The sequence below is a fragment of the Bombina bombina genome, chromosome 4 (genome assembly GCF_027579735.1).
Source record: "Bombina bombina isolate aBomBom1 chromosome 4, aBomBom1.pri, whole genome shotgun sequence".
NCBI classification, from domain to species: Eukaryota; Metazoa; Chordata; class Amphibia; order Anura; family Bombinatoridae; genus Bombina; species Bombina bombina.
In genome coordinates this window covers 821,203,103-821,324,998 of record NC_069502.1, presented here as the reverse complement: position 1 = coordinate 821,324,998, position 121,896 = coordinate 821,203,103, and the positions used below count along the sequence as shown (strand labels likewise).

At 40.9% G+C, this 121,896-nt stretch overlaps 1 long non-coding RNA gene across 1 annotated transcript; it reads left to right on the top strand.

Moving 5' to 3' along the window:
- The first annotated feature begins 7,905 nt into the window (after positions 1 to 7,905).
- On the top strand, positions 7,906 to 66,220 carry LOC128657122 (uncharacterized). Its single transcript, XR_008402088.1, has 4 exons — positions 7,906 to 7,973; positions 29,035 to 29,112; positions 62,505 to 62,612; positions 66,171 to 66,220. It is a non-coding gene; the product is annotated as an uncharacterized LOC128657122 (long non-coding RNA).
- Positions 66,221 to 121,896: the final 55,676 nt, after the last annotated feature.

Below are 121,896 nucleotides of genomic sequence, written 5' to 3'. Positions count from 1 at the left end.
AGGAAATCTTTGCTGTCACTAGTAGTGACTAACAGAATGATCTGTATCGTTGGAGATCAAAGTAAAACTTGTCAATCTCTCTGTGCAACTTAGTAGAGCTGATTAGAAACAAATGCAGTTGTAGCAACGTCCAGCTGCAATGTTGCAGGAGGTAATCAGGAAGTCTTGTAGTAGTTGTCTTTCCTTTCTTGGCAATTATAACAGCAATCAAAATAAAAACATAAAGTGCAGAGTGACAACAGTGTCAAGGTCGGTGCAAATCTTGTACCCATGGCTGTCCCAGTCCTTTGTCTATAGAACTTGCCCTCAAAAGAGAAATAATTTTGTTCAAGTATAAATCTGATACCATTTAATATGAACTCTTGTTGTTCTTTCTTTAGAGTGGTATCTTTATCAAGATATTTTCTAACAGATTCTATGCCCAATTCATGATTAATTATCGTATATAAGGAGGTCACATCACATGTTACAAGAGTGTAGTTGTGTTCCCATTTAGTATTATTTAAAATTTTAAGTATTTCTGTAGTATCTTTGAGGTATGAAGGTAATTCTTTAACATATGTTTGGAGATATCCGTCTATATATTTTGATAAGTTAGAGGTTAGGGAGTCAATACCTGATATTATTGGTCTACCTGGGGGATTGGTGGAATTTTTATGTACCTTAGGTAGGTAATAGAACACAGGGATTTTAGTTATTTTTGGTAGCAGGAAGCCATATTCTTTATCATTTAATATATCTTTATCTTTAGCTTCATCGATTAATTTCATGAATTTAAGTGAGTACTTCTTTGTAGGATCAAGTTTTAGTATTTCATATGTGTTGGTATCACCCAATAGTCGATGTGCTTCTTCTGTGTATTGGGATCTGTTCATTATTACAACTCCTCCCCCCTTGTCTGCAGGTTTTATGATTATGTTAGGGTCTGACTAAATTTTTTAAAGTTTTTCTTTCTGTGAATGTTAAATTGTTAGATCTATTTTTTGTATTTGCTTTTTTAATGTCTCTTTGTACCAATCTCTCAAACATTTCTAAGTTTCTCCCTTTCTCATTCACCGGATAAAAGGTTGACTTAGGTTTTAAGTTAGAGTGTTTAAATGTGGTTGATGTTTGGGTTGAATTGATAGATTGTGTTTGCCAATTTCTTTCTATTGGATTCTTGAGGAAATACCTCTTAAGTGTAAGTTTTCTAACAAATTGACTCACATTGATGTGAGTATTAAATTTGTTCATTGTAGCTGAGGGGGCAAAGCTTAAACCTAAGTTGAGGACTCTTTTTTTTCTTCCTCTGTTAAAACTTTATTACTTATATTAAAGATTCCATTAGTAGGTGTTAGGGATAAGGTGTTAGGGATAAGGATGATTATTCAGACACAGAGCCAATACACATAGATGAGAACCCTAACACTGAAATACAAAACACAAGAGAGAATATAAAACCAAAAGAAAATACAAAACTTAGAGAGAGGACAAATTATAGACCTAATCATCGGTCCAGAAATAGATATGATGATCAATATTCATCTAATATACACTATAATTCGAGAACATACAACAGACCCAATCAAATAAGATCACAATACAACCATACCAGAGACAGACAATTTGGACAAAATAGAAATATATCACAAAATGACCAATATTACAAACAAACCCAAGATAGATCTGAATATAGAAACTATAACAGATACAACTCTTGGGAACAATGGGATAGAAGATATAACGAAAGATCACATTCAGACAGACAAAGACAATATTATGATAGAAGAGATGATGAGTGGGAAAGACCTAGACACTATAACTCATATGATCAACAAAATAACGAATGGAGAATTTGAACATCAAATCGATTTGAACCATTAAATACAGATACATATAAAAATGAGAACCAGAAAAATGAGAGTGATTTTTTAGAGTTACGCCATCCGACACCAGGGACTTCAAAAGATACAGGGTACAATATAGGCCCACCACAAAGGGAAAGAAAAAGAAACAGAGAGGGTCTAGAGGAGGGCGAAAGAGAAAGGGACACAAAGAGAGTCAAATAACACCTACTAATGGAATCTTTAATATAAGTAATAAAGTTTTAACAGAGGAAGAAAAAAGAGTCCTCAACTTAGGTTTAAGCTTTGCCCCCTCAGCTACAATGAACAAATTTAATACTCACATCAATGTGAGTCAATTTGTTAGAAAACTTACACTTAAGAGGTATTTCCTCAAGAATCCAATAGAAAGAAATTGGCAAACACAATCTATCAATTCAACCCCAACATCAACCACATTTAAACACTCTAACTTAAAACCTAAGTCAACCTTTTATCCGCTGAATGAGAAAGGGAGAAACTTAGAAATGTTTGAGAGATTGGTACAAAGAGACATTAAAAAAGCAAATACAAAAAATAGATCTAACAATTTAACATTCACAGAAAGAAAAACTTTAAAAAATTTACAGTCAGACCCTAACATAATCATAAAACCTGCAGACAAGGGGGGAGGAGTTGTAATAATGAACAGATCCCAATACACAGAAGAAGCACATCGACTATTGGGTGATACCAACACATATGAAATACTAAAACTTGATCCTACAAAGAAGTACTCACTTAAATTCATGAAATTAATCGATGAAGCTAAAGATAAAGATATATTAAATGATAAAGAATATGGCTTCCTGCTACCAAAAATAACTAAAATCCCTGTGTTCTATTACCTACCTAAGGTACATAAAAATTCCACCAATCCCCCAGGTAGACCAATAATATCAGGTATTGACTCCCTAACCTCTAACTTATCAAAATATATAGACGGATATCTCCAAACATATGTTAAAGAATTACCTTCATACCTCAAAGATACTACAGAAATACTTCAAATTTTAAATAATATTAAATGGGAACACAACTACACTCTTGTAACATGTGATGTGACCTCCTTAATTATCGTATATAATCATGAATTGGGCATAGAATCTGTTAGAATATATCTTGATAAAGATACCACTCTAAAGAAAGAACAACAAGAGTTCATATTAAATGGTATCAGATTTATACTTGAACAAAATTATTTCTCTTTTGAGGGCAAGTTCTATAGACAAAGGACTGGGACAGCCATGGGTACAAGATTTGCACCGACCTTGACACTGTTGTCACTCTGCACTTTATGTTTTTATTTTGATTTCTGTTATAATTGCCAAGAAAGGAAAGACAACTACTACAAGACTTCCTTTGCTGATTACCTCCTGCAACATTGCAGCTGGACGTTGCTACAACCTGCATTTGTTTCTAATCAGCTCTACTAAGTTGCACAGAGAGATTGACAAGTTTTACTTTGATCTCCAACGATACAGATCATTCTGTTAGTCACTACTAGTGACCGCAAAGATTTCCTCTAAGTCACCACTGTTAGTGACCGCAAAGACCAATTTTAAGTCACAATCTGTGACCGCAAAGATATAACCGCAAGTTAATACATGCAAGTCACAATCTGTGACTGCAAAGACCTTGCTGTATAACATCACTGATGTCCGGTAAAGATTCTACTCCTAGTCACCACTTGTGACCGCAAAGACCCCACCACTAGTCACCTCCGTGACCGCAAAGACCTCATTACAGTCACTACAAGTGACGGCCAAGTCCACACTGCGAGGATTGCATTATAGTCACTGCACGTGACCGCAAAGTTTAACATCCAAGTCACTGAATGTGACCGCAAAGACCACACTAAAAGAGAAATCAGGTGTGCCAAGAGACCAGCGTAAGTTGCAATCTCCCCCAAGACTCCCTAATTACACACGGATAGACATACAGATTAAAGTTAAAAAATTGCAACATAAAAAGCGCTTGACAGAATATCAAGGATCACTGGTTACATTACAACTATATTGAAACAGCTACGATCACAAGTGTGACGTAGGAAAAGTCACATGACATATTTTTAAATACCAGTCTCTCACTAACGGACCGGTAACACACACCCACCACAATAGCGGGGAGGTCATCTCGTTTAGATCTTTAAGTTTTTTTAATCCAATTTCTGGACATTATCATTTGTTACACTATATAACAGGTACCTGATTATCAAATAGCGGAAATATATACTACAGTTATTCAATTGTTTTCTCTGATGAAATCGATGTTATAAGGGAGACGTCCCTTTTTATTTTATGTATGCTTTTAACAAGTTATTAAATTTCTGTCTAATTATACAAATGTTTTATTACTTTTTATATATAGATAAGAAGCTCACATTAGACAACAAGTTTATATATATCAGTTGTATATACCTGTTTATATCTTTTTATTAACTGAATGTTGATAAATACTTAGGATTACCTACAATAAATATATAATAACAACATTGCAGTACATACATTAAACATTTATCCAATCACAAAATACAATATATTCAAATTATAGAATTTAACTAAATACTCTACCCGTGCTAATCTAGCGCTGGACTACATTCACTACAGAAGAAGGTTTGAGTCAAGCGGTGGTGGGTCCTTTGTTTTCCTAAGTGGCCAGATAAGTGAATTTCATGCCCTATTTTCAGCAGGTTGGACCGAAACTTCTTCGGTACGACCAGCTGGCGTTTTGGCACCGGTCCTTTTCTCCTCTTGGAGATCCGGTACAGGAGCTCACCCTCCCACTGGAACCGTTCGTCTCCGAGGCCCTGGGCATCAGCACCTACTCGGTCTCGGTAAGGGGCTAGGGTCGGGTTGCTCAAGGTCTCTTTGGCGAAGTCGGAAGGGGTTGCCCAGGAGAGGGTGTCGGCAAGTTCGGGTTTTAGTGGGGACGGTCAGTCGGGGTAAGGTAGGAGTCAGGGCAGTAGGTCTTACCTGGGTCCCCACAGTTGGTGAGGTGGCTTGGCATCTGGCCTGCTGGCAGGTAGTCACAGGGCAGGTGTCCGGAGAGGTATTCCCCAAAAAGACAGAGACAAGGTGGCCAAGGTCATTTCCCAACAGGACCTCGGCAGGGATGTTTTGCATAACCCCCACTTCTACATTGCGGGTGTCGGTTTTCCAGTCCAAATTGATCCAGGCTGTAGGAACCCTCAGAACAGCACCTCCCGCTACCCCTACAGCGAGGGTCCGTCCAGTGCAGCCAGAGGGGGGAACGAGGTGAGGCTGAATCAAAGAGATGGTGGCCCCCATATCTCTCATTCCTTTAGCCGCCTGCCCGTTGACCCAGACATCTTGCTGATGTTGGTGTCGGTTGTCTTGGCCCACTGAGCTGACGAGGTGCAAGACACCCACTTCTTCTACTGTCCACTCAGCATAGGGTTCGGAGCTTGCTGTATGCGCACAATGGGCAGCAGCCTGGTAGCTGCGGGCTTGAGGAGTCCCCCACAGAGTTGGTGCAGGATTCCTTGGCGGCTGGGCTGGGGGGTTTCTTTGTCTTGTTGGGCAGTTCCATACCACATGGCCGGGTTGTCCACACCCATAACACCCCCCCTGGGGGCAGTCGGGTCTGGGGCTGCCTAAAAACTGTTTGTGGTCGCGCTGGGGCTGGAGCGGAGCGGGTTACTGGCTGGGGGTCTGTAGCCGTTTGGCGCCGGGCATCCACATACTGATCGGCCAGGGCGGCGGCTTGGTCAGCTGTTCTGGGTCCCTTGTCCTTTACCCAGTCCCTTATCTCTGCTGGGGGGTGGTTGTAGAACTGCTCCAGGAGGAGGAGTTGAACAGCTCCATCTAGGGTGGTGATGTGGCACCCAGTAACCCAGGAGTTCAAGGACCGAGCTAAGCGGTGGGCAAACTCTGTATACGGCTGCTCCTCTCGTCTTTGTAGCCCCCGGAATCTTAGCCGGTGAGCCTCCGGTGTGAGTGCATACCGGGCAAGAATACGCTCCTTCACCTGGTCATAGTTGTCTTGGTCCTCGGAAGGGACAGTGTGGAAAGCCTCCAGGGCCCTACCGGATAGTTTCCCAATGAGAATAGTAACCCTGTCGGCATCAGTGACCCCATGCATCCGGCACTGGGTCTCGAACAGCTGTAGATAGCGGTCAATATCCTTGCTCTCATTATCCTGGAATGTTCGGAAAGCCCCGTGAGGTAGTTTCTTGGGTCGTGAAGGAGAGTCCAGGGAATCCGGCATGACCCCCCCCCCCATAGACTTCTGAAGCTCCAACATATGTACCTTGGTGGCATCAGTCACTATCCGAGTAATGATCTCCTCGGGGGGGGGGGGGGGGTTAGGTCCATAGTGAGCCAGTTGCCACTGTACCTGCCGCTGCATGTCAGACACTGTAGTCCCGAGTGGAGGCTGTACTTGGCCGTCCTCCGCTTGTGGTCGCTGTCCGACCCACCAGCCTGTTCGATAGCCTGATCGTCCTCAGTTCGGCTACGAGTACTGCCTTTGTCTTGTTGCCAGCGACTTTCCCTCTAGCCTGCAGCAACGTTATCAATTCTTCCTTCCGGAGCCCATGGTACTGCTCCATCCGGCAAGATCTTCAGTTGGTGGTTTGGACGATCCAGGTAGACGGAAGCATCCCACAGCTGCCAACCAATGTGACAGATCCCCGGCTTAACCCTTGCAGCCTGGTATTCATGACATCTCCCCCCCTCCAGTTCGGCAGGCCCGGCTAGATCCACATACGGGTTGGCCTGTGGATGTCCGAGGAATTTATGCTTTGTTTTTGTTCTTAATTGAATACATTGTGTGACGGATCCCCGGCTACCCCGGCTGGGTAGCTCTGCCAAACGTGTCCTTCCGCTGCCTGGAACAAGCTGCTATGTAGCCCAGGAAAGTGATTCCTATGTAGCCCAGGAAAGTGATTCTAGCAGGAGCCCACCTAAATGACTAGACAGACTAGCATTCAGGTGAAAAAAGAACTGCCTTTATTGGGACAAACACACATCTTTTATACACACACACACACACACATCTTGATAAAACAGGGAGACAATGCAACAGTTTTCCCGCCATTCCCGCCCCTCCAGACTGACCGGTGCCTCCATAGCAACCATAGTCCCACAGATTACCAGGACACAGTGGTGACGGTTTTGGGGTGATCCCGGGGGAGCGGCGGCACTTCCAGGGAGTCATTTGAAAGCTCTCGGTCCCCAGATGCCGCAGTCCAAAAAGCGGTGTGATTTGTTATTGGGGACCGGAGATACAGCCCGTTGAAGTTATGGGGGTAGGGGTTTCCAAAACCCACGGTTCCCAAAGCAGCTCCCCTCCGGTAATTCCCCCACCTCTTGTCCTCCCTAGGGGCTACTAATCCCCAAAAGAGCGGAGCTCTGGGGCACATGGTTGCTGGAGCGACCAGGGGTTAAGTTAGCGGGTGTCCTGTGGCCGACCGGGAGTTCCAGGAGCCCGGACAGCCTAGGAGGGTTTTCCTGGTCATACACCAGATTTTTACAAGACAAGCAAACCAAAGCTTCCAGGGATTGTGGTTGCTCTGAGGAGCCCAAAACCACTGAGAATCAAGGGTGAGGTTATAGGGGGTAGGGGTTTAACCCTTGCAGCCTGGTATCTGTGACACATTGTAAGATGCTTTTTAGTTGCAACAAAAATGATTTCATATCCATTTTACTAAATAAACAAATTGTATTCTCTATTAGAACTAACAGGTCACAGAGATGAAAATCTAATCACAGGAGCACAAGGAGAACTTGCGCAGAATATTCAGCCAGTGGAGTCCCCATCAGACGTCTCTGCTGGTGAGAGATCTATGGCTGCTGTTAATGTTTATTTACAATGTAAAAACTCAGATTGTGAAATTATTTAACCCTTACTAATAGTTATGTAAATGATGGACCTGAAGACAGACCTAATACAATAATAAAATAATGATGTGTTGTGTAATATTACTGTATAATCAGATGTGTGTGAGATAATTGCACCTAAATCCATTTAACCAAAAAAACTAATTTTAATCTTTTTTAGAACTAATGGGTTACAGTGATGAAAATCTAGACACAGGATCACATGAAGACCTTGTACAGAATATTCAGCCATCAGATATCTCTGCAGGTGAGTGATCTATATAAGCTTCATAGTTAGAAAACTAAAATGTTGAAATGATTTAACCCTATTAATAATATTCAACTAGATTACGAGTTGTGCGTAACGGTTTTACCGCTGTAAAAATGTACAAATCAACGTAAAAACAGTAACGCAGTCTTGTCTGTATAGCTATACCGCAAGCATTTTAGCCTGTAACGCAATGTCAATCTCGCATTAAAAATAAATTATGTTTTTGCGTGTGATTTTCATAGCGCCGGTATTACAGGTTGTGCGGTAAGGCTAAAATGCTTGCGTTCCAGCTTATACTGACACGATACATTCTGCTATCTGAAAGCAGTAGTTATGAGTTTTGCGCCACAAAAATGTTTCACAACACTCATAACTAAACTGTTACAAAGTACACTAACACCCATAAACTACCTATTAACCACTATGCTGCCGCTTCCTGACATCGCCACCACTATAATAAAGTTATTAACCCCTATTCCGCCGCCTTCCCGCATCGCAAACACTATTTAAAACTTATTAACCCCTAATCTGCCGCTCCCGACATTGCCGCCACTAATAAAAGTGATTAACCCCTATTCCGCCTCTTCCCGACATCGCCACCACTATAATAGTTATTAACCCCTATTCCCCCGCACCCCAACATCGCCGCCACTATAATAAAGCTATTAACCACTATTCCGTCGCTCTTCGACATCGCCGCCACTAAAGTTATTAACCCCTAAACCTTTGGCCTCCCACATCACCGCCACTAAATAAACCTATTAACCCCTAAACCTAACAACCCCCTTACTTTAAATTAAAATTACAATAGCCCTATCTTAAAATAAATAAAAACTTATCTGTGAAATAAAAAAAAATAAGTTTAAACTAACAATTAACCTAACATAACTATTATACTAAAATTAAAATAACTACCAATTAAATAAACTAAATTGCACATTAAAAAAAAACCTAACACTAAAAAAATGTAAGTCTAAAATTACAAAAAATAAAAAATACTAAATTACAAAAAATAACAAACGAGATTATCCAAAATTAAAACAATTACACCAAATCTAATAGCCCTATAAAAATAAAAAAGCCTCCCCCAAAATAAAAAAACCCTAGCCTACATTAAACTACCAATTGCCCTTAAAAGGTCCTTTTGTAGGACATTGCCATAAAGAAATTAGCTCTTTTACCTGTAAGAAAACACAAAGACACCCTAACAGTAAAACCTACCACCCAACCAACCCCCCAAAATAAAAAACCTAACTCTAACAAAAGCCTAAGCTACCCATTGCCCTGAAAAGGGCAATTGTATGGGCATTCCCCTTAAAAGAGCATACAGCTCTTTTACATTGCCCTTAAAAGGGCATTCAGCTCTTTTAAAAAGCCCAAACCCTATTCTAAAAAAAAAAACCCCCACCAAAAAAAAGTAAAAAAAAAACCAACACTAACCTCCGACGACCCACTCACAGTTTCTGAAGTCCGGACATCCAGACGGTGAGGTGTTCTATCTTCATCCAGGTGGCATCTTCTATCTATATCTAGGCGGCATCTTCTATCTTCATCCCGGCTGTGTCTGCTATCCTTATCCCGACGGCGCGGAGCAGCTCCACCCTTAAAGACATCCAGCGTAGAGCATCCTCTTCATACGGTCACCGCCGTACACTGAATCTTCAATGCAAGAGAGCCTTTTCAAAATGGTGTCCCTTGCATTCCTATTGGCTGATTTGATTTTTGAAATTCAAATTAGCCAATAGGATGAGAGCTACTGAAATACTATTGGCTGTTCAAATCAGCCAATAAGATGGGTACTACTGAAATTCTATTGATTGATTTGAATAGCCAATAGGATTTCAGTAGCTCTCATCCTATTGGCTGATTTGAATTTCAAAAATCAAATCAGCCAATACGAATGCAAGGGACTCTATTTTGAAAAGGCTCCCTTGCATTGAAGATTCAGTGTACGGCGGTAACTGTATGAAGAGGATGCTCCGCACCGGATGTCTTCAAGGATGGACCCGATCCTTGCCGCCGGGATGAATATAGAATATGCCGCCTGGATGAAGACTTCTCGTCACCTGGATGTCCAGACTTCAGAAACTGTGGGTGGATCGTAGGGAGTTAGTGTTAGTTTTTTTTTTTTTACTTTTTCTGGGTGTTTTTTTTTTATTTTTAGATTAGGGTTTGGGCTTTCTTAAAAGAGCTGAATGCCATTTTAAGGGCAATGCCTATACAAATGCCCTTTTCAGGGCAATGGGTAGCTTAGGTTTTTGTTAGGTTTTTTATTTTGGGGGGTTGTATGGGTGGTGAGTTTTACTATTGGGGGGGTCTTTGTATTTTTTTACTGGTAAAAGCACAAATTATGCTTACCAGATAATTTCATTTCCTTCTGTATAAGGAGAGTCCAACAACTTCATTCCTTACTGTTGGGAAATACTGAACCTGGCCACCAGGAGGAGGCAAAAACACCCCAGCCAAAGGGTTAAATACCTCTCCCACTTCCCCCATCCCCTAGTCATTCTGCCGAGGGAACAATGAACAGTAGGAGAAATATCAGGGTATAAAAGGTGCCAGAAGAAAATTATAATTTAGAGGGACACCCATCGGAGAACACAGGCGGGGGCCGTGGACTCTCCTACAGAAGGAAATGAAATTGTCTGTTAATCATAATTTTATGTTTTCCTTCTTAATATAAGGAGAGTCCACGGCTTCATTCCTTACTGTTATACCCAAGCTCTAGAGGACACTAAATGATGATGGGAGGGATAAAGAGAGGCGGACCCTAATCTGAGGGCCTGCAAAACCTTTCTCCGGAAGGCTGTTTCAACTGAAGCAAAACATCAAACTTGTAAAATTTATAAAACGTATGTAACGAGGACCAGGTAGCCGCCTTACAAATCTGATCCATGGAGGCCTCGTTCTTAAAGGCCCAAGAGGAAGCCACTGCTCTAGTAGAATGAGTCGTATTTCTCTGAGGAGGTTTATGTCCCGCTGTCTCATAAGCTAAGCGGATAACACTCCGTAACCAAAAAGATAAGGAAGTCGAAGAGACCTTCAGACCCTTATGCTTCACAGAATAGGCAACAAACAAAGAAGAAGTTCCTTTGAAGAAGAAGGATTGGAACACAAGAAAGGAACCACAATCTCTTGATTGATGTTGATTGATGTTGACATAACCTTAGGAAGAAAACCTAATTTAGTATGTAGGACAGCCTTATCAGAGTGGAACACCAGATAAGGATGCTCTCATTGCAAGGCAGAAGCAATAGCCAGTAGAAAAAGAACCTTCCAGGACAACAATTTAATTTTAATTTCATGCATAGGCTCAAATGGAGCCTGTTGCAAAATCTTAACAAGATTTACACTCCAATGAGGCGCCTTAGATCTAAACTCGGGTCTGATCCTAATCAGATCCTTAACAAAGGACTGTACATCTGGAAGTTCTGAGAGCCTCTTGTGCAGTAAAACAGACAGGGCCGAAATCTGTCCCCTTAGGGAACTGGCAGAAAGGCCTTTTTCCAGTCCATCATGGAAAAACAATAGGATCCTGGCAACCATAACTTTATGCCAGGGAAATCCACACTCTTCACACCAGAATAAGTAAGTTTTCCACACCTTATGATAGATGCGATGAGTAACCGGCTTACGAGCTTGAATGAGAGTATCAATAACTCTCTCATAAAAACTTCTCTTGGCTAGGACTAAGTGTTCAATCTCCACGCAGTCAGCCTTAGAGAACCTAGATTTTGGTGAACAAAAGGACCCTGTTCCAGAAGATCCCTGCGACAAGGTAACTTCCATAGAGGAGAAGATGACATCCCCACCAGATCCGCGAACCAGATGGCCTTAAGAAGGTCTGGAGGGCAAGATATGCCTAAGCTAGCTTGCAACATCTCTGGTCCGTTAGGAATATCCTCATAGATATGGATTCTATTACAGTACCCAGGAATTCTACCCTGGTGCGTAGAATAAGAGAACTCTTTTTTCTAAGTTTATCTTCCATCCATGAGATCGAAGAAGAGAGAGAAGAGATACCGAATGGTCCTCCACCAGACGTAAAGATGGCGCTTGTATCAGAATATCGTCCAAGTAGGGAGCCACTGCTATGTCCTGGGTTCTGGCAACGGCTAGAAGAGCCCCTAGAACCTTCGTAAAAATCCTTGGGGCAGTAGCTAGACCAAACGGAAGTGCAATGAACTGGAAGTGCTGGTCTAGGAACGCAAACCTTAGGAACTGGAAGTGATCCTTGTGGATTGGAATGTGAAGCTAAGCATCCTTCCGATCTATAGTGGTCATGAACTGTCCTTCTTGAACTAGGGGAAGGATGGACCTTATTGTCTCCATCTTGAACGAGGGGACATTTAGAAATTTGTTTAAGCATTTTAGGTCCAGAATCGGGTGGAAAGTTCACTCTTTCTTTGGAACCACGAACAGGTTGAATAGTATCCCAAACCTCTTTCTGCAATAGGAACCGGGACAATGACTCCTAAGGAGGACAGATCCGCTTGCACCCCAGAAAGGCTTCCCTCTTTTCTGGCTTGGAAGACAGGCTTGAGAGGAGAAATCTGCCCTTGGGTGGATGAGATTTGAAACCTATTTTGTCTCCCTGAACTGTGACCTCCAGGACCCATGGATCCTGCACGTCCCTGAACTAAGCATCTTAAAACAGCGACAGTCTTCCCCCTACATGATCCAGCGCCAGTTTGGGGGCCGCCCCTTCATGACGATTTGGTCTCGGTGGGCTTCTTGCTCTGCTTGGATTTATTCCAGGATTGAACCGGCTTCCAAGTACTCTTGGCTTGCACGGGCTTAGAGGATTTAGGATTTCTCAGAACGAAAGGAATGAAAATTCGAACTCTGTCCCTTATACTTGTTCTTCTTATCCTGCGGTAGGGAGGCACCCTTGCCTGCTGTAACCGTGGAGATAATGGAGTCCAGGCCTGGACCAAATAAAATATTTTCTTTTAAAAGGAAGGGAAAGAAGCCTAGACTTAGAAGTCATATCCACAGACCAGGACTTCAGCCAGAGTGCCTGACGGATCTGAACTGAAAAAACAGAGACCTTAGCATTTAAGCAAATAATCTGCATGTTTGCATCGCAGATAAAAGAATTAGCAATTAAGGCTTTAATTCTTTCCTGGATAACGCAGAGGGGACCCTCCACCTTGATCAATTCCGATAAGGAGTCGCACCAGTAGGCCGCAGCTCCAGCAACCGAGGCAACAGCCGCTGCCGGTTGAAACAAATATCCTGTATGTTGAAACATTTTTCTTAGAAAAGTTTCCATCTTTTTATTCATTGGCTCTCTGAACAACGAACTATCCTCAAGTGGAATAGTAGTACATTTGGCCAGCGTGGAGATAGCACCATCCACCTTAGGGACGGAACCCCACAACTCCAATTGAGAGTCCGGGACCGGGAATAATTTCTTAAAGAAAGACGAAGGGGAAAAGGAAGATCCAATTCTATCTCATTAGTTTTACAGGAACAGGAAAAGTTAACGGCACTACCCTGTCCTCATAAACTCTGTCTAATTTAGGAATCAAAGGTTCATCAGGCAACTTGGCCTCTGGAACCTCTAATGTAGACAGGACCTCCTTTAGAAGAAAACGTGTGTTCAATCTTAAATCTAAAGGCTGGTTCCTCCGCAGCAGGAGGCTTAGAGGTAGCAGACTCCGACCCAGAAAGTTCACCCTCTGAAGTCTGAGTGTGACTCATCCTTGGTTAATTGAAAAACAGATAAATCCAATAAATCTTTTGATGACCCCTGGGCAGGAGAGCTATGTTTACCTTTCGCTTGCGCTTGGTAGGGCGAGGTAAAGCACTGAGTGCCTCAGACACTGCCATTTTTAACTGCGCTGTAAAGTCTGATGGTTAAATGCTCCCTCCAGATGGAGGATCAGGCGTGCTACGGGAAGCTGCATATGATAAGGGCGATGACTGATGGGTATGCACCTCACGGGACGGCGAGTCCTCAGAGGTGGACGGCTCAGTGGTACTAAAGGGGTTAACCTTCTTAGACCTAATAACTTTGTCAAGGCATGTGGAACATAGTTAAGAGGGCGAGCATACCAAGGCCTCCTCACAATATAAACAGGTATTACTATTTGGAATAGAGACAGTACCCTCAAGAATATCAGAATCATCCATAGCTTAAGCTAATGACAGTAGGACACAGAATAGAACAATCTTTTTATTTCTCACAAAAACGGCACCTTTATACTCCCAATGGCTGGGGCACTCGCTACCTCCTAGACCCAGACAATACAGAGAAAAAGCGCCTTCTCCGACAGCCAGCTCGGTCAGGAAAGAGGAAATAAAAGCGAGACCACTCCTGGTCGCGTGGTGCGCAAGGCAGGACCGCCCCTGCTATGAGAAAAAGCGTGCCAAGCTACAAGCTGCGCAGTGTTCAAAGTGAAAGTAAAAACCTGTGTGTTCCAGCCACATAACAGTCTATGAGCCCAATAAAATATCTTCGCATAAAGCAGCATAAAATAAAAGCAACACATTTGATTAATCCCCACTGTTCAATATTCCCCCTCAGGAGATATTAGCCCATGATTCTATTACGATAAAAGGTGCCACACTGTGACCCTGTCTTCTAGCGTTTCCAACATATGTAAAAATTGAAAAGATCTTGCCAGAATTGATGCTGTGGAACAGAAACACAGCCTCTCAAGTGTGACAGTCTTGTAGCATCGCTCCTGACATGGACTTGAGTGTAGAAAACGAGCAGGCAGTGAAACTCATCAACACTGATTGCTTAAGGAGCTGTTAGCAGGCAGTCTGGATGGGTTCGCAGAAAGACTCTCTTCCTGCATCTTCAGTCTCTAACTTTCGTCAATGCTCTCACTGAGAGGCTGACAAGACTACTTAAAACTCCAGTCCCATATCAAAGGGCAAATATCCCTCCTAAGGAACTACTCCGAAATCTTCTGACACTTCTCTGCCATCCTCCTGTGACGAAAAGGCAAAGAATGACTGGGGGATGGGGGAAGTGGGAGAAGCATTTAAGCCTTTGTCTGGGGTGTCTTTGCCTCCTCCTGGTGGCCAGGTTCAGTATTTCCCAACAGTAAGGAATGAAGCCGTGGACTCTCCTTATATTAAGAAGGAAAGAGCTGATTTATTTAGGTCATTTTAAGGGCTATTGGTAGTTTATTGTAGGCTAGGGTTTTTTTTTATTTTTGGTGGGGGGGGCTTTTTTATTTTTATAGGGCTATTGGATTAGGTGTAATTGTTTTTATTTTGAATAATTTTGTTTGTTATTTTTCATAATTTAGTGTTGATTTTATGTAATTTTAGACTTTAATTTTTTAGTAGTGTTAGTTTTTTTTTTAATGTGTCATTTAGTTTATTTAATTTGGTAGTTATTTTAATTTCAGTATAATAGTTATGTTAGGTTAATTGTTAGATTAAACTTAGGTTTTTTAAATTTCACAGGTAAGTTTTTATTTATTTTAAGATAGGGATATTGTCATTTTAATTTAAAGTTAGGGGGTTGTTAAGTTTAGAGGTTAATAGTTTAATTTAGTTTTTTTGCGATGTGGGGTGCTGGTGGTTTAGGGGTTGATAGGTTTATTTAGTGGAGGTAATGTGGGAGGCCAGAGGTTTAGGGGTTAATAACTTTATTTAGTGGCTGCAATGTCGGGGAGCGGCAGAATAGGGGTTAATAGATTTATTATAGTGTCGGCAATGTTGGGGTGCAGGGGAATAGGGGTTAATAACATTATTATAGTGGCCGCAATGTCGGGGAGTGGCGGAATAGGGGTTAATAGCTTTTATTAGCGGCGGCGCTGTCGGGAGCGGCAGATTAGGGGTTAATAACTTTATTTAGGTGTCGTGGGGCGGCAGATTAGGGATGTTTAGAATTGGGGTTTATGTTAGGGTGTTAGGTTTAAATGTAACTTTTTTTTCCCCATAGACATCAATGAGGTTGTGTTAGGGAGCGTTTCATTCCGTGATCGCAGGTGTTAGGTTTTTTTCTAACACACTGTCCCCATTGATGTCTATGGGGAAAGTGTGCATGAGCATGTCAAAGCAGCCCTTGGATTTTGTGCGGTATGGAGCTTATCGCCACCATATCGCACGCACAAGGCGGCTTTTCTAAAACTTGTAAAAGCAGCGCTATGGAGGGTGAAATAATGCAACTTTTGTTGCGTTCGTTTCGCACCCTCTATAGCACAAAACTTGTAATCTAGGTGTATGTGAATAATGAGCCTTAGTACAGACAGGTTACAATGATACCATCTATTTGGTGCACAAACATACTGTGTATTCCCTTCTCTCTCACCTTCTATTTCATGCAAATACCACACACGTACATGTCCTCTCTTCTCTTTCATTCTCTGCTTTATGTAAATAGTACATACACATGCTCTCTCTTTTCTCTCACCCTCTGCTTTATGTGAAAAGTACACACACATGCTCTCTCTTTTCTCTCACCCTCTGCTTTATGTGAAAAGTACACACACATGCCCTCTCTCTTCTCTCACCCACTGCTTTATGTGAATAGTACACACACATTCCCTCTCTTCTCTCTCACCCACTGCTTTATGTGAATAGTACACACACATTCCCTCTCTTCTCTCTCACCCACTGCTTTATGTGAATAGTACATACACACGCCCTCTATTCTCTCTCACCCTCTGATTTCTGTGAATAGTACACACACATGCCCTCTCTTCTCTCTCCCCCTTCTCTCCGTCCCTCTGCTTTATGTGAATAGTACATACATATGCCCTCTCTTCTCGCTCCCCCTCTGCTTTATGGGAATAATACATACACATGCCCTCTCTCCCCTCTCACCCTCTTATTTATGTGAATAGTACATACACATGTCCTCTCTTCTCTCTCATGCTCTGTTTTATGTGAATAGTACATACACATGCCTTCTATTATCTTCTCTATCACCTTAAAGGCATTTGAAACCCAAAATATTACTTTCATTAATCATATAGAGGATCCAAATTTAAACAACTTTCCAATTTATTTCTATTATTTAATTTGCTTTGTTTTCCTGGTATCTTTTGTTGAAAATCATACCTAGATAGGCACAGGAGCTGGAATCTAGCTGCTGATTGGTGGCTGTACATATATAACTCTTTTTATTGGCTTAACAATTGTGTTCATCCAGCTCCTAGTAGTGCATTGTTGCTCCTTCGAAAAAAGATACCAAGAGAATAAAACAAAATTGAGGAAAGAAGTAAATTGGAAAGTTTCTTAAAAATGTATGCTCTAGCTCTGGGTATGTTCCGGAGGAGGAGCTTAGCACAGGTAGCTGAGCGTTTGTTCTCCAGTCCCAAGCATCTGGCGGTGCAATCCACGCGCCAAGCCCTGAAATCAGAGGCTGCTACCTGGACGGCAAGAACCACACGCTACCGGAACGACCAGTGGAAATTCCAACCCACTGCAGAGAGACCCCCTGTTCTGAAGGGGAACGTAATTCCAATACACCACACTGTAAATGAGGAGGACTCAAAGGTGTAAATGACGGAGAAAAGATCACAAGTCTGTGCACCTGACAAGGCTTCTAACTTTCTGTTTTATATTTGTGCCCTCTGTTAACTCCTGCCTGCTTGCACTCTTCCCCTCCCGGTGTGCAGTCCGTACACTAACTGCCTCTGGCCGTGGAGGAGTGTTGTGTGATTCCCAGGGGAGCCTGTGAGACCGGCGAGGACTCTGGATCTGCCCCTCCTCCCCCACCGGTGCTGCGTGGGAGGAGGCGCTGAATTGGCATCTCGGAGCGTGGAGACCTTACCTGGAGTCCTCGTGCGGGGACGAATTGTCTGAGCACCTGTGTTGGTGGTGCCGCTTTCGGACCCGACCTAGAGGCTGTCACCGGACCCCCTCCCCCCCCCACCGGATTCTGCGCGGGAGGAGGTGGGTCAGTCAAGGCAAGAGCGGACACCTTCCGCGACAACACGGAGTACAGCTTAGAAGCATCCCCTAATCTCTGGCAGTCAACGGCAGGCTTTCAAGCCCAGAGGTTACCTCCTGGACGGTAGTCCCCAAAAAAATAAGACACCGGAGGGTGAGTGCAATAAGCAGAGGCAAACATTGTGTGCTAGGAAACCCTGGGACTTTTCTTTGAAAGATAGCGGGCGTTAGCAAGCAGGGGGAACAGACTTATTTTAACTACACACGCTGCACAGAAACTTATACAAAATCAAGAAAAGGGGGAAATCAAGGAAAAAAACAAAACAAAAAAAACATCCCTTTACACAAGTAAACTATGCTTCGCTAAACTCAAGACCTTGGGATAAACCCCTAGCAAACAAACAAGATAAAGTTTGTGGGATCTTTACCTTACCAAAAAGCCCAAAGAAGCGGGAGCAGGGGCAAATTAAGGCCTCATACTAAAGGGGAAGGAGAAGAAGGGAGGAAAGTGGAAGGAGGGAGTGAAGGAAAAATAAAAGGAAAAATAGAATATGACACATCGCTACTAGAAGATACAGTCACAGCAAAAAAAATACATTTTCCCCTCCTCAATCAGCGTAAGATACAAAGGGAGAAACAGTAACATTAAAAGTTTCTGAACTAACCTCAGCTTGTTAAGACTCTTATCTTAACAACTCAATAGGACTGTGACTCCTTAAATTCATATACAAATTTCTACCCTTGATCTGCAAAATTGCTGAATATACAGCAGATGTGTTTTCCGTCTGCTGACTATTGATTTTTTTCTTTTTTTTTTTGGTTGTTTTTTTTTTTCTTCCTCCTTGCCAATATCGCTAACTCATTACCTGTGTTTAAAACAATGCTATGTATTTAATGTATGTCATTCCTACTAACCTGTCCACAATAGGGTATTTGTTTGGTCTCTGCATCTTCAAACCATTAGGGACTAAACTACTAATGTTAGAAGATTTGAACAATCTTAGGCATTATATATCAATGTTATAATCATATAGCGGGCTAGCCACATGTCTATTTCTGGTTAAGTCAGGGTAATTGTTTGTAGAGGTCCCTCATATGGGCTTACTGGAATAGACTTCTTGCCTCATTTACAGTTATTTCTCTGCTGGATTTAAATGATTCAAAGCTCTGTTTTAATATATCAGCTAACTTAGATTAAAATTAGCAAGGAAACTGATCCTGGAAACAGAGGCTATATACTAACCGCAATTGTCTGCAAGCTGCTTTAATTCTTGAAAGTATAATAGCTACGTCTATTTTCACTAACATCGCTAATTTACTATTTAGGATTAAATTGCTGTGTACTAACCTTTGCCACTCTAGCTAAGGTGCCCATAAAAGAGCACTTCCTCTCTGGTTTTTGTAATTAAGCCCTCAGGTTTGTTGTATAGGCTCTTGACTTGCAGGACAAAATTATTAATTCAAACAGCTTGTACTAACTGCAGGTACCATACTTCACAGCCATAAGGGCACCGTGGGACAGTCACAGTCTTACCTGTGTTGGGTTGGGGTATCTGCCCAGGGGAATCCCACTTCTGGGTTCCCCCGAGCAAGTTCTTAGTTCTAACAACAGATACTTAATTGTAGGACAAAAATAAGCAGAATCTCATACTAATCTGAGATTCGTGTCTTCTCTCAGTCAGCTCCTTATTAAGAGACTTAAGGCCTTGATTCAATTTCCCAGCTAAATTTAAATTTAAAAACTGATCTTACAGGCAGAGGTCACACACTATTTGCTCTGCTCTACCCATTTTAAGTATGCGACTCTGTTACTGACTGCCTAAGCTTGACCTGAACACTATAAAGTCACTCACACCCCCTTTTTTTTTTTTTTTTTTTTTTTCTCCTTTCTCTCTTTTCCTTTTTTCACTCAGAGCTTTATCGCACCGTCACGGTATACACAAATAGTCACATAAATTGGATCACTCTTTTCTTTTGATCCCTAAATTATTTTCTCACTTATAACCTATACACACTTTCCTCCATTTTTTCTTCACAAGAGTTATTTACTTTCCTATCTTAACACCATCACACACCACTCAGGGGCACCCCCTTAATTAGCACTTTCTCTACACGCACAATTAGCACATGGACAAATTTCTCAATACTTCCTCCAAAACAACATCCCCAAGCATGGCAGGCAGGCATAGAGATAAGAAATCTAAAGGAATTGCCGAGCCTTTAGTTGAAGCTCACTCTGCAACCAATCTAAGCCCCATAAGCGAGGTATTGAACTTACAAAATCTGGTTACCAATATTTCAGAAGCCCTGACCCCCAAATTTGACACCCTAAGAAATGAAATAAAACAAGATATAGATCGGCTATCTCAGGAAGTCAGACAATTCTCAAGTAGACTGCAAGAGGCAGAACAAAGGGTATCAGATTTAGAAGATCTTTCAGTGGTACAAGGCTCTAAATTAGCAGACACAGAAACTAAACTACAAAAAATGCAGTTGAGATTAGAAGACTTAGAAAATCGTTCGCGAAGAAAAAATATAAGGATAATTGGCATACCTGAGGAAAAAAAATACGAAAATTTAACGCTATTTATAACAGAAACGTTAGCTCAAATCTTGGAAATATCAAACACTCAGATAATAATCGAAAGGGCTCATAGAATTGGCCCTCCCCCAGATGATAACAAAACAAGCAGAAGACCCAGGGTAGTCATTGCACGATTTCTGAACTACTTAGATAAAGTTTATATCCTTCAACAATTCAGAAAAAAGCAACCTATTAATATAGATGGCGCAAAAATGTTATTGTTCCAGGACTACTCAGTAGAAACCTCCATAAAACGGAGAGATCTAGCGCCTGTTTGTACAAAATTTATTCAAAAAGGTTACAGGGCAACTTTAATATATCCATCCAAACTCAAAGTAGTCACTGGTGATGACATACATTTTTTCGAAAATGCTAAAGAAGCAGAAAGGTTCTTTATTGAATTAGAGTCAGCAGGCTAAGAACTTGCTTAACAGGGGCTCATAGCTCAAAATTAAGAGTATAGAAATAATTTTGCTCTTTGTTTTACCGTCTTTTTTTTTCTTTTTGCTGTTGTCACTTAAATACAATATGGGTGTCTTATCAAAATTACTTCCCTCGGAAAGAGATCCCTCTAGGGACAGAGGGAAAAAGGAGGAGTTAGCCCTCCTTTTCTATCATATAATAGAGTATCAATCCCCCCCCCCTCCCCCTTATTATTATCTTTTTTTTTTTTTTTTTTCTCCCCTCTCTCGTCTCTCTCCCTCTCTCCCTCTTCCCTTCCTCCCTCGTTTTTCCCTCCCGCGTGTTTCTTGTTCTCTTTTTTTTCTTTTTTTTACTATATATTATCTGAATGGATAAGCTAATTCGATGAAGCCGCCAGATAGGTTTAGATTAATTTCATGGAATGTGGGTGGAATTACAACTCCTATAAAAAGAAAAGCCATAATCTCACACACGAGAAAATTACAGGCAGACATCACTTTTCTCCAAGAAACACATCTAAACTTAGAAGAAGTAATAAAATTGAAAGGCTCTTGGATAAAGGAGGTAATTGCCTCACCTAGTGTCAGAAGGAAGAGAGGGGTGGCAATACTGCTAGGTAAAAGACTAGAGTATGATATACTTCAGACAAGGGGTGACCCAGAGGGGAGATTCATAATGATCAAAGCCCGAATAGCCAAACAAGTATATACATTGTGCAATTTATATGCACCTAATGAATTGGATTATGAGTTTTGGAACTTAATGCAATCCACCATCTTGTCCTTCACAGAAGGGTTTTTAATAATCGGAGGAGATTTCAATATGGCCCCACAATCCCCCTTGGATAGACTGAGATATAATAGCAGGCAACTAAAGTGTAAAAAGGATAAGCTTGAAACAAAAATTTTTAAGATTCTCTTTCAGAATCTTATGGTCAAAGACATCTGGCGAATACAAAACCCTGATGTCCGAGACTATACCTGCTTATCCAGGGTACATAAAACCTTATCAAGAATAGATCTATTATTAATTGACGAGAGACTCTGCTCAAAGAATATGAAAGCAGGAATCACACCTATAATCATCTCAGACCACTCCCCCATCTTCCTTGAGATACATTTAAATACTGCGATAAAAACACCTCTAAGATTCAGGTTTCCTTATCACCTGACAAATGACGCGAAATTTAAAAAACGCCTAAATGATAAATTTAAAGAATATATTCAAATGAACACAAAAAGGGAACAGAGCGCAACCGCAACTCAAGGTAAAACTTTTATTATTATGTCATGCGCTAAAAACAAATTGCACTTACAAGAAGTTAGCAATATTCAAGCCTTTAGGTATTAACAGTCCGCTGGATCACAGTTTCTCTCTTGGCTCTTCACACTGGGATCTGTTATGGCATCTCCGTGAAATCCCCAGGCTCAGATGTTAATAACCCAAATGATGACGGATAAACAAGTACTTGTAAGAACAAATGAATATAAATGTCTATCAACAGTGTCCCTATTGATGTCTACGCGTTTCGTCCTCCTTTATCGGGACTTTCTCAAGACTCAGGGTATGATAACTTATTTCGCGGGGATCCTCTTCTTAAACGTCCAGCTATGTTTCCATTGGTTGAACTATAGGCCTATCGTAGACTCCGATCCGACACACCCACTAACAAACAACGTGTCTCATTTGTGGTAAGTCAGATCGGAGTCGCCGATGTTGATATTCTGATTAGAATTTAAAACACAACATTACACAAAATGCATATTACAGTAAAACTGAATAAATATGTTTGACAATACAAAACAAAACAACAACGTATTATAATATACCTAAATATACGAACATATCATTATTTTGTGCTTTTGAATAGCGATTATGGGGCTCTTGCTTACTACACACTCTACTAGTATTTCTTGAAGTGATAATATTAATTCCTTAAAGGGATATAGACTTTACTTTCTCCCTTATATACCTCCTATTGTTAGTAATAGTGATGTACCAACACCAATTCTAATCCTCACTACTGTGTGCTTTCCTATGATTTAAATTTTTTTTTAATAATTTAAAAAATATACACTATTAAAACCCTAAGACTTTAAATTCATAAAAATACTAACTAAATTTTTTTTTACTGCTTATTAACTTGCATTGTTCTCTTTAGAATAGTTGTTACTTGTAAAAGTGTACCTATGATAATTAGTTAATAAATTATTACAATCAAATCATGAATGCTTGGAGATCCAAATCTATGTTTAACCCTTTTGGAAGGGTTAAACATAGATTTGGATCTCCAAGCATTCATGATTTGATTGTAATAATTTATTAACTAATTATCATAGGTACACTTTTACAAGTAACAACTATTCTAAAGAGAACAATGCAAGTTAATAAGCAGTAAAAAAATTTTTAGTTAGTATTTTTATGAATTTAAAGTCTTAGGGTTTTAATAGTGTATATTTTTTAAATTATTACAAAAAAAATTAAATCATAGGAAAGCACACAGTAGTGAGGATTAGAATTGGTGTTGGTACATCACTATTACTAACAATAGGAGGTATATAAGGGAGAAAGTAAAGTCTATATCCCTTTAAGGAATTAATATTATCACTTCAAGAAATACTAGTAGAGTGTGTAGTAAGCAAGAGCCCCATAATCGCTATTCAAAAGCACAAAATAATGATATGTTCGTATATTTAGGTATATTATAATACGTTGTTGTTTTGTTTTGTATTGTCAAACATATTCAGTTTTACTGTAATATGCATTTTGTGTAATGTTGTGTTTTAAATTCTAATCAGAATATCAACATCGGCGACTCCTATCTGACTTACCACAAATGAGACACGTTGTTTGTTAGTGGGTGTGTCGGATCGGAGTCTACGATAGGCCTATAGTTCAACCAATGGAAACATAGCTGGACGTTTAAGAAGAGGATCCCCGCGAAATAAGTTATCATACCCTGAGTCTTGAGAAAGTCCCGATAAAGGAGGACGAAACGCGTAGACATCAATAGGGACACTGTTGATAGACATTTATATTCATTTGTTCTTACAAGTACTTGTTTATCCGTCATCATTTGGGTTATTAACATCTGAGCCTGGGGATTTCACGGAGACGCCATAACAGATCCCAGTGTGAAGAGCCAAGAGAGAAACTGTGATCCAGCGGACTGTTAATACCTAAAGGCTTGAATATTGCTAACTTCTTGTAAGTGCAATTTGTTTTTAGCGCATGACATAATAATAAAAGTTTTACCTTGAGTTGCGGTTGCGCTCTGTTCCCTTTTTGTGTTCGCAGCTTTCCGTGGTTTGGGCGCTCTTCAGCGTCTAACGAGCATCAAAGCAGCACCGCTCTCAACAACAGAGACAGGAGGATCTTTATTCTGACACGCGAATATATGTTTAAGTTTACCATACTCCTGGGGACATCGAGGTGAGATAGGTAGCATATGTCAAGCTACTTTTTAGTTTGTTTTAATGTTATATGTAACAGTTAGGTGGTGTTTTATTTTTGAATATTGCGTTACATTTGTCAATTTAATTGATTTTCAACATTGTTCATATTGACTGTGTTGTTCTATTGTGTATAAGGAGTGCTCAGCAGTCAGCTCACGTAGACATTTTTACATTGTGAATTTTTACTTTGTATGCTAATCTTGTAACCGGTCTAGTGTGTAGAGTACAGCCAGCTGATAATAGGTAACAGTAAGCTCTACAGCAGTGGTCAGTTAGCGCAGTGTTAGGGTAATAGTATATATTCAAATGAATATTGAATATATTGATAGACCGGAGATCTTTTGGGGTGCTGCAAAAGCAGTCATCAGAGGAGAAATAATCGCCTACGCGGCCAAACTTACCAAGATATTGAAAAATAGAGAAAAAGAAGCTCTTAATTTCGTTGTAAATTCTTATAATCATTTTCTTCTATACAAGTCAGCTTTTAATTGGGCCAAATATATGAAAGCCAAAAAAGAAAGAGACGCCTTAACACTGCTCATAGAAACTCAAAAAGATCTTAGATATCAGGCGAAAATGTACCGATTCGGCAATAAATCCGGTAAACTTCTGGCAAGGCTAGTTAAGGGAGAAAAAAAACCCTCATACATCGATAGAATACAACAAAAAGAGATCATTCTTACAAAATCAGAGGATATTTTAGAGAGTTTCAAAAAATTTTATGAAGATATTTACTCCTCTAGAGTCGCCAACTTGGATCAGTCTCAAAAATTTTGGAGCAAAATAACCTATCCCACAGTCCCAGAGGAAATATTAACTAATTTGAACAAACCAATCTTAGAGGAAGAAGTTAGCAAAATGATCTCTGAGTTATTACTTAACAAAGCGGCAGGCCCTGATGGGCTCCCTAATGAGGTGTATAAAATTTTAGCCCCCGAAGTGGTACCATGTCTCTGTAAATTATTTAACGAATATTTTATCGATGGTAAAAATATACCTCCTAGTTTTACGGCTTCTTATACAACTTTATTGCTTAAAGGAGGGAAAGATCCAACCCAAAGAGATTCCTACAGGCCCATAGCTCTTCTGAATACTGAATATAAAATATTAGCCTCAATTTTAGCAAGCAGACTTCAAAATGGTCTCACTCATATTATTCATAATGATCAGGCAGGCTTTCTTAAACATCGTAACTCGGCCTCCAAAATCAGAGAAGCTCTAGCAATAACAGAATACTTCTCTCGGAAGACAGCCGTCGGGGAGGAGATGGGGGATCCTGATCTTGCAATAGTTGCAATCGATGCTGAGAAAGCCTTCGACTCGGTCTATTTTAGCCACATATTCACATCTCTGGAAAAATTCGGAATTTCAGGCAAATTCCCTAGCTTTATAGAAAATCTATACAAAAACCCACATACAAATTTAATTATTAACAATTCTCTATCATCAGATATTGCAATTCAAAGGGGCACGCGGCAGGGTTGTCCCCTATCTCCTCTCATCTTTGACATAGCCATTGAGTCTCTGGCAATAAAGATTAGACAGTCTCTCCAAGGGGTCACAATTTCTAAACATGAATTAAAAATCGCGCTTTATGCGGACGATATACTTCTCTATCTCTCAAATACAAAGAGGAATATACCCAAGTTGATGCACATAATAGATAGGTTTGGGTCCTTCTCGGGATACAAAATAAATGCAGCAAAGTCAGAGATCATGTGGCTTAGGAAAAAAAAGGACTCATTAATTGAGTGCCCCTTCAAAGAGGTGAGGGAATCATTTAAATACTTGGGAATTTTTATACCAGTTAATCCCTCAGATCTATATAAACTCAATATAATACCAATTCTTTCACTGATCCAAGATAAACTGAAAACCTGGTTAAATTTACCAATCTCACTCTCAGGGAGAATTGCGCTTTTTAAAAGGGCCCTCCTGCCCAAACTTTTGTATATATTACAGAATACACCAATATTGATGGCTGTAAAAGATATTCGGTCTCTTAATTCGGCAATTAGAAACTTTATTTGGCAAGGGAGGAGATCTAAGATCTCAATACCTAAATTGTCAACAGGTAAAGAATACGGAGGACTGTCTTTGCCAGACATAGGAAATTATAACCTAGCTTTCCTCGCTCGCACGGTGACAGACTGGTTTCTCTCCACAAATTATGTGACCAATAATTTGCTAGATGAAAACATCTGCTATCCTTTCCTCCCTACGGGGCTGGCTCACTGCGAGCCCAAAGCACTTCCACCTGAAATTAAGAAACTTAAAATCATACTAAATCCCATTAAAGCATGGTGGAAAATAGGGAGTCTTCTGAAAACTAACTGCAGTGCTTCGCAGTATCTACCCATACAGGGTAACCCCAATTTTTGCCCTGGCCTGAATTCAGCAATTTTCAGTAAATGGGCCTCTAGGGGCCTGGGGAATGTTTATCAACTGATCAGGTCAAATACAAATTGTATGAGAACATTTGAGGATCTAAAAAGAGAATTCAACCTAGCAAATAAGGAATTCTTTGCATATCTTCAACTGAGGCATTATATTTCAAAATTGGTCACAAAGACAGGCTGGAATTGGGCCTTGGGAAACCTGGAAAATTGGCTAGTACTAACAAAGAGCGGACATACAGCAATTACATATTGCTATAGATCTTTATGTAATGTTAAGGGCTTACTGGTACTGGAAAAGATAACGTTGAATTGGAATAGGTTTATTGTCCCTAATGACATTGAACCGAAATTTATCCAAAGATCTATTAGTAAAGTATCCCAGACCACCCTCTCTGCGAACTGGAGAGAGGCACATGTCAAACTTTTGCATCAAGCATATTTCACGCCAGAGAAGGGCCATAAATTGCACAATGTAAACTTCAACACATGCCCAAAATGCTCCTTCTTCGCAGCAGACTTAATACATATGATATGGAGCTGCCCAAAAATTAGGCAATTCTGGCATAAATTGGAATATTGGCTCAACAACATCCTGGGGATCTCCCCTCTGGGTTTCACACTTACGCAGGTGGTTTTTTGTATAAAGAAGCACGAAGGGCAACACTCCCAGGAGAAACTGGTTACTCTCTCAATATTAGCTTCCAGGTATCTAATCACCAAGTGCTGGAAGATACATAGGGCCCCCACAATATTAGAAGTTAAAAATTATCTCAAAAAACAATGCATGTTAGAACAGAGAGACACTAATCTAAATAATGAAGAAGAGATAAAGGCATTCTTTAAGAAATTGTCTCTTTTTATTAAAAGCTTTCCAGAAAACGAAGTACAGCATTTGATCTTCCCATTTAGAAATTCAGAGCTTATACAGCTTAATATTTGGTAACCCACGGAGAGGAGGAAGAGAGCGGGAGAGAATTTCCCCCCCCCCCTTTTTTTTCCCCATAGATATGTTTTGTTTTGAGGTGTTTTCTTTTTATTTTGGTTTTTTATTTATTATCTTTTTTTTCTTTAATTAATGTCTTGATTTAGTCGCTACAAATATAAAAACCCAACTTCGCGGTTATATAAACTGGATATAACAATGTACTATCTCCGTAAAATGTGGACCCAAGTATGACTGAAATACTTTATTTAAGACACATTCCACATACTTGCAGTATAGTAAATATTAGCATTAATGCAGGTATTGCATTTAAAAGTTGTATACTTAAAGTATAAGGTAACGCTGGGTACAAACAGAATCTCTCTTTTACTTTCTCTTTCTGATCGTCCTTTTTGTTTATTTTTTGCCCTGCGTGGCATATGTACAGTGTCTTTTCACCAAATGTTGGTTATAAATAAAAAAAAAATGTATGCTCTATCTGAATCACAAAATACAATTTTTGGGTTTCATGTCCCTATAAGCTTCATGTAAATAGTACATGCACATGCCCTCTCTTTTATCTCCTACCCTCTACTTTATGTTAATTGTACATACACATGCCCCCTATTCTCTTCTCTCTCTCCATCTGCATCATGTAAATAACACACACACACACATGCCCTCTCTTCTCTTTCACCCTCTGCTTTATGTGAATAGTACACACACATGCCCTCTCTTCTTTCTCATCCGCTGCTTTATGTGAATAGTACACACACATGCCCTCTCTTCTCTCTCACCCTCTGCTTTATGTGAATAGTACACACAAACACGCCCTCTCTTCTTTCTCACCCTTTACTTTATGTGAATAGTACATACACATGCCCTTTATTCTCTATCACCCTCTGCTTTATGTGAATAGTACACACACATGCCCTCTCTTCTCTCTCACCCTTTGCTTTATGTGAATAGTACACACACATTCCCTCTCTTCTCTCTCACCCCCTGCTTAATGTAAATAGTACACACACATGCCCTCTCTTCTCTCTCATCCGCTGCTTTATGTGAATAATACACACACATGTCCTCTCTTCTCTCTCATCCACTACTTTATGTGGATAGTACACACACATTCCCTCTCTTCTCTCTCACCCTTTGCTTTATGTGAATAGTACACACACATGCCCTCTCTTCTTTCTCATCCGCTGCTTTATGTGAATAGTACACACACATGCCCTCTATTTTAATATTATTGATCAATTTCAATATCCCCCAAATATTAATAATGTAAGGGAATTATAAAGTACCCATTACTGTGTTAAACATTAGTTGCTTTTGGTGTGAAATAAAATCCTAAACCATGAAATATTGTCTGTTATAAATGATCTGACAGATGATATTAATTCTGATGTAGCTGTTAAAACAGAAGATCTGAGTGTAACGTGTCATCTAGAAGCTCCAAAGCAGGAAATGTGTGACAGTGACAATGAAGGTAAGTGCACGTGTGTGACGTGTCTTCTGTTTGTGAGGTATTGCATGGTTTTATAGCTTATTGTCTGTAAGTGCTGTACATTATATCACCAGTCAGGGTGTCACCACAATCACACACTGAGTGTCACAGTATAATATAGCCTGATACTCACTGACTGTTGTCACATTTCTAGTGTTTGGTTATATCAGCCCTGATCATATAATGACACCAAGCAGGAAGACCCTATTCAGCTGCTGACATTTATATCAGATAATACTGCACTGGTAGAACTTCGTAGGAGCATAAAATAAATTGCACAGCGCTATGTTATCTTTAAAGCCGCTTGTAATATACCTTTAACACCGCTCTTCCAGCTATGATGTCACATTGCACAGTTAACCCCGCTTAGCCTGAATATCCTTGCTTGATTGTTAGACTGCAAGACTTCACTTGTGTGATCTGCAAAACATTCTGAGAGTAAACACAAAGGAATACAGCAGCACTCACGGGGGTTTGAGAAAAAATATACAATCCAATTTTATTGATTCATCATTTAAAAAGGAAGTCACAGCATACAGGAGGAAGAAGAACAAAGACTCCTTACGTGTTTCGTGCTGGATAGGCACTTAATCATAAGATGTCTCAGGTGTTTACCTGAAGCCCTTTTGAAGAGACCGCAACCCATCAGAAAACAACTATGCCAATCCAGGAGACGGCACCTTCAAAAAAAGGCCCCTGTTATGTTATACATAACATGTATCAGGTCAAAAATGTATATGCGTTAAACAAACAAACAAAAAAAAAAAAATAAAATATATATATATATATATATATATATTATGCAGCGCGCATTCTAAGTTTGTGTGAATTTGAGAATGTTGAGGAGGGACCGATTAATATATACTACAAGATTCTGAACCTCAAGAGGAAAGAGATTGACTATCAATTACATGCTAACTACCTGACTGATTATTACAAAAGGAAGCTTATCCCACGAGGATTTAGAGTTAAGAATTCTCCTACCATAGGCCGCAGCAATAATGAGTTTTGTAGAAAATGGTGTCACATTGCGAACAAATGTTCCCTGGATTGGATTTTACTAGTTATAGAAGAAGTGACCAGGTTAAAAAAACAGATAATCGATGATGTCCAAGTGGTTGAAAGTTCAAAGATGTTCATCCTTAGAAATGATACTAGTGATGATTGGATCAATAAATTGAGTACTCAAGTGGACAAGTACAAGAAAGACCTTATCAGCTTTAAAAATAAAAAACTAAATTCAGTTGAAATTGATTACCGGGAACGCAATGTATACCAGTGGCTGTCCGGCAAGACAACTCCATATAGGCGTAGGAGGGATGAGAGGAGACGCACACCCCTTGCCAACACAATCGATACCAGTGGTGGAGACTCTAGTGGCTCTGATCAAACCGATAGTGGACATGGTAGACAACAACAACCGGACAAAATCCTCACTAGATCACAGAGGAAACCTCCTATGATTCAAAAAAACTTGCACCCGGAGGAAACGCCGGCCCGCCAACAGACAGGGTGGCTGGTGGAAGAAAACCTCCAAAGCTTTGAGTACAGATACCAGTGTCATCATCAACCTTAGCTGTAGAACTCTGGACAATGATGAGATCGACCTATTAGCTAAGGGTTTTAATTTTGTCCCTACTCCAAGAGTGGACACGTTTGATTATCTTGTTGACCGTCACAAATTACAGAGAACACTAAAATTGAGAGACTTCTTCAAAAATACTGCTTCAGAACATCCGAGGCCCGTGGTATCCATGAAATCGACCTTTGAACCCAAGTTGACCCATTCATCAATTAAGACCTTCACAAGGATTTGCTCCAAGGAAATTGAAAAAGTATGCCGCACCTGCATGAAAACAAGCACAAACCTGAATAAAGAACAGTGGCAAGCACTTAGACGTCTTCAGCAAGATGATTCCATTGTCATCCGCCCGGCCGACAAAGGCGGGGCTATTGTGGTTCTAGATTATACCTATTATCGTAATGAGTTGCTTCGACAACTCGAGGATGGAACGACTTACAGAAAACTCTCGCATAATCCTACCGCTTCCTATAAGAAGAAGCTGGACGACAGCCTGATGTATGCTTTAAATTGCGGTCATATTGATCAGAGTGTGTACAATGTCCTGATTACTGAACACCCTGTGCATCCCATTGTATATACAATTCCTAAAATACATAAAGATCAAGACCACCCACCGGGGCGACCCATAGTGTCTGCTGAGGGCTCCCTCTTTCAAAATCTAGCCAAGTATATTGACTTTTATCTACAGGACCTGGTGAAGGCAACTGAGGCATTTCTGTTGGATTCAATACAACTAATGCAACTACTACAAGACCAAGTTTTTCCTAAAGACTGTATTCTTGTGACACTAGATGTCAACAGTCTTTATACCGTTATCCCCCACCGGCTGGGTATTGAGGCCACCAGACAAGCTCTCATCACAAGTAACTCCTATGATGGTCCACCAATTGAAATTCTGCTGGAGTGGCTGTTACTCTGCCTTCAACATAACTACTTCCGGTTTGAGTATACTTTCTACCTCCAACTGGTGGGGACTGCAATGGGTTCCAGTATGGCCCCCTCATATGCCAACTTATTCATGGCCTGGTTTGAGGGATTACACATTTTTAAAGACAGAAACTCTCATGTTCTCCTATACCGCAGGTACATTGATGATTTGTTGGTCATATGGGGGGGTACGCAAACTGAACTAACATCTTGGATACAACATCTGAACATGGCAGAAGAATCCATTGTTCTCAAAAGTGAATATGACTCTCAGAAAATCAATTTTTTGGACTTATGTATATACAAGTGTGATGCTTATCAAGGTTGTTTTTTGAGGACGACTCTTTACTCGAAACCTACGGATCGCAAAACCCTCCTCTTAAACAGCAGTTATCATCCTGCGCAATTAAAACGAGGTATCATCAAATCACAATTCATGAGAATATGGAGGGAACTACCATAATGAGAGAAATGTAACACATAACAGACAACATATAGGAAGACAGTTTGAGAGTAATACATATACTCCTAATGACAGAATACACACCAAACCTAAAGAAATCACAATCCAAAATAGGTTCTTACCACTAGAAGAAATTAGAGAAGATCAGAATATTACTAGACCTTTTTTAGGACCAGGCACACCAACAGAAGGGACATCTTGGGATACACTACAAGAAAGAAATGTAGAAAGGGAATGGATACAGAAAGGAAAAAGAAGATTAGAGGTAAGAGAGGGAGAAGAAGACGAACACGAGACAAAAAGACTGAGGTAATCAACACTAGCGGGATTTTTAATTTGAGTAAACTGACTCTAAGCAAGGAACAAGAAAAAGTACTTAGTAAAGGCCTGTCATTTGCCCCCACTTGCCGTATAAATAAGTTTAATACCATGATCAATGTTAATCAGTATATAAGAAAATTAACACTTAAACGTTACTTTCTTAAAAACCCTATAGAGCGTGCATCAAACAGTATGACTATTAGTCAGAAACAAACACAGGATTATTATAATCATACAGATTTAAAAAACAAGTCCTCATTTTATCCAACTCAGGAAAAGGGCAAATACTTGGAGTTATTTGAGAAATCAGTAAAAGAGGATATAAGTAAAATCAATATTAAAAGCACACAAAGACAAAAATACAACTTAACCAAAAAAGAAAATGAAATTTTAAGAGATCTTAAAAACAACCCAGAGATCATAATTAAAGCAGCAGATAAGGGTGGGGGTTTAGTATTACTTGATACGGAAGATTACTTAATAGAAGCATATCGTTTACTAGATGACAGTGACACATATAATAAATTAAAGGCTAATCCAGTGCAGAAATTCAGCCTCGAACTTGATAAACTACTGTTCTATGCTAAAAAAGAGAATATTTTAAATGAGAAAGAACTAAGTTTTTTAAAAATGGATTTTCCAATTACCCCCATTTTTTATTACCTGCCTAAAACACACAAATCCCTAATTAAACCCCCAGGGAGACCAATTATTTCGGGAATTAATTCCCTCACTGCCAATTTATCGCAATATGTAGATCAATTTCTACAACCCTATGTAACCACTTTACCCTCTTACCTTAAAGACTCCACCGCATTACTTCATGAGTTAGAAAATATAACTTGGGAAAAGGACTATCTTCTTGTCACATGCGATGTCAATGCACTTTATACTAACATCACACATAGTATAGGATTAGATGCAACGAAATTTTATTTATATGAGGACACAGATATGCCCCTCAATCAGGCTGATTTTATCCTACAATGCATCCATTTTATACTCAACAATAATTATTTTAATTTTAATGGAGAATTTTTTCTACAAAAGAAAGGTACAGCGATGGGTACGAGGTTTGCGCCCAGTTATGCTAATCTTTTTATGGGCAGATTTGAACATGTAAATATTTTAACTAGCCCTTGGAGCGCAAACCTCGTACTCATCAAACGCTATATAGATGATTTGTTCTTTATTTGGAAAGGGGGAGAAGATCTACTTAAATTATTCATGGAAGATATTAATAATAATGATTGGGGAATTTCTTTTACTCATGATTTTAATACTAGATCCATTGATTTTTTAGACCTCACTATTGAAATTTTAGATAATAAAGTCCAGACAAAAACATTTTTTAAAAAAGTGGACACTAACAATTATGTACATTTTAATAGTTGCCATCTCGACCAATGGAAGTTAAACATTCCGAAAGGCCAGTTTTTAAGGTTACGAAAAAACTGCTCCACCTTAGAGGACTTTAAGGGCCAATCGAATATATTAAAAGAAAGATTCATGGAAAAAGGATACAATGAGGAATTAATAGAACAGTCCATACAGAGCGTAGAGAAAACAGAAAGAACTTCACTCTTAAACAAAAAAGAGAAAAAACAAATGAACTCTAAAGAATTCGAAACTACATTTATCACGCAATACAGTGCAGATTTCAAATTAATAAAGAGAATTATACACAAGCACTGGCACTTAGTCCAGAAAGACCCCATTTTATCTGATATTACTGATAGCAAACCCAAGATCATCTATAGGAAAGCTAAAACACTAAAATCCATCCTAGCCCCTAGTGAATTTAAGAAAAATAAAAAACAAGATTTGGATATACAGGGTAGTAAATTGGAAGGCTTCTTCCCATGCCATCAGTGCAAAGCCTGTAGTTTTAGTAATAAGTGTAAACAAATAGAGGCTAGTAACTCAGATTGTAAAATTAAAATTAGAGACACTATTAGATGCTGTGATAAAAATGTGGTTTATATGATACAGTGTCCGTGCAAAAAACAATATTTTGGACAAACAAGTAGACCTGTAAGGGACAGAATAAGACAACACCTCCTCAACATAGAGCGGGGATATGAAGACCACCTGCTTTCTAAACATTTTAAAGAATGTCATGGCCAGAAGACAGATGGCCTGTTGTATTGGGGTGTCAAAAAAGCAAAACAACACAGAGGAGGAAATATATTAAAACAACTTTTAATGATAGAAGCTGAGCTTATTTTTAATTTTGCCACCCTAACCCCTGGTGGATTGAACGCTGAACTTGATCTTAATCCCTTTAACTAAATATTTTGCCTAAATATATTTTTAATTTTTTTGTATAAGGTTTTATGGCCAATTTTATACATTAGGTTTATCATTCTTTTTAGTAGATTTGATTTTTTGTAAGCAGTATTCCTGTTAGTTACTTAGTGTTGATTGTAGACTATTTATTATCTATTAGAATCATCTAATGATACTATTTATTCCAATATCATATTCACACATCAATTATGAACCATTTTACAACTATGAATAATTTATATCTGTATGACATTGAATTTATTTTGATTTGAATAAGTACTGTGTCCTTAAAAAATAGAGAAAAAATATGAGACTGTCATGATCATAGATCTTTAGAGAATTAACAGACAATGTGCATTGAATAAAGTTTATTGATAAAGCCATCAAACAGTTAACACAAAAAATGGCATCCGGACTAACCCTATAAAAACAAGTACCAGGCATCCAGTAAGTCATCTTGATAAAGGCACAACGTGCCGAAACGCGTAGAAGAGACTTACTCACCTTCTGGACACCACACTGAATATTTTCACTTTATACACTTGAAAGTGACATTTGAATCTGGACCGCTTTTGATAAAACCCTATTGGATCCTCACTATCAGGTGACACAGCACGCACGCAGACAGTGAAGACGCAGGAGTCACGCTTGGGAGCAGGAAACAAGCTCAGCGTGTAGTGCTCTTCGCTGCTCACTCTGCTGTGAGCCTGGAAGTAGTATCGGAGCCACTCCTAGCCGCAAGTCTGTCAGGTACGTGGAATACAATTCCAACTATACTTTACCATTTTTTTGGAGTTTAAAATTATCTGACCGGTCAGCATTTTACTTATAAGTACTTGGAAAAGACCCACATTCCTGAGATTCTAGGATATATGAACTACCCACTATCATATTTGTTCTTGGTGACTTGTATATTTGCCACTCATTGTCTGTGCACAAAAAGGGAAACTTGAATTTTACAAACTAATTTGCCGGATTGATATCATTTATCATTTATTATTACAGTATAAGCAGAAGTTTAACTATATATATATTCATTATATTTGTGAGAGTTCTTGCCTTATATCTAGCGTTTTTTTTTTTGAGTACTTACATCCTCTAAAAACGTATCACCTTTTATCGTACATTGTGTATCTATGATCTTTGATCCAACATCTTATTAATTGTCAGGTTCTAGCATTTATTATTAGATTTTAGACGATGTGGCCACATCTTACAGATTATTTTTAAATTCTATTCACTATTAACTGCCCCAATTGATTTATTGAGTATAAGTTTTTATCATATGTATATTTATATAACATATCTGTTTTATTCTAAGTTTGTGAATTGACTATTAAATGATTTTACTGATCTTACGTCTATTTTAGTGCTTAATAACAGCGTGTATATTGTATATTTATACTTTTTGGTAAGGATATTGGTTTTTATCACTAATATATATTGGATTTACGAACTTAGCCTTGTGCGCCACTCTATCATCCACCTTAGACCTACTTGACCTTCTACGGGACTGTTGTTTGAGAGATCACAGTTCTTTTAGAGTTGGCCTGAGTTCATTTCAGTATCTGTCCAGACTTACTCCCCACTGTCCTTTAATTACTTATCTCTCTTAGTCTGTTGATGGTACTTTGGTTTTCAGCATTTTAATTATTTACATAGTTTTTCTCTACATACCACATTAAGGGATCCGACTCTTAAATTACTATTTTCAGATGGACATCTTCAATTTAAGAACTAGTATTTTGGACAGTATGGATAGACGTCCTAACTTTACTCCAACTATCACTTCTAAAAATTGTGAAGAATTATTAAGGGAATTGGAAGATAGCCTGATTAAAGAAATAAAATTAAAAGCAGAGCTTACCTTTACACAAAAATATCTAGATAAAAATATGGTCCCTAGAGGACTGCGTTTAAAAAAGAACTGCACATTCACTTTGGATGACGACCATAACATTGAATGGTATGGCATCCTAGAAAAAGCTTCCACTAACCTGCTCAAAGTTCTAATTAAATCTAGAACTAGGTCCTTAGAAAATATTGATAAAAATATCAGTAATTTTAAAGAGAAACTTATTGAATATAATGAGGATTCTATATTTAAAGAGAAACAAAAAGAACTTATCACTAATATAACTGGTTTAAAAAATCAGATATTAGAAAACAAATGGAAGAAATTCACTAGGGACGAAATAGACTACTCTAGTAACAATACAGAAGAGAAATCATCCAATAATACCCCTCCAAACCTAAACCAACCCCAACAATCATGCTCAGAAGACAATAGAAATGAAAACCTGTTTAGGAAAAGTAATAGACTCAATTCTACTAGACAACCAGAAATGAGAAACTATAGAAATCAAGAGAGGGTTAGAATTACAAATCCTCACAATACACATTATACATATAATAACAGGAGGCATACTGAAAATAACCATTTTGGACATTACAAAAACAATGGCCACTTGAGAGACTGGCACTCTAACACATCAGAATATGCAAGTGGTAATGGGACTCACTCCAATAACTATACTTATGATTGGAACCCAAATGAGAACTATAGAAATTACCCTAGGGAACACACAAAATCAGCCTCTTTTCATAATTACTACGGACAATCCAGGGATAATAGAGACCATTATGGAAACTATTATAATAATAGGAATCCTTATGATAATCATAGAGATAACTCGAGAGAAAATTGGAGAAAGCCTGATTCACATAAACAACATGGAGGAAATTTTTCTAATGATAGGACTTTACCCAACTCCAGACAATATGGAGGGAACTACCATAATGAGAGAAATGTAACACATAACAGACAACATATAGGAAGACAGTTTGAGAGTAATACATATACTCCTAATGACAGAATACACACCAAACCTAAAGAAATCACAATCCAAAATAGGTTCTTACCACTAGAAGAAATTAGAGAAGATCAGAATATTACTAGACCTTTTTTAGGACCAGGCACACCAACAGAAGGGACATCTTGGGATACACTACAAGAAAGAAATGTAGAAAGGGAATGGATACAGAAAGGAAAAAGAAGATTAGAGGTAAGAGAGGGAGAAGAAGACGAACACGAGACAAAAAGACTGAGGTAATCAACACTAGCGGGATTTTTAATTTGAGTAAACTGACTCTAAGCAAGGAACAAGAAAAAGTACTTAGTAAAGGCCTGTCATTTGCCCCCACTTGCCGTATAAATAAGTTTAATACCATGATCAATGTTAATCAGTATATAAGAAAATTAACACTTAAACGTTACTTTCTTAAAAACCCTATAGAGCGTGCATCAAACAGTATGACTATTAGTCAGAAACAAACACAGGATTATTATAATCATACAGATTTAAAAAACAAGTCCTCATTTTATCCAACTCAGGAAAAGGGCAAATACTTGGAGTTATTTGAGAAATCAGTAAAAGAGGATATAAGTAAAATCAATATTAAAAGCACACAAAGACAAAAATACAACTTAACCAAAAAAGAAAATGAAATTTTAAGAGATCTTAAAAACAACCCAGAGATCATAATTAAAGCAGCAGATAAGGGTGGGGGTTTAGTATTACTTGATACGGAAGATTACTTAATAGAAGCATATCGTTTACTAGATGACAGTGACACATATAATAAATTAAAGGCTAATCCAGTGCAGAAATTCAGCCTCGAACTTGATAAACTACTGTTCTATGCTAAAAAAGAGAATATTTTAAATGAGAAAGAACTAAGTTTTTTAAAAATGGATTTTCCAATTACCCCCATTTTTTATTACCTGCCTAAAACACACAAATCCCTAATTAAACCCCCAGGGAGACCAATTATTTCGGGAATTAATTCCCTCACTGCCAATTTATCGCAATATGTAGATCAATTTCTACAACCCTATGTAACCACTTTACCCTCTTACCTTAAAGACTCCACCGCATTACTTCATGAGTTAGAAAATATAACTTGGGAAAAGGACTATCTTCTTGTCACATGCGATGTCAATGCACTTTATACTAACATCACACATAGTATAGGATTAGATGCAACGAAATTTTATTTATATGAGGACACAGATATGCCCCTCAATCAGGCTGATTTTATCCTACAATGCATCCATTTTATACTCAACAATAATTATTTTAATTTTAATGGAGAATTTTTTCTACAAAAGAAAGGTACAGCGATGGGTACGAGGTTTGCGCCCAGTTATGCTAATCTTTTTATGGGCAGATTTGAACATGTAAATATTTTAACTAGCCCTTGGAGCGCAAACCTCGTACTCATCAAACGCTATATAGATGATTTGTTCTTTATTTGGAAAGGGGGAGAAGATCTACTTAAATTATTCATGGAAGATATTAATAATAATGATTGGGGAATTTCTTTTACTCATGATTTTAATACTAGATCCATTGATTTTTTAGACCTCACTATTGAAATTTTAGATAATAAAGTCCAGACAAAAACATTTTTTAAAAAAGTGGACACTAACAATTATGTACATTTTAATAGTTGCCATCTCGACCAATGGAAGTTAAACATTCCGAAAGGCCAGTTTTTAAGGTTACGAAAAAACTGCTCCACCTTAGAGGACTTTAAGGGCCAATCGAATATATTAAAAGAAAGATTCATGGAAAAAGGATACAATGAGGAATTAATAGAACAGTCCATACAGAGCGTAGAGAAAACAGAAAGAACTTCACTCTTAAACAAAAAAGAGAAAAAACAAATGAACTCTAAAGAATTCGAAACTACATTTATCACGCAATACAGTGCAGATTTCAAATTAATAAAGAGAATTATACACAAGCACTGGCACTTAGTCCAGAAAGACCCCATTTTATCTGATATTACTGATAGCAAACCCAAGATCATCTATAGGAAAGCTAAAACACTAAAATCCATCCTAGCCCCTAGTGAATTTAAGAAAAATAAAAAACAAGATTTGGATATACAGGGTAGTAAATTGGAAGGCTTCTTCCCATGCCATCAGTGCAAAGCCTGTAGTTTTAGTAATAAGTGTAAACAAATAGAGGCTAGTAACTCAGATTGTAAAATTAAAATTAGAGACACTATTAGATGCTGTGATAAAAATGTGGTTTATATGATACAGTGTCCGTGCAAAAAACAATATTTTGGACAAACAAGTAGACCTGTAAGGGACAGAATAAGACAACACCTCCTCAACATAGAGCGGGGATATGAAGACCACCTGCTTTCTAAACATTTTAAAGAATGTCATGGCCAGAAGACAGATGGCCTGTTGTATTGGGGTGTCAAAAAAGCAAAACAACACAGAGGAGGAAATATATTAAAACAACTTTTAATGATAGAAGCTGAGCTTATTTTTAATTTTGCCACCCTAACCCCTGGTGGATTGAACGCTGAACTTGATCTTAATCCCTTTAACTAAATATTTTGCCTAAATATATTTTTAATTTTTTTGTATAAGGTTTTATGGCCAATTTTATACATTAGGTTTATCATTCTTTTTAGTAGATTTGATTTTTTGTAAGCAGTATTCCTGTTAGTTACTTAGTGTTGATTGTAGACTATTTATTATCTATTAGAATCATCTAATGATACTATTTATTCCAATATCATATTCACACATCAATTATGAACCATTTTACAACTATGAATAATTTATATCTGTATGACATTGAATTTATTTTGATTTGAATAAGTACTGTGTCCTTAAAAAATAGAGAAAAAATATGAGACTGTCATGATCATAGATCTTTAGAGAATTAACAGACAATGTGCATTGAATAAAGTTTATTGATAAAGCCATCAAACAGTTAACACAAAAAATGGCATCCGGACTAACCCTATAAAAACAAGTACCAGGCATCCAGTAAGTCATCTTGATAAAGGCACAACGTGCCGAAACGCGTAGAAGAGACTTACTCACCTTCTGGACACCACACTGAATATTTTCACTTTATACACTTGAAAGTGACATTTGAATCTGGACCGCTTTTGATAAAACCCTATTGGATCCTCACTATCAGGTGACACAGCACGCACGCAGACAGTGAAGACGCAGGAGTCACGCTTGGGAGCAGGAAACAAGCTCAGCGTGTAGTGCTCTTCGCTGCTCACTCTGCTGTGAGCCTGGAAGTAGTATCAGAGCCACTCCTAGCCGCAAGTCTGTCAGGTACGTGGAATACAATTCCAACTATACTTTACCATTTTTTTGGAGTTTAAAATTATCTGACCGGTCAGCATTTTACTTATAAGTACTTGGAAAAGACCCACATTCCTGAGATTCTAGGATATATGAACTACCCACTATCATATTTGTTCTTGGTGACTTGTATATTTGCCACTCATTGTCTGTGCACAAAAAGGGAAACTTGAATTTTACAAACTAATTTGCCGGATTGATATCATTTATCATTTATTATTACAGTATAAGCAGAAGTTTAACTATATATATATTCATTATATTTGTGAGAGTTCTTGCCTTATATCTAGCGTTTTTTTTTTTTGAGTACTTACATCCTCTAAAAACGTATCACCTTTTATCGTACATTGTGTATCTATGATCTTTGATCCAACATCTTATTAATTGTCAGGTTCTAGCATTTATTATTAGATTTTAGACGATGTGGCCACATCTTACAGATTATTTTTAAATTCTATTCACTATTAACTGCCCCAATTGATTTATTGAGTATAAGTTTTTATCATATGTATATTTATATAACATATCTGTTTTATTCTAAGTTTGTGAATTGACTATTAAATGATTTTACTGATCTTACGTCTATTTTAGTGCTTAATAACAGCGTGTATATTGTATATTTATACTTTTTGGTAAGGATATTGGTTTTTATCACTAATATATATTGGATTTACGAACTTAGCCTTGTGCGCCACTCTATCATCCACCTTAGACCTACTTGACCTTCTACGGGACTGTTGTTTGAGAGATCACAGTTCTTTTAGAGTTGGCCTGAGTTCATTTCAGTATCTGTCCAGACTTACTCCCCACTGTCCTTTAATTACTTATCTCTCTTAGTCTGTTGATGGTACTTTGGTTTTCAGCATTTTAATTATTTACATAGTTTTTCTCTACATACCACATTAAGGGATCCGACTCTTAAATTACTATTTTCAGATGGACATCTTCAATTTAAGAACTAGTATTTTGGACAGTATGGATAGACGTCCTAACTTTACTCCAACTATCACTTCTAAAAATTGTGAAGAATTATTAAGGGAATTGGAAGATAGCCTGATTAAAGAAATAAAATTAAAAGCAGAGCTTACCTTTACACAAAAATATCTAGATAAAAATATGGTCCCTAGAGGACTGCGTTTAAAAAAGAACTGCACATTCACTTTGGATGACGACCATAACATTGAATGGTATGGCATCCTAGAAAAAGCTTCCACTAACCTGCTCAAAGTTCTAATTAAATCTAGAACTAGGTCCTTAGAAAATATTGATAAAAACATCAGTAATTTTAAAGAGAAACTTATTGAATATAATGAGGATTCTATATTTAAAGAGAAACAAAAAGAACTTATCACTAATATAACTGGTTTAAAAAATCAGATATTAGAAAACAAATGGAAGAAATTCACTAGGGACGAAATAGACTACTCTAGTAACAATACAGAAGAGAAATCATCCAATAATACCCCTCCAAACCTAAACCAACCCCAACAATCATGCTCAGAAGACAATAGAAATGAAAACCTGTTTAGGAAAAGTAATAGACTCAATTCTACTAGACAACCAGAAATGAGAAACTATAGAAATCAAGAGAGGGTTAGAATTACAAATCCTCACAATACACATTATACATATAATAACAGGAGGCATACTGAAAATAACCATTTTGGACATTACAAAAACAATGGCCACTTGAGAGACTGGCACTCTAACACATCAGAATATGCAAGTGGTAATGGGACTCACTCCAATAACTATACTTATGATTGGAACCCAAATGAGAACTATAGAAATTACCCTAGGGAACACACAAAATCAGCCTCTTTTCATAATTACTACGGACAATCCAGGGATAATAGAGACCATTATGGAAACTATTATAATAATAGGAATCCTTATGATAATCATAGAGATAACTCGAGAGAAAATTGGAGAAAGCCTGATTCACATAAACAACATGGAGGAAATTTTTCTAATGATAGGACTTTACCCAACTCCAGACAATATGGAGGGAACTACCATAATGAGAGAAATGTAACACATAACAGACAACATATAGGAAGACAGTTTGAGAGTAATACATATACTCCTAATGACAGAATACACACCAAACCTAAAGAAATCACAATCCAAAATAGGTTCTTACCACTAGAAGAAATTAGAGAAGATCAGAATATTACTAGACCTTTTTTAGGACCAGGCACACCAACAGAAGGGACATCTTGGGATACACTACAAGAAAGAAATGTAGAAAGGGAATGGATACAGAAAGGAAAAAGAAGATTAGAGGTAAGAGAGGGAGAAGAAGACGAACACGAGACAAAAAGACTGAGGTAATCAACACTAGCGGGATTTTTAATTTGAGTAAACTGACTCTAAGCAAGGAACAAGAAAAAGTACTTAGTAAAGGCCTGTCATTTGCCCCCACTTGCCGTATAAATAAGTTTAATACCATGATCAATGTTAATCAGTATATAAGAAAATTAACACTTAAACGTTACTTTCTTAAAAACCCTATAGAGCGTGCATCAAACAGTATGACTATTAGTCAGAAACAAACACAGGATTATTATAATCATACAGATTTAAAAAACAAGTCCTCATTTTATCCAACTCAGGAAAAGGGCAAATACTTGGAGTTATTTGAGAAATCAGTAAAAGAGGATATAAGTAAAATCAATATTAAAAGCACACAAAGACAAAAATACAACTTAACCAAAAAAGAAAATGAAATTTTAAGAGATCTTAAAAACAACCCAGAGATCATAATTAAAGCAGCAGATAAGGGTGGGGGTTTAGTATTACTTGATACGGAAGATTACTTAATAGAAGCATATCGTTTACTAGATGACAGTGACACATATAATAAATTAAAGGCTAATCCAGTGCAGAAATTCAGCCTCGAACTTGATAAACTACTGTTCTATGCTAAAAAAGAGAATATTTTAAATGAGAAAGAACTAAGTTTTTTAAAAATGGATTTTCCAATTACCCCCATTTTTTATTACCTGCCTAAAACACACAAATCCCTAATTAAACCCCCAGGGAGACCAATTATTTCGGGAATTAATTCCCTCACTGCCAATTTATCGCAATATGTAGATCAATTTCTACAACCCTATGTAACCACTTTACCCTCTTACCTTAAAGACTCCACCGCATTACTTCATGAGTTAGAAAATATAACTTGGGAAAAGGACTATCTTCTTGTCACATGCGATGTCAATGCACTTTATACTAACATCACACATAGTATAGGATTAGATGCAACGAAATTTTATTTATATGAGGACACAGATATGCCCCTCAATCAGGCTGATTTTATCCTACAATGCATCCATTTTATACTCAACAATAATTATTTTAATTTTAATGGAGAATTTTTTCTACAAAAGAAAGGTACAGCGATGGGTACGAGGTTTGCGCCCAGTTATGCTAATCTTTTTATGGGCAGATTTGAACATGTAAATATTTTAACTAGCCCTTGGAGCGCAAACCTCGTACTCATCAAACGCTATATAGATGATTTGTTCTTTATTTGGAAAGGGGGAGAAGATCTACTTAAATTATTCATGGAAGATATTAATAATAATGATTGGGGAATTTCTTTTACTCATGATTTTAATACTAGATCCATTGATTTTTTAGACCTCACTATTGAAATTTTAGATAATAAAGTCCAGACAAAAACATTTTTTAAAAAAGTGGACACTAACAATTATGTACATTTTAATAGTTGCCATCTCGACCAATGGAAGTTAAACATTCCGAAAGGCCAGTTTTTAAGGTTACGAAAAAACTGCTCCACCTTAGAGGACTTTAAGGGCCAATCGAATATATTAAAAGAAAGATTCATGGAAAAAGGATACAATGAGGAATTAATAGAACAGTCCATACAGAGCGTAGAGAAAACAGAAAGAACTTCACTCTTAAACAAAAAAGAGAAAAAACAAATGAACTCTAAAGAATTCGAAACTACATTTATCACGCAATACAGTGCAGATTTCAAATTAATAAAGAGAATTATACACAAGCACTGGCACTTAGTCCAGAAAGACCCCATTTTATCTGATATTACTGATGGCAAACCCAAGATCATCTATAGGAAAGCTAAAACACTAAAATCCATCCTAGCCCCTAGTGAATTTAAGAAAAATAAAAAACAAGATTTGGATATACAGGGTAGTAAATTGGAAGGCTTCTTCCCATGCCATCAGTGCAAAGCCTGTAGTTTTAGTAATAAGTGTAAACAAATAGAGGCTAGTAACTCAGATTGTAAAATTAAAATTAGAGACACTATTAGATGCTGTGATAAAAATGTGGTTTATATGATACAGTGTCCGTGCAAAAAACAATATTTTGGACAAACAAGTAGACCTGTAAGGGACAGAATAAGACAACACCTCCTCAACATAGAGCGGGGATATGAAGACCACCTGCTTTCTAAACATTTTAAAGAATGTCATGGCCAGAAGACAGATGGCCTGTTGTATTGGGGTGTATAAGGTTTTATGGCCAATTTTATACATTAGGTTTATCATTCTTTTTAGTAGATTTGATTTTTTGTAAGCAGTATTCCTGTTAGTTACTTAGTGTTGATTGTAGACTATTTATTATCTATTAGAATCATCTAATGATACTATTTATTCCAATATCATATTCACACATCAATTATGAACCATTTTACAACTATGAATAATTTATATCTGTATGACATTGAATTTATTTTGATTTGAATAAGTACTGTGTCCTTAAAAAATAGAGAAAAAATATGAGACTGTCATGATCATAGATCTTTAGAGAATTAACAGACAATGTGCATTGAATAAAGTTTATTGATAAAGCCATCAAACAGTTAACACAAAAAATGGCATCCGGACTAACCCTATAAAAACAAGTACCAGGCATCCAGTAAGTCATCTTGATAAAGGCACAACGTGCCGAAACGCGTAGAAGAGACTTACTCACCTTCTGGACACCACACTGAATATTTTCACTTTATACACTTGAAAGTGACATTTGAATCTGGACCGCTTTTGATAAAACCCTATTGGATCCTCACTATCAGGTGACACAGCACGCACGCAGACAGTGAAGACGCAGGAGTCACGCTTGGGAGCAGGAAACAAGCTCAGCGTGTAGTGCTCTTCGCTGCTCACTCTGCTGTGAGCCTGGAAGTAGTATCGGAGCCACTCCTAGCCGCAAGTCTGTCAGGTACGTGGAATACAATTCCAACTATACTTTACCATTTTTTTGGAGTTTAAAATTATCTGACCGGTCAGCATTTTACTTATAAGTACTTGGAAAAGACCCACATTCCTGAGATTCTAGGATATATGAACTACCCACTATCATATTTGTTCTTGGTGACTTGTATATTTGCCACTCATTGTCTGTGCACAAAAAGGGAAACTTGAATTTTACAAACTAATTTGCCGGATTGATATCATTTATCATTTATTATTACAGTATAAGCAGAAGTTTAACTATATATATATTCATTATATTTGTGAGAGTTCTTGCCTTATATCTAGCGTTTTTTTTTTTGAGTACTTACATCCTCTAAAAACGTATCACCTTTTATCGTACATTGTGTATCTATGATCTTTGATCCAACATCTTATTAATTGTCAGGTTCTAGCATTTATTATTAGATTTTAGACGATGTGGCCACATCTTACAGATTATTTTTAAATTCTATTCACTATTAACTGCCCCAATTGATTTATTGAGTATAAGTTTTTATCATATGTATATTTATATAACATATCTGTTTTATTCTAAGTTTGTGAATTGACTATTAAATGATTTTACTGATCTTACGTCTATTTTAGTGCTTAATAACAGCGTGTATATTGTATATTTATACTTTTTGGTAAGGATATTGGTTTTTATCACTAATATATATTGGATTTACGAACTTAGCCTTGTGCGCCACTCTATCATCCACCTTAGACCTACTTGACAATTCATGAGAGTATTACGCAATACCTCAGAACAAGACCAGAGAGAAATCCAGGTTGAGTCCATGAAGAAGAGATTCCTCGAACGGGGTTACAGCTTTAAGATGATATCCGACATTGTGACAGAAGTCAGTTGTCATGAACAATCCTCTCTGTTACAGAGAGAACCCAATACTGCCCTGGCAGAGACAAATCCTTCCATTAACTTTGTCACCAGTTACACACCAGCCACTAAACAGGTTGCTGATGTCATTAGGTCTAACTGGCATTTGATCAATAAAGATCGGACACTCCCATTTGATAATATTCCACCCCCCAGAGTGGTCCACAGAAGCGGCTCTAGTTTAAAGACACTTCTTATGCAAACTGACCAATGGCACAGAAACAGAACCTGGCTTGCTCCAACCAAGACCGGCTGCTACAAGTGTGGCAGCTGTGTCACCTGCAATTCCCTAATCACTGGCCAAAAATTCCACCACCCGGGTTCCACGAAAACGTACACAATCAGGCATAGGCTCACATGCACTTCCCAATACGTTGTGTATTTGTTGTCATGCCCATGTGGCCTCTATTATATCGGAAAGACCAGCACCACTTCAGGGAAAGACTGGCCAACCATAAAAGTGCCCTAAGAGCCGCATTCAAGGATGGCAAAGTGGACCAACCTGTGCCTAGGCATTTTTTGGAACATAAACACCCCATCGCCTCCCTCCGTGCCATGTTGATTGACACAGTGGTACCTTTGAAGAGAGGTGGTGATCGTAACCAAGAACTGTTAAAGTGTGAATCCAAATGGATTTATCGATTAAACACTTTAAGCCCACATGGACTTAATGCTCATTTGGATTTCTCTGTATTTTTTTAAGTTTAAGTATTGTGTTGGCTGTTTTCATTGTTTTTGCTCTGTTTCCTTTTTTTCTCAGGTACTATTTCTGCCTCTGTTGATGTCCCTTTATTCTTTGTTTGTTAGCCTATGTCTCACTCTTTGCTCGCACTGTATTCATTGTCTCTGTGTGCCTTGCATCTTTTTTACCTCTTTGACTGCCTACCGTTTTGACTTTCCATCTAGCACCATGGTGTGTCATGTTTGACTTCTTCTATCTTTGCGGCATTTTTGTATCATTTGTATGCCCTTTGATGTTGGTGCACTTTACTACCATCCTGGCCATCCCCTCTGTTCCCTAATCACCGTTATCTTCTTGATTGTAGATGTAATGATGGGGAACTCGTCATATATATATATATCACATTTTCATATGCCTGCACCTAAAAAAATTTTTGTATTATCTGGTTTATTTATGCTTTTATAAATTGCGGTGAGACTTGAGAGTATATTTCCTATGAAGGTTTGGTTACCGTAATGTCTGTGGGTGTATGCTGACATTGTGTCTGTTTACTACACTCACCGGGTTGCTGTTTTTTTGTTTCCTTGATATACCTGGTGTTAGGTGTATTTTAATGTTCCTCACGAACAACTGTTTGGTTGTCATAACAACGTAAGGCGTTGGCTGGGCTTACCCTATCATGTACTGATTGCTTTTATGGCTCCCCCTATTTAAGGCGTAGCTTTGGATCTAACACTACTCGTCTTTCTGGATCTGTGATCTTTGCCATTCGGCAGTTTCAAGGTATTTAATTTTCTGTGTAGCAATGTTACCGATTTTGTGTAGCACGGCCCTGGATCTGTGTCATTATCATTGTAGTACCCTCTTGACTTATCGCATATATTTGCTGTGTGTTACACATTTGAGTCACATGCTAATTGGCTGTGTGAATACAGGCATTTTATTTGCAACTACTTCTGTTATTGCTTTTCATGCATTCTAGTTGGTGCTTTTGTTGTTTTACTGTGTGGGACCCGGTCCTCACTTGTTCCCCATCTAGCGAAAGTATAGTACCGAATACATTCATCCTCTATGATTTTATATATAATTCTGACACTATGGATGCCTGTAGCGTTCTGCTTTTTTCAGCTTTGCTTGCTGGGGTACATATATAACATACTTTTTATGCATCCGTTGCTGTTGCCCTTTCTATATCAGTCCCCATGCTCAGCTGGCTTATTCTGATAATTGTATATAGTTCTTACTTTTCCCATATCTAGCCTGGTTCCCAGTACTTTTCAGCATTTGCACAATTTATATTGACCAGTATTTATATTAACATTTGTAGTATTTAGTCTTTACTCTGCCCAAATGCTCAGCTATGCTTAATGATACATATTATGTGTGTGGTTGTGATCACACTATTTTTGCAAGTCTTTGGCTACTTTTGTTATTCATGTACAGAGCTTTCTTTTCTGTATTTCTGCTCTGTTGTTATTTGGTTTGCTCTTTGGGTATCCTTTGTTGGACGTTTGATGATTCCCTTCTCTGACTACATAGTCAGTTTTTATATGTATTGGGGATGGTGATATAGGTTGTTTCACTTTTAGTGTTGTTTCAGTTGATTTATGTTTCTAGTATTTGTCTCTATGTATGTCTTTCAGATTATACTTGTCCTGATGAAGGCCCAGCTGAGGGCGGAAACGTCGACCATGTATTAATGATTCAAGAATAAAGAAAATATTGTTCTATACAAATCCTGAGAGTGCCCTTCTTCTTCATTGATATATATATATATATATATAGCCATTAAACTAAATGTATCTCGCTCCCACTACCGGGAGCGAGCTTCATTTAGTTTAATAGTGCGATCGGGCCGGCTGCGAATAGACAGCGTGCCCAGATGCCGTTAAAAAAACCTGGAGCGGCGTCTTGTGAATTGTTTTCTGACCTGTCCTCTCAGTTGTTAACAGGATTTGTTTAACCTAAACCGCTCCTGATTCTGGCTGCTAGATAGATAAAAGGTTTTACTTTCACTGCTGTTACTAAACAGCAAGACTGCTGTTCATTAAAGATCCTGGGGAAACTTGCTACTCTGTGTTGCCTCTCCACAGGCATTTCTGACCTGCAGTGTGTTTTCGAGTCGGCAACTATAGAGCCAGTGTATAAAGCATCTAACAAGTTGTGTTTTCTAACCTCTTACAACTGAGCAAGTTTCCATTCCCTATTTCCTGGAACTGCTGAAGTTTATCTTTTCTCCTGCTGCCCCACACTTTGTACCAAGACAGATCTCCTCTCCTCTAACCACCACTGGTAACTCACCAATTCATAAACCTGAATCCCTGCTGGCAGTACTTAAAAGTTTAGACATTCCTGCTGTGAATCCTCTTCCTGTATCATACTGTTTTGTTTTCCTGCACAATGCAGTGTGGTTCACAAAAACAGAGGGACACTGCCACCAAGTTGTGGGAAATTTTACATTACAACCTTAATAATTCTACATTGAAGATACTATTCCCTTTCTGATACAAAGTATCTACCTTGGAAGCTTAAAGTTGTAGCTGTCAATTTATGCTGTGCCACACTCCCACAGTGACTATTTCTGGGAAGTTCTGCAGCTAAGATCTATAACCAGTCTTTCTCCTTGCATAAAAGGGAGTTATCACACTGCTCATTTGTATGTTCTTTCTGTATATTGTGAGTTAAAGTGACCATTGCATTTAAACATTCTATCATACATGTTAAAGAGCAGCAGGTTTGAATTTTTAAGTGGAAATGTTTAAAGGGGTATTGTATTCTGCCAGAAAGTTACAGCATTAAATATAGAACTAACCAAACCGATGCAGAGAGCACAATACACATATGCAAAAAGGCAATATTGGTAATAATTACCGTGGTGAGAAGTGGCAGCAGCAGTGACCATGGAAATTGTAAAAGTGTGCAATAGTGTACCCAATTGAATTGTGTATGCTAATGAGCTGTACAGGTGGACAGAGATGTAGATGCAGAGATTTGGCCTGTGGGTGAACATCTATTTTTTTAGAAACATTTATTAAGAAAGACCATGAACCTCTCTGTAATATTGTATATGTTTGTATAAAGTAATCAGGTTATGACTGTGCGTTTGTGTAGTGTCTGCAGGTGCATATTTGTATGTGTACGTAGAACTGTAGAATCTTACAAAGATGCAGAATAATAGTGCTTTATTGGGGCTGTTGGAATACTAGTGCTGTATTGTCCCCATGTCTGGTATAGGGTCTGTTGGAATATTAGTGTTGTATTGTCCACATGTCTGGTATAGGGTCTGTTGAAATACTAGTGCTGTATTGTCCCCATGTAAGGTATAGGGGCTGTTGGAATAATAGTGCTGTATTGTCCCTCAAATCTCCCGCTATTCCCGCCCCTCCAGACAGGCTGGCGCTACCATAGTGTCCATTGTTCCCCAGGGTCCAGCGGTACAATGATATTGTATTCAGGATCATCCCGGGGGAGCAGTGGCACTTCCAGAGTGTCGTTGGAAAGCCCTTGGTCCCCAGCTGGTACAGTCCAGAAAGCACCCTGATCCATGGCTGGGGGTCGGAACTATGGACGTCCAACCATATACCGGGAATCCCGCTGGAGATTAGGTGATGATGGGGAGTCCGAAACCCTCAGTTCCCATGGGAGCTCCTCCCTGGCAATCACCCCACCTCTGGTCCTCCCCAAGAGGTATTAATTCCCAGAAGAGCGGAGCTCTTGGACAAAGGACTGCTGAAGTAACCTGGGTTAAAAAGTACAGAGGATCCGAGCTGATGCGACCGGCCGGCCAGCTGAAGAGCGGTCTGCGGAATAGAGCTCGGAAACCCCGGTTCCCAATGAAGCTCACCTCCGGCAACTGGCCCACCTCTTGCCCTCCCCAAGGGGTACCAATTCCCAAGAGAGCAAAGCTTTGGGACAAGGGGCCTCTGGAGCGGCCGGAGGTAAAGTTTCCCGGAGGTTGCTGGATGCGATGGCCGGGCGGTAGTTCCAGGAGCCCGGCCGGAGAGGGATAGGTCAGTCAGAGACCAGCTCTTTCAAGATCAGGTTCAACATACATTTGTCACAAAAGGGAAGGGTTTGGAGATTGCAGTTGCTCTGAGGAGCCCAAAACCACCAAGAAATTAGAGGGGGTGAGGTAGTAGGGGTTAGGAGTATAACCCTTGCAGCCTGGTATCCGTGACTATAACATATACCATGAACTAAATAAAGTAGTCAAAAATTATACCTGAATCAGGATAGACTATATTCCAAAAACCGTGGCAGTAACTGGAATGTAATATAAAACATGAATGTGAAAAGGTAAACTATTCATTCAAACAAATACTGTGTGACATTGTTATAGGCAATAAGCCAGTTTCCACTCTCATATATACCTCCACCATTTTAGCCATAGCTTAGTAGGTAAGTTAAGAGGAGGAGCAATTGAATTAGTTTCCTCATCATAATAAAAATTACTTAATCTTAGGTATTAACCAGTAATAGATTCTTGACTTTATAAGAAAGTGTGTGTGTGTATGTATGTATATGTGTGTGTGTATGTGTATATATATATATATATATATATATGTGTGTGTGTGTATATATATATATATATATATATATATATATATATATACACATACACACACACACACTATATATATATATATATATATATATATATATATATATATATATATATATATATATATATATATATATATATATATATATATATATATATAAAGTACAAAGACACCAAACCTTAGCGCTACAAATATCAGCTTACCCTTAATGTGTGACACCGCTGTTCATTGATCCTGAATCCTCAGCGTGTAACTTGTGATCTCTTGCCCGGCACAATGGAGAGTGGGTGGATGCAGGGAGACTTGAACTGCTGCAGCTGCTTAATCAGAGTGTCTGCAAACACTCCAGAGAAATGTAGAAATCCAAAGAAATTAAGGTATAGCGCAAAAACAGTCCAAAGACACCTGCTCTTAAAAAGTGAAAGATTTTAATGTAATCCAAGATTTAAAAGACATCGTAGTACAAAAAAAATAGGAGTTAAAAAATGTTATAACTTAGTGTGTACAGAGACACCTGTCTGCAAACATGTTTCGTGCCTCAGCACTTGTTCACTGAGTTATAACATTTTTTAACTCCTATTTTTTTTGTACTACGATGTCTTTTAAATCTTGGATTACATTAAAATCTTTCACTTTTTAAGAGCAGGTGTCTTTGGACTGTTTTTGCGCTATACCTTAATTTCTTTGGATATATATATATATATATATATATATATATATATATATATAATACATATAAAACAAGGAGTGTGTGTGGACTCTCACAATCAATTTCAACTGCCAGGGTGCTGTAAAATTGTAGATAAATTGAAGTGAAATAAGCACTCACTGGTCTTCTGTCATCTGTGATAAATTCTCTTTATTTCAAACTTGTGACGTTTCGGGACAAACAGCGTCCCTTCCTCTGACAAACAACATGTGAAAAATGCTGACTTATAAAGCCTGTGACCCCTCCCCTTCCTCTCAAGGCTACCAATCACTGATAGCAGTACGTGCTCATCAAAACATAGTATATTTGTGAATAGTACAACAATCACATTGTTAATACAGTGTAAGGTGGTGTGTGTTGCGTAATGCAAAAGAGGATAAAAGTGGAGCAGCAGTGGGGGTGTCTATGATCAGTAAAGTCAAACACAAGTTACACCGGATCGTAAATAATGGTGACATCACAAGCATCTGATAGTCAAAACAAAAACGCTGATAGCCCATCTCAGCCGACACCCCTCCCTATGATAGGCTACAAGGTATCAGTGGACACGGCCAGCCAGACCTCCTATCAAAACAATAGTTCAACATACCACGATCACCGTGTATCACCGGTATTATGAGTCTATGTAATCGACAAGTTTCAGACTGTCAGCCTCATCCGAAGCTTATTAATTGTTCTGAACCTCTTAAACATTCTTAGCCGATGTCAAGCAACGCCCACCAGGAGACGTTGTCAGTGCCTCTACCCAGCACTATTCAATATAACAAACCATGCAGATCAGCATTAATAGTCAAATAAAGTGTTAAATCACACCGATCATCACACATCTCGTTCAGTAGTGAAACAAATCCACTCACGAATCGAGGGCTGGATTCCTACGTCAGTACACGTCAGACCTGTCAAGCAGTGACACGCCCCCCTGATAACTCATGGACCAATGGGGCCACAGATACGTCATTCTATGTCAACATCGTAGCCAACAATAAACACAACCTGAGGGCAGGATGCACTCCGCTCATGTTAACCCTGTTATTACACCAATTGCATGTCTACTCACAAACCGCCAATTCATAAATCCACCGAGCCTCCTTCTGCAGTAGCATCCTCGCTCTATTGCCTCCCCTCCTGGGGTTGGGCACATAGTCAATGATGCGGAAGCTAAGGTCTGACACAGTATGGCCCGCTTCTAAAAAATGGCGAGCCACCGGTTGGTCGGTCTTCCCCTTGGAGATGGCCGTACAGATGCTGGACCGGTGATTAGCCATCCTCCATCCTTGTCCTAGCATCATCAGTAGTCTTACCGGTATAAAACTTGCCGCACGGACAGTTCAATAGATATATGATGTACTGAGTGGTACAAGTTAAAAAAGACTTCAATTCGTATCTTTTTCTCCGCTCAGGGTGATGGAAATGCGTGCCGGTTAACATGCTGTTACTGGTCACGCAGCTTGTGCACCTGAAGCATCCTCGCTTTTGTGGGGTATTGGGTAGAACATCCGTCAGCATAAGCATGTCCCTCAGACTCCTACCCCTTCTGTAGGCAATTCGTGGAACATCCCATCCATTAAAGGGCAATGTAGAGTCTGCCTCCAAGAGTTTCCATTCTTCCTTAACCGCTCTAGTAATCAGATGGCTATCTGGCGTGTATGTGGTGACAAATGTCAGTTGTCGAGTCTCCTTCTCAGCAACCTCACCTCCAGGTTATCTAGATACCTATTTCAGTTACGATAGTGTGATTACAGCAAGAACTAAGATGTTCTGTTTAGATATATGTGACGGATACCCCTGGCTACCCCGACTGGGTAGCTCCGCCAAAAGGGGTCCTGCTTCCTCCCTGCCGACTGCAGCTATGTAGCTGGCAAGTGACCACAGCCTGTAGCCACCCCTGATGCCCGACAGTACCAGTACCCAGGGTGCCACCCTGTGGCAGACTCCAGCTACCAAGACTAGGTAGCTCTTCCAGCGTGTCCTTCCTCTGCCTGGAACAGGCTGCTATGTAGCTCAGGATAGTGATTTTAGCTGGAGCTCACCCAAATAACTAGACACACTAGCATTCAGGTCACACAGGAACTGATTTTATTGAGAAACATACACTCCTTTTATACACACAACTGATCTTGATAAGATGCTGAACAATGCCACAATTTTCCCACCATTCCCGCCCCTCCAGACTGACTGGAGCCTCCATAGGCACAGTCCAAAAATCAGCATGATGCGTTACTGGCGACCGGAGTTACAGTCCGTTGAAGTTATGGGGTTAGGGGTGTCCAAAACCCCTGGTTCCCAAAGGAGCTCCCCTCCGGTAATTTACCCACCTCTTGTTCTCCCTAGGGGCTACTAATCCCCAAAAGAGCGGAGCTCTGGGGCACATGGTTGCTGGAGCGACCAGGGGTAAATTTAGTGGGTGTCCTGCTGTCCTGTAGCCGACCGGGAGTTCCAGGAGCCTGGCCAGCCTGAGAGGGTTTAGGCGGCTGTCTGTTGTGAAGCGGCCGACCGGGAGTTCCAGGAGCCCGGCCAGCCTAGGAGGGTTTTCCTGGTCATACACCAGCTCTTTTCTAAAGAAGTTTGGAACACAAAACCATGCAACCAAAGCTTCCAGAGAATGTGGTTGCTCTGAGGAGCCCAAAACCACTGAGAAACAACAGGGGTGAGGTTGTAAGGGGGTGGGGGGTAGCCTTAGCCATCTGGTATCCGTGACATCTCCCTCCCTCCAGTTCGGCAGACCCGGCTAGACCCTTAACAGTTCGGCCTGGGGCTGTCCGACGGTGGCCCTCCACTTCTCGGTTGCTGAGAGAGGTTATCCCATCTCTCCTGATCTTGGGGCATCCTGGGGGGTTCCTGGTGGCGTTTATACCCTGCGCCTTGGGCGCAGGGATAGTCACATAATGCAAAGTCCCAAACAAGTTTGCTAAGGCTGGCTCCCAAACAATTGCTATTCCACAAGTTCCAGTGTCCTTAAATTCCATGGCCAAACTGTCTCCCTCTGTGACACTCTGTTGAGTACCGGCTGACCCACCCACAAACAAAGCCAGCACCGGTTTCCCGGTGGTATACCCACCCCAGAATGTAGGTTGAGGTTGGCTCCTTGGTGGGGCAGGCAAGACTCGGGTGCCCAAACTGGTGGCACCAACTGCATGAGCGGGTACCCCCCTGGCCTGCCCCCTATAAGATATACTCCAGGACAAGAAAAGGGTATAGACCCTGCCAAGCTACTGAGGGGAGAGACAGTCTGTCTCTTCTCCCGAGAATTAGATCTACTGCTGGGGAGGGAGGTCTGCTACCTCTGCTCCATGGGAAACTGTGCTGCCGCTGGGGAGGGAGACCGGCTGTTTCTGCTCCCTGTACGGGGTTCTGCCGCTGGGGAGAGAGACCAACTGTCTCCTCTTCCAGAAAGGGATTTGGCTGCTGGGGAGAGAAATCGATACCCGTCTCTCCCTGAAAGGGCTTCTCTGAAAGGGGAGGGAGGACGACTACCTCCACTCCCAGGGGATGGCTCTGTCGCTTGAGAGAGAGACCGACTGTCTCCTCTCCCGGCTCCTGGCTCTGCCGCTGGGGAGAGAGACTGACTGTCTCCTCTCCCGGGAAGAGGTTATGCTTACGGGGAGGGAGGACGACTACCTCCGCTCCCAGGGGATGGCTCTGCCGCTGGGGAGAGAGACCGACTGTCTCCTCTCCCGGCTCCTGGCTCTGCCGCTGGGGAGAGAGACCGACTGTCTCCTCTCCCAGGAAGGGGTTCTCTTTACGGGGAGGGAGGACGACTACCTCCGCTCCCAGGGGATGGCTCTGCCGTTGGGGAGAGAGACCAACTGTCTCCTCTCCCGGGAAGGGGTTCTGTTTACGGGGAGGGAGGATGACTACCTCTGCTCCCAGGGGATGGCTCTGTCGCTTGGGAGAGAGAACGACTGTCTCCTCTCCCGGCTCCTGGCTCTGCCGCTGGGGAGAGAGACTGACTGTCTCCTCTCCCGGGAAGAGGTTATGCTTACGGGGAGGGAGGACGACTACCTCCACTCCCAGGGGATGGCTCTGCCGCTGGGGAGAGAGACCGACTGTCTCCTCTCCTGGCTCTGCCGCTGGGGAGAGAGACCAACTGTCTCCTCTCCCGGGAAGGGGTTCTGTTTACGGGGAGGGAGGATGACTTCCTCCGCTCCCAGGGGATGGCTCTGCCGCTGGGGAGAGAGACCGACTGTCTCCACTCCTGGGAAGGGGTTCTGTTTACGGGGAGGGAGGACGACTACCTCCGCTCCCAGGGGATGGCTCTGCTGCTGGGGAGAGTTATTGACATCCATCTCTACCTGCAAGGGGTTCTCTGTAAGGGGAGGGACGACGACTACCTCCGCTCCCAGGTTTCCTGGAGCTGTTACAGTTGCTAGGCAGAGGCCAGCGACTCTGCCCTGTTGTCAGCGCTTCTGCTGGGGTGGCTCCCTTGTCCAAGTCTATAAGCTCAGAGCCAGACTGCTGATCAGGATCCCTCAGCCTTGGTTCCCTTTTTCTTTGCTGCCACTCCTCCATGGTCGAGCTCCATGAATCCCAGAGGGCTGCACCCCAGATCTGTATGCCCCTGGCACGCTTCTTAGCAAGATCCAGCAGCCTCTTGTATTCCTTGACCAGTGCCTCTTCCTGGTCAATTATAAAATCCAGATCGTCCAGCAGCCAGGTCTCCTCCAAGAAATCCAGCAGTCCCTCTTGGAGCCCAGAGATATCCTCCAGACCCTGGTCTGTCTCGCTCCCAAACTATGGGTCCTCTGTCCTTTTTGTAAACAGTAATCCAGGGCCGCCGAAGCCAAAGCCCTCTGTGGGGGAGCCTTCCTCCAGCCATGGCTGCGCTTGCATAGCGAGCCATTGGAGGGCCCGATAGCCGTCCTCCACCCACATCTCTTGCTGGATCAGTCTATGTAGAACAGCTAGCCATTCCTTCTTTGGCTGTTCTCCCAGGAAAGGCAGTCTCACGGTCCACTGTACCTGGAATCTCGTGTCATTCGTGGGGAGGACCTTTCCATTTTCCTGCTCCTGTTGCAGAGCCTCCCACCAAAGGTCTCGGAGGGCAAGGTTCCTCCATGTCAGAATGTCCTGTTCCGAACAAGGATCCTTTGTTCCGGTCAGCATCTATTGTACTCTCCCTAGGAACTCTGCCTCCATATTTACCGGCTACTGTGGTACGTCTCCTCTGTCAGCAGGAACCTTGTAAAAGAAGCAGATCCCACCGCTGCCAGCCAATGTGACGGATACCCCATGGCTACCCCGGCTGGGTAGCTACGCCAAAAGGGGTCCTGCTTCCTCCCTGCCGACTGCAGCTATGTAGCTGGCAAGTGACCACAGCCTGTAGCCACCCCTGATGCTCGACAGCACCAGTACCCAGGGTCCCACCCTGTGGCAGACTCCAGCTACCAAGACTAGGTAGCTCTTCCAGGGTGTCCTTCCTCTGCCTGGAACAGGCTGCTATGTAGCTCAGGATAGTGATTTTAGCTGGAGCTCACCCAAATAACTAGACACACTAGCATTCAGGTCACACAGGAACTGATTTTATTGAGAAACATACACTCCTTTTATACACACAACTGATCTTGATAAGATGCTGAACAATGCCCCAATTTTCCCGCCATTCCTGCCCCTCCAGACTGACCGGAGCCTCCATAGGAGCCACAGTCCCACATAATCTCAGTACATAGGGGTGGCGGTTTCGGGGTGATCCCGGTGGAGCGGCGGCACTTCCATGGTGTCATTTTAAAGCTCTCGGTCCCCAGATTTCACAGTCCAAAAATCAGCATGATTCGTTACTGGGGACCGGAGTTACAGTCCGTTGAAGTTATGGGGTTAGGGGTGTCCAAAACCCCCGGTTCCCAAAGGAGCTCCCCTCCGGTAATTTACCCACCTCTTGTTCTCCCTAGGGGCTACTAATCCCCAAAAGAGCGGAGCTCTGGGGCACATGGTTGCTGGAGTGACCAGGGGTAAATTTAGTGGGTGTCCTGCTGTCCTGTAGCCGACCGGGAGTTCCAGGAGCCTGGCCAGCCTGAGAGGGTTTAGGCGGGTGTATGTTGTGAGGCGGCCGACCGGGAGTTCCAGGAGCCCGGCCAGCCTAGGAGGGTTTTCCTGGTCATACACCAGCTCTTTTCTAAAGAAGTTTGGAACACAAAACCATGCAACCAAAGCTTCCAGAGATTGTGGTTGCTGTGAGGAGCCCAAAACAACTGAGAAACAGGGGTGAGGTTGTAGGGGGATGAGGGGTAGCCTTAGCCATCTTGTATCCGTGACAATATATTTCTGTTATCCCTATGCAATTACATTATGAGTTATGAATGCACTATTTATATTTATATTATCTTTCTTTTATACATGATATTTTTTTGCTTACTGGCTGAGATCCTGCTGGGTCTACTTAGATTTGTTTTTATTTTTATTTTTCGATTTTAAATTGCTAACATGGTTTTAGAGACACATGAACACTTAGTGTGTGTGTGTGGCGTGGTGTACTCGAGGGTGGGTGATGTATGGGTGGTGTATGGTGTTGTGTTCGGTATTTGTCTTCATCAAGCTAGCCCATAGGTTTTGATCTTGTTAAGGGTCGGTAGGTGTTTTTGATCTGTTTTTTTTTACATCACCCACTGGCAATGCATCCCGATACAATTTGGACCTTGGCTCTTTGAGAGCTCTTAGCAGCCAGCTATGATTGGTCGGATCATTGTTGCTATGTGGTGAACTTTTGTTGAGACAGCACCGTAGAGCTGATAATATTTGAGTGGAGGTCTCATGTTTGTGTTTTCACATATACTTTATTGAGTCATGATTAGTGTACTGATGTGTTAGTGTGACGCTCCATCCAGTGTGTCAAGTATCATAAGGTTTGACACAGACGATTAGTGTCAGCTCACTTTGGGGAGTGACTTGATGTGTGGCCCTATTGGTCCATTAGTGCGGTTGTTGGTATGGAATTTGATTCCATGCTGGATGAGCTTAGTGAGCGACTGTGGTGTCTGCTGTGCCTAGGCGTTTTATTACAGTTGGTCGTGAATAGACTATTGGGGCACACAGTCTGGCTGACGGTCTCTGGGATTCCCGATGCTACGGCTTTACCAGTGGGGCTCGCATTGAGGCCTTGATTTTTTGACGTGACGGTGTTGAGCTAATACATACATTGGGGCACTGAAGTGACGATGAGGTGTTTGTGAGTAGACATGCAATTGGTGTAATAACAGGGTTAACGTGAGCGGAGTGCATCCTTCCCTCAGGTTGTGTTTATTGTTGGCTACGATGTTGACATAGAATGACGTATCTGTGGCCCCATTGGTCCATGAGTTATCAGGGGGGCGTGTCACTGCTTGACTGGTCTGACGTGTACTGACGTAGGAATCCAGCCCTCGATTCGTGAGTGGATTTGCTTCACTACTGAGTGAGATGTGTGATGATCGGTGTGATTTAACACTTTATTTGACTATTAATGCTGATCTGCATGGTTTGCTATATTGAATAGTGCTGGGTAGAGGCACTGACGACGTCTCCTGGTGGGCGTTGCTTGACATCGGCTAAGAATGTTCAGAACAATAACTAAGCTTCGGATGAGGCTGACAGCCTGAGACTTGTCGATTACATAGACTCATAATGCCGGAGGTCTGGCTGGCCGTGTCCACTGATACATTGTAGCCTATCATAGGGAGGGGTGTCGGCTGAGATGGCCTATCAGCGTTTTTGTTTTGACTATCAGATGCTTGTGATGTCACCATTATTTATGATCCGGTGTAACTTGTGTTTGACTTTACTGATCATAGACACCCCCACTGCTGCACCACTTTTATCCTCTTTTTGCATTACGCAACACACACCACCTTACACTGTATTAACAATGTGATTGTTGTACTATTCACAAATATACTATGTTTTGATGAGCACGTACTGCTATCAGTGATTGGTAGCCTTGAGAGGAAGGGGAGGGGTCACAGGCTTTATAAGTCAGCATTATTCACATGTTGTTTGTCAGAGGAAGGGACGCTGTTTGTCCCGAAGCAGCAGGTCTCACAGATAAGAGCATGTTATCATGGAGTGATGAGTTCCACTTAGGCAAGTTCCATTCGTCCTGAGCAGGGCAGCTCTGTTGGAACTAGTCTTGCAGATGTGCAGTTCGGTATCTTCATAGAAGCCGCCTTCACCAAGAACTTGTGCCCACTCTGAGTCCACTGGATAAAAAGTACACTGTAAACAAATTAAAAGCCTCATAAAACTATAATTATCTATACTGTGACTGGGAGTTTCTTCATGATGAGTCCTGCCGGATCAGTTTTTCGCTACACCCTCTTTTACATTTTAATTTAATCTTAAAGGGACAATCAAGTCCAAAAGAAACTTTCATGATTTAAATAGGGAATGTAATTTTAAACTTTCCAATTTACTTTTTTTTTTCAATCAAGCTTTATTGAGTCAGTAGTATAAACATAATCAACAGCATTTACAATAAAAAATAGAGAATTAAACATTGCAAACAACAAACATCTCTTCAGGTGCATAAGATCTTTTTCTTTTTACAATCTTGTTATAAGACAATTGCACATTTAGGAGATTTAGTATATTTAAAAGGCAACTTTATAACAACGTTTTCATGAGTATAACAAATCCCAGTCAATTTGGGATTAGGAACACTGTTTTATATGTGCTTGAATTATTTTTAATATTTTTCAAAATACTATATCTGCAAGTATATCATAATCTAAGTCCTATGTATTAGGTTTCCCTCAGAAGAGGGAAAAGACACACATTCAGGTGGGGAAAGAAGGGGAAAAAGGGAAAGGGTGAAGAAAACAAAACAAAAAAAAACTGCTATATAACTTCACACATTAACTTCCTTCCATTTGGCTAACATCATGTTATGGGTGCTCAATTGATTGATTTTAAAATAATGAAACCTCTCCAGCTGGAGCAGGTCCCCCACTGAGCTGACCCACTCCTCGACCGTTGGTATTACCCCGGTCTTCCATCTTTTGGGAATTAATCTTTTAGCTCCAGTAATCATGAGGAGTAATAGGGCCCTCTTGTGTATTTCTCCAATTTTGGGTAGATTGAGTAAGAGCATCGTTTCCGGTGTATTGGGTATGGGAATTTGTAGTTTGCTGGAAATAAGGCCCAGAACTTCTGACCAAAACCCCTGCAATCCCAATTTACTTTTATCACCAATTTTGCTTTGTTCTCTTGGTATTCTTAGTTAAAAGCTAATTCTAGGAGGTTCATATGCTAATTTCTTAGACCTTGAAGACTGCCTTAAATCTGAATGTATTTTGACCACTAGAGGGCATTAGTTCATGTATTTCATATAGATAACATTGGGCTCATGCACGTGAAGTTACCTTGGAGTGAGCATTGGCTATAAAGCAAGTTTGTCAAAAGAACTGAAATAAGGAGGCAGTCTGCAGAGGCTTAGATACAAGATAATCACAGAGGTAAAAAGTGTATTTATATAACTGTGTTGACTGTCCCTTTTAAGTTTTTAAAAGAGACCATTAACACTGTAAATAGTGATTCTTGCGTTTTTTTTTTATTTCAGTTGAAAATGATGCTAAGATTTCATGTAACATGGAACAAACAGAAGATCTGTGGCTAAGAAATATAACAGAAGCTACAGAGCAGGAAATATGTGACAAAATAAGTACAGGTGAGTTTATGTGTATGACGGAAGCAGGGCTCAAGTGAGTGTACATGTGTGATGTGTCTGAGGGATACAGGGTACAGGTGAGTGTACGTGTGTGATGTGTCTGAGGGATACAGGGCACAGGTGAGTGTATGTGTGTGATGTGTCTGAGGGATACAGGGTACAGGTGAGTGTACGTGTTATGTGTCTGAGAGATACAGGGCACAAGTGAGTGTACATGTGTGATGTGTCTGAGAGATACAGGGCACAGGTGAGTGTACATGTGTGATGTGCCTGAGGGATACAGGGCACAGGTGAGTGTACATGTGTGATGTGTCTGAGGGATACAGGGCACAGGTGAGTGTACATGTGTGATGTGTCTGAGGGATACAGGGCACAGGTGAGTGTACATGTGTGATGTGTCTGAGAGATACAGGGCACAAGTGAGTGTACATGTGTGATGTGTCTGAGAGATACAGGGCACAGGTGAGTGTACATGTGTGATGTGTCTGAGGGATACAGGGCACAGGTGAGTGTATGTGTGTGATGTGTCTGAGCGATACAGGGCACAGGTGAGTGTACGTGTGTGATGTGCCTGAGGGATACAGGGCACAGGTGAGTGTACATGTGTGATGTGCCTGAGGGATACAGGGCACAGGTGAGTGTATGTGTGTGATGTGTCTGAGGGATACAGGGCACAGGTGAGTGTACGTGTGTGATGTATCTGAGGGATACAGGGTACAGGTGAGTGTACGTGTGTGATGTGCCTGAGGGATACAGGGCACAGGTGAGTGTACATGTGTGATGTGCCTGAGGGATACAGGGCACAGGTGAGTGTATGTGTGTGATGTGTCTGAGGGATACAGGGCACAGGTGAGTGTACGTGTGTGATGTATCTGAGGGATACAGGGTACAGGTGAGTGTACGTGTGTGATGTGTCTGAGGGATACAGGGCACAGGTGAGTGTACGTGTGTGATGTGCCTGAGGGATACAGGGTACAGGTGAGTGTACATGTGTGATGTGTCTGAGGGATACAGGGCACAGGTGAGTGTATGTGTGTGATGTGCCTGAGGGATACAGGGCACAGGTGAGTGTACATGTGTGATGTGCCTGAGGGATACAGGGCACAGGTGAGTGTATGTGTGTGATGCGTCTGAGGGATACAGGGAAGAGGCGAGTGTACGTGTGTGATGTGTCTGAGGGATACAGGGCACAGGTGAGTGTACGTGTGTGATGTATCTGAGGGATACAGGGCACAGGTTAATGTACATGTGTGATGTGTCTGAGGGATACAGGGCACAGGTGAGTGTGTATATAGGTCACCGGTCTCACTTTTAGAGCCACTACTCCCGCCCAATAAAACACATAGATGAAAACTCACCTGTTATTTGTGGTGATTGTGATATAACTCATGTAGGGCTGAATTCTAAATACAATGAGTGCAAAAGACTGAAAACTGCTTCAGCACAACGGTATGAAATGGTTCCGCAGTTAAGATTAAACTTGCTTATTTCCATTATTTCTATTCCTTTTCCTCTTTTATTGAAGAAATAGAAAATACTTTTGTCTTGAACTACAGGAAGTGCAGAATTATTAGGCAAATTAGTATTTTGACCACATCATCCTCTTTATGCATGTTGTCTTACTCCAAGCTGTATAGGCTCGAAAGCCTACTACCAATTAAGCATATTAGGTGATGTGCATCTCTGTAATGAGAAGGGGTGTGGTCTAATGACATCAACACCCTATATCAGGTGTGCATAATTATTAGGCAACTTCCTTTACTTTGGCAAAATGGGTCAAAAGAATGACTTGACAGGCTCAGAAAAGTCAAAAATAGTGAGATATCTTGCAGAGGGATGCAGCACTCTTAAAATTGCAAAGCTTCTGAAGCGTGATCATCGAACAATCAAGTGTTTCATTCAAAATAGTCAACAGGGTCGCAAGAAGCGTGTTGAAAAACCAAGGCGCAAAATAACTGCCCATGAACTGAGAAAAGTCAAGTGTGCAGCTGCCAAGATGCCACTTGCCACCAGTTTGGCCATATTTCAGAGCTGCAACATCACTGGAGTGTCCAAAAGCACAAGGTGTGCAATACTCAGAGACATGGCCAAGGTAAGAAAGGCTGAAAGACAACCACCACTCAACAAGACACACAAGCTGAAACGTCAAGATTGGGCCAAGAAATATCTCAAGACTGATTTTTCTAAGGTTTTATGGACTGATGAAATGAGAGTGAGTCTTGATGGGCCAGATGGATGGGCCCGTGGCTGGATTGGTAAAGGGCAGAGAGCTCCAGTCCGACTCAGACGCCAGCAAGGTGGAGGTGGAGTACTGGTTTGGGCTGGTATCATCAAAGATGAGCTTGTGGGGCCTTTTCGGGTTGAGGATGGAGTCAAGCTCAACTCCCAGTCCTACTGCCAGTTTCTGGAAGACACCTTCTTCAAGCAGTGGTACAGGAAGAAGTCTGCATCCTTCAAGTAAAACATGGACAATGCTCCATCACACGCGTCCAAGTACTCCACAGCGTGGCTGGCAAGAAAGGGTATAAAAGAAGAAAATCTAATGACATGGCCTCCTTGTTCACCTGATCTGAACCCCATTGAGAACCTGTGGTCCATCATCAAATGTGAGATTTACAAGGAGGGAAAACAGTCCACCTCTCTGAACAGTGTCTGGGAGGCTGTGGTTGCTTCTGCACGCAATGTTGATGGTGAACAGATCAAAATACTGACAGAATCCATGGATGGCAGGCTTTTGAGTGTCCTTGCAAAGAAAGGTGGCTATATTGGTCACTGATTTGTTTTTGTTTTGTTTTTGAATGTCAGAAATGTATATTTGTCAATGTTGAGATGTTATATTGGTTTCACTGGTAAAAATAAATAATTGAAATGGGTATATATTTGTTTTTTGTTAAGTTGCCTAATAATTATGCACAGTAATAGTCACCTGCACACACAGATATCCCCCTAAAATAGCTATAACTAAAAACAAACTAAAAACTACTTCCAAAACTATTCAGCTTGGATATTAATGAGTTTTTTGGGTTCATTGAGAACATGGTTGTTGTTCAATAATAAAATTAATCCTCAAAAATACAACTTGCCTAATAATTCTGCACTCCCTGTATATAAATCCCTATATACAGTATATCTAAAGTTTGTATCATATCACTGTGGTACACTCTCTCACCCAGGCAATGCATGTTAATATAATTAAATGGGCTATAGTGAGGTTTTAATAAGCAATAGGAAATGGATTTTATTTTCAAAACCTCACAAAACCCTGTAATACGTCTCATATGGGAATTCTGATTGGTTACAATGAGGCTGTATTTGCAGCAAGTAAAGTAACTGATTCCCAGCTAACTCCCTTTACTGCTTGACGCATACATTTACTGCTGGGCTAATGTCATTATATGGGATGTTTCTTCCAGATGTGACTGCTAGTGATGGAGGCTGAGGCGTATTTAACTTAAATTACACAATTTTTCACATTTTGTTTAAAAAAAAAAAAAAATTAACAAGAGACAACAGAAACTGTAAATAGTGATTTATTTATTTATTCTGTTGTTTTTCCAGGTGAAAATGATGCTAAGATTTCATGTAACACGGAACAAACAGAAGATCAGGGGCTACAAAATATAACAGAAGCTGCAGAGCAGGAAATATGTGACAATATAAGTACAGGTGAGTGTATGTGTGTGTGTGATGGGTCTAAGGGAAGTAGGGCACAAGTGAGTGTATGTGTGTGACATGTCTGTGGGAAGTAGGGCACAGGTGAGTGAGGGCAGGTAGGAGCCACAGCAGGGCTGTGGCAAGGTGCTGGGTGTGTTTTTCTAGAAATTAAGGCCTTATTTCAATCCGGTTTGCACATTAAAGGGTTAAATGTTAAATTTCCTTGTGGGGCAAACTTAACTACACATATTGAGTCTGCTGTAAAAAATTTGAAAAATTTGGTGCATTTTAAAGCAGTTTTGCAGAACGTGTATGCTTTTTTTCCTCTTAAAGGCGCAGTACCGTTTTTTAAGATTGTTATTTTTTCACTAAATAAAGTGTTTTCATGCTTGTTTGTAGTCATTACTAGCCTGTTCAACATGTCTGACATTTTTTTTTTTTAAATATCTTTATTAGACTTAGCCACTTGAGCAACAAAATAAAGCAAAAAAAAAACAAAGAAAGTAACATCTGTTGTACATCTCCACGTCTCGCAGGGCGGACAAGGTCTCGCAGGACCAACATAAATCATTGACATATCAATACCGGTACAAATTTAGGCAGTCAAAAAAAAATAAAAAAAATAATAGTAATATTTCTAAATCCAGTAGAGACTACAATAAAGTGGCTAATTTTCCACACTATATACATAAAAAAATAGAAAAGAAAAAAAAGAGAAAAAGAGAGAGAAAAAAAAAAAAAAGGGGGGGGGAGGGGAAAAACAAGACGGGAGAACAGGATCCCCCCTCCTCCTCCCGGAACCAAGAGTACTGACCAGCATCAGAGGTATCAACTCTCAGTCAAAGTTATTCCACCAAATTTCTATTTCTAATCCAAGTATCTGGAAATACCCCATGTAAGACTAATTCTGCGAAACTTACTGAGGCCAGAAAGGGTCTCAGAATCTGTCTCTGCACACCACTTGTCTGACATTGAGGAAAGTCATTGTTCAATATGTTTAGAAGCCATTGTGGAACCCCCACTTAGAATGTGTCCCTCATGCACTGAAAGGTCAATAAATTGCAAAGAACATATTTTAGCTACTAAAAGTATGTCGCAGGATGATTCTCAGTCAGATGGCATAACCTGATTCCCTTCAAATTCTCCCCAAGTGTCACAACCATTAACGCCCGCCCAAGCGACACCAAGTACTTCTAGTGCGTCTAATTCTTTCACCCTGCAATATATGGCCGCAGTTATGAATACTACCCTCACAGAGGTTTTATCTAAGCTGCCTGGGTTGCAGGGGAAGCGCAGTAGGTCTGGTGTGAGAACAAATACTGAGCCAACAAACACAGGAGCGGCGTTCCAAGCAGCAACCACGGGCCTGGCAAGGAAACCGGAAGTGACACCGGTTTGTGAGAAATCTTCCCATAGAGATCCAACGGAGTGCCGTAGCAGTGGCGAAACCCAGCCACTGTGTACAAACAGGAACAGAGAGAAGCAGGCACTACATCAGGGTATCCATAAAACTTGAATCCTTTATTGAAGCAAAGTTAAAAAAGTGAACAGCTACATCCGCTGTATATTACGCATTAAAGGTACAAAGTACAAAGTACTAGGCAGGAGTCGGTAAGACACAAAAACTGTCTGACTAGTTTCGAGTCCCTACAGGACTCTTATTCATAGACATGTGAAGGAAATGGAGTGGCCTGTACTTAAAGGGGAGACTTGGATTTGATAGGCAGCTGTCTCTTGTTCAAATTGATTTAGCAGCCAAATCTCAATTAACCCCTGAATGTCCAGGTCACTCATTTGTTATTCCTAAACATAATGATAAAAACAAAGTAAAGAATTTCTCAGTAACATCATAATGATATATAAATAAAAGTAGATTGTCTCACTTAGAAAACATGATAGATGAGGTTACACTTAGACAAAACTGTGTAGAATAAGTTTACATATGATAGTTCCCTGTAATTACATAAACATTACAGAATAAAAATAACAATAACATTATAATCCTTTTATCCCAAATATTCTCACGTATATAGATTACAAAAGACTAAATATGTAAATATACCTATAAATAGTAAAGATATGATGGTAGTGAATCTGTTTGTTGTGAATAATAGACACTAGTTTTTTAGGTGTCAATGAAGAAATTTATATCACATTCACGGTTCATCCCCCAGGGGGAGCGTGTTTGTAATTTCAACATCCAGAATAGTTCTTTTTTTTCCAGACATTTAAATTTATTACCCCGTCTAATGGGCATATTGACAGTATTAATTATTTTTATGCTCATGTTGGCTTCATTGGTGAAATGAAAACCATTGAAATGGTTAGCTACCGCAGAATCCTTATTATAATTTCTTGTGTCTCTAGTATGTTCGTTAAACCGCTTTCTTTCTTCCCTAGAGGTTTGACCTGTATACTGCGATTTACATAAATTGCAGGTGAGAAGGTACACCACAAAAGTGGCACTGCAATTTGCATAAAAATCTATAGTGTATTCTTTTCCTGTACTGGTGCTAGTGAACAAATACTGAGCTCTCTAACGCTTTATTAGCCATATCCGATGTACCCTCACAATGTTCTGAGTTGGGGGTGAGGGATTTGCTGTCTGAGGGAGAGATTTCTGACTCAGGAAAGATGTTCCCTCAGACAGTCTCAGATATGATGGCTTTTACATTTAAACTAGAACACCTCCGCTTATTGCTCAGGGAGGTTTTAGCGACTCTGGATGATTGTGACCCTATTGTTGTTCCAGAGAAATTCTGTAAAATGGACAGATTTCTAGAGGTTCCTGCCTAAACTGATGTTTTTCCGGTCCCTAAGAGGATTTCGGACATTGTTACTAAGGAGTGGGATAAACCAGGTATTCCGTTCGCTCCCCCTCCTACTTTTATGAAAATGTTTCCCATATCAGACACCATGCGGGACTCGTGGCAGACGCTCCTTACGGTGGAGGGAGCTATTTCTACCCTGGCTAAGCGTACAACTATACCTATAGAGGACAGTTGTGCTTTCAAAGATCCTATGGTTAAAAAATAAGAGGGTCTCCTAAAGAAAATATTTGTTCATCAGGTTTTTCTTCTCCAACCTATAGCGTGCATTGTTCCTGTAACTACTGCAGCTGCTTTTTGGTTCGAGGCTCTGGAGGAGGCTCTTCAGGTTGAGACCCCATTAGATGATATTCTGGATAGAATTAGGGCTCTCAAGCTAGCTAATTCTTTCATTACAGATGCCGCTTTTCAACTGGCTAAATTAGCGGCAAATAATTCAGGTTTTGCCATTTTAGCCCGTAGAGCGTTATGGCTTAAGTCCTGGTCTGCTGATGTGTCATGAAAATCTAAGCTTTAAGCCATCCCTTTCAAGGGTAAGACCCTATTCTGGCTTGAACTGAAAGAGATCATTTCAGACATCACTGGAGGGAAAGGCCATGCCTTTCCTCAGGATAAGACAAATAAGATGAGGACCAAACAAAATAATTTTCGTTCCTTTCGAAACTTCAAAGGTGTTCCCTCTACCTCTACCCTGCTGCAAAGCAAGAGGGGAATTTTGCTTAATCCAAGTCAGTCTGGAGACCTAACCAGACTTGGAACAAGGGTAAACAGGCCAAGAAGCCCGCTGCTGCCAACAAGACAGCATGAAGGGGTAGCCCCCGATCCGGGACAGGATCTAGTAGGGGGCAGACTTTCTCTCTTTGCTCAGGCTTGGGCAAGAGACGTTCGGGACTCCTGGCCTTTAGAAATCGTAACCCAGGGGTATCTGCTAGATTTCAAAGATTCTCCTCCAAGGGGGAGATTCCATCTTTCTCAATTGTCTGTAAACTAGACAAAAAGAGAGGCGTTCTTATGCTGTGTAGAAGACCTATATACCATGGGAGTGATCTGCCCAGTTCCGAAAACAGAACAGGGGTAGGGGTTCTACTCCAATCTGTTTGTGGTTCCCAAAAAAGAGGGAACCTTCAGACCATTTTTAGATCTCAAGATCCTAAACAAATTCCTCAGAATCCCCATCCTTCAAGATGGAGACCCGTCGGACTATTTTACTAATGATCCAGGAGGGTCAATATATGACCACCGTGGACTTAAAGGATGCGTATCTACACATCCCTATCCACAAAGATCATCACCAGTTCCTCAGGTTTGCCTTTCTGGACAAACATTACCGGTTTGTGGCTCTTCCCTTCGGGTTGGGCACAGCTCCCAGAATTTTCACAAAAGGTGCTAGGGTCCCTTCTGGCTGTTCTAAGGCCCCAGGGCATAGCAGTGGCACCTTATCTGGACGATATCTTAATTCAGGCGTCGAATTACCAACTAGCCAAGTCTCACACGGACATCGTGTTGGCTTTTCTAAGATCTCACGGGTGGAAGGTGAACGTAAAAAAAGAGTTCACTTATCCCTCTCACAAGAGTTCCATTCCTGGGAACTCTGATAGATTCGGTGGACATGAAAATGTTTCTGACGGAGGTCAGGAAATCAAAGATTTTAACCACCTGCCGAGCTCTTCATTCCATTCCTCGGCCGTCAGTGGCTCAGTGTATGGAGGTAATCGGACTGATGGTAGCGGCAATGGACATAGTTCAGTTTGCTTGCTTGCATCTCAGACCACTGCAACTATGCATGCTCAAACAGTGGAATGGGGATTATGCAGATATATCTCCTCAGATAAATCTGGATCAAGAGACCAGAGACTCTCTTCTTTGGTGGTTGTCACAGGATCATCTGTCCCAGGGAAAGTGTTTCCGCAGGCCAGCATGGGTCATTGTGACGACGGACGCCAGCCTATTGGGCTGGGGTGCAGTCTGGAATTCCTTGAAAGCACAGGGTTTGTGGACTCAGGAGGAGGCTCTCCTCCCGATAAATATTCTAGAACTGAGAGCGATATTCAACGCGCTTCAGACGTGGCCTCAGCTGGCTTCGGCCAGATTCATAAGATTCCAGTCGGACAATATCACGACTGTAGCATATATCAATCATCAGGGGGGAACAAAGAGTTCTCTAGCGATGATAGAGGTTACCAAAATAATTTGATGGGCAGAGACTCACTCTTGCCATCTATCAGCAATCTATATCCCAGGAGTGGAGAACTGGGAAGCGGATTTTCTAAGTCATCAGACTTTTCATCCGGGGGAGTGGGAACTCCACCCGGAGGTGTTTGCACAATTGATTCAGCAATGGGGCACACCAGAATTGGATCTGATGGCGTCTCATCAGACGATTCCAGGTCAAGGGATCCTCAGAGTACCCTGGTCGCTCAACCTGGCTTATGTGTTTCCACCATTTCCTCTCCTTCCTCGTTTGATTGCCAGAATCAAACAGGAGAGAGCTTCTGTGATTTTGATAGCACCTGCGTGGCCACGCAGGACTTAATATGCAGACCTGGTAGACATGTCATCTCTTCCACCATGGACTCTGCCGCTGATACAGGACCTTCTGATTCAAGGTCCGTTCCAGCATCCAAATCTAGTTTCTCTGCGGCTGACTGCTTGGAGATTGAACGCTTGATTTTATCCAAGCAGGGTTTCTCTGAGTCGGTCATAGATACCTTGATTCAGGCTTGAAAGCCTGTCACTAGGAAAATTTATCATAAGATATGGCGTAAATATCTTTATTGGTGCAAATCCAAAGGCTACTCATGGAGTAAGATCAGGATTCCTAGGATTTTGTCCTTTCTCCAAGAAGGATTGGAGAAGGGGCTATCATCTAGTTCCTTAAAGGGACAGATATCTGCTTTATCAATTCTACTGCACAAGCGTCTGGCAGATGTTCCAGACGTTCAGTCGTTCTGTCAGGCTTTAGTTAGAATCAAGCCTGTGTTTAAACCTGTTGCTCCGCCATGGAGTTTGAATTTAGTTCTTAAAGTTCTTCAAGGGGTTCCGTTTGAACCTATGCATTGCATAGATATTAAGCTTGTATCTTGGAAAGTTCTGTTTTTAGTTGCCATCTCTTTGGCTTTAAGAGTTTCTGAACTATCTGCATTGCAATGCGACTCGCGTTATCTTGTTTTCGATGCTGATAAGGTGGTTTTGCGTACCAAACCTGGATTCCTTCCTAAGGTTGTTACTAATAGGAATATCAATCAGGAAATTGTTGTTCCTTCTCTGTGTCCTAATCCTTCTTCTAAGAAGGAGCGTCTGTTGCATAACTTGGACGTGGTTCGTGCTTTGAAGTTTTACTTGCAAGCAACCAAAGATTTCCGTCAAACACCTTCTTTGTTTGTTGTCTATTCTGGAAAACGTAGAGGCCAAAAAGCTACGGCTACCTCTCTTTCTTTTTGGCTGAAAAGCATCATCCGTTTGGCATATGAGACTGCTGGACAGCAGCCTCCTGAAAGGATTACAGCTCACTCTACTAGAGCGGTGGCTTCCACATGAGCTTTTAAAAATGATGCTTCTGTTGAACAGATTTGTAAGGCTGCGACTTTGTCTTCGCTTCATACCTTTTCCAAATTTTCCAAATTTGATACTTTTGCTTCTTCGGAGGCTATTTTTGGGAGAAAAGTTCTTCAAGCAGTGGTGCCTTCTGTTTAACCATCTGTCTTGTCCCTCCCGTTCATCCGTGTCCTGTAGCTTTGGTATTGTATCCCACTAATAAAGGATGAATCTCGTCGTACCTTATAGAAGAAAAGTAAACTTATGCTTACCTGATAAATTATTTTTTCTATGGTACGACGAGGTAAACTTCAGTCACCTCTGCACCTTTTAGTTTCTCCTTTTTCTTCCTGTACCTTCGGTCGAATGACTGGGGGGTGGAGCAAAGGGAGGTGCTATATAGACAGCTCTGCTGTGGTGCTCTTTGCCACTTCCTGTTAGCAGGAGGATAATATCCCACAAGTAAAGGATGAATCCGTGGACTTGTCGTACAATAGAAGAAATTAATTTATCAGGTAAGCATAAATTTACTTTTTCATTAAAAAATGTATTTAACACTACAGAATCTTTACATATATAGCATATATATATATATATATATATATATATATATATATATATACATACATACATACATACATACATACATACATACATACATACAGGTGGCCCTCGATTTACGACATTCAATTTGCGCTGTTTCAGAATAACGCCCTTTTTTCCAGTCATGTGACTGCTATTGAAAAGCATTGACTGCTATTAAAATAGCCAGTAGGTGGAGCTGTCTGCTTGTGTTGCAGCAAACACATGCAAAGCCAAGCAAGCCAGACGTGATCAATGGATCAGCTTTCAAAGAAACAAGATCTAGCAGCCACTTCCCTTAGCTGCAGACTCAATGCAGAGAACTGTTTGCAGAAAAAGGCAAGTAAAAAAACGTTTTTGTTCATTAAACTTGTTGATGATACAGTCTGTTGTGTAATTATTTTGTTTTTGTTCATTAAACTTTGATGATGATGATACAGTCTGTGTGATAATTTTATTAGGTGCGGTTTAGCAAATATTTTAGTTCATTAAACTTAGTTTGATGATGATACAATCTATTTTATTAGGTTTATAATGCTGTTTAGCATTTAAAGTCTTCATTTCAAAGCTTTAAAAATAATGTATTGGGTGTTACTTATGACAATTTAGAGAGGGGCCTGGAACCTAACTCCCTCACTTTCCAATTGACTTACATTATAAACTGGGTTTCAATTTACGATTTTTATTTACAACCATTCCTCCTTGAACATAACCCCGGCGTAAACTGAGGGCTACCTGTATATATATTGACTAGAATGTTTACAACCCAGGAGAGGAATTTCAAAAAACAACTGCACAGCATTTAAATGTCGGTCACGATGGCTGGCTCCTTCACTGAGTGATTAGGGATTACTGTACTGCAGAGGAGCTAAGGCTGGATTGCTAAAGTCAGTGCATGTCAGCACCCCCTGTAACCCCCATAACCCCCCCTCTGTAACCTACATAAGCCCCATCAGCTCCCACTGTAACCCCCCCAGTAAGCACCCCCTTTAACATCATAAGCATCACATGTAACCACCATCAGCCCCCAACCCACATAAGTCCCAGCGCACCCGCCTCCCTGTAATCCGCATTAGCCACATCGCTCCCCGGTAAGTCGGCTCAATGTCGCAAGGCGGGCACGGCAAGTCGGCGGCGCGTTATGGAGCAATTTGGAACAGCTGTTTTTAGGAGGTTGGGCCTCTTGTGCATGCGGAGTGACAGGGTTCCAAATTCCGAAGAGTTTGACAATTTGACACGATACCATCCCTCCTGTACGTCATAGGTGATGACAAAGGGGGCGGGGCAAAAAAATTGCATACACTCGCGGTTTTAAAACTGCAGCAATTAATTGCGGTTTAAAACCGCATCCGTGATTAATCGTGCAGCCCTATTGTGCAACATGTGAGGGTTGCAGGGCATAGGTGAGTGTACGTGTGTGACATTTATGTTCACTAATAAAGTTTATTTTACATATTATATATTGCCTTTTATAAAAAATGATAATCTGCTCTTCATTACAAGTACAGAATATATAGAATTAATGCAACATTCTAAAAAATATTAAACTGAGTTTCTCCTACATTGGTGTATCCGGTCCACGGCTTCATCCTTACTTGTGGGATATTCTCATTCCCTACTGGAAGTGGCAAAGAGAGCACACAGCAGAGCTGTCCATATAGCTCTCCTCAGGCTCCGCCCCCCCAGTCATTCTCTTTGCCGCTGTAACAAGTAGCATCTCCACGGGGGTGGTAAAGAGTATGTGGTGTTATATTTCTAGTTTTATTTCTTCAATCAAGAGTTTATTTTAAAATAGTGCCGGTTTGTACTATTTACTCTGAGGCAGAACAGTGATGAAGATTTCTGCTGAGAGGAATATGATTTTAGCACCAATAACTAAAATCCATTGCTGTTCCCACGCAGGACTGTTGAGTACCAGAGAACTTCAGTTGGGGGGAACAGTTTGCAGGCTTAACTGCTTCAGGTATGATCAGTCATTTTTCTAACAAGACCAAGTACTGCTAGAAGACTGTCAGAAATCCCCTTAGGGATAGGTAAGCCATTTTTCTCAGACTCAGTATAAAATAATGGCTTAAATTAAGGGCTCAATGCTGGTTGACACTATTGTGGGCTTAATCGATTGCTTATTAGCATGTTTCAGTATGCATAAGGTGTTTTTTGAGACTTTTATAACACTTATGGGGTTTAATCTTGCGCCTGGCACTTATTTAGACACCTAATCTCGTCTATAAGGCCCCACCACTCTGGAAGGAAGAGAGAGGAGGCCTCATTTTCGCGCCTCATTTGCGCAGTTGTTTTGACTAGACAGTTCATGCAGCTTCACATGGGGAGTCCAGAGACATCAGAAAGGACTTCAGAGAGGCTTATTTCTTACTCAAATAATCCCTAAGGAAGGTAAAAGCCACAGTAGAGGCTGTGGCATTGTGCTGTAGTGTTTTTAACCGGTTAACTGCTGTTCTTAGCTCCGGTTTGGGCATTAAGGGGTTAATTGGTCTGAAAAATTGTGTGCAATCTTTTCAAAGCATTAAGACACTGTGGTGAAAATTTCATTAACATCGGATGTTTTTTTGATGGTTTTTTGATGTTTTAGTAATAAAGTGTGCACTTTTATTATTTAAAGACACAGTAACGTTTTTGTCAAATTTATTTTTTATTGCATTGAAGTTCTGTCTAACTCTGTCAAACATGTCTGAACCTTCAGATAGCACTTGTTCTGTATGTTTAAAGGCCAAGGCGGTGCCCCCATTAAACTTATGTGTGAAGTGTGCTATAGCGTCCAAACAGCTTAAGGACCGCACAGTCACGCTTATAGATGTAGCCCAAAATTATTCTTTAGCAGAAGGTAGTGAGGATAGTTCACTCTCCTCTCCGTCTGTGTCAACAGCAGCTATGCCCGTGCCAGCGATGCCCAGTACATCTAGCGCACCGATTCCTATTACCTTGCAACAGTTAGCGGCAGTAATGGATAATTCTCTAGCAGCATTTTTATCCAAACTGCCAGCTTTTCCAAGGAAGCGTGATAGCTCAGTTTTAAATACAGAAGATGAGCAAGCAGACGCAGCGGATAATTTATCTGTAGTGCCCTCACATCAATCTGATTTGGCGGTGAGGGAGGGCCTGTCTGAGGGAGAAATTTCTGACACAGGAAAAGTTTCTCAGCAGGCAGAGCCAGATACCATAGCATTTAAATTTAAGCTAGAACACCTCCGCGCCCTACTTAAGGAGGTCCTAGCTACACTTGATGATTGTGACCCTTCGGTGGTCCCAGAAAAATTGTGTAAAATGGACAAATTCTTAGAGGTCCCAGTACACACTGATGCATTTCCGATACCTAAGAGGGTGGCGGATATAGTGACTAGGGAGTGGGAGAGACCAGGTGTACCTTTTTGTTCCCCCCCTATTTTTAAGAAAATGTTCCCCATTATTGACCCCAGAAAGGACGCGTGGCAGACGGTCCCTAAGGTAGAGGGGGCAGTTTCAACTCTAGCTAAACGCACGACTATACCAATAGAAGATAGTTGCGCTTTCAAAGATCCTATGGATAAAAAATTAGAAGGTTTGCTTAAGAAAATTTTTGTTCAACAAGGCTTTCTTCTTCAACCAATTTCTTGCATTATTCCTGTAACCACTGCAGCGTCTTTTTGGTTTGAGGAATTAGAAAACTCGCTCCAGAAGGAGACTTCTTATGATGAAGTCATGGACAGAATTCACGCCCTGAAGTTGGCTAATGCCTTCATTACAGATGCCGCTTTTCAGTTAGCTAAATTAGCGGCGAAAAATTGAAGTTTTGCAATCGTGGCGCGCAGAGCACTTTGGCTAAAATCTTGGTCGGCGGATGTGTCGTCCAAAACAAAATTGCTTAATATTCCTTTCAAGGGTAAGACCCTATTCGGGCCAGAATTGAAAGAAATTATTTCAGATATCACTGGGGGAAAGGGCCATGCCCTTCCACAAGATAGACCTTTCAAAGCTAAAAATAAGTCTAATTTTCATTCCTTTCGCAATTTCAGGAACAGACCTGCTTCTACCTCCACAGCCACTAGGCAAGAGGGTAACGCATCCCAGCCCAAACCAGCATGGAAACCATTGCAAGGCTGGAACAAGGGTAAACAGGCCAAGAAGCCTGCTGCTGCTACCAAGACAGCATGAAAGGGTAGCCCCCGATCCGGGACCGGATCTAGTTGGGGGCAGACTTTCTCTCTTTGCTCAGGCTTTGGCAAGAGATGTTCCGGACCCCTGGGCACTAGAAAATGTCTCTCAGGGGTATCTTCTGGAATTCAAGGACCTTCCTCCAAAGGGAAGGTTCCACATGTCTCGCTTATCTTTAGACCAGATAAAGAGACAGGCATTCTTACGTTGCGTAGAAGACCTTCTAAAAATGGGAGTGATACACCCAGTTCCAACAGCAGAACAAGGACTGGGTTTTTACTCAAACCTGTTTGTAGTTCCCAAAAAGGAAGGAACTTTCAGGCCAATCCTGGATTTAAAAATCCTAAACAAATTCCTCAGAGTTCCATCATTCAAAATGGAAACCATTCGGACAATTTTACCAATGATCCAGGAGGGTCAATATATGACTACCGTGGACTTAAAGGATGCGTACCTGCATATTCCTATCCACAAAGATCACCATCAGTTCCTGAGGTTCGCTTTTTTGGACAAGCATTACCAATTCGTGGCCCTTCCCTTCGGATTGGCCACTGCTCCCAGAATTTTCACAAAGGTGCTAGGGTCCCTTCTAGCGGTGCTAAGACCAAGGGGCATTGCAGTAGCACCTTACCTAGACGACATCTTAATACAAGCGTCGTCCTTTCACAAAGCAAAGGCTAATACGGACATTGTTCTAGCCTTTCTAAGGTCTCACGGGTGGAAGGTGAACATATAAAAGAGTTCTCTGTCCGCGTTCACAAGGGTTCCCTTCCTGGAAACAATAATAGACTCGGTAGAAATGAAGATCTTTCTGACGGAGGTCAGGAAGTTAAAGCTTTTGAACACTTGTCGAGTTCTTCATGCCATTCCTCAACCCTCCGTAGCTCAGTGCATGGAGGTAATGGGACTCATGGTTGCGGCAATGGACGTGGTTCCCTTTGCTTGAATTCATTTAAGACCACTGCAACTGTGCATGCTCAAACAGTGGAATGGGGATTATGCAGATTTGTCTCCCCAGATACAAATAGACCAGAAAACCAGAGACTCACTCCTCTGGTGGTTGTCTCAGGATCACCTGTCTCAGGGAATGAGTTTCCGCAGACCGGAGTGGATCATTGTCACGACCGACGCCAGCCTCTTGGGCTGGGGTGCGGTCTGGGAGTCCCTGAAAGCTCAGGGTCTATGGTCTCGGGAAGAATCTCTTCTCCCGATAAACATTTTGGAATTGAGAGCGATATTCAATGCGCTCCAGGCATGGCCTTAACTAGCGGAGGCCAAATTCATCAGATTTCAGTCGGACAACATGACGACTGTAGCGTACATCAATCATCAGGCAGGAACAAAGAGTTCCCTGGCGATGAGGGAGGTATCCAAGATCATCAAATGGGCAGAGGATCACTCCTGCCATCTATCAGCAATTCACATCCCAGGGGTGGACAACTGGGAAGCGGATTATCTGAGTCGTCAGACTTTCCATCCGGGGGAGTGGGAACTTCACCCGGAGGTTTTTGCCCAGTTAACTCAACTATGGGGCCTTCCAGATCTGGATCTGATGGCGTCACGTCAGAACTCCAAAGTTCCACGTTACGGGTCCAGGTCCAGGGATCCCAAGGCGACATTGGTAGATGCCTTAGTGGCGCCTTGGTCGTTCAATCTAGCTTATGTCTTTCCACCGTTTCCTCTTCTCCCCCGGCTAGTAGCCAGGATCAAACAGGAGAAGGCTTCAGTAATTCTGATAGCTCCTGCGTGGCCACGCAGGACTTGGTATGCAGACCTGGTGAATATGTTGTTGCTTCCACCATGGAAGCTACCTTTGAGGCAGGACCTTCTAATCCATGGTCCATTCATACATCCAAACCTAGTTTCTCTGCAACTGACTGCTTGGAGATTGAACGCTTGATTATAGCTAAGCGTGGGTTTTCTGAATCAGTTATAGATACTCTGATCCAGGCTAGGAAGCCTGTCACCAGAAAAATTTACCATAAGATATGGCGGAAATATCTTTGCTGGTGCGAATCCAAGGGTTACTCATGGAGTAAGATTAGGATTCCAAGGTTACTATCTTTTCTCCAAGAAGGATTGGAGAAAGGTCTGTCAGCTAGTTCCTTAAAAGGACAGATATCTGCTCTGTCTGTTTTGTTACACAAGCGTCTGGCAGCCGTGCCAGATATTCAGGCTTTTGTACAGGCTTTAGTCAGAATCAAGCCTGTCTACAGACCTGTGGCTCCTCCATGGAGTCTAAATTTAGTTATTTCAGTTCTTCAAGAGGTTCTGTTTGAACCTCTACATTCCATAGATATTAAGTTACTGTCTTGGAAAGTTTTTTGTTTTTGGTAGCTATTTCTTCTGCTAGAAGAGTTTCTGAATTGTCTGCTTTGCAGTATAATTCACCCTATCTGGTGTTTCATACAGATATGGTCGTTTTACGTACCAAACCTGGTTTTCTTCCAAAAGTGGTTTCCAATAAGAATATTAACCAGGAAATAGTTGTTCCTTCTCTGTGTCCTAATCCAGTTTCTAACAAGGAATGTCTGTTACACAATCTTGATGTGGTTCGTGCTTTGAAGTTTTATTTAAAAGCAACTAAAGACTTCAGACAAACATCGTCCTCGTTTGTCGTCTATTCTGGTAAGAGGAGAGGTCAAAAAGCGACTGCGACCTCTCTGTTTTTCTGGCTGAAAAGCATAATCCGATTGACTTATGAGACTGCTGGAAGGCAGCCTCCTGAACGAATTACAGCTCACTCTACTAGAGCTGTGGCTTCCACATGGGCTTTCAAGAATGAGGCTTCTGTTGAACAGATCTGTAAGGCAGCGACTTGGTCTTCACTGCATACATTTGGCAAATTTTACAAATTCGATACTTTTGCTTCTTCGGAGGCTATTTTTGGGAGAAAGGTTTTGCAAGCAGTGGTGCCTTCCGTTTAGGTTACCTGACTTGTTCCCTCCCTTCATCCGTGTCCTAAGCTTTGGTATTGGTTCCCACAAGTAAGGATGAAGCCGTGGACCGGATACACCAATGTAGGAGAAAACAGAATTTATGTTTACCTAATAAATTTCTTTCTCCTACGGTGTATCCGGTCCACGGCCCACCCTGGCATTTTGGTCAGGTTTAATTTTATTTTTGTAAACTACAGTCACCACTGCACCCTATGGTTCTCCTTTTTCTCCTAACTGTCGGTCGAATGACTGGGGGGGCGGAGCCTGAGGGGAGCTATATGGACAGCTCTGCTGTGTGCTCTCTTTGCCACTTCCTGTAGGGAATGAGAATATCCCACAAGTAAGGATGAAGCCGTGGACCGGATACACCGTAGGAGAAAGAAATGTATCCGGTAAACATAAATTCTGTTTTTGTGCACATAAGCAACAAGCACAAGCTCACAGGGTATACGTATACTAGTATAAAAAAGTTAAATGCACCGCAAGCACGTGCTGTTACCTGGTCTTTTGAATGTTCCTTTTTGCTGTGCATTCATTTTTCTGCATTTAACTTTTTTTTTATAGATGTTTTCTTTTTAAAAAGTTTCGAATTTACTTCTATTATCAAATGTGCTTCGTTCTCCTGTTATTCTTTGTTGAAGGGATACCTAGGTAGGTGGTGTGCACATGCCTGAAGAACTACATGACAGGAAATAGTGCTACCATCTAATGCTCCTGCTAATGTATACCATTGTTGCAAAACTGCGGCCATATAGTGCTGTAGACGCATGAACACTTATGAGCTTTCATCCCAGCTTTTCAACAAAGGATAACAAGAAAACTAAGAACATTTGATAACCAAAGTAAATTGGAAAGTTGTTTAAAATTGTATGGTTTATCAGAATCATAAAAGAACATTTTTGGGTTTTATGTCCCTTTAAGGTGAGCAAACGTCCTCTTTTTTTATTATTTATATACGTATACTAGTCTGTGACATGATACAGGGGCGGAAAAAGGGCAGAAAAAATAAATTTGACAGAAAAAAATGTACTGCTTATTTGAAATTCATAGTAGGTGTTATTGCCTTGTCTTTTTATTATGCAATTGTACTGTATTTAATGGCCCTTTAATTTGCATATTAACCCTCTTTCCTGTGATGTAAATGCTCTTAGCCTGTGGTTGGATGTTATTTTGAAAATGTGTCACAAGTTGATATCCTTTTGGTCTAGCTGTATTGGGGTCTTTAAGCCTTTTCAGCTAAATAATCCTCATCATCTATTGGGAATAACAGAATTGCCTGAGTAATACAGTTGGCTGGGGAGCTGCTGATTATCCCATAAGGTGTAGTTGACACATGAGTGAGATTCTTCTCTCTGATGAAGATTTTTCATATTGCTTAGATATACATCACTTTTTCTTTGTTTTTGTTCTTCTAAAGTTAAAGCCCACAAGCAGTAGTTATAAAGATAAGTTCATGGGCTGAAATAATTATATTATTAAAATATTCTATTAACACAATTTTAAAGGGACTAGATACATTAGGTAGAAAAAAACATTAATTTCAATTTAGTTCGGTCTTTGACTAATTGTGAATTCTTAGAAATAGTCCTTTAAGCCTTAGCATAGAAACTGGCAAAAGGTCTACTTGTCACAGTTGCAAAACAGATAGAGAAGCAGTCGGCCAGGAACGAACAGCAGCTCAATAGCTTTTTCTATGGTTCGGTTGCCACCTGGGAGTAGCTCCCAGGTGGCAACCAGGCCATAGAACAAGCTATTTGAGCTGTTGTTCGTTCCTAGAAGACTGTTTCTCTTTTTTTTTAATTCTAGTTGTCACAGTGTCTACTACAAGTGTAGGGGACTGACTAAATCAGAACAGTTTATATGTTCTCATGATAAAATAATTATGTAATTAATATCATTACTTCCATTATGTTTCTAATTGACAGGTGATTTCACAAACTGCAATAATCCTAGTCATGATCAGAGTGCAGATGCTTCTTTACATCTTCTTCAAAATCAAAGAAGCCACATGGGAAGTTTATGTTCTGAATGTGGGAAATGTTTTCTTAAGAAATCACATCTTCTTAAACATCTAAAAATTCATACAGGAGAAAAGCAATTTTCCTGTCCTATATGTGGGAAATGTTTTAAGTGTAAAATAAATCTTGTTGCTCATCAGAAAACTCATACAGGAGTAAGAGGATTTTCATGTTCTGAATGTGGGAAATGTTTTACCCAGAAATCAACTCTTCTTACACATCAGAAAACTCATATAGGAGTAAGAGGATTTTCATGTTCTGACTGTGGGAAATGTTTTACTCAGAAATCAGATCTTATTACACATCTGAAAACTCATACAGGGGAAAAAGCATTTTCATGTTCTGACTGTGGGAAATGTTTTACCCAGAAATCAACTCTTCTTACACATCAGAAAACTCATACAGGAGTAAGAGGATTTTCATGTTCTGACTGTGGGAAATGTTTTACTCAGAAATCAAATCTTATTACGCATCAGAAAACTCATACAGGGGAGAAAGCATTTTCATGTTCTGACTGTGGGAAATGTTTTACCCAGAAATCAACTCTTCTTACACATCAGAAAACTCATACAGGAGTAACAGGATTTTTATGTTCTGACTGTGGGAAATGTTTTACTCAGAAATCAAATCTTATTACGCATCAGAAAATTCATACAGGAGAGAGAGGATTTTCATGTTCTGACTGTGGTAAATGTTTTACTCTGAAATCAAATCTTATTACGCATCAGAAAATTCATACAGGAGAGAGAGGATTTTCATGTTTTGACTGTGGGAAATGTTTTAATTGGAAATCAAATCTTATTACACATAAGAAAATTCACACAAGGGAGAAAGGATTTTCCTGTTCTGACTGTGGGAAATGTTTTACTCAGAAATCAAATCTTATTACGCATCAGAAAATTCATACAAGAGAGAGAGGATTTTCTTCTTAAATGGGGAGAGTCCACAGCTGCATTCATTACTTTTGGGAAATACAGAACCTGGCCACCAGGAGTAGGCAAAGACACCCCAGCCAAAGGCTTAAATACCTCCCCCATTCCTCTCATCCCCCAGTCATTCTATGCCTTTTCGTCACAGGTCTACTTTTCGTCTCTTTCGTGCGGACAAGGCCCAACGGCAGCAGCCTGCCGCGAAAGCGGATCAGTCCAAGGGAACTTGGAAGCCTGCTTAGTCTTGGAACAAGTCCAAGCAGAACAAGAAGCCCACCGAGACAAATTCGGCATGAAGGGACGGCCCCCGTCTGGTCTCCGGACCAAGTAGGGGCGGATTATCTCTCTTCTCCAAAGCCTGGTTGCACAACGTTCAGGACCCTTGGGTTCTGGAAGTTGTCGCCCAGGGTTACAGGATAGGATTCAGGTTTCATCCGCCATGGGGCAGATTCCTTTTGTCAAACCTGTCTTCAAGACCGGAAAAGAGAGAGGCCTTTCTAGAATGTGTGAGGGATCTCTCCTCTCTAGGTGTTATCGTACCAGTACCCCAAGCAGAAAGGGGTCTAGGGTACTATTCAAATCTTTTTGTGGTTCCAAAGAAGGAGGGCACATTCCGCCAGATTCTGGACCTAAAGTGTTTAAACAAGTTTATGGCTGTTCCATCGTTCAAAATGGAAACTATCAGATCTATTCTGCCCCTAGTTCAAGAGGAGCAGTTCATGACGACAATAGAGTTGAAGGATGCTTACCTTCATATTCCAATTCACAGGGACCACTTCAAGTTCCTAAGATTAGCATTTCTGGACTAACACTTCCAGTTTGTGGCCCTTCACTTTGGTCTGGCGACGGCGCAGAGTCTTCACAAAGGTTCTGGGGGCGTACTTGCAGTGGCCAGATCCAGGGGCATTGCTGTGGTGCCCTCTTTGGACAACATCCTAGTCCAGGCGCCATCGTTCAGCCTCGCAGAGGACCATTCAAGGGCTCTTCCTTTCTTGCTCCAATCTCACGGTTGGAAGATCAACTCAGGAAAGAGTTCTCTGGTTCCCAGCAACAGGGTGGAGTTCCTGGACACGATAATAGACTCTATGTCCATGAAAATATTTCTCACAGATCAACAACGCAGGAAGATTGCGTCCACCTGTCTTGCCCTTCAGTCCTCCTCAAACCCTTTGGTGGCTCAGTGTATGGAGATGATTGGGCTCATGGTCTCCAGCATAGACGTCATCCCTTTCACCAGGTTCCATCTCAGACCTCTTCAATTGTGCATGTTGAGACAGTGGAACAGCGATCATTCAGATCTATCGCATCGGATATCCATGGATGCTCGGACCAGGGATGGGGAGCTGTTTGGGGTGCCAGGATGGCACAAGGAAAATGAACCTGGGAGGAGTCTCTCCTTCCGATCAATATTCTGGAACTTTGAGCAATTTGCAATGCTCTGAGGGCGTGGCCTCCTCTGGGGTAGATCAGCTTCATCAAATTCCAGACCAACAACATTACCTTGGTTGCTTACATCAACCATCAGGGAGGTACGAGGAGCTCCCTAGCAATAAGGGAGGTGTCTCGGATTTTGGAGTGGGCGGAGTCCCACAACTGCTCGCGTTAAATGATCCACATTCCAGGTGTGGATAACTGGGAAGCGGACTTTCTCAGCAGACAATCCTTTCATCCGGGGGAATGGTCTCTTCACCCCAAAGTGTTTGCGTTGATTTGTCTCAGATAGGGAACACTGGAGATAAATCTAATGGCATCCAGGTTAAATTACAAGCTACCCCGATATGGGTCAAGATCAAGGGATCCCCAAGCAGAGCTGATAGATGTCTTAGTGGTGCCTTGGGGATTCAGCCTAGCTTATATTTTTCCACCGTTGCCACTTCTACCTCTTGTAGTGGCACGCATAAAACAGGAGCGAGCTTCGGCCATCCTGATTGCTGCATCGTGGCCGCAGAGGACATGGTTTGCGGATCTGGTGGGGATGTCATCCTCTCCGCCATGGAGGGATCTGCTGGAACAGGGTCCCTTTCAACATCAAAATCTCATTTCTCTGAGGCTGACTGCGTGGAGATTGAACACTTAGTCTTAGCCAAGAGAGGTTTTTCTGAAAGTGTGATTGACAATCTAGTTCAGGCAAGGAAGCCTGTCACTCATCACATCTACCATAAGGTGTGGAGGACTTACTTGTCCTGGTGTGAGAAGCATGGATATCGTTGGCACAAGGTGAAGTTATCTTGGATTCTGTCCTTTCTCCAGGAGGGGTTGGAGAAGGGTCTGGCCGCTAGTTCCTTAAAGGGACAGATTTTGGCATTATTAGTCTTGTTGCACAGGAGACTCGCTGAGCTTTCTTACATTCAATCTTTTGTTCAGGCTCTATCCAGAATCAGGCCTGTCTTTAGGCAGTCTGCTCCCCCATAGAGCTTAAACTTGGTCCTTAAGGTATTACAGAGGGTTCCGTTTGAGCCTATGCATTCCATTGCAATTAAGATTCTGTCCTGGAAGGTTCTCTTCCTGTTGGCTATTGCATCGGTGCACAGAGTATTTGAGCTTGCTGCCTTGCAATTTGAGCACCGTTACCTGGTTTTTCATGCGGATAAGGCTGTTAATACCAGGTTGGGGTTTCTTCCCAAGGTGGTGTCTAACCGTAACATCATATAAAAATCCAAAAGATTTCCAGCCTCCAAGTGGTAAATAAAAAAAACTTTATTTATACAGGGTCCATAATATACAAACAAAAACGTTTCAAACCAGCAATTGGTTCTTAGTCATGTCAATGAATGATTGCACAGGTGTGCCTTTTATACTTGTGTGAACAATTATCAAGCTATACAGCACTGCCATCTTGTGGCATATACCAATATATATATAAATAAAACATAATTTAAATGACTTACAAAAATCAATATCCTATACTATTTTAAAAATTATTTTCATATACACTTCACAGTATATGTAATCGATTTAAAACACACCTAAACAAACAATAACATTTCAGAGTCATGCAATAATATTTTTTCTGAGGTGTATTTAAAGGAACAGTGACCAGTCAAAATAGTTATTTAGCCCTTTTGGTTGCAATGAGTCAAGCTTTCTAATCCAAAACATTTCTCTTTTTTCAATATAAGTTCCCCATCACCTACCCTCCTGGGTCTAGCCACATGTTCTATTATTTGGAATCGCAATTGGCTAATATTATGACCCATGGAGAGAAAGTGATGGGAAAGTGGGGGATCCTTATTGCTAGTTCTAATGTTAGATTTATGTTCAGTCAATTTTTCTCTGACCTCCCTACTAGTTTCACCTACATAGATTCTGGCACACGGACACTTAATGATATATATCACATGTGTACTCCTACATGTAAGATAATCATTTATTTTATACTGTGTCCCATTTATAGGATGAGAGCAATTGTCTCCTTTGATAATGGAACTACAATGACTGCAGTGTAAACAGGGGTAACACCCTGTTCTTTTAGATCCCATATATGTTTGTGTACTTAATGTCTCACTTCCTACATCAGCATGAACCAAAATATCTTTTAAGCTCTTGTTTTTCTTATATGCTGTCATTGGTCTATCCCGAAAGCTCTCAACATGAGGATTACAATCCTTCAGGACATACCAATATTTATTGAGGATACGTGAAATTTTTGGCCCTAAATTGCTGTATTGGGTAACAAATATTATCCTATCACTCTTCTTCTTAGTCTCAATTTGTGTGTGCTCTATTTTATTAATAGATTCAAGTTGGTTCCTAATTAACTTCTCTGGACCCCTTGCTGTAATTTTTTTTGCCATCTCTTCTAACCTCTGTTCACATCTCTTTTTATCAGTTACAATTCTCTTAACCCTCAAAAATTAACTTTTGGTTATGGCTTCAAGTGTATTCAACGGATGAAAACTACTATATTGGAGTACTTTATTTTTATCTGTTGGTTTAGAAAATAAATCTGTCTTGGGGAAGCCTCCCTCAATATATACATATGTGTCCAAAAACTGGACACCTGTTTCACTCATATTTAATGTAAACTTAAGCCCAGAAACTGCCCTATTGAGGTCATCAACAAATTCCAATAGGCTACCAATGTCGCCCAACCATATGCCAAAGATGTCGTCTATAAATCTCCACCAAGCAACCCCATGTCGCAAAAACGACTTATGCGGGTATACAAATTTTTCTTCAGTATGGGACATGAAAATATTGGCATAGGTTGGAGCGACGTTGGAGCCCATTGCCGTTCCCTGTTGTTGTAAAAATGTTTTATCTTTAAACAGAAAATAATTCTGATATAAAATAAGAGATAATAGATCTAACAAAAATTGGACTTCCTCCTCCCCATATTTTCTATCCATTTTAGTATTAGCAACTGCAGAGATGCCGCTAGTATGTTTAATTGAGGTGTATAAGCTTGTTACATCCAGAGTATAAAAGTTACATTTGTTGCCAATATAGCCTATATCCTTAAGTTTATTTAAGAAATCACCAGTATCTTTGAAATATGAAGATGTTTTCGGGAGATAAGGTTGTAGTACCCTATCTTAAAAAAAAATGTAACATCAATCAGGAAATAATTGTTCCTTCTTTGTGTCCTAACCTTCTTCTCCTAAGGAGAGGTTACTTCATAATTTGGATGTGGTTCGTGCTTTGAAGTTTTATCTTCAGGCTACAAAGGATTTCAGACAGTCTACATCTCTTTTTGTGGTGTATTCCGGGAAGCGCAAGGGGCAGAAGCCCTCTTCTACTTCTTTGTCTTTTTGGTTGAGGAGCTTGATTCGCTTTGCCTATGAGACAGCAGGACATAAGCCTCCTCAGAGGATCACGGCTCATTCAACTAGAGCTGTGGCTTCGGCTTGGGCCTTCAAAAATGAGGCCTCTATGGAGCAGATTTGTAAGGCGGATACCTGGTCCTCCTTACACACTTTTACAAAGTTTTACAAATTTGACGTTTTTGCTTCTGCGGAAGCTGCTTTTGGGAGAAAAGGTTTTACAGGCTGTGGGGCCCTCAGATTAGGGTTCGCCTTTTTACCCTCCCGGTTTCATTCAGTGTCCTCTAAAGCTTGGGTAAATGTTTCCCAAAAGTAATGAATAAAGCTCTGGATTCTCCTCCCCTTTAGATGGAAAACATAAATTATGCTTACCTGATAATTTTATTTCCATCGTTGGGAGGAGAGTCCACGGCTCCCGCAAGTAACTCTGGTGGACGGACCAAAATTGAACTTATCTTCTGGCACCATTTATACCCTGATATTTCTCCTACTGTTCCTTGTTCCCTCTGCAGAATGACTGGGAGATAAGGGGAGTGGGGGAGGTTCTTTATTCCCAAAAGTAATGAATGAAGCTGTGGACTCTCCTCCCAACAATGGAAATAAAATTATCAGGTAAGCATAATTTATGTTACTTCTATTCTGTTACCGGTTCTGCTCCCGGGTTTTCTTTACCTACTGGTGTTAAGTTTCTTAGTGCTGGATAGCTCTCTGTGGTAAGGTAGTAGGACCTACCTTTTTTGTCCTTCTAGGACTTTTGACTACGGGGTAGTGATTTTATTAGGGATGGATGATCTGCACTATTGAAGCACAGTTGAGGTTAAATCTATGTCTTTAGCTATTTTAGCTAGAAGAACTTTTGTGACTTAAATCTTGGAATGCTAATTTGATTTCTATAATCCAGATTTTTATTTTTCCAAGGTAATTATTATTTGGTTCACAATTGGATTCAATACTTTCATCTGTTACTCTGGGGAAGGGAGTTTTTTTGCGTCAAGATTAAGTTCTAAGAGTAAATCTTAAGCTTATATTAGTTTGTGTTCTTGTTAAAGAACAGAAATCTATTTCTTCCCCAAGTAACATGTTTCTAATTGGAAGCTTTCTTCAAATGGAATGAATTCAAGCCATTTTAAAGATCAAAGTCAGCCCCCAAAGTCGCATGAAGGTGCGGGCCTTATTCCAGCCTAGCTGGTAAGGGACAAGTTAAGACTTTTTTTCTAAAGTTGTTTGGTTCAATTCGGTCCAAACTTCTTAAATTTGGGTACAGAATAGGATTCAGAGTAAGACCGCCTGTGAGAAGTCTTTTTCTCTCTAGCATATTCCAGCTATTCCAGTAAAGGCTCAGACTTTCCTGAAGTGTGTTTCAGACCTGGAGTTATCTGGGGTATTAATACCAGTTCCATTTCAGGAACGGGGTCTGGGGTTTTGTTCAGAACTATTCATTGTCCCAAAGATAGAAAATCTTTTTTGAATTGTCATGTAAGAGTACCATCTTTCAGAATGGTGTTTATATGGTCTATTCTGCTTTTTGGTCAGCAACTGCATTATTTGCTTACAATAGACTTTCAGGATGCATATCTTCATATTCTGTTTTCATTCAGATTTTCATTTTCTGAGATTCTCTTTTTTAGACAAGCATTACCAATTTGTTGCTTTTCCTTTCTGGCCTAGCGACAGCTCTAGGAATCTTTTCAAAAGGTTCTTGGTGTTTTCCTTATTTGGACAATATCGTGGTATTTGCTCAGTCTTTTCGTTCTGCAGAATCTCATACTTTTCAACTTCTGTTGTTTCTTCAAGGACATGGTTGGAGGATCTTTTTACCAAAAGTTCCTTGATTCCTCAAGACAAGGGTCACCTTTTTTGGGTTTCCAGATAAGATTGTGTCAATGTCTTTGTTTCTAACAGACAAGAGATAATTTTTATTGGGTTCAGCTTGTCGAACCTTTAGTCTCTATTATTTCCTTCAGTAGCTATATGCATGGAAGTTTTTGGGCTCATGACTGCAGCATTGGATTCGATTCTCTCTGCTCATTTTCATATGAAACCTTTTCCAGTTTTTAATACTGACTTAATGGTGCAGGGATTATTCTAGGATATCACATTTAATATCCTTGAATCCCAATATTCAACTATCTCTGACTTGGTGATTAGATCACCATCATATATTTCTTCGGGTCTCTTTGGTTCATCCAACCTGGACCGTGATCACAACAGGTGCGAATCTGTTAGGTTGGGAAGCTGTCTGAGGATCTCTGACAGCACAAGGGGTTTGGAAATCTCAAGAGGCGAGATTATCTATTAATATTTTGGAACTCCGTGCGATTCTCAGAGTTCTTCAGTTTTGGCTTCTATTTGAAGAGAGAGACGTTTATTGGTTTTCAGTCAGACAATGTCACAACTGTGGCGTATGTCAATCATTAGGGTGGGACTCTTAGTCCTCAGGCTATGAAAGAAGTATTTTGGATACTTGCTTGGGCAAAATTCAGCTCCTGTCTAATTTCTGCGGTCCATATCCCAGGTTTAGACAATTGGGAAGCGGATTATCTTTGTCATCAAGCTTTACATCTGGGAGGATGGTCTCTTCACCCAGATGTCTTTTTTTCAAGTTGTTCAGATGTGCAGGCTTCCAGAAATAGATCTGATGGCATCTCATCTAAACAAGAAACTTCCCAGGTACCTATCTAGGTCCAGGGATCCTCAGGTGGAAGCAGTGGATGCATTGACACTTCCTTGGAGTTATCAACTTGCTTATATTTTTCTGCCTCTAGTTCTTCTTCCAAGAGTGATTTTCAAAATCATCATGGAGCAATTGTTTGTGCTGCTGGTGGCTCCAGCATGACCGCTCAGGTTTTGGTATCTGGATCTTGTTCAGATGTTTAGTTGCCAACCTTGGCCATTTCCATTAAGGCCAGACCTTATATCTCAAGGTTTGTTTTTCCATCAGGATCTCAAATCATTAAATTTGATGGTATGGAGATTGAATGCTTAGTCATAGAAGTTTCTCTGACTCAGTGATTTAAACTATGTTACAGGCTCGTGAATCTGTGTCTAGAGAGATTTATTATCGAGTTTGGAACACTTGCATTTCATGGTGTTCTTCTCATAAATTCTCTTCGCATTCTTTTAGAATTCCTAGAATTTTTCCATTTCTTCAGGAGGGTTTAGATAAGGGTTTGTCTGCAAGGTCTTGGAAGGACAAATCTCTGCTCTTTCTGTTCGGTTCCACAGAAAAATTGCTAAACTTCCTGATATTTTTTGTTTTGTACAGGTTTTGGTTCGTATCAAGCCTGTCATTAAGTCAATCTCTCCTCCTTGGAGTCTTAATTTGATTTTGAAGGCTTTACAGGCTCCTCCATTTGAGCCTATGCTTTTTCTGGACATTAAATTACTTTCTTGGAAAGTATTGTTCTTTTTGGCCATCTCTTCTGAGTCTCCTTTTTCTGATTTTTCATCAGGATAAGGCGTTTTTTTGCGGACTTCGTTTCAATTTTTATCTAAAGTTGTGAACTTTAACAACATTAGTAGAGAAATTGTTGTCCCTTCATTGTGTCCTAATCCTAAGAATTCTCTGGAGAGATCCTTACATTCTTTGGATGTGGTAAGAGCTTCGAATTATTATGTTGAAGCTACTTTCAGGAAGACTTCTAGTCTATTTGTTATCTTTTCCAGTTCTAGGAAAGGTCAGAAGGCTTCTGCCATTTCTTTGGCATCTTGGTTAAGCTTTTGATTCATCATGCTTATTTGGAGTCGGGTAATTCCCCGCCTCAGAGGTTTACAGCTCATTCTACTAGGTTAGATTCTTCTTCCTAGGTTTTTAAGAATGAAGCCTCTGTTGATCAGATTTGCAAAGCAGCAACTTAGTCTTCTTTGCTTTCTTTTTCCTAAATTCTACCATTTTGATGTTTTTCTCTTCTTCAGAAGCAGTTTTTGGTAGAAAAATACTTCAGGCAGCTGTTTCAGTTTGATTCTTCTGCTTATATTTTCAGTTTTTTTCATTATATGATTAAAACTTTTGATTTGGGTTGTGGATTATTTTTTCAGCGGAATTGGCTGTCTTTATTTTTATCCCTCCCTCTCTAGTGACTCTTGCGTGGAGTTCCATATCTTGGGTATTGCTATTCCATACGTCACTAGCTTATGGACTCTTGCCAATTACATGAAAGAAAACATAATTTATGTAAGAACTTACCTGATAAATTAATTTCTTTCATATTGGCAAGAGTCCATGAGGCCCACCCTTTTTTGTGGTGGTTATGATTTTTTGTATAAAGCACAATTATTCCAATTCCTTATTGATGCTTTCGCTCCTTTCTTATCACCCCACTTCTTGGCTATTCATTAAACTGAATTGTGGGTGTGGGTGTGGTGGGGGGTGTATTTATAGGCATTTTGAGGTTTGGGAAACTTTGCCCCTCCTGGTAGGAATGTATATCCCATACGTCACTAGCTCATGGACTCTTGCCAATATGAAAGAAATGAATTTATCAGGTAAGTTCTTACATAAATTATGTTTTTCTTTTTATTCTGGAAGAATGTGGTGGGGATTTTTTGGTGTCCCTCTTGCCATTGGCCATGGAGAGGGTTTAATTGTGGGCTTTGAGTCAGCTGGACCTCAGAGGCTTTTGTGCTCATTTGAGTCCAGTGATTTCTGAGTGGTCTCTAGCAGGGATCTTTATTTTTCTAACTGATGGCCAGTTACTCGATCCTTTTCCATTTTTGTTCCATTTTTGTTCCTTCTGCTTCTGTTGAAGCAGTTCTTTATCAGGAGTTTGGGTTACGACAGCCTGTGGTGCCCTCAGAATGGGCCGCATTTTTTGTTCCCACCCGTTTTGCATTCAGTGTCCTCTATAGCTTGGGTATTGATTTCCCAAAAGTAATTAATGCAGCTGTGGACTCTCCCCGTTTAAGAAGAAAAACTTAGATTATGCTTACCAGATAATTTTATTTTCTTCTGATGGGGAGAGTCCACAGCTCCCCGCCTGTATTTTTCTCTGGGGCCGCCTTAAATTCTTTTTATTTGTTCTCCTTGCACCTTTTTTCACCCTGATATTTCTCCTACTGTTCCTTGTTCCCTTGGCAGAATGACTGGGGGATGAGGGAAGTGGGGGAGGTATCTGAGCCTTTGGCTGGGGTGTCTTTGCCTCCTCCTGGTGGCCAGGTTTTGTATTTCCCAAAAGTAATGAATGCAGCTGTGGACTGCATAATTTTAAGTTTTTCATGTTCTGACTGTGGAAAATGTTTTACTCTGAAATCAACTGTTATTATGCATAAAAAAACTCATACAGGAGAGAAAGCAATTTCATGTTCTGAATGTGGGAAATGTTTTACCCAGAAATCAACTCTTCTTACACATCTGAAAACTCATACAGGAGTAAAAAGTTTTTTATGTTCTAACTGTGGGAAATGTTTTAATCGGAAATCAAATCTTATTGGGCATCAGAAAACTCATATAAAATTTTTTTTTAGAACTTAACCTAAGTGCAAATGTGGCATGTAGTTGTCAATCACACAATACCAAGTGCTGATGATGACTGCATGTGACCCCCCTGGGGCGTGCAGTTTTGGAGCTGTTTGAAGACTTTTCTGCACCTCAAGCATTTATAAGGTGAACCCAGGGTTGATTTGATTTAAATCACTAGTCAATAAGACCAATTTTATATGATTGTTTTCATTTTTAGAATAATAAGTTTTAATATTATTTTTACCAGTTATATCAGACCATTACTGATTTGGGTTTGTATCATTAGATATGCATAGATAGATCATTGAAATGAATGAAATTATTTGGAGGTGAACTATATCCAGTTTAATTGGTTAATCATTCACATTTGATCAACTTTTCACCTGTACTTTATTGGAAGGAGGAAAATTATTACATTAATATCAATAGAAATAGTTTTATTTTACTAAAACAATAATATTATTTCTTCCCAATGGAAAGGAGAGTCCATGATTAAATTCATTACTGTTGGGAAAATCACCGCCTGGCCGCCAGGAGGAGGCAAAGACACACCAGCCAGACCTTAAGTATCCTCCTACTACCCCTACTCCCTAGTCATTCTTTTCCTGTGTTACAAAGAGGAAGTGAAGATAGTGCTCTGAAGAAATTTAATTCCTTGAATGGGTAGTTTCTCTTCAAGTGGGACTGGGGTAATGCTGTGTAATCCTCTTTAGTAAGAGTATTGGTAGCTGTTAGCTGCTATCGGTCGCAGGGAGGCTTCTCTGTCCTCTCTTCAGAAATTTATGCTAACCACCAACCTAGCAACCAGTGTTAGTTGCACTGCTTTTCTTCCTATCCCAGGTCGCTGTCAGACCTGGAAGTACTGTGTATGCACAACTGTAATATGACCTCTGAGGTAAGTCCCTTATTACCTTTTCAGTGCTGGGAAGGACTCTGGGCAAATTCAACGAGTGTTATAGCCTCCTATTTAATACTGGACTGGCTTATACAGTAAGGCCATATGCCCTTATTCGAGGAGGAATGTGTCTGTATGGTCTTAAATATCCTTGGAATGGGATAAAGGGTACTTTATGTTTTCTGTGCAGTTAGTGTTCTTTAAGGACAATGAAGGGACAGCACTACTTATACGCCAATGGATCTCTAGTGGGGTTCGGCATTTAACTATCCCTGGAGCGTAGATCTTATACAATCGGTGCCGGAAGGCTTTATAGCCGATTTTTTTATTTGGAAAATGTAAGGCTCCTCAATTATATACTTCTCCCTTATCAGTTGACAGCTTTGAGAGTGGTTACTAGATAAAATGACTGTACATTTATATCTTGCTAATGGCGGAAGCGAGACAAGCTTTGTGTGAGAGATTTTGGTGCCATTCACCCGCCCTCTTTACAACGTCCCTCTTTAAGCCCTCAGGCCTCTTATTTACGAATGAGGTCTTGAAGAATCGGGGGGTAGTAAGTTTATACCCAATCTCTTTTTTTTGTTTTCCCCTCTATGTACTTCTATGGACTCCTTTTAGTAGGATCGGCAGTGGGAAGAATTTTTATATTTAGTGTGGGGCTACTCGGATAGACCACCACAGATGTGTGCAATATTAGCATTTAGATACACTATCCTCCCGCCTAATATCAAGGATCAGCAGGGAGATAATTGCAAAAAAGCCGTTCCGCTATATCAAGTGACGTTATATGCCCATATCCTCTCAAATATGGATGTTCAAAATTTGTTCTCTGTGCTAGTTAGTAGAGGGGTCTGGGGCGATACTAGAATGTATGAGTTTTTTGCTTTGCACCTTTCTGTGCATGTACTTGTAGCTCCATAACAAGTCAGGTGTGCTTGGTCTATTTTAAGATCTAGAGACTTTTGACTAGATTTAGAGTTTGGCGTTAGCCGTCAAAAGCAGCGTTAAGGGGTCCTAACGCTACTTTTTACCGCCCGCTGGTATTTAGAGTCAGGCAGGAAAGGGTCTAACGCTCACTTCCTTACCGCGACTCCAGGCTACCGCAGATCCCCTTACGCCAATTGCGTATCCTATCTTTTCAATGGGATCTGCCTATCGCCGGTATTTGGAGTCTTGGAAGAAGTGAGCGGTAGACCCTCTACCGACAAGACTCCTACCGACAAAAAAAGTCAGCAGTTAAGAGCTTTATGGGCTAACGCGTGAATATAAAGCTCTTAACTACTGTGCTACAAAGTAAACTAACACCCATAAACTACCTATGTACCCCTAAACCGAGGCCCCCCCACATCGCCGCCACTATAATAAAAAATTTTAACCCCTAATCTGCCGACCCGACACCGCCGCCACCTATATTATACCTATGAACCCCTAATCTGCTGCCCCTAACATTGCCGATCCTATATTATATTTATTAACCCCTAATCTGCCCCCCAACGTCACCGCTACCTAACTACACTTATTAACCCCTAATCTGCCGACCGGACCTCGCCGCCACTATAATAAATGTATTAACCCCTAAACCGCAGCACTCCCGCCTCGCAAACACTATAATACATAGTATTAACCCCTAATCTGCCCTCCCTTCTACCGGATGGAGGACCTCTTCTTGCCCCGCTTGGATGAAGACTTCTACCGGATGAAGGACCTCCTCTGCGCACCTTGGATGAAGAATTCGGCTCGGCTCGGAGTGAAGACGACTCAAGGTAGGATGATCTTCAGGGGGTTAGCGATAGGTTTTTTTAAGGGGGGTTTGGGTGGGTTAGAGTAGGGGTATGTGGGTTGTAATGTGGGGGGGTATTGTATTTTTATTTTCAGGTAAAAGAGCTGATTAGTGTTTGCGAGGTGGGAGTGCGGCGGTTTAGGGGTTAATACATTTATTATAGTGGCAGCGAGGTCCGGTCGGCAGATTGGGGGTTAATAAGTGTAGGTAAGGTAGCGGCGACGTACGTTGGGGGGGGCAGATTAGGGGGTAATGAATAATAATATAGGTGGCGGCGATGTTGGGGGCAGTATATTAGGGGTTCATGGGGATAATGTAGGTTGTGGCGGTGTACGGAGTGGCAGATTAGGGGTTAATATAATGCAGGTGTCAGTGGGGGCGGCAGATTAGGGGTTAATAAGTGTAAGGTTAGGGGTGTTTAGACTCGTATTGAGGGTTGAAGTGGAGCTAAATTATGCTCAACGCACCCTTTTTTGAGCCTAAGGCAGCCACTCAGACAACTCTAAATACCAGCGTTGTTTGAAGGGTGCGCTGGGAAAAAAAAGCAGCGTTAGCTACGCGGGTTTTTACAGACAAAACTCTAAATCTAGGCGTTTGTTTCCTGATACATTAACTTTTCCTTCAGTAGAGAACACAGTGGACCACTACTTTCCTACTGCCTCTCACTCTCTCTCTCATTTCTCTTTCTCATTCTTATTTCTCTTTGTGCCTTTTTGATTACAGCGTGACTTGGGCCCCACAGTTTATCGGTGTGTGAAACATGAGAAAGGGATTTTCCTTCCTTTCTTTGTTAGTGCCGCCTCGCAGTGTTAGCGGTATTCCAGTCTGGTAACCGACTAATAGTGCAGCTTTGTTCAGTTACCCTCCTGCTGGAGCGTCCTTACTCAGAGAAGGTGTGGTGGATTACTGCGGCTACCCCGACTGGGTAGCTCCGCCAAAAGGGTCCTGCTTCCTCCCTGCTGACTGCAGCTGTGTAGCTGCCAAGTGATTACAGCCAGTAGCCGACCCTGATACCAGATAGCACCAGTATTCAGGATCTCACTCTGTGACAGACTCTGGCTACCCTGACTGGGTAGCTCTGCCAGAGGGTCCTTCCTATCTCTGACAGCAGGCTGCTATGTAGGAGAGAAAGTGATTATAGCAATTCCCACCCAAATAACTAGAAAGACTAGCATTCAGGTGAAACAAGAAGTACTCTTTATTGAGGAAACACATCCTGCTTATATACACACACACACACACAGATCTTATCTCACTCCCAAATCTCCCGCCATTCCCGCCCCTCCAGACAGGCTGGTGCCTGCCATAGCAGCTACAGTCCCAGGACCCATAGGTGGTGGTTTCAGGGTGATCCCGGGGGAGCGGCGGCACTTAGTTTGAAAGGGAGTGGTTTGAAAGCTCTCGGTCCCCAGGTGCCACCGTCCAAAAAGCAGCATGATTTGTTACTGGGGACCTGAGTTACAGCCCGGTAAAGATAGGGGGGTAGGGATGTCCAAACACCCCGGTTCCCATAGGAGCTTTCCTCCGGTAATTCCCCCCCTCTTGTACTCCCTAGGGGCTACTGATCCCCAAAAAAGCGGAGCTCTGGGGCAAAGGGATGCTGGAGGAAACAGGGTTAAACCTAGTGAGAGTTTGGCTTTGATGCGGCCGACCGGCAGTTCCAGGAGTCCGGCCATCCTAGGAGGGTTTACCCAGGCAGAGATCAGCTCTTCTCTGACGAGATACAACACACAGCAAGAGTCAGTGAGATCTTGTAAGCCATGAGGGGGGAAGCCTGGGTGGTCTGGTATTCGAGAAATCTCCCCCCTTCCAGTTCGGCAGACCCTGCTAGACCCTTATCAGGTCGGCCTGGGGCTGTCTGATGTTGGAACACAAGTTAAGTCCAGCACTCAGGATGATATGCAAGTCACAGAGGCCCACTTCCAAGGCCACAACGATAATTCAAAGAACAGAAGAAGGTGACAGCATAACCTTTTATCATGAAACAAGCAGGGTGATAACAGCAACGTATCGGGACCTCTGTCCCTTTCTCAAGCTGATAATTTACAATGAAAACCTTCACCTTATATAACAATATACCACTATTACTTACAAAAAAGTTTTTTACAAAATTAACCATTAATATACTCAGTTCATTACTTTAATGACTATGGAAAATAATTTTATTTTATTTATTTACATAGTACCCAATTCATGAATCCAGAATGCCTCTCTTTGCTTTAATATTTTCTCTCTATCACCTCCTCTACGCAGTTTTGGAACATGATCAATAATTTGGAAACGGAGCTGGTTGATGGCATTATTTTTGTTCAAAAAATGTTCAGCTACTGGGGCTTTAAGATTTTTTATCCTTATAGAGCTTTTATGCTTAATGATCCTATCACGTACTGATCTGGTTTTCTCTCCAACATAGCTCCGCCCACAGGGGCATTTGATTAAATAAATAGCATAGGTAGTGTTGCAGGTAAAGTACCCTTTGATATATTTTTTACCATTACTAGAATGGTAAAAAGCAGAACCTTTAATTAAATTTCTACAGCAAGAGCAATTCAGGCAAGGAAATGAGCCTGAATTGCTAGTGGTGATATAGCTTTGGGTTATGGATGTTTTAGGGCCAATAGCCGCTTTTATCAAATGATCATGAAGATTTTTACTGCGGCGACATGCTGGCATGGGCATACTTTGGAATTCTAGAATGTTAGGGTTACATTGTGAAAGTATACTCCAGTGTTTTTTTTATTATCCTTTGGATTGCTGGACTGAGATTATTATATTCAGAGACAAAGGCTAGCCGCCCATCAATTCAGGTGCCCAAACTTGTGGCACATACTGCATGCCCAATGCAACGCCTACCTCCTGTGGGAAATCCTCCGGGACGGGTGTAGGGTAGGGATCAGACCAAGCTGCTGGGGCGAGAGACAGTCTGTCTCTCCCTCCAGGAAGGGTATCTGCCGCTGGGGAGGGAGGCTGGCTGCCTCCACTCCCTGGGAGCCTGCTCTGCCGTTGGGGAGGGAGACCGGCTATCTCCGCTCCCTGGAAGGGGTTCTGCCGCTGGGGACGGAGAAAGACTGTCTACTCCCTGGAAGGGGTTCGGCCGCTGGAGAGAGAGGTTCGCCACCTCTCCCTTGAAGGGGTTCGGCCACTGGGGAGAGAGGTTCTGCCACCTCCTCTCCCTGAAAGGGGTGCTGCCGCTGGGGAGGGAGACCGACTATCTAAGCTCCCTGGAAGGGGTTCAGCCGCTTGGGAGGGAGACCCACTGTCTCCACTCCCTGGAAGGGGTTCGGCCGCCGGGAAGAGAGGTCTGCCATCTCCTCTCCCTGAAAAGGGTGCTGCCGCTGGGGAGGGAGACCGACTGTCTCTACTCCCTGGAAGGGGTTCGGCCGCTGGGGAGAGAGACTGACTGTCTCCTCTCATAGGAAGGGGTTATGTTGATGGAGAGGGAGGACGACTACCTTTGCTCCCGGGGGATGGCTCTGCCGCTGGGGAGAGAAACTGACTGCCGTCTCTCCCTGTACCTGGCTCTGCCACTGGGGAGAGAGACAGACTGTCTCCTCTCCCAGGAAGGGGTTCTGTTGATGGTGAGAGAAGTCAGCGTTAATACTTAATTTTATTAGTGGCGGCGATGTCAGGAGCGGCAGATTAGGGGTTAATAAGTTTTAAATAGTGTTTGCGATGCAGGAGGGCCTTGGTTTAGGGGTTAATAGGTAGTTTATGGGTGTCAGTGTACTTTGTAACACTTTAGTTATGAGTTTTATGTAACTGTTTTGCTCTCAGATGGCAGTACGGATCTTGTCGGTATAGGGTGTAACACAAGTTTTTTAGCCTCAACGCAAAACTTGTAATGGCAGCGCTATGAGAATCCCATGAAAAAAAATAAAAAAATTTCGAGTGCGGGACTGAAGTTGTGTTACAGGCTAAAAGGCTTGCGTTGAATGGGACCTGCTACACTCTACTAAACTTCATTTACTACTGTCACAAAGCTGTGTGACCCTGCAACTTTAAACTTTTCTCCTGACCCTGCAAGTTAAAATCTACCTTTGGTAACTTCAGGGAATACGGTGTTACTGCTAAACACTGACCAAAGATTTCTTCAAACCTTAAGAAGTCTAAGGGAACCCAGATGAAAACAATATTTGGGCTATAAGAAGAAAGGAAAACAAAAAAAAGGATAACTACATCACCAGAACGGATCATCACCCCTGACCTCTGAATCAAAGAGAAGGTCAGGTGACTTATCAGAAGCACCAGGAACAAACAGTCTGTGAATCCCTCACAGTGAAGATAATCAGCGGTTGCAACCAGGACAGATTAAGGTACCTCTACACTAATTTGCACTACGTTTTTTAAAACACGCAAACTGAACTTTAAAGACATCAAGGTATTCATCTGTTAAATTAACCATTTCCATTAACCACGATTGCTTTGGCACCTAAATCAGAATATTGGCTGTTTTTTGCCTTTTTAACTATCCAGCACACCTGAGCCAATTATATGTCCAAGGAAAGTAACTGTGTAACTTTATAACTGAATATGTTACTGAAGAACTGTAAAGCTATTAGGATTGATACATTTGTGCCTTTTAAATATTTAATTCACCATTTATCTTAGAAATTTGTTGCTTGCCATATGTTATCTATAGAATTAATTCCTTTATACCTGAAATTCTAGGATTATATGGTTCTAGTCTGTTTTTATAAGTGTTGTATAAGGGAGACGTCCCTTTATTAATTAGGAAAAGCATTTGCTGTTGTTTTTATGTGTTATAAGAATTTTTAAATAAAATAGATTGTATAAAACATAAATTAGATTGGTATCATCATTTCCTAGCTTTTTTTTTAGCGCTGCTAAATAAACCCCATTTTTTCTTCTTATCCACCATTTAGTTCTCTTTGAGGGAAGAACTTTTTTAGCAGCAGGAATCCACCTTTAGGCGCTCCTATCACACTACACATAAATTGCGGTACAGCTATACCAACAAGACTCGTAATGGCTGCGTTGCTGTTTTAACGCTAAAATTGTAAGTAATTTGAGTTAATATAAAAGTTTAATACTTTATTAGGTTTACCTAATAAAGTATTAAACTTTTATATTAACTCAAATTACTTACAATAGGAAAGAGTGCTAAGATCAACCCCCCACTTTCGGGTAGATTACGAGTTTTGCGTTATGAGCTGTGTGGTACTAACGTGCAGTTTTTTCTCACCGCTCACTTACCTACAGCGCTGGTATTACGGGTTTTTATAAACCCGGCGTTAAAAGGCAAGAAGTGAGCATAGAGCAAAATTGTGCTCCATATGTCACTCCAATACCAGCGCTGCTTATGTCAGCGGTGAGCTGGTTGTACGTGCTCGTGCACGATTTCCCCATAGACATCAATGGGGAGAGCCGGCTGAGAAAAAGTCTAACACCTGCCAAAAAGCAGCGTAAAACTCAGTAACGCAGCCCCATTGATTCCTATTGGGAAACACATTTTATGTTTACACCTAACACCCTAACATGAACCCTGAGTCTAAACACCCCCTAATCTTTCACTTATTAACCCCTAATCTGCCGCCCCCAATGTCGCCGCCACCTACATTATACTTCTTAACCCCTAATCTGCTGACCCCAACGTCGCCGCCACCTACATTATATTTATCAACCCCTAATCTCCCGCCCCCAATGTCACCGCAACCTACCTACACTTATTAACCCCTAATCTGCAGCCCCCAACGTCGCCGCCACTATATTAAATGTATTAACCCCTAAATCTAAGTCTAACCCTAACACCCCCTAACTTAAATATAATTTAAATAAATCTAAATAAAATTCCTATCATTAACTAAATTATTCCTATTTAAAACTAAATACTTACCTATAAAATAAACCCTAAGCTGGCAACAATATAACTAATAGTTACATTGTATCTATCTTAGGGTTTATTTTTATTTTACAGGCAAGTTTGTATTTATTTTAACTAGGTAGAATAGTTACTAAATAGTTATTAACTATTTAATAACTACTTAGCTAAAATAAATACAAAGTTACCTGTAAAATAAAACCTAACCTATCTTACACTAACACCTAACCTTACAGTACAATTAAATAAATTCCCTACATTAAATACAATTAAATAAATTAAATTAGCTAAATCACAAAAAAACCCCACTAAATTACAGAAAATAAAAAACTAATTACAGATCTTTAAACTAATTACACCTAATCTAATAGACCTATCAAAATAAAAAGCCCCCCAAAATTAAAAAAAAAAACCTAGCCTAAACTAAACTATCAATAGCTCTTAAAAGGGCCTTTTGCGGGGCATTGCCCCAAAGAAATCGTCTCTTTTACCTGAAAAAAAAAATACACACACAACCCCCCAACAGTAAAACCCACCACCCACACAACCAACCCCCCAAATAAAAGCCTATCTAAAAAAAACCTAAGCTCCCCATTGCCCTGAAAAGGGCATTTGGATGGGCATTGCCCTTAAAAAGGCATTTAGCTCTATTGCTGCCCAAAGCCCTGACCTAAAAAATAAACCCACCCAATACACCCTTAAAAAATCCTAACACTAACCCTTGAAGATTTATTTAGGGGGTTGTGTGGGTGGTGGGTTTTACTGTTGGGGGAGTTGTTTGTAATTTTTTTACAGGTAAAAGAGCTGATTTGTTTGGGGCAATGCCCCGCAAAAGGCCCTTGATAGTTTAGTTTAAGCTAGGGTTTTTATTTTTTATTTTGGCGGGGCTTTTTTTTATTTTGATAGGGCTATTAGATTAGGTGTAATTAGTTTAAAGATCTTATAATTTGTTTTTTATTTTCTTTAATTTAGTGTTGTTTTTTTTTTTGTGATTTAGCTAATTTAATTTATTTGATTGTATTTAATGTAGGGAATTGATTTAATTGTAGTGCAAGGTTAGGTGTTAGTGTAACTTAGGTTAGGTTTTATTTTACAGGTAAATTTGTATTTATTTTAGCTAGGTAGTTATTAAATAGTTAATAACTATTTAGTAACTAGCCTGTAAAATAAAAATAAACCCTAAACTAGATACAATATAACTAATTAGGGTTTATTTTATAGGGCTTAGGGTTTATTTTATAGGTAAGTATTTAGTTTTAAATAGGAATAATTTAGTTAATGATAGTAATTTTATTTAGATGTATTTAAATTATATTTAAGTTAGGGGGTGTTAGGGTTAGACTTAGGTTTAAAGGGTTAATAAATTTAGAATAGTGGCGGCGACGTTGGGGACGGCAGATTAGGGGTTAATAAATATAATGTAGGTTGCGGCGATGTCCAGAGTGGAAGATTAGGGGTTAATAAGTATAATGTAGGTGGCGGCGATGTTAGGGGCGCAGATTAGGGGTTAATAATATTTAACTAGTGTTTGCGAGGCGGGAGTGCGGCGGTTTAGGGGTTAATATGTTTATTATAGTGGCGGCGATGTCCGGAGTGGCAGATTAGGGGTTAATAATTTTATTTTAGTATTTGCGATGCGGGAGGGCCTCAGTTTAGGGGTTAATAGGTAGTTTATTGGTGTTTAGTGTACTTTTTAGCACTTTAGTTATGAGTTTTATGCCACAGCGTTGTAATGTAAAACTCATAACTACTGACTTTAAAATGCGTTAGCAATCTTGACGGGATAAGGTGTACCGCTCACTTTTTGGCCTCCCAAGACAAACTCGGAATTCCAGCACTATGGAAGTCCCATAGAAAAAGGCTTTACGAAGTTTACGTAAGTCGGTTTGCGGTAAGGCCAAAAAAGTGTGCGGTGCCCCTATACCTGCAAGACTCGTAATACCAGCGGGCGTAAAAATGCAGCGTTAGGACCTGTTAACGCTGCTTTTTAACCTTACTGCAAAACTCGTAATCTAGGTATTAGTTTATTCCCCAATCCCTAATTCTATGTAATTTTTTGCGGGGTAGCACCGGATCATTAAAATATGAACGCAAAACTCATAATCTACCTGATAGTGAGGAGATTTTCAACTAAGGATGTTGCAGCATGTATTGTTCTCTAGAAAATACTTATGTATATGGCAGACTCTCCTTACATATGTTATGTATAGAGGCACAATTTGTAGATCTCCCTCTCAGTGAGGAGATTTTCAGTTGTTCTCTTTCTTGTGCATGTATGCAATATCATCTCTCCTTTAGAAGGAGATTTTTCAGTTTAGTTTGCTGCAGCTTGTATTTGTTCTATGTAGAATACATATTTGCATAGGTCCTTCTTGGATCCCAATATGTTTAATTTCATGTTTACATAATTATGTACATTCTCTCTTAGTGAGGAACCTATCCGCTAATGCTTGTTGCAGCATGTATTTTTCAAGTTTTCTCCTAAAAGTATGGAGATTTTCAATTTGTTCTTTTATTATGATATTTATAAAAAATATAGTAGATTATCTTTCTCTACTGATTTGCTCTGTTCATTATAATTTATTCCTCTGGGATTTTTATCTCATCCCCTTTGTCTCTGATGTTTTTTTTTCTTTACAATAACATATCTAGATATATTTGTCTCTGGACTCTCCATTGAATATTGTCTGCTTGGTAACCGGAAGGTAAAAGATCAGCCGTTTCTTTACAGTGCATTCCTGTTCTCTGATGTATTACAGACATCCTGCCTAATATCAGTGTGTTAGATGTTGTAGTTTTTAACTCTGTTTAAGGGTTATATTTCTCCAACATAGGTGTGTCCGGTCCACGGCGTCATCCTTACTTGTGGGATATTCTCTTCCCCAACAGGAAATGGCAAAGAGCCCAGCAAAGCTGGTCACATGATCCCTCCTAGGCTCCGCCTACCCCAGTCATTCTCTTTGCCGTTGTACAGGCAACATCTCCACGGAGATGGCTTAGAGTTTTTTAGTGTTTAACTGTAGTTTTTCATTATTCAATCAAGAGTTTGTTATTTTCAAATAGTGCTGGTACGTACTATTTACTCAGAAACAGAAAAGAGATGAAGAATTCTGTTTGTATGAGGAAAATGATTTTAGCAACCGTAACTAAAATCCATGGCTGTTCCACACAGGACTGTTGAGAGCAATTAACTTCAGTTGGGGGAACAGTTTGCAGTCCTTTGCTGCTTGAGGTATGACACATTCTAACAAGACGATGTAATGCTGGAAGCTGTCATTTTCCCTATGGGATCCGGTAAGCCATGTTTATTACGATTGTAAATAAGGGCTTCACAAGGGCTTATTTAGACTGTAGACCTTTTTTGGGCTAAATCGATTGATATTAACACTTATTTAGCCTTGAGGAATCATTTATTCTGGGTATTTTGATATAATAATATCGGCAGGCACTGTTTTAGACACCTTATTCTTTAGGGGCTTTCCCAAAGCATAGGCAGAGTCTCATTTTCGCGCCGGTGTTGCGCACTTGTTTTTGAGAGGCATGGCATGCAGTCGCATGTGAGAGGAGCTCTGATACTTATAAAAGACTTCTGAAGGCGTCATTTGGTATCGTATTCCCCTTTGGGTTTGGTTGGGTCTCAGCAAAGCAGATACCAGGGACTGTAAAGGGGTTAAAGCTTAAAACGGCTCCGGTTCCGTTATTTTAAGGGTTAAAGCTTCCAAAATTGGTGTGCAATATTTTCAAGGCTTTAAGACACTGTGGTGAAAGTTTGGTGAATTTTGAACAATTCCTTCATGTTTTTTCGCAATTGCAGTAATAAAGTGTGTTCAGTTTAAAATTTAAAGTGACAGTAACGGTTTTATTTCAAAACGTTTTTTGTACTTTCTTATCAAGTTTATGCCTGTTTAACATGTCTGAACTACCAGATAGACTGTGTTCTGAATGTGGGGAAGCCAGAATTCCTATTCATTTAAATAAATGTGATTTATGTGATAATGACAATGATGCCCAAGATGATTCCTCAAGTGAGGGGAGTAAGCATGGTACTGCATCATTCCCTCCTTCGTCTACACGAGTCTTGCCCACTCAGGAGGCCCCTAGTACATCTAGCGCGCCAATACTCCTTACTATGCAACAATTAACGGCTGTAATGGATAATTCTGTCAAAAACATTTTAGCCAAAATGAACCCTTGTCAGCGTAAGCGTGGATGCTCTGTTTTAGTTACTGAAGAGCATGACGACGCTGATATTAATATCTCTGAAGGGCCCCTAACCCAATCTGAGGGGGCCAGGGAGGTTTTGTCTGAGGGAGAAATTACTGATTTAGGGAACATTTCTCAGCAGGCTGAATCTGATGTGATTACTTTTAAATTTAAATTGGAACATCTCCGCATTTTGCTTAAGGAGGTATTATCCACTCTGGATGATTGTGAAAATTTGGTCATCCCAGAGAAACTATGTAAAATGGACAAGTTCCTAGAGGTGCCGGGGCTCCCAGAAGCTTTTCCTATACCCAAGCGGGTGGCGGACATTGTTAATAAAGAATGGGAAAGGCCCGGTATTCCTTTCGTCCCTCCCCCCATATTGAAAAAATTGTTTCCTATGGTCGACCCCAGAAAGGACTTATGGCAGTCAGTCCCCAAGGTCGAGGGAGCGGTTTCTACTTTAAACAAACGCACCACTATTCCCATAGAGGATAGTTGTGCTTTCAAAGATCCTATGGATAAAAAATTAGAAGGTTTGCTTAAAAAGATGTTTGTTCAGCAGGGTTACCTTCTACAACCCATTTCATGCATTGTCCCTGTCACTACAGCCGCATATTTCTGGTTTGATGAACTGATTAAGGTGCTCGATAGTGACTCTCCTCCTTATGAGGAGATTATGGACAGAGTCAATGCTCTCAAATTGGCTAATTCTTTCACTCTAGACGCCTCTTTGCAATTGGCTAAGTTAGCGGCTAAGAATTCTGGGTTTGCTATTGTGGCGCGCAGAGCGCTTTGGTTGAAATCTTGGTCGGCTGATGCGTCTTCCAAGAACAAGCTACTAAACATTCCTTTCAAGGGGAAAACGCTGTTTGGTCCTGACTTGAAAGAGATTATCTCTGATATCACTGGGGGTAAGGGCCATGCCCTTCCTCAGGATCGGCCTTTCAAGGCAAAAAATAGACCTAATTTTCGTCCCTTTCGTAAAAACGGACCAGCCCAAGGTGCTACGTCCTCTAAGCAAGAGGGTAATACTTCTCAGGCCAAGCCAGCTTGGAGACCAATGCAAGGCTGGAACAAGGGAAAGCAGGCCAAGAAACCTGCCACTGCTACCAAGACAGCATGAAATATTGGCCCCCGATCCGGGACCGGATCTGGTGGGGGGCAGACTCTCTCTCTTCGCTCAGGCTTGGGCAAGAGATGTTCTGGATCCTTGGGCGCTAGAAATAGTCTCCCAGGGTTATCTTCTGGAATTCAAGGGACTTCCCCCAAGGGGGAGGTTCCACAGGTCTCAGTTATCTTCAGACCACATAAAAAGACAGGCGTTCTTACATTGTGTAGAAGACCTGTTAAAAATGGGAGTGATTCATCATGTTCCATTGAGAGAACAAGGGATGGGGTTCTACTCCAATCTGTTTATAGTTCCCAAAAAAGAGGGAACGTTCAGACCAATCCTAGATCTCAAGATCTTAAACAAATTTCTCAAGGTCCCATCGTTCAAGATGGAAACCATTCGAACTATCCTTCCTTCCATCCAGGAAGGTCAATTCATGTCCATGGTGGATTTAAAGGATGCGTATCTACATATTCCTATCCACAAGGAACATCATCGGTTCCTAAGGTTTGCATTCCTAGACAAACATTACCAGTTCGTGGCGCTTCCTTTCGGATTAGCCACTGCTCCAAGGATTTTCACAAAGGTACTAGGGTCCCTTCTAGCGGTGCTAAGACCAAGGGGCATTGCAGTAGTACCTTACCTGGACGACATTCTGATTCAAGCGTCGTCCCTCCCTCGAGCAAAGGCTCACACGGACATCGTCCTGGCCTTTCTCAGATCTCACGGCTGGAAAGTGAACGTGGAAAAGAGTTCTCTATCCCCGTCAACAAGGGTTCCCTTCTTGGGAACAATTATAGACTCCTCAGAAATGAGGATTTTTCTAACAGAGGCCAGAGAGACAAAACTTCTGGACTCTTGTCGAATTCTTCATTCCGTTCCTCTTCCTTCCGTAGCTCAGTGCATGGAAGTGATCGGGTTGATGGTAGCGGCAATGGACATAGTTCCTTTTGCGCGCATTCATCTAAGACCATTACAACTGTGCATGCTCAGTCAGTGGAATGGGGACTATACAGACTTGTCTCCAAAGATACAAGTAAATCAGAGGACCAGAGACTCACTCCGTTGGTGGCTGTCCCTGGACAACCTGTCACGAGGGATGACATTCCGCAGACCAGAGTGGGTCATTGTCACGACCGACGCCAGTCTGATGGGCTGGGGCGCGGTCTGGGGATCCCTGAAAGCTCAGGGTCTTTGGTCTCGGGAAGAATCTCTTCTACCGATAAATATTCTGGAACTGAGAGCGATATTCAATGCTCTCAAGGCTTGGCCTCAGCTAGCGAGGACCAAGTTCATACGGTTTCAATCAGACAACATGACGACTGTTGCGTACATCAACCATCAGGGGGGAACAAGGAGTTCCCTAGCGATGGAAGAAGTGACCAAGATCATTCTATGGGCGGAGTCTCACTCCTGCCACCTGTCTGCTATCCACATCCCGGGAGTGGAAAATTGGGAAGCGGATTTTCTGAGTCGTCAGACATTGCATCCGGGGGAGTGGGAACTCCATCCGGAAATCTTTGCCCAAGTCACTCAACTATGGGGCATTCCAGACATGGATCTGATGGCCTCTCGTCAGAACTTCAAAGTTCCTTGCTACGGGTCCAGATCCAGGGATCCCAAGGCGGCTCTAGTGGATGCACTAGTAGCACCTTGGACCTTCAAACTAGCTTATGTGTTCCCGCCGTTTCCTCTCATCCCCAGGCTGGTAGCCAGGATCAATCAGGAGAGGGCGTCGGTGATCTTGATAGCTCCTGCGTGGCCACGCAGGACTTGGTATGCAGATCTGGTGAATATGTCATCGGCTCCACCTTGGAAGCTACCCTTGAGACGAGACCTTCTTGTTCAGGGTCCGTTCGAACATCCGAATCTGGTTTCACTCCAGCTGACTGCTTGGAGATTGAACGCTTGATTTTATCGAAGCGAGGTTTCTCAGATTCTGTTATCGATACTCTTGTTCAGGCCAGAAAGCCTGTAACTAGAAAGATTTACCACAAAATTTGGAAAAAATATATCTGTTGGTGTGAATCTAAAGGATTCCCTTGGGACAAGGTTAAGATTCCTAGGATTCTATCCTTCCTTCAAGAAGGATTGGAAAAAGGATTATCGGCAAGTTCCCTGAAGGGACAGATTTCTGCCTTGTCGGTGTTACTTCACAAAAAACTGGCAGCTGTGCCAGATGTTCAAGCCTTTGTTCAGGCTCTGGTTAGAATCAAGCCTGTTTACAAACCTTTGACTCCTCCTTGGAGTCTCAATTTAGTTCTTTCAGTTCTTCAGGGGGTTCCGTTTGAACCCTTACATTCCGTTGATATTAAGTTATTATCTTGGAAAGTTTTGTTTTTAGTTGCAATTTCTTCTGCTAGAAGAGTTTCAGAATTATCTGCTCTGCAGTGTTCTCCTCCTTATCTGGTGTTCCATGCAGATAAGGTGGTTTTACGTACTAAACCTGGTTTTCTTCCAAAAGTTGTTTCTAACAAAAACATTAACCAGGAGATTATCGTACCTTCTCTGTGTCCGAAACCAGTTTCAAAGAAGGAACGCTTGTTGCACAATTTGGATGTTGTTCGCGCTCTAAAATTCTATTTAGATGCTACAAAGGATTTTAGACAAACATCTTCCTTGTTTGTTGTTTATTCAGGTAAAAGGAGAGGTCAAAAAGCAACTTCTACCTCTCTCTCTTTTTGGATTAAAAGCATCATCAGATTGGCTTACGAGACTGCCGGACGGCAGCCTCCCGAAAGAATCACAGCTCATTCCACTAGGGCTGTGGCTTCCACATGGGCCTTCAAGAACGAGGCTTCTGTTGATCAGATATGTAGGGCAGCGACTTGGTCTTCACTGCACACTTTTACCAAATTTTACAAGTTTGATACTTTTGCTTCTTCTGAGGCTATTTTTGGGAGAAAGGTTTTGCAAGCCGTGGTGCCTTCCATTTAGGTGACCTGATTTGCTCCCTCCCTTCATCCGTGTCCTAAAGCTTTGGTATTGGTTCCCACAAGTAAGGATGACGCCGTGGACCGGACACACCTATGTTGGAGAAAACAGAATTTATGTTTACCTGATAAATTTCTTTCTCCAACGGTGTGTCCGGTCCACGGCCCGCCCTGGTTTTTTAATCAGGTCTGATAATTTATTTTCTTTAACTACAGTCACCACGGTACCATATGGTTTCTCCTATGCTATTATTCCTCCTTAACGTCGGTCGAATGACTGGGGTAGGCGGAGCCTAGGAGGGATCATGTGACCAGCTTTGCTGGGCTCTTTGCCATTTCCTGTTGGGGAAGAGAATATCCCACAAGTAAGGATGACGCCGTGGACCGGACACACCGTTGGAGAAAGAAATTTATCAGGTAAACATAAATTCTGTTTTCTCCAACATTGGTGTGTCCGGTCCACGGCGTCATCCTTACTTGTGGGAATATCTCTTCCCCAACAGGAAATGGCAAAGAGTCCCAGCAAAGCTGTCCATATAGTCCCTCCTAGGCTCCGCCCACCCCAGTCATTCTCTTTGCCGTTGCACAGGCAACATCTCCACGGAGATGGTTAAGAGTATGTGGTGTTTTAGTTGTAGTTTTTTATTCTACTATCAAGAGTTTGTTATTTTAAAATAGTGCTGGTATGTACTATTTACTCTGAAACAGAAAAAGATGAAGAGTTCTGTTTGTGAGAGGAAGATGATTTTAGCAGACAGTAACTAAAATAGTTTGCTGTTTCCACATAGGACTGTTGAGATGAAGTAACTTCAGTTGGGGGAAACAGTTAGCAGACTTTTCTGCTTAAGGTATGACTAGCCATATTTCTAACAAGACTGTGTAATGCTGGAAGGCTGTCATTTCCCCTCATGGGGACCGGTAAGCCATTTTCTTAGTCTCAAACAGAATAAAGGGCTTAATATGGGCTATAAAACTGGTAGACACTTTTATGGGCAAAATCGATTGCTTTATTTGGGCATTTTATACATGTTTATGCTTGTAATTCACACTTATAAGCTTGGGAAACGTTTTTTAACGTCAGGCACTGTGTTAGACACCTTTCCTGTCAGGAAGGGCCTTCCCAGTTGTAGGCTGAGCCTCATTTTTGCGCCATTATTGCGCAGTTTCTTTTGAGAGAAAGACATGCAGATGCATGTGTGAGGATCTGAAAGTAGTTGGAAAACTTCCTAGAAGGCTTCATTTGGTATCGTATTCCCCCCTGGGTTTGGTAAAGTCGCAGCAAAGGCTGTAGCTGGGACTGTAGAGGGGTTAAAACTGTAACCGGCTCCGGTTTCTTTATTTTAAGGGTTAAAGCTCTGAAAATTGGTGTGCAATACTTTGAATGCTTTAAGACACTGTGGTGAAAATTTGGTAATTTTTGAACAATTCCTTCATACTTTTTCACATATTCAGTAATAAAGTGTGCACTGTTTAAAATTTAAAGAGACAGTAACGTTTTTGTTTTAAAACGATTTTTGTACTTTATTGACAAGTTTAAGCCTGTTTAACATGTCTGTACCTTCAGATAAGCTATGTTCTATATGTATGAAAGTCAATGTGTCTCCCCCTTCAAAATTGTGTGATAATTGTGCCATAGCGTCCAAACAAAGTAAGGACAGTACTGCCACAGATAGTAAAATTGCCCAAGATGATTCATCAGATGAAGGGAGTAGACATAGTTCTACATCATCTCCTTCTGTGTCTATACCAGTTTTGCCCACGCAGGAGGCCCCTAGTACTTCTAGCACGCCAATGCTTATTACTATGCAACAATTGACGGCTGTAATGGATAACTCCATAGCAAATATTTTATCCAAAATGCCTGCATATCAGAGAAAGCGCGATTGCTCTGTTTTAAACACTGAAGAGCAGGAGGGTGCTGATGATAATTGCTCTGTCATACCCTCACACCAATCTGAAGGGGCTATGAGGGAGGTTTTGTCAGATGGGGAAATTTCAGATTCAGGTAGAATTTCTCAACAGGCTGAACCTGATGTTGTGACATTTAAATTTAAATTAGAGCATCTCCGCGCACTGCTTAAGGAGGTGTTATCTACTCTGGATGATTGTGACAACCTGGTCATTCCAGAAAAATGATGTAATATGGACAAGTTCCTAGAGGTTCCGGTACACCCCGACGCTTTCCCTATACCCAAGCGGGTGGCGGACATAGTGAATAAGGAGTGGGAGAAGCCCGGCATACCTTTTGTCCCCCCTCCTATATTTAAGAAATTATTTCCTATGGTCGACCCCAGAAAGGACTTATGGCAGACAGTCCCTAAGGTCGAGGGGGCAGTTTCTACTCTAAACAAGCGCACTACTATCCCTATCGAGGACAATTGTGCTTTCAAAGATCCTATGGATAAAAAATTGGAGGGTTTGCTTAAAAAGATTTTTGTACAGCAAGGTTACCTCCTGCAACCCATTTCGTGCATTGTTCCTGTCACTACAGCAGCGTGGTTCTGGTTCGAAGAACTAGAAAAGTCGCTCAGTAGAGAGACTCCGTATGAGGAGGTTATGGACAGAGTTCACGCACTCAAGTTGGCTAATTCTTTTATTTTAGATGCCGCTTTGCAATTAGCTAGATTAGCGGCGAAAAATTCAGGGTTTGCAATTGTGGCGCGCAGAGCGCTTTGGCTAAAGTCTTGGTCAGCGGATGTATCTTCCAAGACAAAATTGCTTAACATCCCCTTCAAGGGTAAAACTCTCTTTGGACCAGAATTGAAAGAGATTATTTCTGACATCACTGGGGGAAAGGGCCATGTCCTCCCACAAGATAGGCCTTTCAAAGCCAAGAATAAGTCTAATTTTCGTTCCTTTCGCAATTTCAGGAACGGACCGGCCTCTAACTCTGCATCCTCTAAACAAGAGGGTAATGCTTCACAAACCAAACCAGCCTGGAAACCGATGCAAGGCTGGAACAAGGGTAAGCAGGCCAAGAAGCCTGCTGCTGCTAACAAAACAGCATGAAGGAGTAGCCCCCGATCCGGGACCGGATCTAGTAGGGGGCAGACTCTCTCTCTTTGCTCAGGCTTGGGCAAGAGATGTTCAGGATCCCTGGACGCTAGAAATAGTTTCTCAGGGTTATCTTCTGGAATTCAAGGAACTACCCCCAAGGGGAAGGTTCCACATGTCTCACTTATCCTCAAACCAAATAAAGAGACAGGCATTCTTACATTGTGTAGAAGACCTGTTAAAGATGGGAGTGATACACCCAGTTCCAATGGCGGAACAAGGAATGGGATTTTACTCAAATCTGTTCGTAGTTCCCAAAAAAGAGGGAACCTTCAGACCAATTCTGGATTTAAAGATCCTAAACAAATTTCTCAGAGTACCATCGTTCAAAATGGAGACCATTCGAACGATTCTACCTACAATCCAGGAAGGTCAATTTATGACTTCCGTGGATCTAAAGGATGCGTATCTACATATTCCTATCCACAAAGAACATCATCAGTTCCTAAGGTTCGCCTTTCTGAACAAACATTACCAGTTTGTGGCCCTCCCATTCGGGTTAGCCACTGCTCCAAGGATTTTCACAAAGGTACTCGGGTCCCTTCTAGCGGTTCTAAGACCAAGGGGCATTGCAGTAGTACCATACTTGGACGACATTCTAATACAAGCGTCGTCTCTTTCAAAGGCAAAGGCTCACACAGACATCGTTCTGGCCTTTCTCAGATCTCACGGATGGAAGGTGAACATAGAAAAAAGTTCCCTGTCTCCCTCGACAAGAGTTCCTTTCTTGGGAACAATAATAGATTCTTTAGAAATGAGGATTTTCCTGACAGAAGTCAGAAAGTCAAAACTTCTAAACGCTTGTCAAGTTCTTCATTCTATTCCTCGTCCTTCCGTAGCTCAGTGCATGGAAGTAGTAGGGTTGATGGTTGCAGCAATGGACATAGTTCCCTTTGCGCGAATTCATCTAAGACCATTACAACTGTGCATGCTGAAACAGTGGAATGGGGACTATACAGACTTGTCTCCAGTGATTCAAGTAGATCAGAAGACCAGAGACTCACTCCGTTGGTGGCTAACCCTGGACCACCTATCCCAGGGAATGAGCTTCCGCAGACCAGAGTGGGTCATCGTCACGACCGACGCCAGTCTAGTGGGCTGGTGCGCGGTTTGGGAATCCCTGAAAGCTCAGGGACTATGGTCTCGGGAAGAGTCTCTTCTCCCGATAAACATTCTGGAACTGAGAGCGATATTCAATGCTCTCAGGGCTTGGCCTCAACTAGCAAAGGCCAGATTCATAAGATTCCAATCAGACAACATGATGACTGTTGCTTATATCAATCATCAGGGGGGAACAAGGAGTTCCCTGGCGATGAAAGAAGTGACCAAAATCATAAAATGGGCGGAGGATCACTCCTGCCACCTATCTGGGATCCACATCCCAGGTGTGGAAAACTGGGAGGCGGATTATCTGAGTCGTCAGACATTCCATCCGGGGGAGTGGGAACTCCACCCGGAGATCTTTGCCCAGTTGACTCAATTGTGGGGCATTCCAGACATGGATCTGATGGCGTCTCGTCAGAACTTCAAGGTTCCTTGCTACGGGTCCAGATCCAGGGATCCCAAGGCAACTCTAGTGGATGCACTAGTAGCGCCTTGGACCTTCAACCTAGCCTATGTGTTTCCACCGTTTCCTCTCATTCCCAGGCTGGTAGCCAGGATCAAGCAGGAGAGGGCCTCGGTGATCTTGATAGCTCCTGCGTGACCACGCAGGACTTGGTATGCAGACCTGGTGAATATGTCATCGGTTCCACCATGGAGGCTACCTTTGAGACAGGATCTTCTTGTACAGGGTCCATTCGAACATCCAAATCTGGTCTCCCTCCAGCTGACGGCTTGGAAATTGAACGCTTGATTCTATCAAAGCGTGGGTTTTCAGATTCAGTGATAGATACTCTGGTTCAAGCCAGAAAACCGGTAACTAGAAAAATTTACCATAAAATATGGAAAAGATATATCTGCTGGTGTGAATCCAAGGGATTCTTATGGAATAAGATCAAAATTCCTAAGATCCTTTCCTTTCTACAAAAAGGTTTGGATAAAGGATTATCAGCGAGTTCTCTAAAGAGACAGATTTCTGCTTTATCTGTCTTATTACACAAACGACTGGCAGCTGTGCCAGATGTTCAAGCATTTGTTCAGGCTCTGGTTAGGATCAAGCCTGTTTACAGACTTTTGACTCCTCCCTGGAGTTTAAATCTAGTTCTTTCAGTTCTTCAAGGGGTTCCGTTTGAACCTCTACATTCCATAGATATTAAGTTGTTATCTTGGAAAGTTTTTGATTGCTATTTCTTCTGCTAGAAGAGTTTCTGAGTTATCTGCTCTGCAGTGTTCCATGCAGATAAGGTGGTTTTGCGTACTAAGCCTGGTTTTCTTCCAAAGGTTGTTTCTAACAAAAATATTAACCAGGAGATAGTTGTACCTTCTTTATGTCCGAATCCAGTTTCAAAGAAGGAATGTTTGTTACACAATTTAGATGTAGTCCGTGCTCTAAAATTCTATTTAGAAGCTACAAAAGAGTTTAGACAAACACCTTCTCTGTTTGTCGTCTATTCTGGTAAAAGGAGAGGTCAAAAAGCGACTTCTACCTCTCTTTCCTTTTGGCTTAAAAGCATCATCCGATTGGCTTACGAGACTGCCGGACGGCAGCCTCCTGAAAGAATCACAGCTCACTCCACTAGGGCTGTGGCTTCCACATGGGCCTTCAAGAACGAGGCTTCTGTTGATCAGATATGTAAGGCAGCGACTTGGTCTTCACTGCACACTTTTGCCAAATTTTACAAATTTGATACTTTTGCTTCTTCGGAGGCTATTTTTGGGAGAAAGGTTTTGCAAGCCGTGGTGCCTTCTGTTTAGGTAACCTGATTTGCTCCCTCCCTTCATCCGTGTCCTAAAGCTTTGGTATTGGTTCCCACAAGTAAGGATGACGCCGTGGACCGGACACACCAATGTTGGAGAAAACAGAATTTATGCTTACCTGATAAATTACTTTCTCCAACGGTGTGTCCGGTCCACGGCCCGCCCTGGTTTTTTTAATATGTAGACAACTGATTTCCACAGCACCAAAAAATGATAGGAAAATTGTTAAATAAACTTAGCCTTTATTGTTCCATTTCAGCACTTGGCACACAGCAGCAAAAAAAAAAAAAAAAACGACGTTTCGGGCTGTTAACCCTTACTCATGCTTATTCAGAACACCTGTTAGCTGCTCCTTAAATACCATATGACATTAACCCTTAATACACCAAATAACATTGTGTTAACTAAACAACTACAAAATATCGCCACCTAGTGGTCAAAACTCATTATTCCTATAAAAATTGTTAAATACATAGTTAAAAACAATCTGCTGTTAGTAGTTACAATTTCCAGATATATATCTTATACATTCATCATATGATAATATTATCTTTGCTACAGTTTACTTATTTACAGTGAATACAATATTGTGTTGTATTACAAACTGAGAAAAATATCTTTTATTTCAAATTTTTAAATTCAAATTTTTACTCACAAGAATACTGTCATATCTATTTCTCTATTGATCCCTTTGGGAACTAAAGCATCTAACTTGTGTATCCAGAAGGATTCTTTCCTCTTTAGCTGAGTTTCCCTATTCCCACCCCTTCTATGGGGTTCAACACTATCAATGACTTGCCACCTCAATTGTGAGATATTGTGACCAGCTTCAATAAAGTGACAGGCTACCGGGGCTTTCATGTCCCCACATCTTATATTTGATCTGTGCTGACTGAGGCGATCACGTATTTTTCTAACAGTCTCGCCCAAGTAGATTTTGGAGCATGGACACTTAATAAGATAAATTACATGTGTAGACTCACATGTATAAAATTTGTTGATGTTAAACTTCTTACCTGTTTGGGGGTGTACAAACTCTCTACCCTTTATGACCGAATGGCAACTGGCACAGTTTAAACAGGGATAGGTGCCACATGATTTAGATGATATGTATGTCTGTTTTTTTACCTTGGCCCCAATGTCATTCTTTACCACTAGATCTTTAATATTGGGCACTCTCCTATATGCCATTAGTGGATAGTTTTGAAATTCAGTAATATCTGTATTACAATTTTTTATAATATGCCAATGTTTTTTAAGGTATTGGGCAATTTCAGCACTATAAGGATTGTATTGTGTTACACACACTATTCTATCCTGTTTATTCCTAATTTTGTGCCTATTTTCACTGACACTATTGGCTTTTTGTTTCTCTCTTTCCACTAAGCTAGAAGGATAACCCCTTTGTACAAATCTCTCAGTCATCTCTCTAAGTCTTATCTCTTTCACATGGCTGTCACTTACTATTTTATGAACTCTGAGCATCTGGCTTTTAGGTAGGGAATTTTTCAAAGACTCATGATGGAAGCTATCATATTTAAGTAGGGAATTTCTATCTATACCTTTCCTGTACATGTCAATTTTTAAATTACCAGTCATGACATCCTTGTGCACTTCAGTATCCAAGAATACAATATTTGTCTCGCTAAAATTAAGTGTAAATTTCAGTCCCTGCACTGCACTATTCAACTGATCTACAAAAGCCAAAAGGGAACCAATGTCACCCCACCACACGCCAAACACGTCATCTATGAAGCGCCACCAGGCTGCCCCATACTTTAAGAATAAAGCATTTTCATAGACAAATTTGTCTTCAAAACAACTCATGAACATGTTGGCGTATGATGGGGCAACATTGGACCCCATGGCTGTCCCCTTCAACTGCAAGTACCATGTTTCACCAAATAAAAAATAATTGCAATACAATACCACTCTAAGCAGATCTTCAATAAATTTCAATTGTATGTAGCTATATTTATTGGTTTTAGTCATAGTGGTCATAACAGCTCCAATTCCACTTTCATGCTTGATGGATGTGTATAAGCTACAAACATCAAGTGAAAAAAGTATATACTTTGTGTCATTTAGTGGCAAATCTTTAAGCTTCAAAATTAAGTCACTAGTGTCTTTAATGTAAGAAGTTGCTTTCATAACTTCAGGCTGTAAGATTTTATCAAGATATACCGCTATATGACTAAATACAGATTGTATACCAGCAACTATTGGACGACCAGGTGGTCTATGGGGGTCTTTATGTACCTTTGGTACTGTGTATATAATTGGGTTTTTTGGCCACTCAATGTATAGATATTTAGCCAATTTTTTATCTATAACACCCTTAGTAAGAGCCTTGTCAATTATACCCTTAATTTATTTTTGTATATTAATGAGTGGGTTACAAGGGAGAACCAAATATGTATCTTTATCTTTCAATTGATTAGTGAGTTCACTAATGTAGTAGTCCTTGTCTAGGACAACTATGGCTCCTCCCTTGTCTGCCCCCCTCACCACTATATCTTTTTTGCATAAAGTAGAAATAGCTCCACTCTGAGCTTTGGTAACATTATGTTTAAACTTCCATGATTTCTTTTTGATCTTACATTCTAAGTGTTTCAAATCATTTTTCACCAATTGCATGTATGTTTCAATGCTATTATTATAACCTGGTGGAGTAAAACTGCTTTTATGATATAGTCCAGTTGCTTTAAGAGTCAGTGTATCTTTGTCCAGATTCTCAATAGCATTAACTGCTTTAGACTTGTTATTAAAAAAGGACTTAAGTCTCAATGTCCTAAAGAATCTGTACAAATCCTTTTCCAACTCAAAAAAGTCCACATCTTTAGCTGGGCAAAATGACAAACCCTTATTTAGTAACTGGTACTCACTGTCCGTTAAACTGGAGGTGGAGATGTTAATTATTGATGATTCCTCATTCACTTCTTCTGTTTCTTTGCCCTCCTTGGACGACTGAATTGCCCCTTGCCTCCGTTTGTGTTTCCGGCCTCCTCTGTGCCCTGTTTGGTGTTTGTTTCGTCGCTGGATTCTAAAAAACTTGATCCGGTAGAGCTGTCTGTTCCACTCGAGCTCCTCTGATCATGTCTGGCTTGGCTCTGTGATGTGTAGTTGCGGCCGGTTCTCATTTTCTGTGAGGTATCCCTCCGCCGCCAGGATCGATTCTCACCCCTTTTTTTAATCAGGTTTGATGAATTATTTTCTCTAACTACAGTCACCACGGCACCCTATAGTTTCTCCTGTTTTTTCCTCCTGTCCGTCGGTCGAATGACTGGGGTGGGCGGAGCCTAGGAGGGACTATATGGACAGCTTTGCTGGGACTCTTTGCCATTTCCTGTTGGGGAAGAGATATTCCCACAAGTAAGGATGACGCCGTGGACCGGACACACCGTTGGAGAAAGTAATTTATCAGGTAAGCATAAATTCTGTTTTCTGTGATCAATAATCTTAGTATCTCTTGACAGCTGAATCCATCGATCCAGGGTTCGTTACCCTCATAGGACATAATACAATGGATAAGAGAATTAATTTTTTTTCCTGTCGTTTTTTTTTCTCCAGGTTTATCTTACTTGAAATCTTCCTTTTATCCTTCAATTTTCCAGTTTTCACATCTGCCTCTATCCTACCCCTGAGGGCTCAGTGAACCTGGTCTCTGAAGGATTCCTCCCTATCATCAATCTGAAAGAAAAAAAAAGCATTCATGTCCTGGGAGTAGACTTCTGGGATGTGGACTATATGAGCAGTCAGACATTCCACCCAGTGAGATGGGCTTTCTCTCTGGATATTTTTCTCCAAATTAACCCTCAGGTGGGAGGTTCCAGAGATAGTCCTCATGCCTTCTCGCTTCTATACCAAGCTGCTCTAATCGGATCCAGATCAAGGAATCCTCAGGCAGTGCTGGTGGATGTGTTGGCGGCTTTGTGGGAGTTCAACCTGATTTTTCTATCCTCTCTGTTTTGCCCTTTTTCTCCAGGGTCATAGCCCATGTTAAACAGGAGCAGGCATCGGAGATCCAAATTACTCCAGCTTTGAGTATCTGGTGAAGATTGTCATCCTCCCCTCCGTGGAGGTTACCTCTGAAGAAGGACCTTCTACTTCTAGGTATGTTCCTTCTTCAATATCTAGATTCTCTGAGGCTGTTTGTGTGGAGTTTGTTTAGTCCTATCTAACAAAAGTTTTTTTTTTTTAGATAGGGTCTTTGACTCTCTGTTCCAGATTTGTAAGCATGTTACACGTCTGAGGTATCGTACAGTCTGGCACATCTATCTCTGCTAGTGAAAGTCTCAAGGCTTCCCTTAGTTCAAGGTGGGAGTTCCTCAAACTCTGTGGTTCTCTTAGAGTGTTTTTGGAGAAAGGTTTTTCAGCTGTTCCTTATTAAAGGGATAGATTTTTTATCTTTTTTCATTTTGGCTACTCAAGAAGTTTGCTAATCTTCCAGATGTTCAGTCTTTGGTTCAGGCCCTGTTTAGAATGCGGCCTGTGTTAAGACCTGTGGCTCCTCCTTGGAGCCTTAATTTGGTTCTGCAGGTTCCTTTAAGGGATCTGTCTGAGCCCATGCATTCTGTTTTGTTTTTGGTTGGCTATTCTTCTGCTTGTAGAGTGTCAGAATTATATGTCTAACAGTGTTATCCTCCTTTTTTTCCATGCGGGTCAGGCTGTTCTACGTACAAATTTAGGATTTATTCCCAAGGTGGTCTCTGGCCGCTCTATCTATCAATCAGGAAATTATTCCTTCTTCTCAGCAGGAACGTCTGCTACTACATTGTGGATGTTGTACGTGCCTTAGAGTTCTATCTCCAGGCTTCCAAGGATTTTAAGCAAATTCTCTTCCTTGTTTATAGTGTAGGTTGGAAGGCGCATGGATCAAGAGCCACTGCATCTACCCTTTTTCTTCTGGATGAGTAGTATCCTTTTTTTGGCTTATGAGGTAGCTGGATAGCAGCCTCATAATATGATTTCCGTCTCTATCTGTTCTGTATCTTCTTATTTTTTTAAGATTGATGTTCTTTTGGGAGAATGGTTCTTCTAGAGGTGATGCCTTCAGTTTAGGTCCTCATGCCTTTGTTCTCCCTCCTTGCACATTGTGTCCTCTCTGGCTTGGGTATTGGTTTCCCAACAGTAATGAATGGAATCGTGGACTCTCCATGCCATTGGAAAGAAAACAAAATGTATGCTTACCTGATAAATTATTATTTTTCCTGGCATGGAGAGTCCACGACCCTCCATGAATATTTTTGGTCATACTTTTCTAACATTCAGGCACCTATATACCCCTAGTGTTCTCCTACCTTTCTGCTTTATTCCCTCGGCTGAATGACTGGGGAGTAAGTGTAGTGGGAGGATACTTAAGATCTGGCTGGGTTGTCTTTGCCTCCTCCTGGTGGCCAGTGGGGATTTTCCCAACAATAATGAATGGAATTGTGGACTCTTTATGCTAGGAAAGAAAATAATTTATCAGATAAGCATACATTTTGTTTTTTAATTTTTAATACTTGCCCCTCCCTCATCATACTTAGGTCCTTGTGCAGTTCTATTCCACTCCAAACAATCTTCTATTCAGTGAGGTTCTTGAAACTTAGTATGGGTTGATTCTGTGTACATAGATATGCAGGGGATCAATGGCATTAAAGAAAAGTAAAGTCAAAATTAAACTTTCATGATTCAGAAAGAACATGCAATTTTTAACAATTTTCCAATTGATTGTTATCTAATTTTCTTTGTTCTCTTGCTATACATTG